The sequence below is a fragment of the Triticum aestivum genome, chromosome 1B (assembly GCF_018294505.1).
Source record: "Triticum aestivum cultivar Chinese Spring chromosome 1B, IWGSC CS RefSeq v2.1, whole genome shotgun sequence".
Classification (NCBI taxonomy): Eukaryota; Viridiplantae; Streptophyta; class Magnoliopsida; order Poales; family Poaceae; genus Triticum; species Triticum aestivum.
The window spans coordinates 327,826,288-327,970,466 of record NC_057795.1 but is presented as its reverse complement, the minus strand read 5'-3'; the positions used below and the strand labels follow the sequence as shown (position 1 = coordinate 327,970,466).

The 144,179-nt window shown below is 47.3% G+C and overlaps 2 long non-coding RNA genes across 3 annotated transcripts in view; both read left to right on the top strand.

The window, feature by feature from the left end:
• LOC123121944 (uncharacterized) overlaps positions 1–2,330 on the top strand; it is a 2,902-nt gene extending 572 nt beyond the window's left edge. The window contains exons 1-4 of one of the 2 annotated variants that reach the window (XR_006459969.1): positions 1–19; positions 219–980; positions 1,047–1,194; positions 1,868–2,330. The exon at positions 1–19 is cut by the window's left edge and continues 571 nt beyond it. This is a non-coding gene — a long non-coding RNA (uncharacterized lncRNA). Of the gene's footprint in view, positions 20–218; positions 1,195–1,867 lie in introns of both variants that reach the window. The other variant, XR_006459980.1, reaches the window with a different exon arrangement.
• Positions 2,331–5,917: 3,587 nt separating this feature from the next.
• Positions 5,918–6,981, top strand: LOC123090951 (uncharacterized). The gene is made up of 2 exons (XR_006442671.1): positions 5,918–6,003; positions 6,692–6,981. It is a non-coding gene; the product is annotated as an uncharacterized lncRNA (long non-coding RNA).
• Positions 6,982–144,179: the final 137,198 nt, after the last annotated feature.

The following is a 144,179-nucleotide window of genomic DNA, read 5'->3' as shown; positions in this document are numbered from 1 at the left end:
CAAAGGCAGGACGCCCGAGGTGACAGCGTGTTGCTTTGTGCTTACCCTGTGTGTCTGTGTTTGCTTGCCGCTGCCACACGTGTGTGTCTATGTGTTGCGTGTGTGCTGATGGAAGTTTTGCTGCTACTTAGTACTTCCTATTACAGTAGATAGAAGATGATTTGTATGTTCTAAATTCTTCCAAATTGAACTGACTATTTGTTATCTCTTCTCTCTAGATCAGAGAAGATGTTACTATTTTTTTAGAAAGGAAAGTAGGATTTGAACGCCATCCGCGAGTCATCCATCTGAGAGGTACCCCATCCTATAAGATGAGTACTAGATTTTGTATAATCAGATCATGAACGATGACCTTGCTGTTGTAATTCTCAGTGTGTACTTTTGCTATTGTACTATTGCTTGAGAATCTGGGCTGGATTTATGATAGTTAGTAATTATGTGATTTGTATTTATGTGTTGTTAGTTTGATCCAATTGGAACTTCTTACTGTTCAAGAATGATGCTTCATGATGTAAAGATGTTCACTTTAAGTGGGAGCCGTGAAGGGCCTAATCTGTGCACTCTTAAGTTTCAGAAATATTGTAGTGTCCATATAGAGTACAAGATCTGACCAATGTGGAGGCGTGGAGCAGACTGACAAAGGAATTACACAGGCTCATGCCTTTATTCTCCATGTTTGCTTCTTGTTCATCTCCATGAACAAATAAGCTCATCAACAAGTTCCCGTTTGTCCCTGTCTGATTCAAGTCTGAAAGATTCATATTTGGGTAGATAGGTTTCAGTGATTGAAAACATTTTAGATGAGGTTGTGCATCTCTGGTGAAATCAAGAAGCTCCTTGCTGTCAGGAAAGAATTTTGTGCAAAGGCTGCTTCACTCAAGCAGGAGCTGAGTGGGGAGAGATAAGATAAACAACATTTGAGATTTAAGCATGTTGAAAGCAGAGATTGATGACCTTCAACAGAAACTTACTCACTCAAGGTACATACACTATCTCTTTCATTGGACCTGACCCTTGGGCGTCCCATTAACACATTTGTTTGTAAGAATGCGTGGTAATTATAGCAAAAGGGGAATTTTGAGTTGGTGGTACAAAGGAAAGTAATGGAAAAGAGGGTGATTTGGATGGCCACGCAAGAAATTCAGCAAACGCCGACCAAATTAGCTAATTTTGATGGGAGACCATTGGGAACATGTATGTTATTCAGATCGACTATAGCGTTTGTAAATTTTAGTTATCCTTTCTAGATGTATCCAGGTTTGCAAAGTCATCTAATTCTAATTTGTGTCTTGGTATTTAATAATTGAAACAATTTTTTTGTAATATCCATAGTATGAGACCAAGTTTGTTGTTTCAGCTTTTGTGCCATTCTTTCTTCTTTCATAAATAGGAATTGTCATTGTGTCTTGTGTTTTGCTTGATGATGTTTCCGTTCATGGAGGCAAAATGGTAATTTATCTAAGAATAATGGCACACTATTAGTCAGCGACTCAAAGATATGCAACTGAAATTCATTGATAAGTTTAACTGCAATCATATATTGTGTCTGTTTGGGTTATGCTGCACGCGGCCCAAAATTCCCGTGCAAAACTTAATTGTATGATTTACTCTAGAGCTTGGATATGTACTGATCTAGAGCTTGGATGTCTGAGCCCCTAAATTAAAATGTAAAACTGGGATCAAAATTACAATTTCTGCGCTCCCTATGTTATAGGAAGTAGAATCAAGATCTTTGTTTATAAGTTGGATAAGATTGTTGGTATAATCTTTGTGTGTTCCTTTTCTATTGTCAAATTATATTATGCAGACTTTCATGATACACACAGATTGACATCGCCTCTGATCTTTGCCCGTTGTGCTCCTGTAGATGTCCACGCCACCCACATCCACCCGGCAACTGCCTGTGTCGGCTGCCATCGTCGGTCTACCACAAGCCCATGACGTACCCATCCGCATCTGCATCGCCTTGAGGCCACAGCAGCACCCCTGCCCTCCTGCCCCTGCTGGCAGCCGTGACCCTCGGCATATTGGTGCAGCAACATCCCATGTGTTGGCCTCGCTGTCTCATCTCCTCTCTCTTATGTTTGGGTCTGATGTTAGTGTGATGTGTGTGGGGATGGATATGAGGCTATCATGGTGTGTAAAAATTATATTTTTGGTGTATTTGTCTTCAGAGTATTGAATCAAGGGTTGAACAATGTAATTATCGAGCATGACTATGCGGAGGTAGTAAACAATTAGTGTAATGGGTTAAATAGATATCATGTTGGCCCTTCTGTTCAGGAAATTAGGGAGATGTGTACGAGTAATATTCAGGTGGAGTTGTTTGATGCAGATTAGCAAATACGTGTGCTCATCTCGTAGCTAAAGCTGGTGTAATGTTGCTGAGTGCGAGGGTGCGAGTAGTGGACATAGTCCACTCTGCCAATGCTGGAGCATTTGTATCATGTGATATATAAATGGAACACAAGTTTTCTCGACACAAAAAAGCTGCTACAGGTGTATTGTTTGTATGAACATACATAATTTTCGCACAAGGTTCGTTTGGCACTGAGAAGATGAACCATCTTTTCTTAAACAATTTGTTATGTTCGCTTCAGAAGCTGAATCCATTTATGGATTACCATTTTTGCAAAGGTAATTAAACGACACAAATCGGAGCTACGTATCCTTACACATCTGCAATTCCTTACTGTTTGTGTAAACACAAACAAGTTAACCCACCAATGTGTAAAGTAAATAGATCCCATTTTCTTGCAGTAATTTAAATTGGATACGGGGATGACTCTCGAGCCCGCACCGCCGCCCTGCTAATGATCTGCTCTCCACTATGTCACCTCCCACCTGCCCAGTTGTCATTGCGCCACTAAGCCCATCCCACCATGATGCCTCCCAACGATGCACGACGACAACACCCCACTCACGATGTCGGTTCCCTCGACGGCCTCTCGCTGCGATTGCAGTGCGATGCATTAGACCAGGTGCATGCATGGTGTATTTTGTGGAGGGCGGCCCTCACATCTAGCTCAAGGAGAATAATTTTTTTTTCCGCCAAAAAAGAGAATAGAATTTTCTGTTTCAGACATTCCCTAACACATTTGTCGTGCATGGTCGGGAACTCGGAATTGACATGTGGGGTATTGAGCCGTGCTTATTAGATTGGTGGTGTGATTTTTTCCATTGAACTAGAGGTGTGCGATTTTTTCTCCCGTTGCAACGCACGGGCATTTGTGCTAGTCCCTCCCTATCTCTTCCTAATAATAAAGCACGGATTGGGTCTTCGGGTTCACCGTCGCGGAGTTTTTGCAAGAAAGTCCCTGATGCTTTAGTTATTTAATCCGCAGTCGTTATAATAAGTCAACCCGAAGCGGTATGGGTGAGAGAAAAGAAAATTAAGAAAACCCAGCCACTCGCCCTCCCAAATCCTCTCGACCTCCAGCGTGCCAGCACCTCCCGCCCCGCCCCAGCGGAGTAAAATGCAGTGATGGTCACTGAACTTGTCGTATAAACTCACTTTAATCACTGTACTCAAGAATACGGTCAGTATATACGAGGTGCGGTGATTATACGGTCACTGACACACCGTATAGCTTTGTATTTTGTTCTGTTGACCAGTCAAACAGTTTGAATGATGCCTCATTTCCTTTGCCTATCTACACAGCCCCACCTGTCAGTGACTAGGTGAAAGAAATAGAAGCAAAATTAAGAATAAAAACGGTGAGAAATTGAACCTTAAACAGAACGGCATGAGTCCAGCACGCTAGCTGGCTGAGCCAACGACGCTTCATGGCTAAATTGGAGAACGGAGTCTTATTAATTACTGTATATCATTCTGCAATCACGTGACATCCATGACCATGCGGCCGAAAGCTCTTTCTTCTCCTCAGGCTCTTCTTTTCTTCCTCCTTTTTCCAAGCTAGAGCAGAGCTCCTAATTAAATTATGGCAAAGATAAAAGGAAGTACTGCTTGTAAATATTTAGCTGTGTGTTGAATTGTTTCCCTGTTTTGTAAACGGAGCGGCAAAGTACAGAAAGATGGCGTTTGCATCATCATGTCCTGGGCATAAAGTTGAGAGATCTGCCATGACATGCATCAAGTTTCCAAACAAAGCCCATTTTCTCCCTCCTGTTTCGAAGCAAGAGCTCCTTCAAATTATATTAAGACAATGGCAGAACATACAAAATAGTAGTACTTGTACGTTATAAGGTTTGTGTCGTGCACCTGTGCACCTGTGGCGTTCTCAAAAGAAATAAAAAATCTAGTGGCCGGTCTGGTTCAAGACCCGCCTCAAGTAGCGTACGGCCTGTGTGCGCGCGTTACTGCCTGCATGTGTTTAATAAGGGAACATGTGAAGAAATAAAACATACTCCCTCCGTTCTCAAATACTTGTTTTTCTAGGCATTTTAAATGGACTCAACATACGGATGTATGTAGACATATTTTAAAGTGTAGATTCACTCATTTTGCGCCGTATGTAGTCACTTGTTGAAATCTCTAGAAAGACAAGTATGTAGGAACGGAGGGAGTATATTGTTGTCTTTTCAACTGGCTAGCGCTCGGCTGCTGTCAGTGTGTGTGTTCGTGTTCGATTCCCCCGGGGAGCCTTATTTTTACCTCTGCTTCTTTCTTACACTCAGTGACAAGTGGGGCCCATATAGATCGATAGAGAAAATGAGCTGACAATGCACCATTCAAAACTGTTTGACCGGTCAATTAAAACAAATACAAAGCAATACGGTGTGACAGTGACAGTACAATAACCGTAACTCGTATATGACGACCGTATTAACCGTATTTTTAAGTACAGTGACCAAAGTGAGCGTATACAGTAAGTTCAATGACCACCGATGCATTTTACTCCCCCAGTGCGCCGCCACCTCCCACTCCGCCCCATCTTATCGATGCGTTCGGGCAGGGCGCCGCCGCCGCCGCCAGCCACTCGCCCTCCCAATCCCATCTCGAACTCCACCGCGCCTCCACTCCCGCCCCGCGCCATCTTACCGATGCGTTCGAGCAGGGCACCGCCGCCGCGCGTGGCCGCGCGGCCAGTTTTCTTCTTTGTCTATCCGTTCTGGGGGCGCTCGACATCGCCGTGCCGCCGATCTGCCGGCTTCGCCGGAACTCCGTTTGTCAGCATCTTCTCCACCCCTTGGTGATGAGCGGCTGAGCCAAGGAGCGGAGTCAGGCGCCGCCGCGCGTACATGCCGCGTTCGTGCGAGAGTGGGGACGGTCTGACAGGGGATGCAGACTTGGTTGGGGAACAAGAGCACGCGAAGCTAGGAGCAGGGGCCGATCGATGGGCAGCGCGAGGACCTCCTACTGGTTCTACATGTTCCTCTCTCTGCCTATCCATTACAAGCATAGAGGTGAATTCATGGTTGTATTGATAGGTGAATTAAAGTGCAGGGTTGTGAGGAAATCAGTATAAAATCTTTGTTGTCGGAGTTCCCTTGGAACTGCGCAGAAGATGGGGTGATGGATTCAGTGTCAAGATTCAATGAAGATCCATCTGTTTGTGGCCTGCTTGTTCACCCACTACTACCACAAGTGGATGCAGCCCTAGAAAGGAATTATGTTTGGTTTAGTTCATAGAAAGATATATCATAAAATCCTTTTTGTTTACATACTAACTGAATAATATGAAGTATTTTAGTTCTCATGGTAATAGACAAGCAACTTCAGTAGTATTTGATTTGAGTTTTTGTTTTTAAGTATATGTTTGGTCAAGATTCAATTTTCTTTATGTCCATGTTTTGCTGGTATAATGCATCATCAAGCTTTGTTTTATATGATGACATTGTGTAAATCAGCATATGGATGAGGAAAGTATTCTGAGCGCAGATGCTCGCCGCCGCCGCTGCTTCTGACAACGTGTGAGCCGCCTAATCGAGCGAGGATTCGCCGCTCATCCTAAGAGGACTCGCCGCTCATCCTAAGAGGACTCGCCGCTCTTCCATGACGCCGCCGCTGCAACGCGGCGTTGTTCCAGCACCAAATCGCAGGTTTTTGCCGGTGCCTATTTACTTGCCCTTCGTCTGCATAGTTGAGCGCAAGCTTCTGGCCTTAATATTGACTTTTGAAAACATTATATTTCATGCCTGCACATTACTAGAAACATAATTACACTGCGTAGATTTAACGGATTTAAATAATACTATTGTCTCAGTAAAAAAATATTTTTCAACTTCAAATTATATGCTGGCTTCAGATTGTTTTCTTAAAAAACAAGAGCTCTTTTGGGGTTTGCAGTAGTGTGGTTTACAAGAGGTAGCCACGGTTCTTCAAAAATTTGAAGTGTTAGCAAAAGGAGTGGAACAGATCAAACTGAAGCTATTTTATTTAATATTATCTACTTCTACTTGAACTTTGATGGGAATCTGATGTAACTATCCCGCAATCTGAAAATACTCTATGATGTGCAGAGAAGATTTCTGTTTACATGTAACTGCGCTGAACTCTGCTTATATTTCTCTATGCGCCGCAAAGTTCAAGCAGTTGTAAGTAGTATACAAACATACTTTGCTCACAGTATAATCATCTGATGCAATGTGATAGTTCCAGCAAAATTTCTTCACCTATAAATCAAATTATGTAACTTCTCTTTGTGTAAATCTTGGATTTCTAGATCTTATGAAAATGACTTTTTATTTCAGCAAGTGTAATTTGAATTTGTAATCTTTTTAAATATAGATGCATCTTTGCAAATCCAACAAAGTGGTGGGAATATCTACAACATGAAGTTTCTCAAGCTGATAGGGCATTCTTCTGCATGTTTGTGACATGATCATGGTGCACATATATTTAATAGTGAAGGTCTTCGGCTATCACTATGAATGGTTCTGCTGTTGTGTAAGTGATTTCTTAAGTGTTGTGTTGTAACACATTAGAGTAAAAGATTAATTGTGTATGAAGAATAATATTACGGAGTCAGGCACAATTTGACCTTAGTTCTGACCAAATTAATCTTTATTTGTTTGCTAGGTTGTGTGTCAAACATCACTTCATGTTGTAGTGCATTTTTTCCTTTCAAAATCCACATTATGCAATTTGGCTTTATAAGAAGTTTCACTTTATTATTAGTGGAGAACGGGAGATACGGAAAGGGAAGGGAAAAACAGTAATTCTAGCAACTAGCCATTGTTCCGTGGCAAAACACAGGTGTTTGTTCTATTATGTTCATCGGAAGTCTTTACGGAAGAGTTGGGTCTGGGTGAGTGACATATATTTGCTTGAGGTCACGAATTCTTTTCTGCTGTTACTTGCATCTTACTTGATTTTTTTTCTTTAAGTTCTTCATGTTTTCCCATATCGTCTGCTCTATAGAAGCTGCTACCTCAAATTAAGTAAGTGCATCCTTCTTTTTTGTCCAAGTTTGTTCTATTCTATTACTCAGAAGTCTGTACAAGACTGAGAGACTGAAGCATATTTGCTTGAGAGTTGAATTATTTTTGGATGTCAGGTTTGTACGCTATACTGTTTGATTAATGAAAACTGATAAAAGTAGTGGCAAACACTTGATTGAGTAAGCTACTGGATTTTACCAGTAATACACAGTAGTTTCTTGCAATATTATCTGCATGACAAGAAACACCCATATTTGATTTTGCTCTGTGATTGGTTCAAATATCACTTTTTGGGCTAAAGCTGATTGGATACGAGTAGTAGTGTCAACAGTAATAACTTGAAACATGATTTTATCATGGCTCTAAATTTTATTGCTGATGATTTCTTTCAGGATATTTGTAGAGGCTATTCGCACCGTAGTTCAAGGCAGATGATAGAGTACAGGCTAGGCAACTCACTTATATTGGTACTCGTTTAAATGGTTATCTATTCTGCCGGCATAGTTACATGCCATATTAATTTCAGAAGAACAATTTCTAATTTAGTGTTGTGCTTGCATTCATTGTTATGTCTAAAAAGAAAATTCCAAACAAAAACAAATATAAAGTCACAGTTTGTCTTTACACATTGGATAATGAATGTTTCAATCACGCTAAATTGAACCAAGGCTTTTAGAATAAATTGTGGCCTCTAAGCTTGTGTGTAGTCAATTACTAAATGTGTAATATTAGCACATATTAGCACGACTATTTCTTAAGTGCAGCCAGCCACCAATTTCATTTGATTTGAATTAATATATTACTTATATACTCATTTAGATATTTATTTATGTCCTCGATGGATTGGTTTGAACGCCGCAATTTTATTACCCCGTTGCAACGCACGGGCCTTTTTGTTAGTCTCTCCCTAATAATAAAGCACGGATTGGGTCTCCGGGTTCACCGTCACAATGCGCTTCTTCACGTGAATTTACGCTTTCAATTTTTCTTTATTTTATTACTTTGCTATTCGAGGTGGTACTAAATTCATCGCGCAGTCCGTTCGTAGGGCCTGTGCCTCGCTCGATCTTTTCGCACGCAGCCTGGTACACGCTTTGCTGGCCCAGTGGGCTTCCCAGTGGGCTTCAACGATCAGCCTAATAAAAATAAAAACAGGTGCTCATGTGTGATTCGAACACAGGACCTCCCGTCACATCAGAAAGAATGCAACCAGCTGAACTCTGTTCTGTTTGTGTTAGAAACCAAGGTTCCTTCCCAAATAATTAGTCCCACCTCGCTTCTTTGCACTAATCCTCACCAACTTAAATATGGACGAGTTAAAGAGAAATAGGAAGGGCCCTGCGGAGCGAGCACGGGGAACAAACACATATGCAAGCAGCAAACAAGTCAGTGATGATCATGCAATGGCGACACCCTGATCCACAAAGCCGTCCTGGTGCCCACGCCCGATGGCGGGGCGATGGTGGTTATCATCTACTTCCAGCCGCACCGCCACCAGTGGGCAATGGATCGACCCGGCAAGAGCACCTGGAAACGCCGGCAGCAAGCACAAGAAGGTCGAGGCCGTCGAGTCCCTCCCGAGGGCGGAGGGAAACAAGCGGCCGTGCTTCTGGTTCACGCCGTTCTAATCATAGTGACAGTGAGACTGATCGTGATGCAATGTCTGCGAGTTGTGCAATGTCCATAGAGAGTCTGTAGTATCTCTTTACGCACAGTTTATCCACCTGAACGTTCTCCAGTTAAACAGCACTCCAGATTTGATAAAAATGCTCTTCAAAATATAGATATGATTAACATGTTAGTTTTGTCCAGTTTGATTCGTACTGCTTCTATATGAACACCTGTAGGAAAACCTGTCTATGCCAATGGTGGGCTCTATGCCGAATGTTATTTCAGAATAACTATGTGGACTTTCTTCTTTACCATTTGTATGACCCTTTTTTTTGTATGTTTATTTTTTGCATAGTAAGCTCTTCCATGATTACTAATAGTCTGAACGTTGTTTTATTGTGCAGGTTGTTTGCATACTCAAATAGAGAGTCATACACACACAGACTTGCTTAGTTTGGTCTCTTTGCATATATCACTGTTATTTCCTTCCACAAACACTTTTTAGATTCATTTTGACACACTTCTGAGTGTTGCCACACATAATGACTGCGGTTCGCGCAACATGTAACTTTCCAGTTAATGTTAATTGAGAACTATTGTTTTGCATCACACTAGCAAGATAGGAACACAACAGACAAGATTAGCATGGCAATCCTTTTTTATTATGTGCGACGGCGCCCATTTTTGTTTTTTCACCGACACATCAATCTGCATATAGGATGTGGCGTTTGACCCTCATAACATCAAGAAATTGTCAATGGACTGCACTCATGCTAGAGAATTGGTCTTTGCAGGTGCTTATCTTTTGTTATTGTCATCTTATTACACTATCTAGAATGTTACTAGCATTAGAACTGTCATTGACCCTACTGCCATCCTTCTTTCCTTTTAACTTAACCTTGATAGAGGCAAGCAAACCTATTGATGATGTGGAAAGATGTCAAGCACATTCTTCAGAATGATAAACTGTTGGGTGACAGAGTGGAGAAAATCGTCAAAGAGTGTGATGCCTACACGAGTTCTACAAGAAAGTTAATGTTAATCTTTTGATAAGATGGAATTGGCATTTGGTTGACGGATCCTTAAAGCACTTTTTTTCTTGCAAATCACCATGTAGTTAACCAGTATTTTATAGTTCTTTTATTGCAAAACATGGAAAAACCTATGATATAAGCCTTCCGTAGCAATGCACCGGTACTTAGCTCACAAAGAAGTGGCAAAAAGGATTGGAGTGGTGGAGGCAAGAAAATAATTTTGAGCAGCCAACAAAGAAAAAAGCTCTTTGTGAAATCAGAACAAAGTCGAAAATAGAGTGCTACATTTCCTACAACTGTTTCTTGTGTTATTACTTTCATAGTGAGTGCAAGTTCACAATCACATATATGCAGAGGTCGGCTGCTAATGGGTTCTAGGTGGCCGGGAGTAAGGAAATTATATTAGCCAAGGAGTGAGCCCTCTGTTTTGTGGTGTAGCAGCATTGTCTATTACAATGTACATTATATTATTTTTCCTTCTCTTTTTATAATTGTATCTGAAGGATTTTTTGCTAAAATAAATTGGGTGCATTACAAGCTTATGTTGAGTGTGTAAATTACTATCATTTTGTTGTCATGGAGCCCTGAAAAATGACATTTTTCTTCCATTTCCCTGTTCTTCATTTCCAGATCTGAACCGTGTCGTTGCTTATGAATTCTCACATCCATTTTTATCAGTTCACAAGGATGCATCCCTTCTTACATGGGGAACCAGATAACAAGAACGGGTAGAGCAGGCTTCCCACCTCCTCCATGGAAGACGATTATGGTGCGTGACCTCAAGTAATTGTTAGTTTAGATTGGTAACAATAATTGAAAATCCTATATATTGCTTTTGTTTTTCTATTAGCGGTACTAAAGATTGCTCTAGGCACAAGAATAGTGCAAGGTTACCGGTTCTTAGGAAATGTAGTTCTTTTTGTTTCCAGCATGTTAGAGGTTGCATGTGTAGAACTAATGAAGTCGATAATCCAATTATGTGCCAGTACCTTCAGGTGCTGGTTTATTTGTCTTAGTGTCGTTGCTCTTTATGTAGAGACATGGTCTTCCTCATTCTTAAGTTATTTTCCTTTGCAGCCAACATTTTCCAAGGTTGTGATAAAAATGGATGAGGTCGTCTTTCTACAAGCCATCATGAGCTGTTATATGATCTTTTTTACATGGCATGACGTTTAAGGAAGCAAAGGTTCTCTGAGGTTGTCATTTGATAATTTTCGTACTACGGTTTTTGCATAGAATTATAATGTAGCAACTAATTTCGGCCTATGGTCATCTTGTATATCAAGACGAATACCTGATAATCCAAAAAATTAAGAGAAAAGCAAACTCATTCATTGTGTAGTTTTTGCTGATATACATTTTACCTTGGCGTGCGCCTCTATGTCGTCTTTGGATGGCACCGTTTGGATGTTGGCGTGCCGCATTGATGGACGTTTATATGAACACATGAACTTTGCCTCTATATATGCTTTCAGTTTCGAAAAAACTCATATTCAAGGTGGTACTAATTTTTTGCTTAGGTAATTTTCGGTTTCCCGTGAATTTACGTCCTAATTGTTGAGCCTACAAACGAAGCAGCCCATATGTTCTTTGCCGCTGCATGCCTTCTAGCCCATCGTTTGTTTGTTCTTTGCGCTCAAGTTTTGTACATTGCCGGCCTGCATCTCTTTTTCTCAAAAAAAAAAGAAGACCTAGCTCGATTTCTTCCATAACATGTACTCCTCCGTAGCTGTGTTGAGAATCTTTCTTCCATCAAATAATCCCACCTCGCTACTTTACATCTGATCTTACCAGTTCATATACGTACGCCCTAGAAAATCAACAAGCGGTCTCCAAAATCAAGAAGGAAAAATGAGGGACAAGAACAAATCAAAGAGAAGAGAGCTGCCGAAGATACGACACACAACCATACCATAGTTGGCCGACCACAGGCCTCGGCCACAGGCCTGCCGCCAGGAGTCCCATATGCAGCCGTAGTTGGCGGACGAACGCGACGCACCATCTCCACCACCACGGCACAGGGTTGGTTGCCCCAACCGCAGCAGCCCCGTCGCAGGCCTAGCCGAGGCAGGTGGGCCGCGGGACGAGGCGTTGGACGCCTCCTCGGGGTCAACACAAACAGACGAAGCGGCGTGGGATCTAGCGGAGGCCGTGGTGGACGTACGAATCGGGCCAGATCCGAGGCTGCTGGCACAGGGATCTTATGGTCCCCGCCGCCGACGAGCTTGCTGGAGCCAATGAAGGGACCAGCGCGCGTTGGCCGGCCTTGCTCCAGAGCAGGGTCCCGGCAGCAGCAGGAGGCGGTCTCGGCATGGCGGGCTCCCTGGAGAAAACGTGCGAGACAGAGAGCGAGATTAGAGAGAGAAGAAGGGAGAAAGCCGGCGCAGTTGGAAGAGGCAGCGCCGGGAGGTAGCCTCAGGGCCCCGACGGGTGCGGATCAGCTTGCAGGAGACAAGCCGGGATGGGTGAGACACGTGTTGTTTTTACAGTTTTTTTTTAAGCTTGTTTTTACAGTTTGTTAAATTCACACACACACACATATATATATATATATATATATATATATATATATATATATGTTTTTTAGTTTTTTAAGGATGTCACATCTAAACTTTCACAAATACCGCAACAACAAAAAAACGAAAACAAAATACTGAGAAAAAAATAGACCACAAACATAATGGACATCAGGTTAGATGTGACATAACTATGTCACATCTAGATGTGTCCTAGACAGACCATGTTTTTATGCATTTGGACATATTTTGCCATCCGGGCTGTCCGCCGACCGGTCCAGACCTACTATTTAGCACAAGACAAAAACAAATGCGAAGGGCTTTGCAAAATTTATTTTAAATGTTTTTTGCTGGTTGATTATGTTTAGAGTTCCTTTCTTTGTTATTATCTTCATTGCATTGTCAGTTTCTTTTATCCGGTACCATTTTGTGGTTATATATGCTTTACTTATTCACTTAGAATATCAATGTCTTATCAGTGTATCGGTTCACTTGCACAAGGATTTTGCCAAAACATCCAAGTTTCCCGAACATAAAAATTATGTCATTTCGGTGGAACAAAGAATTTATCTCTAGCACGGTGAAACAAATAATTTATCTCTTGCACTGAAATTATGTTTCTTACCAACAAGAATGTATCATTGCAATATTTTTATTATGTTACGACTAATTGTTGGGTTGGGTTGCTCCATTAGCAAGAAGTCAATTTGTCAGTGGAAACATAGTTGCAAGGATGCGGTATTTCAACTTTGAGGTTACTTAAGCTTTTGGATTTCAGATTTAGTTGCCATCACGAAACGGGTATGCAATTGAGTTGCACTTGCGCACACATGCTGATTTCTAAATTTCGCACAGTACTATAGTTGTGCTCCTCTAAATAGCTTATATTTGAGCACAGTCTTGCGGAATAGTTACAGTGAACAAATATCTTGCATTTAATTGATTTGATTTGTTAGTTTTTTGAATGGCACTGCCCCTATTAGGCTAAGTAGAAACATTATACCGGGACTAAAGTACATCAGGTTACCTCTCATGAGGTCTGTGGAATTTTTGTAATTTGCGGTATGGTATTTTTGGAATTATTTTGCGTACAAGGAAAGAAGTGACAGAGAACTGCAATTGTTCCGTGGTAAAATTTACTGAAATTGGTGTTTCTTTTCAAGATTATATTATTGTTTGCCCATTTGTTCCTTGGATGATCTACTAATTTTCTTTTCTATTCCTTGCGGATAATTTGCTTCAGTTCATCAGACTACCTGGGGAAATAGGCTCATTGTTTATCTAAAGATATAGTAGCGGGTAAGGCATTTTTTATGCAAAGCAGGCACGTGAAAGTGTGTTACTTACCCGAATCCGGAGCTCTCCAGGAGCATTCACAGATTTGCCCCGCAGTGTGTCCGATGCTGCCGCATTCTACTGAGCCGAGGAGGGGAGCTCGACGGAGAAGGTGTTCTGGTCTCAGTATGCTGAGGCCGGACACCCGGTGCCCTTGAGCGACTAGCTGAAGCAGCTGGTCGAGCTCCATAAGGTGGCCGAACAGGCCATGAAGGGCCTCATAGTTCGGCTGTGGCCTAAGGAAGCCGTGCCTGGGAGCTACTTCGGGCTGGTGAGGCGGCTGGTGGACGCCTGTCCATGGATTGAAGTCATCAAGCGCTCCGTCTGCATCGAAGGTGCCTGTAGGGCCCTTGCCTGTGCTAAAGTGCACTGTGGCAAGATGGACGCTGAGAAGCTTGTGACGGACAGACCACCGCCGGGCAGGGAGTATTGCAAACCCGAGATGTATTATGAGGGCGTCCTGAAGGGTGCCCGCCTTATAGCGGGTGAATGCTCCAAAGATGTAATTTTTGAGTAAACTCGCATTTGTTATCATGTACGCTGAAAACTTGTTCATGTGCGCTAAGCAATGCTTGTGAATTTAAAATATTACCTTCGGTGCGGCCGTTTATTAAATTTGAGAGATGGCGAGTCGTCGGCTTCTGCCCCCATGCCGCGAGTGCTGGGGTGTTCGGGATAAACTTGAGCGCTCTTTTTCCCCTTCTTGGGTCCTTCGAAGGAGGCGCTTAATGCAACAAACGAGGAAACCGGACTATAATGCTTGAACACTCTCGCTTAGCCATAAAATTCTATAATTTTAAATTTCGGCGAAGCCCCTAGTATTCGGAAGACCGAGTTCAGGGCGCTATCCACGCCTGGGCCGGACAAACCCGACTCCTCGCTCTAAGCGGCATAAGTCTTTAGGGACTCGAAAACCTCTCGAACAGCGACCGACTCTCGCCCTATCATGACGGTCAGTTTTAGCTTTCTCCACTTAGGTGCTTAACCCAGCTCAACCGGGGCACAATCGCAGTGGTTCTCCCAGTGCTACCTTAGTCAATATAACGGAACATAAGGTACCAAAACATGGGAGCCGGGCAACCCAACTATTGACCCAAGACATGATTTGGAGCCGATGCATATAATGCTATAAGTTCGGGGTGCCACACTTGTGAAAGTGTTCGGACTTATCACACCATATTTTGGGGTACTTAAGCCCCTGGTGTATTTGGCCGTACCAAAGTGTACGGATGCAACATGTCATAAATGAACATATATAGATAAAAGTAAAAAAAGGAATGCAATAATAGGTAGAAGCTATGTATTGTTTATTCAAAAAGGCTGTAGTAAAAGCAGAACGATACAAATAGTGCGATAAGCAATGGACGGGACTATTTGACATGTCCCCCTCCAGGGGCAAGCTGCGGGATGATATGTGAAACAAGTATACTGCTCGTTATAGAGACCACCTGGACACTCGACGTAGCTTTCTGCTTCCCTACCTGTTGCATCGTGTGTTCGGCAATTCTACTACCGGACAGGGCTTCTTGAGACCGGAGTCCTGAAAGTAAGAAGACAAAAAGTAATGACACAATCGGGAGCCCCTGGTGCGGTTGAGCCGCATTCTGGGCCTCCCGTGGTCGTGCCCCTCCCCCTATGCCCATGGTATTTCCAGAGCGTAATTATGTACGTGTAGTACTAGTTTCGCAATTTGACGAGGGCTGGGGTTGGGGCCGCATTGCTACGCATGCTCGGAACGTGCCAGTCGGTCTTGTTGTAGGTTACTCCGGACGCGCTTGACGGTGTACGGACGTTGAATAGCCGGACTCGAGAATTGCCTTGAGAGGCTGCATTTTACTTCCGCCACGACGGCCGCCGTATGCTCCTCCGTTCGGAGAGAGCGTTCGTTGTTTCTGTTGACCGTAATGACTCCTCGAGGGCCTAGCATCTTGAGCTTGAGGTATGCGTAGTGCGGCACCGCATTGAACTTTGCAAATGCGGTTCGTCTGAGCAGTGCGTGATAAACACTGCGGAACGTGACTATTTTGAAGATTAATTCCTCCCTTCAGAAGTTATCCAGGGATCCGAAGACCACTTCGAGTGTAACTGAGCCAGTACAGTTGGCCTCTACACCTGGTATGACGCCTTTAAAGGTCGTTTTTGTGGGTTTAATCCTTGAGGGGTCTATGCCCATTTTGTGTACTGTATCCTGATAAAGCAGGTTCAGGCTGCTGCCGCCGTCCATCATGACTCTGGTGAGGTGAAATCCATTAATGATTGGGTCTAGAACCAATGCAGAGAGGACCACGGATTGAGCTTTGGGGTGGTCCCTTCGATCAAAAGTGATCATACAGGAGGACCACGGATTGAGCTTTGGGGTGACTGGCTCCATCGCATATACGTCCCTTAGTGCATGCTTCCGCTCCCTTTTGGGTATGTGGGTTGCGTATATCATGTTCACCGTCCGCACTTGTGGGGGGAAGCCCTTCTATCCTCTATTGTTCGGCGGCCGGCGCTCCTCCTCGTCATCGCTATGCAGCCCCTTGTCATTGTTTTCGGCATTTAACTTGCCTGCCTACTTGAACACCCAACAATCCCTGTTGGTGTGGTCGGCTGGTTTTTCGGGGGTGCCGTGTATCTGGCACGAGCGATCGAGTATTCGGTCCAAATTGGACGGGCCCGGATTATTCCTTTTGAATGGCTTTTTCCGCTGACCGGGTTTAGAGCCTCTAAATCTGGCATTGACTGCCGTATCCTCAGCATTATCGCCGTTAATGCGGCGCTTGTGCTTGTTGCGACGTGACCTGTCGTTGTTGTCCTTGGTATCCGAATTACCAGGGCTCTTGGTCATGTTGTTACTACGAGTTAGCCAGCTGTCCTCTCCCGCGCAAAAGCGGGTCATGAGTGTTATGAGGGCTGCCATGGATTTCGGCTTTTCCTATCCTAGGTGCCGGGCAAGCCACTCGTCGCGGATGTTATGTTTGAAGGCTGCAAGGGCCTCTGCATCCGGACAGTCAATGATTTGATTTTTCTTGGTTAGGAACCGTGTCCAGAATTGTCTGGCCGATTCCTCTGGCTGCTGAATTATGTGGCTTAGGTCATCGGTGTCTGGTGGTCGCACGTAGGTGCCTGGAAGTTGTCGAGGAATGCGGCTTCCAGGTCTTCCCAACAACCAATTGACTCCGCTGGCAAGCTGTTAAGCCAATGCCAAGCTGGTCCTTTAAGCTTGAGTGGGAGGTATTTGATGGCGTGTAGATCATCACCGCGGGCCATGTGGATATTAAGGAGGTAGTCCTCGATCCATACCGCAGGATCTGTTGTGCCATCGTATGATTCGATGTTTATGGGTTTGAAACCCTCGGGGATTTGATGATCCATTACTTCATCTATGAAGCATAGTGGGTGTGCGGCACCCCTATACTGGGCTATATCACGACGTAGCTCAAATGAGCTTTGTCTGCTATGTTCGGCTCAGCCGGATTTTTTGTATCCGGCATGATGGTTATCGTCACGTGTAGTGAGGCGCCCATGCGATCCATAGATCGATCTTGTTTGCCTTGCCTTGTCCTCCAATATATCTCGCAGGTCTGGCGCATTTCCCCGTGCCTTGGTACTTTTTGAGCGGCACCGGGGTGCGGCTTGAGTGGAGGGCCGAGAGGCCTCTCTGTCGCGGCCACGAGGTGGCTGGTCGGCCGTATCATGCGCTGGTGATGTAGGTTTAGGTGCTTCCTCCTCTAATCGGGTAGCAGCCTGCGTTTTGGGTAGCTCTTGCAGGGGCATTCGAGTTCATACTCTTCGGCCGCAAGGACTTCAGTCCATCTGTCAGCTAGCAAGTATTGGTCAGCTCTAAGCTGTTGCTGCTTTTTCTTGAGGCTGCTTGCCATGGCCATAAGCCTGCGTTTGAAACGCTCTTGTTCGACCGGATCCTCAGGCACGACAAATTCGTCGTCGTCGAGGCTTGCCTCGTCGTCGAGGTTTTCATCAAGGGTAAAAAGATTGGCAGGGGCGCGGAAGGTTCGGAGTCCGGAGAGGAGTCCGGCACCTTGGAGTCACGAGCTTCACCGTAGAGATAGCAGCCCCCGAGGCGGTGTCCAGCCACTCGTCCTCGATCGGCGCAGTCGGCTCCGAGCTAAGGGTCGGAGCGGACACTGATGCGGCCTCCAGGGCACTGTCCGGCGGCAGAGCTAGATCATGCCCGTCGTGACAGTGCAGCGCGCTTGGCTGTGGCTCGAACCTGTTGAAGATCATGTCTCCGCGGACATCAGCCGTATAGTTCAAACTTCCAAGTCTGACCTAATGGCCAGGGGCGTAGCTTTCAATCTGCTCCAGATGGCCAAGCGAATTGGCCCGCAGTGCAAAGCCGCCGAATACGAAGATCTGTCCGGGGAGAAAAGTCTCACCCTGGACCGCATCGTCGTTGATGATCGGAGGAGCCATTGGCCCTAAAGATGACGACACAGAGGAACTCTCAATGAAAGCACCAATGTCGGTGTCAAAACCGGCGGATCTCGGGTAGGGGGTCCCGAACTGTGCGTCTAGTTGGATGGTAACAGGAGACAAGGGACAGGATGTTTTTACCCAGGTTCGGGCCCTCTCGATGGAGGTAAAACCCTACTCCTGCTTGATTAATACTGATGATATGGGTAGTACAAGAGTAGATCTACCACGAGATTAGAGAGGCTAAACCCTAGAAGCTAGCCTATGGTATGATTGTTGTTCGTCCTACGGACTAAAACCGTCCGGTTTATATAGGCACCGAAGAAGGTTAGGGTTACACAGAGTCGGTTACAATGGTAGGAGATCTACATATCTGTATCGCGAAACTTGCCTTCCACGCCAGGGAAAGTCCCATCTGGACAAGCGATGAAGTCTTCAATCTTGTATCTTCATAGTACAGGAGTCCGGCCAAAGGTGATAGTTCGGCTATCTGGACACCCCCTAATCCAGGACTCCCTCAGTGCCGATTGACTTTTGGTGGCTACAGAGGCTTGCGGCGGCGGAACTCCCGATCTATCTTCGTTATCGATGTTTTTAGGGTATATGGGATTATATAGGTGAAAGAAGTCGATCGGGGGGTGCTCGAGGGGCCCAGGAGACAGGGGCGGCCCAGTGGGGGGGGGGGGGCGCCCTCCTATCTCCTGGCCTCCTCGAAGCTTCTCTAACATGGACTCCAAGTCTCCTGGATCATATTTGTTCCAAAAATCATGCTCCCGAAGGTTTCATTCCGTTTGGACTCCGTTTGATATTCCTTTTCTTCGAAACACTGAAATAGGCAAGAAAACAGCAATATGGGCTGGGCCTCCGGTTAGTAGGTTAGTCCCAAAAGTAATATAAAAGTGTATAATAAAGCCCATAATCATTCAAAACAGATAATAAAATAGCATGAATGCTTCATAAATTATAGATACGTTGGAGACGTATCAGGGACCAATGGGAAATTTCCACGTGTAAAATTCTGATTGGCCGGAGGGAAGACTTGTCAGCTCGTCAGTGGGTCAGATGTCGCCCGTACATTGGAGGAGACATGCCTATGATACGTCGACACGTGGCTGGACCCAACAGAGGCCCATATAGGTTAAAAAGGCCGGCCGAGTCAAAGGCCCGTAGTACTTACTCAGGTACTAGTGGGCCAGCCCGATAACGACCTGTTTAATAAAGGCCCATTTATGGCCCAAAGCCAGATCTGGCTCGTTAATTGTTCGCCGAATATTTGGGCCCAATTACAACCCAATGACTTTCGGCCTGTTAGAGGCCCGATGTAGACATGGACCCATTTCAGCCCGGTGTGACTTTCGGCCTGGGAATGGCCCGTGCTGCCCATGGGCCATATATGGTCTGACAGGACATCGGGCCCACTAACGGCCAGTGATAAAGGTGGCAACAGTTAAGCCCAATGTGACTTTGGGCCTATTAAAGGCTTGTCATATAATTCGGCCCGTTGATGCCTGTGCTAAGCTTTCGGCCTCTTAAAGGCCCACGATATTAGTGGGCCAACTAAGGCCCGAGATATGTTTCGACCTGGTAACGGCCCGTGATATAACTGGGCCCAAAAAGGCCCGGTCTACATTTCAGCTAGCTGAAGGCTCGTCGACGACTAGTGAAAATTGAGGCCCAACATGCATTTCGGCCTGCTAAAGGCCCATGGTTTCATCTAGGCCGTAATAGGCCAGTACAATATTCAGCCTATTAATGGCCCAGCGCTACCTGGGCCAAACTAAGCGTTGGGTCCACAAAAGGCCCAACTAAAATATAGGCCAGTGTAAGTTGTGGGCCTGGCGCAAAGTGTGAAGGCCCCAATCATTCGGGCCCAAGAAAGATGCAGGCCGGCCCAATTGTGGCTCGCTAAAAACCAGGCCCGTTAGAGGCGAATGTTTCGGCCCGGTCGACTACATCAGATTTTTTTTCAGATAGCGAATGATGGCAGTAACTAGTAGAGATTTAAGAACAAACCTACTCTATACAATAAATAAATTATGACATAGTAACTAAGAATAAACCTACACTATACAATAAATGATTTATGGTATATTACATCCACTCTTCATCGATGTTCGCCACTAGTGATCATAAAGCGCAATGAAGAAGCAAATTACAAAAACTGGGCACCATTGCATCATAACAAAATAATACTGAACCGAGACCACTTCCAAGACAGTATGAGAAAGGTTAGCCTTGCGCGGGAACTGCTGTGCAAGTTGCTGAGCAAGGCTGTGAGACTGGCCTAGCATGTCGGTCATAGCTTCCAGGTGTAGCTGTTTAGCGATGAGGTTCTCATTGGTGTTCTCCGCAATCTTTCTTAGAGATAGGACTTCAAGTCGAAGTTGAGTTGCAGAATGCCTTTCTGCTAGAACTTGGGACTGAAGAAGTCGAACTGATTCAGACAAAAAATTATGTGAGCTTGTCTGACTGCTAGTCTCAAGTAACTTGAACACTGCATCAAGACAAGACTTTGGGTTTGTCTTGCTATCAAGATGTTTTGCCTTCTTTGCTGCAATATATGTTGGGTTTGTCTCACAGCCTTCAGCAGACTTGTGCATGCCATCAGGCATATCACCCTGAAACAAAGCAGAGAGATGATATGTTTTGCACGTCTATAAACAAAGATGATAACTGTGCTGTCAATTCCATCCAATTTCAAATTAGAAAATAAAGAGTAAGTTCAAAATATCAATAGCATAATTTGGCATTGTTCATAATGCGGGGAGCTTCACCACACTACTGGATTACCATGTCAACATAACAAGCATATATGAAGGGCAAAGAAAATCATTGTATCTATTTTTGTTAATGTGCATGGCATGTTGTTTATATCATCATCCACATCAGTAAGATAAAACATGAGATGACAAGGTGCAGACGTGGGCTGCTTAACCACACACTGGATTATAGATCCACAAAAACAAGCATAAATATAGGGAGTATTGAGTAATGTGCATGGTATGAATAAGGAATTTGGTTTTACAAGTGAAACTTAGAACTTACGGTTCTTGCGAACATGCATTTTGATAGAAACATTAAACTAAACAGCAGTAAATGATAGGGAGTATGAGCAAATTAAACAACAGTTGAGGATAAAGGCTTTAGAAGGACTGACTTACATTAACAGTTAACACTGGCTTTATAATGCCCTTCTCCATGTCAAGGGAAGGATAACTCAAGAATTTCAGCACATAATCTTCTTCATAAGCATTGCCTGTACTCTACATTTTATAGAGAGTAATTATAGATATGATAATACTGGAAGGGATAGAGGATAATGAAGATAAGATGCAGATTGATGCTACATAATCAACTACCAATCCCTGGAAGTACAAGCATTACATGACAAAATGTACTGACAAGAGCAATAGGCTACACTTCTGCATTGGCATTGTCTGTGTATTCTACTTTTTGGTAAGATTAAATATAGATCTGATCTTTTATAGTAAAATGGTGGGCGAGGGAGATAAGATGCAGAATGCTACACAATGAACCAATCCCTCTTCCCATATTACAAGAGTGTTTTCAACACTAGTGTACTATACAAAACGTTCTTATATTATGGGATAGAGGGATTAGTTGTTAATGTAAGTACAGTGATAGACGACATTCAGTCCTTACAAGAGGACTACAGGGCTAAACCTCTTCAAAAGCATTGGGTTGATTCTAAATTTATGTAAGAGTCCATACGGATCTTATAATGTCCACCAAATGGACGATAACGAGGCTAACATGTGTAGTGATGCTACATAATCAAGCAGCTATGAAAGTAAGTATGGTCATAAAGGGCAAGAGGTACTCACAAGAGCAATGCAGTGTGCAGTATAGTTGCGAGATTCTGTGGTCCCTTGAGAATGAATGTTCTTCTGCTAACAACTTTCGTACGAGTGAGATGTTAAGGAAAATGCAGGAATGTAGTTCAAATTGTGATGTGATGTCATAGACAGTACCTTACGCTGCAGCCGAGACCAATGTGTAACAAGATTATTCCAGTCACCGTCGTATAATGTAGCACCAGAGACTTTACAAAAATTTCGTTTAGAGGCTTGCCATCGAAGTGCGCTTGCCTCAGGTAGGAACAATACTTCATCAACGAGTGCTTGAAAAGTGCAACCAACCCTTGCTCATCTTCACAATCCAGTTTGGTCCTCGCCTATTTAAAGGAATGAAATCTCGTGTCTTCTGTCAGCAGAAACATATGCAGTAATGGCCATGAATAACATTAGTACATTACTTACGCGTAAGTTGCGGAGGAAGACTAGAAATTGTTCTATGTCTGCGGTATAATCTTTCCATGAAGGAAAGATGCGCACAAAGTTCCTGACAACAATATAAGCTTCGTCTTCTAAACTGGGAAGAAATGGAACAGGGGTCCTATTTGCGGCAATTGGGGCTCTCTCTAGTTCGAAAAGGGATTTGGAAACTAGATTTGGTGTACTCTTTGCTGGAATGGGGGTTTTGTGTCATAGAGCTGGTGGTATGTCAACTAGCATAATCATACTGTTTGCTGCAGTTGGGGTCTGCTGAGTTGGGGCATCAGAAATGACCAATGTAGTAGGGCTAGAGTTTGCTAGAGTTGGGGTGTTTTTTGGGTCAGGTAATATTGCAACTACACCTAATGTGATATTTGATTTATCAGGTGCCACTACCTTTTACAAATACTTTGCTTGTGCTCGTCCATGATCAGCAATCGCCCTCTTCCTTATGAACGTCTGATACACAAGAACAACATTTGAATGGATAAATATGGTATGATGACAGATGGAATATGTACTAAAAATGGATAGGCAGGGCGTATTCACATACACGATGTGTAAACTAAGCTAATGGCAGTTCAAGAAAGTAGAAGCAATGCAAAGCATCAGTTGCAAGATATGTGTGACCAATATAACCTTGGAAAGTTAGAGCAAGCACCTTGATGGGTGAATAAGATAGGGCATCTACCTCCGACTCCTCCACTAGGGAGCTACATTGACTTAGGTCTCCCTCTAGCTCAGAATCACTGTTAGGATCATATTCTGAGCATGAATCCGTAGGTGGAGAGCGTTTGCATTCAATTGCATCCAGACTTGATTTCAGTCCCTTAATGCCAAGTTTGACAACCATGGCATTGTCCTGCATTTTTCTTTTCATGCGCGCAAGCTCATAATCATTATGATGCTATTCAGAATCTGAGATTCATGAAAACATAAAAAGTAGTCGGGTTATCTATGGAACGCATTGCAGATTCAACTCGAAGAGTGTCTCCCTATAAACCCCTGCATATGCTAAGTTCACCCCCAACCGTGCTGACCAGACCACAGAAATACAAACCCCTTATGTCTATATAACAGGCAGACACACATTTCAAAACTGAAGTAGGAACATTAGAATCATATGAAATTCTTATTTGAACAAATAAACTAAGGAATTATGAGTGGCATAATGTTTAGCTTCAAGGGTGGAGTGTTGGTAGTGCAACACAAAGCAAGTAGGCAGATTGTATTCCATGTAAAAGATCGAAGCCTATGTAAAAGCTGGAAATGACACTTTCTTTCTATACAATGAAGTGTTCGTTGCCCACACATGATGGAATAGATCACATAGAGAAATACTATTCACTCATGTCTACAGTTCTAGTATTTAGAAACAGGGTGGTCCACCCTAAAAGAATATTGACAACAAATATGACAAGGCAAACATAGATGTAGTGAATCAATCATTTACTTGTGAGCTTACTAGGACAAGTATGCAGAATTGTAACTGCAGTAAGAGACCGTCCGAAATCTGAATCAAGAAGTTTGTCTAGCACTTATTGTTTGCAACTAATCGATGTGAATATGGATATTATATCAAATGAGTAAGAAAGACAAGTAAAATTTTCAACAAACCTGGCTTGCAGTAGTAACCTGGGTCAATGTCACTATGACCAACAATCCAAAATGACTAGTGTCTGTTCCTAGGGCCAGAATTCTGAAAACCCTGTGAACTTTACAGGTACTAAAGATTACTGAAATACATCTGAACCATTAAGTGTAGGTAGCACTCAGCACACAACAAACCCTAATGATAGTCCTGCCTAATGAGTAATGAATCAATTAGAAAATGCGTGATGAGGAGTGGTTGTTGAGTGTTGAGGACATATCTCAGGATAAATCGGGTTGTCTTAGTGGGTGCTGCACGCCTGAGCCCTGAACGGACTGGGAAGGTAGGCACGGTGGCATGCCCGGGCAGCGGTGACACTGTTGGGTGAGCGGCTCCTTGATACGTCTCCAACGTATCTACTTTTCCAAACACTTTTTCCCTTGGTTTGGACTCTAACTTGCATGATTTGAATGAAACTAACCCGGACTCACGCTGTTTCCAGCAGAACTGCCATGGTGTTGTTTATTGTGCAGAAAACAAAAGTTCTCGGAATGACCTGAAAATCCACGGAGATAATTTGGAAAATATAAAAAATACTGGCGTAAGAATCAAGGCTAGGGGGCCCACACCCTGTCCACGAGGGTGGGGGCGCGCCCCCTCCCCCTGGGCGCGTCCCCCTGTCTCGTGGGCCCCATGATGCTCCACCGACCTCAACTCCAACTCTATATATTCCGTTTCGCGGAGAGAAAAATCAGAGAGAAAGTTTCATCGTGTTTTACGACACGGAGCCACCGCCAAGCCCTAATCTCTCTCGGGAGGGCTGATCTGGAGTCCTTTCGGGGCTCCGGAGAGGGGGATTCATCGCCGTCGTCATGATCAACCATCCTCGATCACCAATTTCATGATGCTCACCGCCGTGCATGAGTAATTCCATCGCAGGCTTGCTGGATGGTGATAGGTTGGATGAGATTTACCATGTAATTAAGTTAGTTTTGTTAGGGTTTGATCCCTAGTATCCACTATGTTCTGAGATTGATGTTGCTACGACTTTGCTATGCTTAATGCTTGTCATTAGGGCCCGAGTGCCATGATTTCAGATCTGAACCTATTATGTTTTCATGAATATATGTGAGTTCTTGATCCTATCTTGAAAGTCTATAGTCACCTATTATGTGTTATGATCCAACAACCCCGAAGTGACAATAATCGAGATACTTCTCGGTGATGACCGTAGTTTGAGGAGTTCATGTATTTACTAAGTGTTAATGCTTTTGTCCGGTACTCTATTAAAAGGAGGCCTTAATAACCCTTAGTTTCCACTACGACCCCGCTGCCACGGGAGGGTAGGACAAAAGATGTCATGCAAGTTCTTTTCCATAAGCACGTATGACTATATTCGCAATACATGCCTACATTACATTGATGAACTGGAGCTAGTTCTGTGTCACCCTATGTTATAACTATTACATGAGGAATCACAACCGACATAATTATCCATCATTGATCCAATGCCTACGAGCTTTTCACATATTGTGCTTTGCTTATTAACTTATCCGTTGCTGCTGTTACAATCACTACAAAACTGCTATCTTTACTTTTGCCACTGTTACCGTTACTATCATACTAGTTTGTTACTAAATACTTTGCTGCAGATACTAAGTTATCCAGGTGTGGTTGAATTGACAATTCAACTGCTAATACTTGAGAATATTGTTTGGCTCCCCTTGTGTCGAATCAATACATTTGGGTTGAATACTCTACCCTCAAAAGCTGTTGCGATCCCCTATACTTGTGGGTTATCAAGACTAATTTCTGGTGCCGTTGCTGGGGAGCATAGCTCTATTATTTGAGTCACTTGGGATTTATATCTACTGATCACTATGAATAACTTGAAAGATGCAAGAACTAATATTTTTCCCTCAACTACGAGGGGAGGTAAGGAACTGCCATCTAGTTCTGCACTAGATTCTCCTTGTGTTATGAGTAAGCTTGCGATACCTAAACCTGCTACTGCTATGATTTCTAATATGTCGCATGTTATTGATGATGCCACTTATGCTATGCATGATACTTATGATGAAAGTACTTCTATGCTTGATACTACTGTGCCATTAGGTGAATTTCTTGACGAACAACTTGCTAGGGTTAGAGAGAATGAAATTATTGAAGATGAAATTATTGATGATGAAGGTTCTCCCCCTAAGTATGAATTGCCTGTTGTTCCTGAGGGTTATGTTATGGATGAAGAAACTACTTGCAATGATAGATCCGATCTTAAGGAGTTACTAGCTAAACTTAAACAGAAAACTCTGAATGCTAGAATGAAATATGACCCTGCTTTTGCTACTTCACCTATCTTTGTTACTGATAAGGATTATCAATTCTCTGTTGATCCTGAGATAATTACTATGGTTGAATCCGATCCTTTTTATGGCAATGAATCTGAAACTGTTGTGGCACATCTTACCAAGTTGAATGATATAGCCACCCTATTTACTAATGATGAGAAGTCTTGCTACTATTATATCCTTAAGATATTTCCATTCTCATTAAAGGGTGATGCTAAAACTTCGTTTAATTCTCTTGATCCTGGTTGTGTGCATAGTCCCCAGGATATGATTTATTACTTCTCTGCTAAATATTTCCTTGCTCATAAGAAACAAGCTGCCTTGCGGGAAATACATAATTTTGTGCAAATCGAAGAAGAGAGTCTCCCACAAGCTTGGGGGAGGCTTCTTCGGTTACTTAATGCTTTTCCTGATCATCCTCTTAAGAAAAATGAAATACTTGATATCTTTTATAATGGACTAACCGATGCTTCCAAGGACCACTTGGATAGTTGTGCTGGTTGTGTTTTCAGGGAAAGAACAGTCGACCAAGCTGAATTGTTATTGAATAATATGTTGACTAATGAAAATAATTGGACTCTTCCTGAGCCAATTCATGAGCCAACTCCTGAGCCTATTCCTAAACCAACTCCGAAGAAGAGGGTTGTTCTATTTCTCAGCCCTGAAGATATGCAAGAGGCAAAGAAATCAATGAAAGAAAAAGGTATTAAAGCTGAAGATGTTAAGAATTTACCTCCTATTGAAGAAATACATGGTCTTAATATACCGCCTGTTGAAGAAACATATTGTCTCGATAAGCCGACACAAGTAGTAAAGGTAAATTCTCTCTATAGATACGATAAAGTTGAAATTCCTTCTACTAGATTTCATAGCCAATGCTTAGATGATTTTGATGACTTTATGGCTAGACAAGAAAGTTTTCATGCTTATGTTGGTAGAGAATTAAAGAATAATGCTTTTGAGATTGGACGCTTGAGTGATTATATGGCTAGAGTTAAAGGTGAACTTAAACTCATTAGCAAATATGCTGCTATGGTTACCACTCAAGCTGAGCAAGTACTTAAATCTCAAAGTGATTTGCTCGATGAATTAAATAATAAACATGATTTTGTTGTTAGAGTGGCTACTAGAACTGGTAGAATGACTCAGGAACCTTTGTATCCTGAAGGCCACCCTAAGAGAATTGAGCAAGATTCTCAGAGAAATAATTCAGATGCACCTAGTCCTTCTAAAAAGAAGAAAAAGAAAAATGGTAGGACTTTGCATGCTTCTAGTGAACCCGTTGTAGACACACCTGAGAATCCCAATGATATTTCTATTTCTGATGCTGAAACACAATCTGGTGATGAACGTGAACCTAGTGATAATTTTAATCATAATGTTCATGTTGATGCTCAACCTAGCAATAATAATGATGTAGAGATTGAACCTGCTGTTGATCTTGATAACCCACAATCAAAGAATCAACATTATGATAAAAGAGATTTTGTTGCTAGGAAGCACGGTAGAGAAAGAGAACCATGGGTTCAGAAACCCATTCCCTTTCCTCCTAAACCATCCAAGACAAAGGATGATGAGGATTTTGAGCGCTTTGCTGAAATGATTAGACCTATCTTCTTACGTATGCGCTTAACTGATATGCTTAAATTAAATACTTATGCTAAATATATGAAGGATATCATTACAAATAAAGGTGGAATGCCAAAGAAACTTGGAGATCCAGGAGTACCAACTATACCATGCTCCATTAACAGAAACTATGTTAAAACTGCTTTATGTGATCTTGGAGACGGTGTTAGTGTTATGCCTCTCTCTTTATATCATAGACTTGAATTGAATAAGTTCACACCTATTGAAATATCTTTGCAAATGGCTGATAAATCAACTGCCATACCTATCGGTATTTGTGAGGATGTGCCTGTTGTGGTTGCAAATGTCACTATGTTAACGGACTTTGTTATTCTTGATATTACCAAGGACGATAGTATGTCGATTATCCTTGGTAGACCCTTTTTAAATACTGCAGGGGCTGTTATTGATTGCAACAAAGGCAATGTCACTTTTCATGCTAATGGTAATGAGCATACGATACACTTTCCGAGGAAACAACCTCAAGTTCATAGTATCAATTCTATTGGAAAAGTCCCAACTATCATTATTGGAGGTTTTGAATTTCCTCTTCCTACAGTCAAGAAAAAATATGATATTCCTATTGTTGGGGATGTTCATATCCCTGTTGAGGTAACCTAGTGTTATTCGAATTTTCTCCAGTTCCATGTTATTCGAAATGAGTTTGCTAACAAGACTTGATCAACCTTGTTAGTGGATTCCTTTTGATGATCATGAGATGGATGAAACTAGAAGGCACAACCTTCTGTACCCTCTTTTTACTTTCTGTTATTTAGAATAAATAAAGCAAAAATATTATTATATGTCTGTTTTCTGAATTATCTATGCAATAAAAAAATATCCCGAAAATAAAAGTGCTCCAAATGCCCTACAAATTTAGTATGATTTTTTATGGAATATTTGAGGATTTTAGGCACCGAGAACATAGCAGGGGGGCAAGCACCTGGCCATGAGGGTGGAGGGCGCGCCCCCTCCCCCTGGGCACGCCCCTTGTCTCGTGGGCCCATGGTGGGCCCCCTCCACTTATTCCTGCACCACACACTCCATCTTCCTCCCAAAAAAATCCCCATCCAGCTCAATCACAAGTTCTTGCTCATTTTGCTGCGATTTTTGATCTCCTTGCTCAAAGCTCCATTCACAAAACTGCTTTGGGAGATTGTTGCTTGGTATGTGACTCCTCCAGTGGTCCAATTAGTTTTTGGTCTAGTGCTTTATTCATTGCAAATTTTTGCTGCCCAGGTGACCCTGTTCTTGAGCTTGCATGTCAAATTTATGAGGTACCAAGTAATTCTAATGCATGATATAGGCTCTAGGCACTTATGGGAGTAGTTGCTATCAATCTGGTTTATGTTTGATTTACTTTTATTTTGAAGTTACTAAATTTTTTAGAAATTTTCAGAAAATGATAAGGAGATTATTGAGGGGCTCTTCTAGCCAAGGCTCCAAGGATAAACAAGCTAAGGAGAAAGAAAAGGCCAAGTATAATCTTCCTCGCGTAGCGGAAGTAAGGCCTTGTGAGTGGCCATGTGATAATTTCTTGAGAGAAGCTAAGGAGAAACAAAACTTTTACTATTATCCTAAGAATTCACCTCCTTCGGTATCTTTTCATTTATATGATGAGACTAAGGAAATGTCATTACGTAACTTTTGCGTAGTTTGTAGAATACCCTTTGAGGGCAGCTTAGATGAACCACATCGTAAAGATGTGGATGGTTTTGTTAACACTATTACTGTAGGGGACTCGAACAAGGGTTCCGATGCGAGAATCACTAGCATACATTTTCCAGTTTTATGCTACTTTGCCATATTTGCTAGTCGATACTTATTTGGTCGTGGAAATAGTGGAAACTTCAGTGTTCCTGATATTATTATTCTGTTCCATGCCTTATTTCGTGATAACACTTTTAGTATGGGTGCCGTTATTGCTAAACGGTTAAGCCTGAACCATACAAAGGGGCCCACATCTTTGAAGGTATCTATGTTGCACGCCTTGTTAACATTTTGAGATACCTATCAGACATGATGAGAAAGAGGAGACACTGCTGCCTCTTACCTTTTTAGATTACAGGAGCATGGTAGTGCATAATTTTATTGTTGACAATGATGATAAGATGCTTCTGTATAACTTGAGATTTAATAAGAAACACAATGAGATTATTACCCTGCCGGTGCCTTTGTTGTTTGATTTAACTGCAGACCATTACCTTGTCTCACCAGAAGCAGTGTACGCGCATCGAGGCCAGACATCAGCTCCAGAGCCTGAGTCGGAAGCACCACTGGACCCTTATCGTCCATCATCTTATTAGTGGGATCCGGAGGAGATCGCTAGCCAGTGGTATCCTGATGACACTCCTCAGTACACCGGGGAGAGTTGCCGCGATCCTTGGCATTAGACCAACTTAGGCCCAAAGCCTAAGCTTGGGGGAGTACGTATTTCTCACCGACTTTACATGCATGTTCACACACTATTCTACTTGCCGGTGCTCATACTCTTTCATTGTATTATCCATGCTAGTTTAAATTTCTTTTTCTAGCTTTCGTCTTGTGTGTTTGATAAACCTTAAGAAAAACAAAAAAATTAGTTAGTTTACTTTCCATGCTTGTAGTAGTAATTAAAATGAAAAACCCAAAAAGATTTCTCGCTCTTCTTTTACTTGTTGCGAGCTTTCCCGTGTAAATAGTTTTATTTCTTTTCTTTCCTTTGGGGATCAAGAGTAGAAGACCATAATGAAAATGTTTAGTGGCTCTCATATGCATGATTGTTGATTTAACTTAAAGCCGTATTACTTTGTATTCTCTCTTGAATTGAATGCTTGCAGATTCCAGCTTAGTCCAATGCATGTGCACTATTATTATTTTACACACCGTTCGGTCGTGCAAGTGAAAGGCAATAATGACGATATATGATGGTCTGATTGAGATGTGAGAAGCTGGTATGAACTCAACCTCTTTTATTTTTATAAATATGATGAGTTCATCGTTCCTGATTCAGCATATTATGAGTAAACATATTTGCAATGACATTTAGATATTATAGTTGCTTATGCCATGCTTAGTTAGCTAGGAGCTTATAATGATTTACCTTGCGTGCCAACATGCTATTAAAATGATTGTGATGTGGTATGATAGGATGGTATCCTCCTTTGAATGAATTGAGTGACTCGACTTGGCACATGTTCACGCATGCAGTTGAAACAAATCAACATAGCCTTCATGATATATATATTCATGGTGGATTATATCCTACTCATTCTTGCACTTGGTGTAGATTAATTTTAATGCATGTTCATGATTGTTGTCACTCTCTCAGTTGATCGCTTCCCAGTCTTTTGCTAGCCTTCACCTGTACTAAGCGAGAATATTGCTTGTGCATGCAAACTCCATAAACCCCTAAAGTTATTCCATATGAGTCCACCATACCTTCCTATATGCGGTATTTACCTGCCGTTCCAAGTAAATTTGTATGTGCCAAACTCCAAACCTTCAAATAAAATTCTGTTTTATATGCTCGAGTAGCTCATGTTTCAACTAGGGCTGTCTGTATCTTCCATGCTAGGTGGGTTATTCTCAAGAGGAGTGGACTCTGCTCCTCATTCACGAGAAAACGGTTGGTAACCGGGATGCCTAGTCACATGATCAAAAAGATCAAAGCAAATCGAAATAATTAAACAAAACTCCCCTGTAACGCCCCGGATCCGATGCGCCAGGTGTCTGCCAGTTGTTCGCCGTCATTGCCATGTCATGTGCTTGCATGTTGCATTTTGCCATGACATCATCTGCATTTCATATCATGTCGTCATGTGCATCTCATTTTGCATATGTGTTCGTTTCTTGCATCCGAGCATTTTCCCCGTTGTCCGTTTTGCAATCCGGCACTCCTATGCCCTCCGGCGTTCCCCTTTTGTCTCTCCTTGTGAGTGGGTGTTAAACTTTCTCGGAATGGCCTGAGGCTTGCCAAGCGGCCTTGGTATAGTACTGGTAGACCGCCTGTCAAGTTTCGTGCCATTTGGAGGTCGTTTGATACTCCAACGGTTAACCGGGGAACCGTAAAGCCCTCTTTGTGTTGCAGCCCAACACCCCTTCCAAAGTGGCCCAAAACCCAGCAAACTCCCCTCCATGCTCTCGGTCATTCGATCACGATCGTGTGGGCGAAAACCGCACCCCATTTGGACTCTCCTAGCTCCCTCTACCTATATAAACACCCCTCCCCCGAAATTCGCGGATCAATCCCTGTCCAAACCCTAGCCCTGCTCCTCTCGTCCGCCGGACATGTCCGTCCCGGACCGGACGCGTCCGTGCTGCCGCCCGCAGCCAACCGGAGGCCTCCACGTGGCACCCCCGGCCACCGGCCAGAGGAGCCCATCGCGGGCCCTCCCGAGCCCATCCGCCGCCGCCGCTCGGCCCGGATCCCCGCCGCCGCGCCCGATCCTGCCGGTGGCCGCGTCTCCTCCGTCCGCCGCCTCGTCTCCACCGCCGGCCGCCGCCGTTCGCCGGAGTGCGCCTCGCCTCCCCGCCGCCCGCGCCAAACCTCGCCGCCTACGCCTCCCACGCGCAGCCAGGGCTCTGCGCCCGACCCTGCTGCCTTCGCCCGACCTCGCCGGACCTTCGGGGCTCCGCCGCCCAGCGCCGCTCGCCGCTGCACCACTCCGGTCATCGCCGACCCCTCCGACGCCAGATCCGGGGTCCCCAGGCCCGGATCCGCCCGTTCCCGCTAACCCCGGCCCCCTCCAAGCCTCCCTATCGCCGGCCTCGCCTTGGCCGCCGCCGGCCACGCCATGGCCTCGTCCCGCTCAAGCTCGGGGACGAGCGCCCGCACGTGGGCCACGGCCCAGCCTCCCCTTCCCTCCGGCCCAGCGGCCCACTGGTGAGCATCTCCGCGCCCAGTGCACCGTTTAGTATCTTGCGCTCATCTCTGTTTTTTTCCTGAAAACGCCCAAGTCCCCGAATATTTTGCATTATCATGCCATGTTCATCGCATCATAACTTGCTGCATACTGCTCCGTTTCGTGCGTCTAATATGTCAAATTGTTCGTCTCAACGAGTACTTAATTTCATTCCATTGCATCATGTCATTTGAGTCCATCTTGATGCATGAATCATCGTTGAAAGAGTGCATGTTGCTGTTAATCTGCTGAAACTGTTATAACATGCCCATTTGTCATTTTTGCCATGTTTGTGCATCCTATGAGGTTGATGTCTACATATGTTTTGATCTATGCCATGCCATATTTACAGGGGTGTATGCCATGTATTTTTGTGATCAATGTGGTGACTAGCACAAGCATGTAAACTAGGTCTCATGATGTTGCTGATTTCAGTCCCTGTTCTGTTGTTATTTTTATGCCATGTAAACTTGATGCTACAGAGAGATCCATGCTTATTTTGAGATACTTCAGTAAGGATGTTTTGTATATCTGGTTATGAGCTATCCATTCATGCCCCTGGTTGCATTTTTAGCTTGCTGTAAATTGTTCATATCTTGCTCCAAAGTTGCTAAATGATGTTGCTGTCAGCCTGTTAACATGAAGTTCAGTTTTGCCATGTGATTTCCTAGTGATCCATGCACCCTATGAGCTTGATCTTTCCATGCTTAGCTTCATAAACATGTCATCTTGCTGTTGGTTGCCTTGCCATGCCATGTAATGCTATGTGGTGAGTGGTTCAAGCTCACCAACATGTCTACTTATTGTTGTTCCTGCCATGTATGAATCTGTCATATAATTTGCCATGTTTACATGGGTACCATCATATCGTCTGATCCTTTTTGGCTCATGGTCAGTAAGGGACTTTTGTTCTATGCAATTAGTAGATTCATGCCATGCCTTTGTTTGCCCTGTTATGTTTCTGTAACATGTTGTTTGATAGCTCTAAACATTGCAACCTGATGTTATTTCTGCTAAAGTCTGAAACTGTTATTATTTGCAATCTTGCCATGTGTGTTTGAGCATGTTCTAGTGATTTCTGGAGATAGCACTACTGGAATTAGCTACTTTTCCATCTACCAGTTCTTTGCCGTCCGCTAGCGGACGGCAAAGAAGCTCTTTGCCATAAGCTTCCAAAAAGCGGACGGCAAAGAACTGGCTGATGGCAAAGAGCAACTTTGCCATCAGCCAGTTCTTTGCCGTCCGCTAGCGGACTGCAAAGATTCTTTGCCGTCGGCTAGCGGACGGCAAAGAGGGAGGGGCCCCACTGACGAGCTGCAAAAAAACCTAACGGGCCCCCTCTTTGCCGTCCGCTAGCGCACGGCAAAGAGCAAGAAGGCGGACGGCAAAGGGTGGCGGGCGGCAAAGAGGGAGGGCCCCACGTAACGTTAACGGGGCCGCGCCCCACCCCCCTCTCTCTCTTTCTCTCCCACCTCTCGCCAGCCCCGTCGCACCACCCCGCCGCCGTCGCCCCAGCGCCCCCCGCCCCGTCGCCCCACCACCCCGCCCCGCCGCCCCCGCCGCCCTGCCGTCTGGGCGCCGCCACGCCCCGGCGCCCCGGCACCTCCGCGCCCCGCAGCCCCGGCCGGGGCCGGCGCCGCCGCCCCAGGCCGCCCCGCCCCCCTCCTCCGCCGCCCCAGGCCGCCCCGCCTCGCTCCTCCACCGCCCCAGGCCGCACCGCCCCCTCCTCCACCCCCTCCTCCACCGGCCCTGCCCCAGGTGAGCCCCCCCTCCTTTTTTTCTATTTTTTTCTGTTTTTTTCCTTTTTAGTTTTAGTTTAGATTTAGTTTTAGTTTTAGGTTTAGTTTTAGTTTAGTTTTAGGTTTAGATTTAGTTTTTTCCTTTTTTTCTGTTTTATTAGTTTTAGGTTTATGTTTAGTTTAGATTTAGTTTTAGTTTTAGGTTTAGTTTTAGGTTTAGTTTAGTTTGAGGAAAGAAGAAGAAGAAGAGAAAAAGAGGAGAGGAGGAGAAGAAGAAGAGGAAAAAGGAAAGGAAGAAGAAGAAGAGGAGGATGAGAAGAAAAAAGAAGAAGAGGAAGAAGAAGAAGAAAAAAGAGGAGAGGAGGAGAAGAAGAAGAGGAAAAAGGAAAGGAGGAAGAAGAAGAAGAAGAAGAAGAAGAAGAAGAAGAAGAAGAAGAAGAAGGAAAAAAGGAAGAAAAGGAAAAGGAGGAAGAAGAAGAAAAGGAAAAAAACCCGACCCGACACGGTACCCGGCACCCCGACACGACACCCCGACCCCGAGACCCCGACCCCGACCCCGAGACCCCGACCCCGACACCCTGACCCCGACCCCGACCCCGACACCCCGACCCCGACACCCCGACCCCGACCCCGACACCCCGACCCCCAAGCCTGACCCGACACCCCGACCCCGACCCCGACACCCCGACCCCGACCCGACACGGTACCCAGACCCCGACCCGGCACCCCGACACGACACCCCGACCCCGAGACCCCGACCCTGACACCCCGACCCCGACCCGACACGGTACCCAGACCCCGACACGGCACCCCGACACGACACCCCGACCCCGAGACCCCGACCCCGACACCCCGACCCCGACCCGACACGGTACCCAGACCCCGACCCGGCACCCCGACACGACACCCCGACCCCGAGACCCCGACCCCGACACCCCGACCCCGACCCGACACGGTACCCAGACCCCGACCCGGCACCCCGACACGACACCCCGACCCCGAGACCCCGACCCCGACCCCGAGACCCCGACCCCGACACCCCGACCCCGACCCCGACCCCGACCCCGACACCCCGACCCCGACCCCGACACCCCGACCCCCAGGCCTGACCCGACACCCCGACCCCCAGGCCTGACCCGACACCCCGACCCCGACCCCGACACCCCGACCCCCCGAGCCTGACCCGACACCCCGACCCCGAGCCTGACCCGACACCCTGACCCCGACACCACACCCCAACCCCGAAACAACACCCCGACACCATCAAGATTATTAGTAGTGTCAGGTATTACATTAGTAGTGTCAGGTATTATGCATTTATTGATGATACTGATCGAGATTATTAGTAGTGTCCGGTATTACATTTTTTTATGTTGTACTTGATGATGATACACTTAAGTGATACACATATTATTATTCATGTCGGTCTTTTTTTATGTTGTACTAATTTCGTTTACTGTTTGTCATGGCAGGTGTTGAAAGATGGTGGGCGCTGGTCGGGAGCGTGGTCTGAGGTCTTCCATTCCAGACGCACCTCTCCGCCGAGCGTTGCTGGACAGTATGGCCACACCGCCGGGCCCTTCTTCGTCGACCGCGGTGCCCAGCAGGGGACGAGGTAGGAAGAGAGGAGGTGAGGCACGTGGTCGTGGGAGAGGAGGTAGGGTGACTGCTACTGCGCCTTCCTCGCCGCCACCCCCAGCTGTTTCACCCGAGCACGTGACTGCTAGGGTGGACTTGTCCGAGGAGGAGGCTACACGGACTCCGGTCCACGAGCCTCCGGTCCACGGGTCTTGGGCCCATGAGCCTCGGGTCGACTGGCCTTCGGCCCACGAGAGTTCGGCCCACGTGACCCCGGAGGAGCACACGTCCGGATGGGGTACCTGGCCGGATCAGCCCGAGGAGCCGAGTGGCCATGCTGATGATGGCGGGGAGCCAACTGATCTTGAGGAGGAGGGGGCATCATCTACCAGCGTGGTGCTACACGGCTCCCGTCCGTGCCGGTGACCCGCGAGCAGAGGTGGTTGATTTTCCCTGATGGGGAGAGGTACGTAAGTGCATTTAATATTTTTGTACCTTGTGCATTCATGATGCAGGGGTTGGGACCACCATCATAGTGTCCGCCAGCCCAACTCCGTCCTTGGAGTTCTTTGCCGGCAAAACTTCCCGGGGTTTGTCACGTTGCCTGGTGAGGGTCGGCTTCCAGAGCTTGGATTGAGCTGGGAGCACTACGTGGCTGCCCCGGCCCCGCCGGATGAGATTATCGACGGTGTCGTGTGCGACACGAGGGCAGACATGGTGATCAGAAAGTTCTGGGTAATTTCTCCTTTACACATTTAAAAATCTTCAACTAGCTAGTTATTAATTGTACTAATCAATATTGTCTCATTTGATTGCAGACATTCTACAGGTGTGAGGAGGGATACGAGGAGGACGCAGCACATGTTATCGAGAACGTCTGCAAGCGCCTACTCCAGAACTTACGGCACGAGGCTCGGGTTCAGGCTGTTCGAGACTACTACGCCTTGCGTGGTATCAAGAAGACCAAGCCGGCGTGCCGCGATAAGTTCCTGAGTAAGGAGCAGTACATGAAGGTAATTCTTAAGGCCTTCTCTACTTAAGTTCCTTCATTTAGTAATTCTTAGACGTAGCGCTCAAGTTTCTATTTGCTAACTTAGGCGCCTCCGAGATGGTGTGCGGATCGGATGGATTGTTGGGAGGTGTTGGTCGATGAGTGGTGCTCAAAACAATGGCTAGTCCTCCACAACGAGGCCAAGGACAAACGTGCCCAAATGGAAGGTGTGCCACACCATCAAGGCAGCTCCAACTTATATCAATTCGGGTGCAACTGGGTATGTGGTTTGCTTCATGATTCATGCAATTCATTCATCATGCTAGCTTGAGCCCTTTAATTACTAATTTTCATTGTTTCTCTCTTTCAGGCACGCTACAATAAGGCGGATAAGGTGCCAGAGGTGTACGACCTGTATGCCATGGCCCACACTGCCTCTTTCAAGAAAGTCAAGGCTTTCTCTCAGTCTGACCTCGATGATGCAAACAACTTCACCAACATCTCCTCCCACAACAAGCTCATGAGATATAGAGATGAGGGGAAGGCGAGGAAAGGGGAGGACTTTAACCCGAGCCAGGGTCCCATTGATCCAGAGCTATTGATGATATCTGGTGGCGGGAGGTCCCATGGCTCCATAGCCATTGGAGATGGACTTATCCGTTGTCCTAGCACTCTCCCGGAGATCAAGGCGCGCCAGTCGAGCTCCGCTCCTGAGATAAGGCCTCGTGAACGGCCAGTGCAACTCGCCATCAAGGTTAGTGATACATACTCAGTTATCTTTCTCCATTACATTGTGTGCGCTTCCATCAATGATTACAAATGGTCATGTGAGTGGTATTGTAGGCTGCTATACAGAGTGAGAGAGATAGAACGGAGAAACTTCTGGCGGAGGCGGCGGAGAGGCAGCGGGAGTTGGAGGAGAGGACGACAAAGATGATGGAGGAGGAGAGGGCACGGAATGACATGCAGGCAAGGGCCATGTACGAGCTCCTTGTGGTAAGTTTCTTCTACAGATTAGCCAAAATATTCATGTAGTGTTTGTCTCATTACTAACTAGTATGACTGAGTCTTCAAAACCAAATGTGCAGTCTGTGTGCGAGAAGACAGGTCAGACCGCTCCGCCGATGCCAGTGATTGCTCCTGGGACCACGGTGAGTTTTATTTGAATGGACATTACTTGCTAGTCTTAACATTTGAGTGTCATCATGCTAACAAGACATTGGAAATGATCTTTGGTGCAGCGTAACTCCAGACAAGCATCGCACGATCCTTCTCCAGCTACCGACACGAGCCACCCCGCTCCTACACCTCCTAGATCTTGGTAAGTTTATCTAGTGTTTTTCTTAACACATGCATAAAGACCTAGACTTAGCTCTATTTCCTCCAATGCTTACCATAATGACCTAGACTTAGCTTCTTCTCCTCCAAAATGACTTAATAAGCTTACTGACCTCCAAAACCATCCATTTTGCCTAAGTTAGCTCTAAAACAATCTGTACTTAGCTTACTTATGTCAAAAATTGCATAATTAGCTTAGTTAGCTCATAGACGATCCATTTTACCTAAGTTAGCTCTAAAATGACCCATTTTACCTAGGTTAGCTTATAAATGATCCAGTTCATCCAAGTTAGCTCAAAAATGACCCATTTTACCTAGATTAGCTCCTAAATGATCCATTTTACCTACGTTAGCTTTAAAATGACCCATTTCACCTAGGTTAACTCCATAATGACCCATCTTACCTAGGTTATCTCATAAACTATCCATTTCAACTAATTTAGCTCATAAACGATCCATTTCACCAAGTTAGCTAAAAAACGATCCATTTCACCTAAATTAGCTCTTAAATGATCCATTTCACCTAAGTTAGCTCAAAAAGATCCATTTCAACTAAATTAGCTCATAAATGATCCATTTCACCTAAGTTAGCTCAAAAACGATCCATTTCAACTAAGTTAGCTCATAAATGATCCATTTCACCTAAGTTAGCTAAAAAACGATCCATTTCACCTTAGTTACCTCAAAAACGATCCATTTGACCCTAGTTAGCTCATAAACGACCCATTTCAACTAAGTTAGCTCATAAATGATCCATTTCACCTTAGCTAGCTCATAAACGACCCATTTCAACTTAGTTAGCTCATATATGATCCATTTCACATAAGTTAGCTCATAAATGATATACTCTTCTTGTTCTAGTCTTCTTCTTGTTCTACTCTTCTTGTTCTAGTCTTCTTCTTGTTCTACTCTTCTTGTTCTAACTTTCTTATTTTTCATTTTGCAGATTTCATTCACTTGACGAAAGCTTGCATAGATGGAGTGCTCCTTATCCCTTTCTCTGTTTCTTTTGTATCGTTGAACTATGCATGTATCGTTGGATGAAACTGTTGTAATATATATGGTTGGATGCCTCTATGTTGAACTTGTTATGTATGATGGAACTATGCATGTAATATATATGGTTGGATGATGAAGTTATGTGTTGGATATCTTATATGTTTGCTCTGTAATGGCCTTTTGAAATATATCTATATATGTCATATATATTTGTGATGAAAATTGTTAGATTTAATAAAAAACAGATAAAAGAGCCAATATGCAGGCTCTTTGCCGTCTGCCACCGACGGCAACGGGCTCTTTGCCGTCCGCCGTGGACGGCAAAGAAGACACGTGGCATCTAGCTGTGCTTCCTGGGAGCTGACCCATTTGGTCAGTTTGCCTACAGTGGCAGACGGCAAAGACTTTGCCATCAGTGGCAGACGGCAAAGAACCTGCCATGTACTGACGTGTAGATGACATCATACGGCGGATGGCAAAGACACTAGAAATTTTGCCGTCAGCGGCGGACGGCAAAGGCCTGCCGTTAGCCACTTAACGGACTGACAGCGCAATTATTGCCGTCCGCCCTCTTTGCCGTCCGCCACGGACGGCAAATGGCCTTTGCCGTCAGCCACCAGAAAGCAGACGGCAAAGCAGCTGTTTACCGTAGCCTACTTTGTCGGAGCCTTTTGCTGTCCGCGGCTGACGGCAAAGGCCTTTGCCGTCCGCGTTCATGCCTTTGCCGTCCGCCATGGCAGACGGCAAAGTAGCTGATTCCTGTAGTGTAGCTCACTGTTCATGTTTTGTCATGCTTTACCAGTACTTCATGCCCATGCCTTTTGTTATTACGTTGAGGTGCTGTAGCATATTGTTTTGATGCTTGCAATATGCCTAGTTGCTGTTTTGGTCAGATTGTTATTATAACTTGTTTCATGTGTGTGTGTTGAACCGTTGCTCCGTTTTGAGTGTGCTCTATATGAAACTTGCTTGTTTTTGCATGTAGCTTCATATTATCATGTTGCATCCTTGTTTTGAGGTGTTTGCTTGATGTTTGTATGCATTTTGCATCAATGCCATGTTTAACTTGTTTTGCTCATATCTTCTAGGCCGTAACTCCAAATCTAATGAACTTTATATGTAACTTGACTAGAATCTCGTGTAGATCATCTTGGTGCATCTTAACTTGCTGTTTAACAACTTGAACATAAGGTTTATTCAGATCTGGACCAATTTCGAAATATGCATATGAGGACTTACTGTAATTGTTATATGTTGTTTCGCTTTCATTTAAACTTGCCTTGATGTGTTGCTCTTGTTTGCATCGTCTCTTGCCATGAGTATCTTCATGTAGCTTTGTCATGCATCATGCTTGTTGTGCATCATGTCTTGTCTATGTGTGGTGTGTTTACCATGTTGTGTGCTTCTTCTCGATAGTTCCCGTTTCGTTGCGATCGTGAGGATTCGTTCGTCTACGCTTGGTTCGTCTTCATGGCTTCATCTTCTTCATGGACTTGTTCTTCTTCCTTGCGGGATTTCAGGCAAGATGACCGCTACCCTGGATCTCACTACTATCATTGCTATGCTAGTTTGCTTCGTTCTATCGCTTTGCTGCGCTACCTATCATTTGCTCGTCAAGCTTCCAAATTGCCATGAACCTCTAACCTTTGACACCCTTCCTAGCAAACCATTGCTTGGCTATGTTACTGCTTTTGCTCAGCCCCTCTTATAGCGTTGTTAGTTGCAGGTGAAGTTGAAGATTGCTCCATGGTGGACAGGATTTTGTTGGGATATCACAATATCTCTTATATTATTAATGCATCTATATATTTGGTAAAGGGTGGAAGGCTCGGCCTTATGCCTGGTGTTTTGTTCCACTCTTGCTGCCCTAGTTTCCGTCATACCGGTGTTATGTTCTTGGATTTTGCGTTCCTTACGCGGTCGGGTGATTTATGGGACCCCCTTGACAGTTCGCTTTGAATAAAACTCCTCCAGCAAGGCCCAACCTTGGTTTTACCATTTGCCTCACCACCACCTACATTTTCCCTTGCTAGTAATTAACCTGAGGGTCATCTTTATTATAGCCCCCCCCGGGCCAGTGCTTGTCTAAGTGTTGGTCCAAACTAGAGCACCGTGCGGGACCATCCCTTGGCAACTTGGGTTACGTCGGTACCTGTACGCTTCGCTTATCCGGTGTTTCCCTGAGAACGAGATATGTGCAGCTCCTATTGGGATGTCGGCACATCGGGCGACTTTGCTGGTCTTGTTTTACCATTGTCGAAATGTCTTGTAAACCGGATTCTGAGTCTAATCGGATCTTCCTGGGAGAAGGTTTATCCTTCGTTGATCGCGAGAGCTTATCATGGGCTAAGTTGGGACACCCCTGCAGGGTTTAAACTTTCGAAAGCCGTGCCCGCGGTTATGGGCAGATGGGAATTTTTCAAAGTTCGGTTATAGATAACTTGACACCAGATCTGAATTAAAATGCATCAACCGCGTGTATAGCCGTGATGGTCTCTTCTCGGCGGAGTCCGGGAAGTGAACACGATCTTTGGGTTATGTTTGACGTAAGTAGGGTTCAGGATCACCTCTTGATCATTGCTAGCTTCACGACCGTTCCATTGTTTCTCTTCTCGCTCTCATTTCCGTATGTTAGCCATCATATATGCTTAGTCGCTGCTGCAACCTCACCACTTTACCCCTTCCTTTCACATTAAGCTTTGCTAGTCTTGATACCCATGGTAATGGGATTGCTGAGTCCTCGTGGCTCACAGATTACTACAACAACAGTTGCAGGTACAGGTTATGCGATGATCATGACGCGAGAGCGATGCTTGCTTGTGTTGAGTTCTTCTTCTGCTTTGTCTTCGATCAGGGGATAGGTTCCAGGTCGGCAGCCTGGGCTAGCAGGGTGGATGTCGTTTGAGTTTCTGTTTGTGTTTCATCCGTAGTCGGATGTTGATCTTATGTATTGTGATGTTGTATTTGTGTGGCATTGTATGCCTTATGTATGTATCCCCATCTATTATGTAATGTTGATGTAATGGTATCCACCTTGCAAAAGCGTTTCAATATGCTGGTCTATCCTTGGTGGGACCTTCGAGTTCCTTTTGGATAGGGTCGCATATTGGGTGTGACATCCCCCAGGGCTGCTGCTAGTTGGAGGCACTCGTTGTTTCGAGCAAGCCATGGATTGATGCTTGTTGGTGGTGGGGGAGTATAAACTTTACCATTCTGTTTGGGAACCGCCTATAATGTACGTAGCATGGAAGTTAACGAGATCTCATAGTTGTTGCGTTGACAGTGAAAGTATACCGCTCAAAATGTTATTCATCTCTATTTTTAAATCGAGCTTTGGCACCTCTACAAATCCCTGCTTCCCTCTTCGAAGGGCCTATCTATTTAATTTTATGTTGAGCCATCACCCTCTTATTAAAAAGCACCCGCTGGAGAGCACAACTGTTATTTGCATGCATTACTATTAGTTTATATTGGGTATGACTTGACTGGATCGCTTTTACCATGAATTACAATGTTTAGTAAGTCCTTGATCTTTAAAGGTGCTCTGCATTTACGTTTTGCGGTCTCAGAAAGGGCTAGCGAGATACCATTTTGTTATATCATATTATAACTGTTTTGATAAAGTGTTGTCATCCGAGTTTTATTATTATTGCTCGCTAGCTGATTATGCCATTAATATGAGTAAACATGAGACCTAAGCGTTATTGTGAATATGGTTAGTTTATAATCTTTGCTGAAAACTTGAATGCTGGCTTTACATATTTACAACAACAAGAGCAAACAGAGTTTGTAAAAGTTTTTCTTTATCACTTTCAGTTTATCAATTGAATTGCTTAAGGACAAGCAAATGTTTAAGCTTGGGGGAGTTGATATGTCTCCAATGTATCTACTTTTCCAAAAACTTTTGCCCTTGTTTTGGACTCTAACTTGCATGATTTGAATGAAACTAACCCGGACTGACGTTGTTTTTAGCAGAACTGCCATGGTGTTGTTTATTGTGCAGAAAACAGAAGTTCTCGGAATGACCTTAAAATCCAAGGAGATAACTTTTGGAAAATATAAAAAATAATGGTAAAAGAATCAAGGCCAGGGGGCCCACACCCTGTCCACGAGGGTGGGGGCGTGCCCCCTCCCCCTGGGCGCGCCCCCTGTCTCGTGGACCCCCTGATGCTCCACCGACCTCAAATCCAACTCTATATATTCTGTTTCATGGAGAAAAAAATCACAGAGAAAGTTTCATCGTGTTTTACGACGCGGAGCCGCCGCCAAGCCCTAATCTCTCTCGGGAGGGCTGATCTGGAGGCCATTCGGGGCGCCGGAGAGGGGGATTCGTGGCCGTCGTCATCATCAACCATCCTCCATCACCAATTTCATGATACTCACCGCCGTGCGTGAGTAATTCCATCGTAGGCTTGCTGGACGGTGATGGGTTGGATGAGATTTACCATGTAATTAAGTTAGTTTTGTTAGGGTTGATCCCTAGTATCCACTATGTTCTGAGATTGATGTTGCTATGACTTTGCTATGCTTAATGCTTGTCACTAGGGCCCGAGTGCCATGATTTCAGAACTGAACCTATTATGTTTTCAGGAATATATGTGAGTTCTTGATCCTATCTGGCAAGCCTATAGTCACCTATTATGTGTTATGATCCGACAACCCCGAAGTGACAATAATCGGGATACTTCTCGGTGATGATCGTAGTTTGAGGAGTTCATGTATTCACTAATTGCTAATGCTTTGGTCCCGTACTCTATTAAAAGGAGGCCTTAATATCCCTTAGTTTCCACTAGGACCCCGCTACCACGGGAGGATAGGACAAAAGATGTCATGCAAGTTCTTTTCCATAAGCATGTATGACTATATTCAGAATACATGCCTACATTACATTGATGAACTGGAGCTAGTTCTGTGTCACCCTATGTTATAACTATTACATGAGGAATCGCATCCGACATAATTATCCATCATTGATCCAATGCCTACGAGCTTTTCACATATTGTGCTTTGCTTATTTACTTTTTCGTTGCTGTTGTTACAATCACTATAAAACTGCTATCTTTACTTCTTCCACTGTTACAATTACTATCATACTACTTTGTTACTAAATACTTTGCTGCAGATACTAAGTTATCCAAGTGTGGTTGAATTGACAACTCAACTTCTAATACTTGAGAATATTCTTTGGCTCCCCTTGTGTCGAATCAATAAATTTGGATTGAATACTCTACCCTCGAAAGCTATTGCAATCCCCTATACTTGTGGGTTATCACTCCTGACCTCCTGTTAGTCCGGCGTCTCCTCCTAGAGTCATGTCGTCTGGGGACGGCAAGTCGCCGGCGAGGCAGGCGGCTGGGGGCAAGTAGAGATCAGAAGCACGCAGCAGAACAGAGGGGAATCGGGGCCTGGGACGACCCAAAATCCCAGGGTGGGCCGGCCCACCGTGGGCACCCTGTAGAGATACACACACGAGCGGCGAACATGTAGAGATACACACCCTCCGATTTCTATTAAAGAAACCACCACGGAACCAACATGATCAATTAAACCCTAACCATGATCAATTAAACCGTATTATGATTGTGCCATGGCAGATTTGAAGCTGCAAACCGGAGAAATGATATTTAGCATCCATTGTTTGCTTCGAACTAAGAACTAATTTCTAAGAGCTGAAAATAAAGTAGAGTAACCAAGTTACGATCTATTTTCTGGTTGAGATCAAAAAGTTGAGAAGATATGAAGTACCACCTCTCTTGCGGCGCCATGTAGGCATCGGGGGTGTGACGGCTGTCGATGGCGTTGAAGCAGATCTGTCCCGTTGTGGTGGAAGAGAAGGTCGTGTGAGCGGCCCCAACAAAGAGGACGACATCACCGATGAAGCGAGAGGATGCGATGCAAGGCTCTTGGTCCGTTACCGTGGATGAGAAACATCCATCTCTAGCAGTGGACGACGCGGTCTTGGTAGGCGCTCCGGCATGGTGGAGGACGGTGGCGATGGATGTGGTGGACGGCGGCGGCGATGGATGGGGTGGAGGACTGCGGTGATGGATGGGGTGGCGGACGAAGGAGGCTGGTGTAGGGATGGTGTTCTAGCGCGGACGGTGTATGAATGGGAAAATGGAGGGAGAGGTAGGGGAACCATGTTTTTGGGATGCCCCTGTCTGAAATATGGGAAAGTTACGAACTTAGCCCCTGTTTAAAATTTGGAGGTCTCGTCGGTTGGGGATAGGATGGTAATCTCGCATCTCGCCAATATTTGCCCAGAGCGATTTCGGTCAGGAGAGGGTGGTTGGCGCCCATGGTTGGCACCCATAGTGTATGAACGGGGCTGACAGGTAGGGCGGTTGTGTCACGTCTGAGCGAAGTTACAAACCTGCCCCTATTCAAAATATTTTCCTACATCGATTTCGGCCGAGTCGAGTTTGTTTTGCCGCCCACCGTGTATGAATGGGGAAATGGAGGGAGAAATAGAGGTCTTTCGGACGATCTTGAATCCAATGTGTTTTGCCACCCATGTTTGGTGCCTACCATGTTGGAATGGGCTCAGAGGCGGTCTTGTCATGTCTAATTGAAGCTACTAACCTACCCCTATTTAGAGCAGTGGAAATCGGGCCGATGGATTGTCTGTGTAATGGTTAGACAGTAATTTCCATCTCCCAAACACTTGGCTTCGGGCAGCCGACGTGGGAGTGGACATTTTGCCGCTTCTTTCAAATTTTGTGACAATAAGCATCCATGTTTACCCTGGCAACTAAATCTTGATAAATCATTCTATGTGTTTTTATATATCTTCAAAAGGACAACAAAGATGTATTCCACTGTCATATATGAATATGGTTTACAAATGCCGATACTCAAATTCGGAAGCTAGAATCCAGTTTAAGGTGAATTCGAATATTTGGAACACTTCATGTCCAACTCAAATGTCACACGAAGCATAATGTGTACTCCCATTTAGATATGTACACAAGCGATGTATCAAGATTCAAATACTGAGTCAATCAGCCAAGAATGTACAGAACTAAGAGACATATAAACACTTATAGAGTATATGGATTAATAATATCAACTAACATACATAAGCCAGGCCGCTGTACTTTTTTTTGCTACCACAACATCCTTTTTTTAGCCAAGCTACTAAAACATCTTGGCCCTTTCTGATGCGTGCCACCTATGGTCCATCTATACTACTATTATTGCTGAATGCACATTCAACCCGATTGGCATATTTGTAAGTCTGGCACAGCAATCAAAATGAATTGTCTCCGAGTCTTATCAATTAATACATACTTGTGCTCAAATAAAATTATAAACCAAAAAACAAAAAACAATTATTACATGATCTCTAAAATAGATGGTTGATTGATTGCATGAACAAACAACACAAAGGTTATTCAACAATGGAAATAACATTTCACCTATGATTTACCAAGTGGGAATTTAATTTCCTTTTTTCCTTCAGGACCTTAACAATGTGGTCAGTCTCAGCTTGCTTCGTTTTGAAATCCACCAAATATTTAATGGTTGTCTTGAGTACTGCTTGTGATTGTGTTGTCTGCTTCCTCAACATGTCAACTTCATCTCTAAGTGCAGAAGTTTTGGGGAACGTAGCAGAAATTCAAAATTTTCCTACGTGTCACCAAGATCTATCTATGGAGAAACCAGCAACGAGGGGAAGGAGAGTGCATCTACATACCCTTGTAGATCGCTAAGCGGAAGCGTTCAAGAGAACGGGGTTGAAGGAGTCGTACTCATCGTGATTCAAATCACCGGAGATCCTAGTGCCGAACGGACGGCACCTCCGCGTTCAACACACGTACAGCCCGGTGACGTCTCCCACGCCTTGATCCAGCAAGGAGAGAGGGAGAGGTTGAGTAAGACTCCATCCAACAGCAGCACAACGGCATGGTGGTGATGGAGGAGCGTGGCTATCCTGTAGGGCTTCGCCAAGCACCGCAGAAGAGGAGGAGAAAGAGAGGGAGGGCTGCACCAACAGGCAGAAGTTCTCATGTGTTGGGCTGCTCCAATGCCTCCACTTTATATAGGGGGAGAGGGGGCTGCGCCCCCACCTAGGTTTCCACCCCTAGGGGGCGGCGGCCAGCCCTAGATGGGACTTGGAGGGGGCGGCCAAGAGGGGGAGAGAGGGGGCGCGCCCTAGGGTGGGCCTATAGGCCCATCTGCGCCTAGGGTTTCCCCTCTCCCCTCCTAGCTGCGCCTTGGGCAAGGGTGGGAGGCGCACCAGCCCACTCTGGGGCTGGTCCCTTTCCACTCTAGGCCCATGCAAGCCTCCGGGGCCGGTGGCCCCACTTGGTGGACCCCCGGGACCCTCCCGGTGGTCCCGGTACGTTACCGATAAAACCCGAAACTTTTCCGGTGACCAAAACAGGACTTCCCATATATAAATCTTTACCTCCGGACCATTCCGGAACTCCTCGTGACGTCCGGGATCTCATCCGGGACTCCGAACAACATTCGGTAACCACATACAAAATTCCTTTATAATCCTAGCGTCATCGAACCTTAAGTGTGTAGACCCTACGGGTTCGGGAATCATGCAGACATGACCGAGACGTTCTTCGGTCAATAACCAACAACGGGATCTAGATACCCATGTTGGCTCCCACATGTTCCACGATGATCTCATCGGATGAACCACGATGTCAAGGACTCAATCGATCCCGTATACAATTCCCTTTGTCTAGCGGTATTTTACTTGCCCGAGATTCGATCATCGGTATACCGATACCTTGTTCAATCTCGTTACCGGCAAGTCTCTTTACTCGTTCCGTAACACATCATCCCGTGATCAACCCCTTGGTCACATTGTGCACATTATGATGATGTCCTACCGAGTGGGCCCAGAGATACCTCTCCGCTTACACGGAGTGACAAATCCCAGTCTCGATTCATGCCAACCCAACAGACACTTTCGGAGATACCTGTAATGCACCTTTATAGCCACCCAGTTATGTTGTGACGTTTGGTACACCCAAAGCATTCCTACGGTATCCGGGAGTTGCACAATCTCATGGTCTAAGGAAAAGATACTTGACATTAGAAAAGCTTTAGCATACGAACTACACGATCTTTGTGCTAGGCTTAGGATTGGGTCTTGTCCATCACATCATTCTCCTAATGATGTGATCCCGTTATCAACGACATCCAATGTCCATAGCCAGGAAACCATGACTATCTGTTGATCACAACGAGCTAGTCAACTAGAGGCTCACTAGGGACATATTGTGGTCTATGTATTCACACGTGTATTACGATTTCCGGATAATACAGTTATAGCATGAATAAAAGACTATTATCGTGAACAAAGAAATATAATAATAACACTTTTATTATTGCCTCTAGGGCATATTTCCAACAGTCTCCCACTTGCACTAGAGTCAATAATCTAGTTCACATCACCATGTGATTAACACTGACAGGTCACATCACCATGTGACCAACATCCAAGAGTTTACTAGTGTCATTAAACTAGTTCACATCATCATGTGATTAAGACTCAATGAGTTCTGGGGTTTGATCATGTTCTGCTTGTGAGAGAGGTTTTAGTCAACGGGTCTGCAATATTCAGATCCGTATGTACTTCGCAATTCTCTATGTCATATTGTAAATGCTGCTTCCACGCTCCACTTGGAGCTATTCCAAATGGTTGTTCCACTATACGTATCCGGTTTGCTACTCAGAGTCATTTGGATAGGTATTAAAGCTTGCATCGATGTAACCCTTTACGCCGAACTCTTTATCACCTCCATAATCGAGAAGCATGTCCTTATTCTTCTAAGGACAATTTTGACCGCTGTCCAATGATCCATTCCTGGATCATTCTTGTACCCCTTGACTGACTCATGGCAAGGCACACTTCCGGTGCGGTACACAGCATAGCATACTATAGAGCCTACGTCTGAAGCATAGGGGACGGCCTTTGTCCTTTCTCTCTTTTCTGCCGTGGTCGAGCTTTAAGTCTTAACTTCATACCTTACATCTCAGGCAAGAACTCCTTCTTTGACTGATCCACCATGTCAAGGTATATGCTCATTTGAAAGTACCATTAAGCGTTTTGATCTATCCTCATAGATCTTGATGCTCAATGTTCAAGTAGCTTAATCCAGGTTTTCTATTGAAAAACACCTTTCAAATAACCCTATATGCTTTCTAGAAATTCTACATCATTTCTGATCATCAATATGTCAACAACATATACTCATCAGAAATTCTATAGTGCTCCCACTCACTTCTTTGGAAATACAAGTTTCTCATAAACTTTGTATAAACCCAAAATCTTTGATCATCTTATCAAAGTGCATATTCCAACTCCGAGATGCTTACTCCAGTCCTTAGAAGGATCGCTGGTGCTAGCATACCTTTTAGCATCCTTAGGATCGACAAAACCTTTCTGATTGTATCACATACAACCTTTCCTTACGAAAACTGGTAAGGAAACTCGTCTTGACATCCATCTGCCAGATTTCATAAATGCAGCTAATGCTAATATGATTCCGACGGACTTAAGCATCGCTACGGATGAGAAAATCTCATCGTAGTCAACTCCTTGAACTTGTGAAAAAACTCTTCGCCACAAGTCGAGCTTCATAGATGGTGACATTACCATCCACGTCCATCTTCTTCTTAAAGATCCATTTATCTCAATGGCTTGCCGATCATCGGGCAAGTCCACCAAAGTCCATGCTTTGTTCTGATACATGGATCCTATCCCGGATTTCATGGCTTCTAACCATTTGTCGGAATTTGGGCCCACCATCGCTTCTCCATAGCTCGTAGGTTCATTGTTGTCTAGCAACATGACCTTCAAGACAGGATCACCGTACCACTCCAAAGTAGTACGTGTCCTTGTCGTCCTACGAGGTTCGGTAGTGACTTGATCCGAAGCTTCATGATCACTATCATAAGCTTCCACTTCAATTGGTGTAGGTGCCACAGGAACAACTTCCTATGCCCTGCTACACACTTGTTGAAGTGACGGTTCAATAACCTCATCAAGTCTCCACCATCCTCCCACTCAATTCTTTCAAGAGAAACCTTTCCTCGAGAAAGGACCTGATTCAAGAAACATCCCTATTGCTTTCGGATCTGAATTAGGAGGTATACCCAACTGTTTTGGGTGTCCTATGAAGATGCATTTTATCCGCTTTGGGTTCGAGCTTATCAACCTGAAACTTTTTCACATAAGCATCGCAGCCCCAAACTTTTAAGAAATGACAACTTAGGTTTCTCTAAACCATAGTTCTCACGGTGTCATCTCAACGGAATTACGTGGTACCCTGTTAAAGTGAGTGCGGTTGTCTCTAATGCCTAACCCATGAACGATAGTGGTAATTCGACAAGAGATATCATGGTACGCACCATATCCAATAGAGTGCAACTATGATGTTCGGACACACCATCACACTATGGTGTTCCAGGCGGTATTAATTGCGAAACAATTTGCACAATGTCTTAATTGTGTGCCAAAACTCATAACTCAGATACTCATCTCTATGATCATATCATAGACATTTTATCCTCTTGTCACAATGATCTTCAACTTCACTCTGAAATTACTTGAACCATTCAATAATTCAGACTTGTGTTTCATCAAGTAAATATACTCAACATTTACTCGAATCATCTGTGAAGTAAGAACATAACGATATTCACTGCATGCCTCAGCACTCATTGGACTGCACACATCAAAATGTTTTACTTCCAACAAGTTGCTATTTTGTTCCATTTTACTGAAAATGAGGCTTTTTAGTCATCTTGCCCATGTGGTATGATTTGCATATCTCAAGTGATTCAAAATCAAGTGAGTCCAAACGATCCATCTGCATGGAGTTGCTTCATGCGTACACACCAATAGACATGGTTCGCATGTCTCAAACTTTTCAAAAATGAGTGAGTCCAAAGATCCATCAGCATGGAGCTTCTTCATGCGTTCTTGTACCAATATGACTTACATGGCAGTGCCACAAGTAAGTGGTACTATCATTACTATCTTATATCCTTTTTGGCATGAAAATGTGTATCACTACGACCGAGATTCAATAAACCAATCCTTTAGGTGCAAGACCATTGAAGGTATTATTCAAATAAATAGAGTAACCATTATTCTCCTTAAATGAATAACCGTATTGCGATAGACATAATCCAATCATGTCTATGCTCAACGCAAACACCAAATCTCGATGGTAGAGGGAGCGTGCGATGCTTGATCACATCAACCTTGGAAACACTTCCAACACATATCGTCAGCTCACCTTTAGCTAGTCTCCGTTTATTCCGTAGCTTTTATTTCGAGTTACTAACACTTAGCAACCGAACCGGTATCTAATACCCTGGTGCTACTAGGAGTACTAGTAAAGTACACATTAACATAATGTATATCCAATATACTTCTATCGACCTTGCCAGCCTTCTCATCTACCAAGTATCTAGGGTAATGCTGCTCCAGTGGTTGTTCCCCTTATTACAGAAGCACTTAGTCTCGGGTTTGGGTTCAACCTTGGGTTTCTTCACTAGAGCAGCAGCTGATTTGCTGTTTCATGAAGTATCCCTTCTTGCCCTTGCCCTTCTTGAAACTAGTGGTTTCACCAACCATCAACAATTGATGCTCCTTCTTGATTTCTACTTTCGCGGTGTCAAACAACGTGAATACCTCAAGGATCATCATCTCTATCCTTGATATGTTATAGTTCATCACGAAGCTCTAGCAGCTTGGTGGCAATGACTTTTGAGAAACATCACTATCTCATCTGGAAGATCAACTCCCACTCGATTCAAGTGATTTGTCGCACTCAGACAATGTGAGCACAAGCTCAACGATTGAGCTTTTCTCCCTTAGTTTGCAGGCTAAGAAAATCGTCGGAGGTCTCATACCTCTTGACGTGGGCACGAGCCTGAAATCATAATTTCAGCCCTCGAAACATCTCATATGTTCCGCAACGTTTCGAAAAACGTCTTTGGTGCCTCAACTCTAAACCGTTTAACTGAACTATCATGTAGTTATCAAAACGTGTATGTCTGATGCTCGCAACATCCACAAACGACGTTTGGGGTTCAGCACACTGAGCGGTGCATTAGGTACATAAGCTTTCTACTGTCCGCATAATCGCTACTGTCAACTTTAAACTATATTTTTCTCTAGGAACATATCTAAACAGTGGAACTAAAGCGCGAGCTTACGACATAATTTGCAAAGATCTTTTGACTATGTTCAGGATAATTAAGTTCATCTTATGAACTCCCACTCAGATAGACATCTCTCTGGTCATCTAAGTGATTACATGATCCGAGTCAACTAAGCCGTGTCCGATCATCACGTGAGACGGACTAGTCATCATCAGTGAACATCTTCATGTTGATCGTATCTACTATACGACTCATGCTCGACCTTTCGGTCTCCGTGTTCCGAGGTCATGTCTGTACATGCTAGGCTCGTCAAGTTAACCCTAAGTGTATTGCATGTGTAAATCTGTCTTACACCCGTTGTATGTGAACGTAAGGATCTATCACACCCGATCATCACGTGGTGCTTCGAAACGACGAACTGTAGCAACAGTGCACAGTTAGGGGAGAACACTTCTTGAAATTGTTGTAAGGGATCATCTTATTTACTACCGTCATTCTAAGTAAACAAGATGCATAAACATGATAAACATCACATGCAATCAAATAGTGACATGATATGGCCAATATCATTTTGCTCCTCTTGATCTCCATCTTCGGGGCTCCATGATCATCATCGTCACCGGCATGACACCATGATTCCATCATCATGATCTCCATCATCGTGTCTTCGTGAAGTTGTCTCGCCAACTATTACTTCTACTACTATGGCTACCGGTTAGCAATAAAGTAAAGTAATTACATGGCGTTGTTCAATGACACGCAGGTCATACAATAAATTAAGACAACTCCTATGGCTCCTGCCGGTTGTCATACTCATCGACATGCAAGTCGTGATTCCTATTACAAGAACATGATCAATCTCATACATCACATATCATTCATCACATCCTTCTTGGCCATATCACATCACATAGCATACCCTGCAAAAACAAGTTAGACGTCCTCTAATTGTTGTTTGCATGTTTTACGTGGCTGCTATGGGTTTCTAGCAAGAACGTTTCTTACCTACGCAAAACCACAACGTGATATGCCAATTGCTATTTACCCTTCATAAGGACCCTTTTCATCGAATCCGTTCCGACTAAAGTGGGAGAGACTGGCACCCGCTAGCCACCTTATGCACCAAGTGCATGTCAATCGGTGGAACCTGTCTCACGTAAGAGTACGTGTAAGGTCGGTCCGGGCCGCTTCATCCCACAATACCGTCGAAACAAGATTGGACTAGTAACGGTAAGCATATTGAACAAAATCAACGCCCACAACTACTTTGTGTTCTACTCGTGCAAAGAATCTACGCAATAGACCTAGCTCATGATGCCACTGTTGGGGAACGTAGCAGAAATTCAAAATTTTCCTACGTGTCACCAAGATCTATCTATGGAGAAACCAGCAACGAGGGGAAGGAGAGTGCATCTACATACCCTTGTAGATCGCTAAGCGGAAGCGTTCAAGAGAACGGGGTTGAAGGAGTCGTACTCGTCGTGATTCAAATCACTAGAGATCCTAGTGCCGAACGGACGGCACCTCCGCGTTCAACACACGTACAGCCCGGTGACGTCTCCCACGCCTTGATCCAGCAAGGAGAGAGGGAGAGGTTGAGGAAGACTCCATCCAACAGCAGCACAATGGCGTGGTGGTGATGGAGGAGCGTGGCTATCCTGCAGGGCTTTGCCAAGCACCGCAAAAGAGGAGGAGAAAGAGAGGGAGGGCTGCACCAACAGGCAGAAGTTCTCATGTGTTGGGCTGCTCCAATGCCTCCACTTTATATAGGGGGAGAGGGGGCTGCGCCCCCACCTAGGTTTCCACCCCTAGGGGGCGGCGGCCAGCCCTAGATGGGACTTGGAGGGGGCGGCCAAGAGGGGGAGAGAGGGGGCGCGCCCTAGGGTGGGCCTATAGGCCCATCTACGCCTAGGGTTTCCCCTCTCCCCTCCTAGCTACGCCTTGGGCAAGGGTGGGAGGTGCACCAGCCCACTCTGGGGCTGGTCCCTTTCCACTCTAGGCCCATGCAAGCCTCCGGGGCCGGTGGCCCCACTTGGTGGACCCCCGGGACCCTCCCGGTGGTCCCGGTACGTTACTGATAAAACCTGAAACTTTTCCGGTGACCAAAACAGGACTTCCCATATATAAATCTTTACCTCCGGACCATTCCGGAACTCCTCGTGACGTCCGGGATCTCATCCGGGACTCCAAACAACATTCGGTAACCACATACAAAATTCCTTTATAACCCTAGCATCATCGAACCTTAAGTGTGTAGACCCTACGGGTTCGGGAATCATGCAGACATGACCGAGACGTTCTCCGGTCAATAACCAACAGCGGGATCTGGATACCCATGTTGGCTCCCACATGTTCCACGATGATCTCATCGGATGAACCACGATGTCAAGGACTCAATCTATCCCGTATACAATTCCCTTTGTCTAGCGGTATTTTACTTGCCCGAGATTCGATCGTCGGTATACCGATACCTTGTTCAATCTCGTTACCGGCAAGTCTCTTTACTCGTTACGTAACACATCATCCCATGATCAACCCCTTGGTCACATTGTGCACATTATGATGATGTCCTACCGAGTGGGCCCAGAGATACCTCTCCGCTTACACGGAGTGACAAATCCCAGTCTCGATTCATGCCAACCCAACAGACACTTTCGGAGATACCTGTAATGCACCTTTATAGCCACCCAGTTACGTTGTGACGTTTGGTACACCCAAAGCATTCCTACGGTATCCGGGAGTTGCACAATCTCATGGTCTAAGGAAAAGATACTTGACATTAGAAAAGCTTTAGCATACGAACTACACGATCTTTGTGCTAGGCTTAGGATTGGGTCTTGTCCATCACATCATTCTCCTAATGATGTGATCCCATTATCAACGACATCCAATGTCCATAGCCAGGAAACCATGACTATCTGTTGATCACAACGAGCTAGTCAACTAGAGGCTCACTAGGGACATATTGTGGTCTATGTATTCACACGTGTATTATGATTTCCGGATAATACAATTATAGCATGAATAAAAGACTATTATCATGAACAAAGAAATATAATAATAACACTTTTATTATTGCCTCTAGGGCATATTTCCAACAAGAAGCAGAATCTCTTTCTACCACTAGTTTAGCCTCTAGAGCATCAGCACTTGGCAATCCATAATGCATGATTGGGCTGGTGCCACTGCTATGGGATGATAAAACATCCATGGGGACCTCGCTCTTTGATTTTGGGCTAACCTGTTTTGCCATTAAAGTTTCGATTGGATGCAGAAAAGTTGAAGTTAGCAAAACATCTCAGCTGGGAGTTATAACAGCAAACCAGTTAAACAAAAAAGGAATTAAAGAGTTTCAATTGGATGCTGAAAAGTAGTTATTAACATCATTGTAACCCGTTGTTGCAGCAGAAAAGTAGTTAAACAAACAAGTAGCTATTGAAGTTCAGGCAAACAGGTAATTCTTAACAGCAAGTATCAAACACGTAGATAGGCGCAGTCTATAATAGGATTAACAGGCTGTGGCATTATGTAATCAGTAGCAAACTAAATTAAGCCAAGCAACGTAATTGAACAATTTTGCAATAAGTGGCTAACTAAAATTCCGAGAAACAGGTAACTGAACTTATGCTAGCTCTTCGTACACGCACACTGCAACTTCTTTTTCGCTTACAAGGTTGTACGAAGGAGTCCATGGCATCAATTGCTTGGATACGCAGTCCCAATACTTCTTTCTTCCCACACTACATTGGTAAGTCGAATGGTTAATCCGGTAAGATGGTGCATCCTTGATATGTTATATGAGGACATGTAGTCAGACTAGTTGTAGCCACACACATCATACTGGCTTTTACTATATATTTTATGCGATTACTTTTGGCATGTCGAGATCTAAGCAATCTACAATAGGATGAAAAGACTGGCATCCTTCACATTATTGGCGAACTCAGTTCATAGAAACAAGCAATTCAACCATTTTGTGGGTAAATCAAAAGTGCCATTGGAATATTTTTCACTACCCCAATCATACACGCAAAAGGGGCGATGCCACCATAGGGGCTGATATGGGCGGCCGCCTCGGGTGGCTGGAAAGTGTGCACCTAGTTTGAGTCGTCCAGGTTGGCCCAGGCTAGTTTTGTTCGTCCCAACGCACGAGCAGGCAATGTAAAAAATGAAGAAATTTTTTTCAATTTCGATGGGCCAATAACATAAGTGCAAGGCAGGCCCTATAGCAGGCTCGCAGCCCAAACGAGCGCCTCCCATATCGGTCGACAGCAGGAAAAATCCCAATTCGTTCGCTCCAGCCTCCAGTCAGGTTCGCTCCTAACCTAGCCGCCGATGGCAGACTGATAGAGCACTTCCTCACGCCTCGTTGGAGGGCAGTCACCGGGCTTCAAGCGAATGGAAGGACAAGAAGATGAAGATCCAACCTTGGGTGTATCTTGCGTGGGAGGCACCGGCGGCAGCACGGGCATGGCATCGAGCTTGCGCAAACGGACCGTCGCAGCTTGCAAGAGTAGCATGCGCAACGAGCAGGTACATCACATCCCTGATTATATCTAATTCAACTGTTCAACTTCTAGCCAATAGTTAAACCTGATGGTGTTTTAAAACTGCTTGTATGTAGGGAATCTATGAGAAAATGAAACCAATTTCTACTTATTTTATAACTCCCCCAATCAATACTGAACTAACTGAATCTGATGTATCTAATCAAGTTTTCGGTGCAAACATACAAGCTCATGTTGTTCTTGAGCCTGAAGTGTCTAATGAATAGACTGCTAATGAAGGATTTAATGCAAACATTTTACATGCTCCCGGTGATGAACATATAGTGTCTAATGAGGGATCTAATGCAAGCATTTTGCAAACTCACATTGAAGGATTTAGTGTCCAATGATGATCTGCTATGTTGAGAGAGACATAGAGATTTGCAGGCATTGATGACAAGCAAATTATAGTGCATTTTCATGGCTTGAGGAAACGTCGAGGCCATCTACCAGAAAGTCCCCGTATCATGAAGTCGGGGAAGCTGATCCACGAATACCTATGGGGCCGGCGGACCGAGCCCCTTTTCGGTTCGGCGGGGGGCGGAGATCGCACGAAGAGCAGATCGAGGCAAAGCACACGAGCAGTTTACCCAGCTTCGGAGCTCTCCGGAGAGATAATACTCCTACTGCTGCTTGTCTGATTGTATTGAGTTCTTGCTCGGGTGCGCTGAGTGCTACAGTACACACGAAAACGAGCGTGAGTGTTTTCTGGTTTCCAGCTGAACCTCCCCCTACGTTGCGCATGGGCCTCCTTTTATATGCTCAAGGGGTCACCGACAGGTGGCAACATAGACAAGGGTAAAAAATGGAAAAAGAGGGGTGGTTGGTACAGCTACCTGTACAGTGTATCCTACCTAACCCTGACGGCAGGGGACAAAGACATTAAATGCCCGTCTGCGTCGCCCAAACAATGCAAAAAGGGACCGTCAGGGACGCCACCGCTCGCCACGATGGTGATCTTGTCAGCGTCGCATGCCACCACGCACCGCTGGCTGCACAGCCTCTCGCCACGCGCGCCTGGAAAGGCCCCCAGGGCGACACGTTGGTGGATGTGCTGGAGCGTAGGTACAGAGTGGCCGCTTGCCGCGGCAAGCGCCTTGCCGCGGTCGTTGTCTTGCCGCACCCGGAAGCTTGTCGCTCACCGGGCCTTGCCGGGATGCGCGGCGCATCGCGGCAAGTTCCTTGTGATGCCTTGATTGGCCTTCCCGGCAATCTCCTCTTGCCGGGGCCTTGTCTCCTTGGCTTAAATACTTTGTTCTTGAATGGCTTCAAAGGAACCACGGAGGACCTTGGCGGTCACCCGGCAAGCCTTGCCGCGGGGCGCTGCAACTGCCCGTGCACAAGTTCGGGATACTAGGGTACCCCTATTCTAGTACACCGGCAGGAGCCCCCGGGCCTGGGCCACACACTGTGCCGAGCGCTGTTGGGCTAGGCCCAAAACAGGGCACGGGCACGCGCGGCCTGGGTCACGCCGTATCTTACTCCGTATCCACCGCGCCCTCCCCCAACGGCACGCGTCGAATGCGGCATCGTGGGAGAGATCATGGGTGGTTTCTTTATTCGGAAGGACGAAACGCCCGCCCCCTCCTTCTTTATAAGCATGGGAAACAGGGGCAGTTTGCCCATCCTGCCGGCCGTTATTCCAATCTTCACAAATCTCCGCCGCTCCCCCTTCTTCCCGAAGCTGAAAGAGAGGAGCGCTCCGCCCCCCATTGCCACCAGCACCACCAACGCCGCCGATCTCCCCCACCACCTTCGCCATGGCTCCGAAAGCCGACAAGGGGAAGGGCATGAAATCGGTCGAGGCGCAGCGGCTCGCGGCGCTGCGGAAGGAGCGGGCCATCTTCCCCCCTCAGCTAGGCACGAAAGAGCTGAGGGAGTACTACTACCTCTTCTGGTCGACGGAGACGCGAGCGCATCCGCGCACGAAGGTACTGCCGGCTGCCGCTTCAAGACTAGCTCCGAACGGATATCCCTTCTTCGCGCTGTTCTTCTACTGCAGGCTCTGCCCGCCCTTTTCTGAATTCTTCTGTGATATCATGAACACCTACGGGTTCCGCCTCCTTGACTTTACCCTCAACGCCGTTCTGACCATGGCAGTTTTCACACATCTGTGCGAAAACTTTGTCGGAGTCCATCCAAACGTAGCCCTTTTCCGCCACTTCTTTATGCCCCGGGTTGAGAGAGGGGAGTCCCTTGCCGGCGGAATTGCTTGGATCTCGAGAGTCGGCAAGAAGGAAGCCTATCTGGAGGGAGAGCTCCGCAGCAAGTGGGAGGAATGGAGAGCAGACTGGTGCTGGATCGTCAAGGAGAACCCGCAGCCATTTACCGCCCTGTGACAAGCCCCAATAGCGCGCGGCAACGATTGGAGCAACGTTGCCTCGGAAGACAACAGGCTGAAGATTGCCGTCACCCGGATCCTTCGCCTCAGGCTTGCCGGGCTCACCATAGGCGCCGTTGGCGCAGATTTCCTTCGTCGCCGCATCGCCCCCCTGCAAGAGAGGGGGAGACCCGCCTGGGAGTTCCAGAACTCGGTGGATATCATGAGTCTGCGCCCGGGCCTCAACTTCAACTTCACTGTCCTGGAGCTGGACGCGATGCTCCTGGAATTTTTCAAGCGCGATCCTCAACATCCATTCATGTTGCCGAGGAGCGTCGTTCCGTTGTGCAACAACTCCTCGCTCGACCGCATCCGCGCAATGATGCCGCTGTGCGACTCGCACGGAATCGTCTCGACTTGGCAAGAGCCTGTAGACGACATCGTGCGAGATTTCTTTGACGACTTGGTTGAAGTGGCGATCCGCACTGACGAGCAGAAGAGCCTCACCTGCGACACCACCGACGCGGAGATGCAGCGCATCGCCACTAGGCTGGAAGAGGCAGCGGCAACCGCTGCCGCGGGTGAGTTTGGATTCACCGTGGAGGAGGCAGAGGCAGCAGAAGCGGCAAGCCTTGCCGAGCGAGAGGAGTTCGCCGGCGGAGAAGAGCTTGCCGGGCCTGAAGATGAGCCAAGCGAGCCCGGCGAGGGAGAGCTTGTCGGGCTCGAACCTTCAGACAGCTTGCCGCAAGCGGAGCCCCCAGCTCCACCAAGAAGGCGTCTCCGCAAGGCCGTGGACGTAGCGGGGCGGCAGACGGGTCAACAGCCGCCGAGCCGCGCGACACGCTCTACCGCGGCAACTGGAGCGGGGTCTTCCCGGTCCACCGCCACTGCTCCTGCCAAGCGGACAAGGGAGCCTACTCCTCCGCCTCGTCGCACCGAAGGCGAGCCGGACTTCGATCTCTCCGCGCTCATCTCCGACGAGGAAGAAGAAGAGTAAGACTTCGCTGTTCTCGTAGTTCTTAAATTTTTGTTGTGTTGTCTTGTATCTGATTTGCTTCACTCTGAACCTATTCCTTTTCAGGACGTTGGCCCAGAGAGCGGCGAAGAGAGCCAAGGCCCCGGTGATTGTCATCGAGGACGACCCCACCGTGACGGCAGAGGACATGTCTGAGACCACCTTGTCGGACCCGACAACCATTCCTCAAAGCAGCCCCCAGCGCAGCCCCCCACGTAAGTATATGGTTTACTTCATGCTGTCAGGCGCGCATAGGTGATCTTTCCTTGCTGATATCTGATTGCTGGTTTGTGCAGGAGCAGAGCAGCCTCACCAGGAGGGCCCGGAGGCCGCTCTCGAAATGTCATCTGCTTCTACTACACTGCCAAGGGAGGATCCCCCTGGAAGCGCTCAAGGCCCTTGTCGCACCCATTGTGGACAAGGTGAGCGGGATCAAGAGGGTTGAGGGCAATCGCGTAGATTAAGCCGCCCGTTTTCTCTTTTTCTTGTCGCTGCTGGTCATGTTATGAAAACAATCTATTAGAGCTGCGACAAGCTATCTTGTAATATAACTTTGTTTTGGGTAGAAATTTGTTGTGTTATTTCCTTTACTTGATTCCTTCCTTTGTATGTTTTTGCCCTACGCTTTTAGGGAACTTGTCGATGCAGGCACCTGGGCCGCGAGCCCTGAGTGCGGGACATCAGCAGCCTGCTGGCGGTGCCGCTACCGACAAGAAACCTTGTTGCAACTAGTCACAGCTCACTTAAGTTGTTGAGCGGACTCGAAACAAAGTAAGGGCGCAACTAGCTACGAGTTGGTTCCTCCGTGCACAATTTTTCCATACAAAGCACGGTCGTTCGAGGAAGATAACTTAAAAATTAAAACTGATTGCTCAAACTCTGGCAACTTCTCTTTTCTGTCGCTTGCTTTCCGGTAAGGCGAAACTTCCTTGAACGATGCCTGGTCCACACCATTATCTTCTCCTTCCCCCCCGGCAAACTTGTGGGCGAGGGAACCTTCCTTTCCTTTTTGAGAAAAAGAAAGAAGAGAAAATAAAGATATGGAGCCTTACGGCTCATTATTGCTTACCGGGGGTAGGCGCTACACAAAGTGTCAGATAACGCATGCAAAAGTAAAGTAGATAGCATGATACTGACAAGATGTGTGGAGCACATGAGTTTTATTTATGCACGGGGTCTGCGCCCGACTTTGTACAAAGGATTACATGCAACATCGGCAAGACTTGTACAAAATGTGGTTGCCGGAACAGGTTCCGGCAACCGCGCCTTACGGGTAAAACTTACGAAGATGCTCAATGTTCCAGGAGTTGCTCACCGGACTGCCATCTTTGGTCTCAAGGCGGACAACGCCAGGCCTAGTGACTCGTTTCACCCGGTAAGGGCCTTCCCACTTCGGCGTCAACTTGTTGGAATTCTTGGCGGACTGAACGCGCCGAAGAACAAGGTCGCCTTCCTCGAGACTTCTGGCACTAACTTTGCGGCTATGGTAGCGGCGCAAAGCTTGCTCGTATCGAGCAGCTCGTACAGCAGCCTGAAGACGGTCCCCCTCAAGGAGCAGCGCGTCATCTTGTCGCAGCTGCTCTTGCTCGAGCTCATCATAAGCGAGCACTCGAGGTGACCCGTATACGAGTTCCGTGGGGAGAACTGCCTCTGCTCCATAGACTAGAGCAAAAGGTGTCTGGCCAGTGGCCCGATTTGGCGTCGTCCTGATCGACCAAAGAACCACCGGCAGCTCCTTGATCCAGTTCTTTCCGCACTTGTGCAGCCTGTCAAAAGTTCTGGTCTTGAGCCCGCGCAGCACTTCAGCATTTGCCCTCTCCGCTTGACCGTTTCTTCTCGGATGAGCAACAGAAGCGAAGCAGACCTTGGCACCAAGATCTTGGACGTACTGCATGAAGGTGCGGCTCGTGAATTGCGTGCCATTGTCGGTGATGATCCTGTTAGGGATCCCGAAGCGGCAAACAATCGACCTGAAGAACTTGACTGCTGACTGTGCTGTCACCTTCCTCACTGCTTCCACTTCCGGCCACTTTGTGAACTTGTCGATTGCAACGTACAAGTACTCAAATCCCCCGACAGCTCGGGGAAAGGGGCCGAGGATGTCGAGCCCCCAGACCGAAAATGGCCAGGATAAAGGGATCGTTTGGATAGCTTGAGCTGGCTGGTGTATCTGCTTGGAATGGAACTGGCATGCTTCACACTTGGTTACTTGTGCAGTTGCATCCTGGAGGGCCGTCGGCCAAAAGAAACCTTGCCGGAACGCTTTGCCGGCAAGTGCTCTTGCTCCAATGTGGTGAACACATATGCCTCCATGTATCTCTACCAACAGCTCTTGTCCTTCTTCCCGGCGAATACACTTCAATTTCATGCTGTTGAGTCTTCTTCTGTACAGTGTGCTGTCGACAAACTGGTACATACTTGACTGCCGGGCTACTCTTTCCACTTCTTCTTGCTCTTCGGGAAGTTCTCCTGTCTGAAGGAAACGGACAATGTGCTGTGCCCATGCTGGAGCTTGCGGCTCGACAACAAGGACTAAAGGCACATCTGCTGCTGTGGGAACATCCGCTTCTACGGCAAGAACCTCTGGCTCTACCGAAGCTTGATGTTCCCCGGCAAGCTTGCCGGAGCAAAACTTGTCGGGAGCGTCTGCTTCAACGGAACAAACCCTAGGGGTTGTCGGAGCAGACTGCTCCTCAGCACCCTTGGGGTTGATTTTGATGACCTTCTTGGCGGCGGCTTCGGGGAGCTCTGCCGGAAAATAGTCATCAGAAATCAACTTCCTCTTCTTGCTCTGTCCAGTTGATGGCATTACGGATGGTTGAGTCAGCTTGAGCACAAAGATCCCTGGTTCCACAGGTAACTTAAGTGCAGCGCACTTCGACATGCCATCGGCGATGTCATTCTGAGCTCTTGGAACATGTTCCATCTGTAGGCCATCAAAGCGCTCTTCTAGCTTTCTCACTTCATCAACGTAAGCTTCCATCAACAGACTCTGATAATTCTTGTTCACTTGGCGGACGACAAGCTGTGAGTCACCCCTGACAATGAGCTTCTTGATCCCAAGGTTTGCTGCGATCCTGAGACCGGCAAGCAAACCTTCATACTCTGTAGTATTGTTTGTTGCTTGCTCCTTGGGAAAGTGCATCTGGACTACGTACTTGAGGTGCTCTCCGGTGGGTGCGACAAGCAGTACGCCCGCACCGGCGCCTTGCAGCGAGAAAGCACCATCAAAGTACATCAGCCACTCTTTGCTTGCTTCTTTGACGGGGATGCTTGTTTCTGGAATTTCTTCATCTTGTGTTGGCGTCCATTCTGCTATGAACTCTGCCAATGCTATGCTTTGGATAGTTGAAGTGCTTTCAAACTTAAGGCCAAAGCAAGACAGTTCCAGTGCCCACTCGACAACCTGCCTATTGCTTCTAGATTCTGCAGTATCCTCTTCAGCGGAAAACGAGTGACGACTGTGATCTCATGTGCTTGGAAGTAATGGCGCAGCTTTCTCGAGGCCATGAGAAGGCCGAAAAGCAATTTCTGCACACCAGAGTACCTTGACCTAGCCCCCTGCAGAAGGGAACTGACAAAGTAAACTGGGTGCTGCACCATCCTTTTCTGCATCTTCTCATGCTCCTGTGCAGATCCATCTTTGTCGGGACCAGAGCTTGCCGACGAAGTCCCCTGCTTGTCGCTGGATGCATCTGCCGTGGTTGCTGGCTCATCATCTGCCTCCCTTTCCGCTACTAATGTAGCACTAACCACTTGATTGGTTGCCGCTATATATAGCAGCAACTTCTCTTGTGGCTTAGGTGCGACAAGTGTTGGAGTGGAGGACAGGTATTTCTTGAAGTCCTGCAGCGCGGCCTCCGCCTCCGGAGTCCATTTCATTGGACCTTCCTTTTTCAAAATTTTGAAAAATGGCAGGGCGCGCTCAGCAGACCTAGAGATAAACCTGCTGAGAGCAGCTACGCAACCGGCAAGTCTTCGTACATCCTTGGCGCGCTTTGGTGCTTCAATCTGCTCAATGGCCTTGATCTTGTCGGGATTGGCTTCAATTCCCCGCTGAGACATGAAGAACCCGAGAACCTTGCCGGAAGGGACTCCAAACACACACTTCTCGGGGTTAAGCTTGAGGTTGATCTTGCGCAGACTTGCAAAGATTTCGTCTAAATCTTGAATCACAGTCGCCTTGTCCTTGCTCTTGACTACTATGTCATCCATGTAGGCTTCCACATTTCTGTGCATTTGCGGCTCAAAAGCATCATGGACTACCCTTGCAAATGTTGAACCAGCATTCTTTAAACCAAAAGGCATCTGTACGAAACAGTATGTGCCACATGGGGTGATGAATGTGGTCTTCTCCTCATCCTCTTCTGCCATGAAGATCTGATGGTATCCTGAGTATGCATCAAGAAATGAAAGCAAGTCACATCCGGCTATGGAGTCAACAATCTAGTCAATGCGCGGCAAGGGAAATGGGTCTTTGGGACAAGCTTTATTAACATCGGTAAAGTCGATACAAAGCCTCCATTTCTCGTTTGCCTTACGCACGACTACAGGATTGGCGAACCACGTAGGATGGAGCACTCCTCTGACAAGGCCTGCTGCTTCCAATTTCTTGATCTCTTCTGCAATGAATTCTTGGCGCTCCACTGCCTGTTTCCTGACTTTCTACTTGACGGGCCGCGCATGAGGACAGACGGCAAGATGGTGCTCGATTACTTTCCTGGGAACACCGGGGATGTCAGACGGTTGCCATGCAAACATGTTGACATTCGCCCGCAGGAAAGCAACGAGCGCGCTTTCCTATTTAGGGTCGAGAGTGGCACTGATGGTGAAGGTACCACCAGTGCCATCCTCCTTGGCGGACACCTTCTTGGTCTCTGGTGGAGCTGCCATTGTCTTCTTACACTTGCCAGTGGAGCTCGATGGTGCGTCCTCGATGGTAGCACAACATTCCAAAGAGGTGCGCTTGCCGGAGTGGGCATCAGAACTCTTGCCAGACTTGGTCTTCTTCTTTGCCCCCGGAGCTGATTTGCGATCTGTTGCTGCTGCTGCTTCCCGGTAGATCTTGTCGGCGCAGATAAGAGCATCCTTCTTGTCGCCAGGGACAGAGATGACACTTATCGGGCCTGGCATCTTCAGTACGTTGCATGCATAGTGAGAGGCTGCCATGAACTTGGCGAGTGCTGGACGGCCGAGTATCCCATTGTAAGGTAATGGAAAATCAGCAATGTCAAAAGTGTCCCTCTCAGTGCTGAAGTTCAACTCGCTGCCAAATGTTACCGGCAACTTGATCTTTCCCTTCGGCCTGCTCCTTCCCGGATTGATTCCTTGGAATGTGCCGGTCTCTTCGAGCTCGCTATCAGGGATCTGGAGTTTCTGGAGCACCGCGGAGGATATCAGGTTCAAGCCGGCCCCGCCGTCAACTAGCATCTTAGTGACTTTGAGGTTGTGGATAGTTGGTGAAACCAACATCGGCAAGCACCCGACCGCAGTTATGCGATGAGGGTGGTCCTCAATATCAAAGATGATAGGCGTGCTGGACCATTTCAGAAGCTTGCGTGACTCGGTGGGTGGTTCTGCTGCATTGACTTCCCGCACCCACTGCTTGAGCTGGCAGTGTGAAGTATGCAGAGAAGCACCACCGTCAACGCACAGGACCTCTGTGGCTTTCTGGAACTCCTGCTCATCAGTCTCATCATCATCCATATCTTCATCATCGTCATCATCTTCATCCTTGTCGCGGCCGCGGGGAGGTCTGTCTCCTTGCCGCTGCTTGGCCTTGCCGCGGCGTCCTCCTCGGCCGGGACGTTTCTTGCTGGTTCCTCCAGCACCTTCCTGGGCTTTCTCCTTGTCGCGTCACTCGTATTCAGCCTTTTGCTGTTCGACAAGCTGCTCGACCTTCTTGCAGCTCTGGAGGTCATGGCCCTTGGTGCGGTGGATCTTGCAGTACTGCTTGTTGGTGTCGTTCTGATTGTCGGCAACCGCCACAGCCTGGTGGTTGGTGCCTGCGGCAATCTCCTTGTCGGAGCTACAAGCTTTGGCTTTCTTGCCGGACTGCTCAACGACTAGCACCTCTTTGCCTTTCTTCTTCCTGTTGTTCCACCGCCGGTTTTTCCTTGCCGGGGCAGTCTCCTCACTATCAGATCCCCCTGCTCCTATATTCTCTCCGGGAAGTTTCCTCCCTTCCTCAGCACGTGCACACTTGTCGGCCAGGGCATATAGCTCACTGACGTCTCTGATCTTGCACATCGCCATCTCCTCCCGCATCCTGCGGTTCCACACGTTCTGATGGAACGCGCTGATTACCGCGGCAGGGTGGACATCTGGGATGTTGTGTTGTACATGGCTGAATCTCTGAATGTACTTGCGCAGGGGTTCTCCTTCCTTCTGGGCAAGCAGATGAAGATCGCTCTCTTGGCCGTGAGGCTTGTGGCTGCCTGTAAAGGCGCCGACAAACTGATGGCATAGGTCTGCCCAGGAGGATATGGAGTTGTCCGGCAAGTGCATGAGCCAGGATCTGACATTGGGTTTGAGCACCAGCGGGAAGTAGTTGGCAAGGATATTGTCGTCCCGTCCCCCGGCAGCTTGGACCGCGATGGTGTAGATGCTGAGGAACTCCGATGGATGCGACTTGCCGTCGTACTTCTCTGGTATGTCTGGCTTGAAATTCTTCGTGCTGGGCCACTGGACTTGCCGCAGCTCACGAGTGAACGCAGGGCATCCTACCGCATACGGCAAGTTTCCTGGTTCCCCTGGCGCATGCATGTCGACAGAGGGCCCAGCGCGCTGGTCCGATTGACGTCGAGCTTCTCTTCGGCGCTCGATGCGAGTACGAGCGTCTTCTTGCTGTCTTTCATGAAGAACTTGGTGCTGATCGCGACGAGCTCGTGGATCTGACGATGCGGTGGAGTCGCTGTCGAGGTGGATCCGGCGAGTCGGCGATCTTGGCCTTCGGGGTGGAGAGCGCATGGTAGTTGCACCCCCACCGGTTTCGTCGCCACCGGCTCGTGCCTGGCGGTCTTGCCGTGGCAGCGATGCACTCGGCTGCCGCGGAGTGTCGCCGTTGGCGAAGCCGATGAGACTCTGAATGGTGGCCCTCCATCCGTCGATCTTGTCTTCCGTTGGAGGGTAATCCAGGAGCAGTTGAGCTCGCGCCAAAGCTTCTGCTGGAGTGGTGGGTGGCAGTGGCGAACGGTGCGAGGAGCGGGATATGCTCGGACTTCTAACTATGTTAGAAGGAGCAGTATCCCGTCCAGGCGACCGTGCCTCGCTCGTGCTAGCATGTTGGCGTGCATGCTGGTCTTGAGCACCCCGAGATCCACCAGCTCGATCTTGGCCCAACAAAGGTATGGTACTGCGAGTACCATGACGCTGTCGGTCCTACGCCTCCTGAGATGGGCGCGGAACATGTACGGATGCCGAGGTCTGCGCAGCCTTGTCCTTGGACCTGGCAGCGTCGTGAGCTCCCTCGTCGATGTCCGTTCTTCCGCCGCCGTCTTCTCCACCACTCATTTGCTCCGGTGGTGGTGGGATTGACGTGGACGGAACAGCTGCCGTCGAAGTCTTCTTCTTCGGTGGCATGTCGATGAAGAAGATGAAGGTCTAGCTCGTGTGCACGCTGGATCAGGTTCCCACAACCTTGACGCCCCCCTACCTGGCGCGCCAAAGATGTCGGGGAAGCTGATCCACGAACACCTATGGGGCCGGCGGACCGAGCCCCTTTTCGGTTCGGCGGGGGGCGGAGATCGCACGAAGAGCAGATCGAGGCGAAGCACACGAGCAGTTTACCCAGCTTCGGAGCTCTTCGGAGAGATAATACTCATACTGCTTCTTGTCTGATTGTATTGAGTTCTTGCTCGGGTGCGCTGAGTGCTACAGTACACACGAAACCGAGCGTGAGTGTTTTCTGGTTTCCAGCGGAACCTCCCCCTACGTTGCGCATGGGCCTCCTTTTATATGCTCAAGGGGTCACCGATAGGTGGAAACGTAGACAAGGGTAAAAAATGGAAAAAGAGGGGTGGTTGGTACAGCTACCTGTACAGTGTACCCTACCTAACCCTGACGGCAGGGGACAAAGGCATTAAATGCCCGTCTGCATCGCCCAAACAGTGCAAAAAGGGACTGTCAGGGACGCCACCGCTCGCCACGATGGCGATCTTGTCAGCGTCGCATGCCACCGCGCACCGCTGGCTGCACAGCCTCTCGCTACGCGCGCCTGGAAAGGCCCCCAGGGCGACACGTTGGTGGATGTGCTGGAGCGTAGGTACAGAGTGGCCGCTTGCCACGGCAAGCGCCTTGCCGCGGTCGTTGTCTTGCCGCGCCTGGAAGCTTGTCGCTCACCGGGCCTTGCCGGGACGCGCGGCGCGTCGCGGCAAGTTCCTTGTGATGCCTTGATTGGCCTTCCCGGCAAGCTCCTCTTGCCGGGGCCTTGTCTCCTTGGCTTAAATATTTTGTTCTTGAATGGCTTCAAAGGAACCACGGAGGACCTTGGCGGTCACCCGGCAAGCCTTGCCGCGGGGCGCTACAACTGCCCATGCACAAGTTCGGGATACTAGGGTACCCCTATTCTAGTACACCGACACATGACAACGTAGAATAAATACTTTTCAAATCTGTTGTTTGAAACTATTGGCATACTTGTGCCAGATAGATATATTGGTATGCAGTTTGCGCACTAGTTATAGGTGCAATTACACTTTGATATTTTCAGCCAGAGAACGAATAATTCAAGAAGGTACAGACCATGTTTGTAGTCCTTGTACACCATGTTGCATTTTGTGTTTTTTGGTGCTTGCATCATTTAGTGTTTATAATCTGAACTACTTTGGATCATTAGCTGGTTTTCAAAGTGCATGTAGCTTCACATTTCTCAAGTTATGTTGATTTCTGGAGTGCAAGTGCCTTCATATTTTTTTCTAAGTTAAATGTTCGCCCCTGGTAACTTGAATTCATGGATCCGCCACTACACACAAATCATACACGAATGCCAGTACGAATTAAATGAAATGCAGGGACTTACGCTAGCTCATTGTACAGGCTCACTGCAGCTCTGCTTGCGCTTGGGATGTTCCATGTACAAGCCCATGTTACCACTTGCTTGGATGTGCAGGCCTTGTGCTCCTTGCATCCCCCTCTGCATTTTTGACATGGTGAATGGTTGATCAAATCAGAGAAATCGACCTTGCTGTTGTACCGGAGGACAGATACTTACAAGGTTATACAGGTGTGCAGGATGTGTACCAGATCCCGCAGCGCCGTCATGCTTCGCTGAAAATGGTTTTGCTTGTTTCAGATGATTTCTCTAGAAGAAATAAGAGTTAAAGTCAGAGTTTCATAGGCGTGTAAGCTAAGAGAGCAGTGAAAGGATATCCAAACATCGTCGGAACAGTGCACAAGGGAGTGATGTGTGGATACCTAGTTCGGGCCGGTGTTTGGGCATGCTCGCCTGGCTAGAGTGCGGGTCACTTCAGAGACATTGAGGGTGATGCGCTAGCATTGGCTGGCCGCACACGGATGCAGATCTTGAGTGGCAGCGGAGCGCTACAATGCAGTGGACGAGACCGTTGGTGAATCCCAACGGCCTCGGGGGCGGAGGTGCGATGATGTGCTCAGTGAAGTAGCCCCAGTGAGCTGGAAGACGGCGTCGGTGAAGCACACATGATGCGATGGAAGTCGGTGTCTGTGTGGCACATCAGTTGCGACGGTGGACCACCCGGTGCGGTGGACGAGGGCGTAGATGAGGTAGCTCTGGTGCGGTGGTGAAGCGCGACCGTCGTCTTCGTTGTCATCATCGGCACAGAGGTGGGGAAAGAGACGAGATGAGGGGCGATTCGAACTTTGCTTGGGTTGGCGGAGAATTAGGGATTTGAGCAATCTAGTCACGGAAGGGGACGGTGGAGAAGGGAGATTTTGGAGGGCTAGAATTGGGGCCGCCAGATATTTCAATCCGAAATGTGGAAGCGCGAACTTATTTTGTCGCCGTCCTTTTTTTTGGGGGGGGGGAGGGGGAGGAAGGGAGGGGGTGGGTGGCTGGGTGCTAAGCGCCCGTCTGACACACACGACCACCACGACACGACCCTGGTCTTCCTGGTGCGCCTACATTTGAGAATGCAAATGAATCTTCTTTCATTTGCAAACGAATCTGTATGTATTACCATGCCCATGTTTTCCTTGCAAATAATTAGTCATTCGAAACGAGATACTATAAATTAATTAATGAGGAGTTATTTGATAAAAAAAATCAAAACTGTATCCACGCTAACGTGGATTAGAGTGTGTGTGTCACATAATTAGTTATTTGAATTAGAGTGTGTGTCACATAGCGATCTCCGATTCTAACGTGGATTTCGCATTTCACTGTATCCATGCTACTTTTTTAATACAAATTTATATGTATATGATGAACACCATGTAGTGAGAAAACTTTTGGATGGATTCAAACATATGACCTACAAAATAGCACAAGAAATCGAGTGAATGTAAACTTTTCGAAACCTAGTATGGCACGAATTCGAGATAATTACCCAATTACCCATATGCATGGTCCTCAGTTCAAATCTTACAATGTACACCGAATTGAAACATCGATAAGTCTCATACTATCTACATTCAAATGTTGTTTTGAGCCCCCCCCCTCGGCACACATGCTACATACTTCCTGTATCGATCAATCGTCCTCTCCTAACCACCTTAGGAAGCTATCGGTTTCCAACACACGTTCATTCTTTCTCTCCATGTTTAGATATCTAACTCTCTCAACTACACAACCCCCTTTTTCCACTCTGTTACCAAATGTATTTACCTCACACACCCGTCGTCGCACCCCATGCCGAGCTCTCTCTCTCCCTCTCCCTCCCACCCTCTCGGGCTAAATACATGCATTGCCTATCTAGACCCCAACCTCTCATGCGCACGCATGCACGTTGTCTATCTAGGTCACTCCCTCAAGACTATCTCACTCTTTCTTCCGCACGGCAGGCCACACTCGCTCAATATCACTCTCTTTATCTGAGTCTCAATTAACCTCGTTTTCTTTCACACACAAATGATATATCTCCCTGTTCGGGCCTCGATCGACACACTCTATACTCTCTCACGCAGATTGTCTATCTAGGTCAGTCCATCCAAGCCGCCCCCACTCTTTCGACCTCATGGCGGGCCACGCTCGCTCAATCTCTCTCTCTCTCTCTCTATATATATATATCCCTCTCTCTCTCTCTCTTTGTATGTCTCGATTGACCTCATTCTTTCTCGGACAAAAATGATATATCACCATGTTTGAGCCCAATTCGACCTATTCACATTGTATACTCTCTCACGCACATTGTCTATCTAGGTAACTCTCTCCAACCCATCTCCCTCTTTAGATCACACGACGACCCACACTCGCTCAATCACTCTCCCTTTATATATGTGATCAATTGACCTTGCTTCCTCCCACGCACAAAATATATCTACACGTCTGTGACTAGATCATCTCTCAAGCTCTATCTTACAGCCCTCACCCTTGCCAAAAGCTCAATCAGACAATATCTCTCCAGAGCATATATATCTGTTCAATGAATGTCGGACCACACTCATTTTGTCTCTCTATCTATATGTCTCTCGGTTGACCTCGCTTTCTCACGCCGTATCTTCCACACATTGAAGCTACCTATCCATCCCTCGCAATGTCGGAGCTATTTACATTGCGAGGGGCACTCCAACCTTGGATTAATTTGTGTAGGCATTTATTCCGGCCGGTTTAGATTATATTTTCATAGCATTCAGCCCACAACTACTCCAAACACCGTTGCAACCCCTGCACCTCCCCTAGTTGATTTCCCTCTGGCTTGGTCATCGCTCTCTCCCACATCCTTTCTCGTCTTCAACGTCTCACCATGGTATTATTGCAAAAAACTTTGTTGTTCTCTTTAATTATTATAAATAAGCTACAAAACTACACACCGATAGTCCACTTGGAATGGAAGAAATTTCGACCCACAAATTAAAGTGCTACAAACTACACACCATGGGGCCCACATGTCATGAAACAAATGTGGACCCATATAATAATTAAAAAAATAAAGGACGAGGATCAAACATGCGACCAAGGCCTTCAAGCCGCACGTCAATAGGCAACATACGTAGAACAGCAATGTTTGTTGTACCCCCTTTGTTCACATAATTTTTTATATTACCACAGCCTATTTAATGGATAACATGTAATATTATTTTTAGTACATTAGTGGGACCGGCTCATTAGCACATACTATTTTCCTTCACTTACTGGTGGGTTCCATGTGTGCTCTCTCTCTCTCTCCTCCCCTTCTGCATTTAGACGCATGGACAAACATGAAGAACTTGCGGGCGATGTTGCCTTTGACCATATCTGGACGCGTTCACAAGTTACGGCACTAGTTTCACGTACTAGCAGCACTAGTCAGTGAGTACGTGCAATGCATGTTAATTTGGAAGTATATTAAGTGCATGCGGATATTAAGTAGGCTATTATTTGCGTGTTATTATGTAAACTATTTTTGGCATGAAATTAACTGCATGCTAAATGTGTTGAGCGCTCAACATTGAAGCAGTCTAGGTCGTTGGATGACAAGGAATACATGTGGCTTGATGACGTTTTATATTTAATTTGATACGACTCTAGCAGAACATTCAATCGATCAAACCATAGATTTTGTTCAGTCTGACTCCGACTTTAAATTATACTACGATCAATCTAAAATAAACGGAGATGATAAACGTTTGGATTTAAGCTTGGCAATCCGAACATTCTTCATGGAAAATTTAGATTACGCGGCGGCGGCGGGGGCGTCTTTCGGTGGGAAGAGGCTCCTCTGCCGTGCTCTGTGTGTCATTGGGCCACTGACCGACGGTGATGGCGGCGTCTTGCGCCGTTGTTGGCGTACTCCTGGACATTGGCCTAGCTTCAAGGAAGGCCAAAATGTTCTGGACTTCGGAGCGAGTCAACTGGCGGGAGGAGGCGACTGGCGTTGGTGCAAGGAAGCGGTCGATGGCGGCCATACATGCCGCTGAGGGGGGCATTGGCACCCGCGCGGGGACAGGCAATGTCAACGGCACAGCGGACACATTCATGTGCGCGGGCACGAGCATGGGTGCGCACGTCATTGCATGCGCAGGCGCATGCGCTGGCAGGTGCACGGGCACCAGCACGGGCGCGTGCGTCAGTGCACGCGAATGCGCGTGCGCTGGCAGGTGCACGTGCGCATGAAAGTCGGCGGGGATGTAGGACCTTGAAGTATGTCTAGATGGGGGGGTGATTAGACTACTTGACCAATTAAAAACTTAACCTTTTCCGAATTTTAGAGTTTGGCGGATTTTAGCTATCTTAGGACAAGTCAAGCAATCATCACACAATTCAAGCAAGCATGCAAAGAGTATATAGGCAGCGGAAATTAAAGCATGCAACTTGGAAGAAAGTAAAGGGAAGGGTTTGTAGGATTCAAACGCAATTGGAGACACGGATGTTTTTGGCATGGTTCCGATAGGTGGTGCTATCGTATATCCACGTTGATGGAGACTTCAACCCACGAAGGGTAACGGTTGCACGAGTCCACGGAGGGCTCCACCCACGGAGGGTCCACGAAGAAGCAACCTTGTCTATCCCACCATGGCTGTCGCCCACGAAGGACTTGCCTCACTAGCGATAGATCTTCATGAAGTAGGCGATCTCCTTGCCCTTACAAACTCCTTGGTTCAACTCCACAATCTTGTTGGAGGCTCCCAAGTGACACCTAGCCAATCTAGGAGACACCACTCTCCAAGAAGCAACAAACGGTGTGTTGATGATGAACTCCTTGCTCTTGTGCTTCAAATGATAGTCTCCCTAACACCCAACTCTCTCTCATAGGATTTGGATCTGGTGGAAAGAAGATTTGAGTGGAAAGCAACTTGGGGAAGGCTAGAGATCAAGATTCATATGGTAGGAATGGAATATCTTGGCCTCAACACATGAGTAGGTGGTTCTCTCTCAGAAATGGTAAGTTGGAAGTGCAGGTTTAGTCTGATGGCTCTCTCCACGAATGAACAGGAGGTGGAGGGGTATATATAGCCTCCACACAAAAACTAACCATTACACACAATTTACCAAACTCGGTGGGACCGATTCAACAGACTCGGTCGGACCGATTTAGTAAACCTAGTGACCGTTAGGATTTTCGGTGCGACTGACATGCAACTCGGTAGGACCGATTCTGTTAGGGTTAGGGCATAACGTAATCTTGGTAAGACTGATTACACAAACTCGGTGAGACCGATTTTGGTAATAAGCTTTCCAGAGAGTTGGTCAGGTAAACTCGGTGGGACCGATTTGCTCTTTTCGCTGAGACCTAAATGTTACAAAAGGGAAACAGTGAGTTTACACTGCAATCTCGGTGGGACCAATCGCTCACTTCGGTTAGACCGAAATGTTACGAAGGGAAACAGAGAGATTACAATCCCATCTCGGTGAGACCGAGATCCCTATCGGTAGAACCGATTTGCTTAGGGTTTGTGGCAGTGGCTATGACTTTTGAAATCGGTGGCGCCCGATAGGAAGAATCGGTGTGACCGATTTTGGCTTTGGGTTTAGGTCATTTGTGGATGTGAGAAAGTAGCTGAGGGTTTTGGAGCATATCACTAAGAACATGAAACAAGAGGCTCATTAAGCAACACCTCATCCCTCCTTGATAGTATTGGCTTTTCCTATAGACTCAATGTGATATTGGATCACTAAAATATAAAATGAAGAGTCTTGAGCTTTTGAGCTTGAGCCAATCCTTTGTCCTTAGTATTTTGAGGGATCCACTTTCATCATCCATGCCATGCCATTCATTGAGCTTTCCTGAAATAATAGTCTTGGAATAGCATTAGCTCAATGAGCTATATGTTGTTATGAATTACCAAAACCACCTAGGGATAGTTGCACTTTCAATCTCCCCCTTTTTGGTAATTGATGACAACATATAGATCAAAGCTTCGACAAATGATAATAAGATTTAACAACATCGTCGCTTTGAGAAGTATGTGATAAGCAAGAGCTCCCCCTAAATTTGTGCATATTTTAAGATTTGATTTGGACTGCAAATGCACAAGGAATTAGGCTCATGGGTTACTCTTCCATGTCACATACATCTTGGTGGAGCGCTCAAAATGACAAAGATTGAATACATGCACTCATCACCAAGCAAAGTGAATGATAACATAGGATAGATAAGATAATATCATCAAACATGCATAAGTGTAGCTCATGATCAAACAAATGATCATCAATGTCTCACAAGAATAGCATAGTATCTCAAGCACTCAAAAGCAAACAAGTTTAACCACCAAATCAAAGCAAGACAAGAGAGAACAAAAGCAACACTCTCTCTCTCTCTCTCTCAGCCTATGATCTATACATTTTTCTCCCCCTTTGGCAACAAGTTACCAAAAAGTTCATAGAAAATGCATAGTGCTAGATCGACTCTCAGGCTTGATCTTCAGGTGGTGGTGTCCGGATAACTCCAAGAACGAAGGATTCAGTTGAAGTAGAGGGTGCTAGAGTTGATGCTGGAGCTGGTTGCACAGGAGCTGTAGGAGCTGTAGCTGGTGCAGATGATGTTGCTCTAGTGTCTGTCACAGGCACTACAACCGACCTCTGGCTCTAGGCACTCTGGCAAACACATTCATGGTAGTCTTGCCCTGCCTCTCCTGCATGTCATCCTGCAGCTGCTCCACAACTGACTGAATCTCAGTTACTTTGACATCTAGATCATGAAATTTGAGTTCCATGATTCTTTCCAAGCTCTCCTGATTTCGAGTGATGGTGGCCAATCCTTTCTCAATCCTTAGATTTGATGCTATCAAGTAACCAAGCTGCTCCTGCTTGTTCTTCAAGAAATACTCAGATGCCTCCTCTTGAGTTGGCATCTTGGCAGCCTTCTCCTTCCTTGCCTTCTCCTTCTTCTCTTGAGCATGTACTGATGATGGATCATTCTCATTCATGACAACCTGATTGTCCTCAAAGTCTGGATAGAGAGAAAAGTGTTCCTTATCCAATAGATATTTCCCTGTGCCCATCTTTGAGTCAATCAACTCCTGAATCTGAGGGGCATATCCACAGCTCCTCTTCTGATCTGTTGCAGTCCTCTTAATGGTTTCAACCATAAGGCTCATGACCTTGAATTTCTATGGCACATCAAACACATGCAACATGTTGATTGCATGCCCTCTGATCATGTTGTGGTCACCAGACTTAGGCAATAGAGTGTGCCTCAGAATCCAGTTGATAGTTGGCAGTTGATAGTTGGCAGCCCTAAAATGGTATCTTGGGCTTGAGCTTCCTTAGGACCTGTCCTTCTTCATCTTCCTCATCAGCAACATTTGGCACTGGGGCCTTGTTCTTCTCAGCAGCTGGAATACTTCCGGTATTCCTCTTTGGTGCAAGCTTGGCCTTGGGGGCAGCTTTGGGTGCTTCCTTGGGATTAGATGTTGCAGCCCCTGATCTAATAGCATCACCCATAAGCTTCTGTGCCTTGGGTGCTGGTGCAGCAACCTCTTCTTCTCCCTCAGAGTCTCTCCTCATTGAGGGCTTTCCAAGAGCCTAGGCAGTTGTGGTTCTTGCTCTCTTCTTCTTCTTATCCTGAGCAGCTTCATCCTCTGATTCAATGGTAAACTTCATTGTTTCTCCAGTAGGAACTTTCTTGGATTTGGAAGTTATGACTTTCTTTGCAGGTGCCTCTTTGGGTTCAGTCTGTTCTGGCACTTGAGTGGACCTTCTGATCTTGGGATAGGTGTCCTCTTGGCAGGAACCTTCTTATTCAGTCCAGGCTTTGTGCTATGTGCTGAGTCATACTCCTTTTTGAGCACTACTTTCTTGGAAGTAGCCTCATCCTCTTCAGCTCTATAATCCTCATCTTTAGAGTCTGAAGTTCTCTTCTTCCTTTGCCTGGTAGCAGCCTTAGGAAGATTGCTAGGAGTGCTCCTACTACCTTCATCTGAGGAACTGGAGGGACTAGTGCCCTCACTCATCTGAGCCTGCTCTTCTGACCTATTCTGGCTGTCACTCTGGTCTGACATGCTGCAAACACTGACTGCTGACCCTATGAAGAGTTATAGATGAGATAGAGTGGATGAGCATCACAAAATGCAAAGATTTTTGCAAAAGAATGATTCAAAAATTCAGTTTTAGTTTTCCACAGAAAGCATTTTGGATCAACCGATTTTCAAACTCGGTGATACCGAAGCAGTTTTGGAACCTAAACTGGTGAATTCGGTTGGACCGAGTCACACTTCGGTGGCACCGAGACTGCTAGGGTTTCACAAAGTCCTAAAATCGGTCTCACCGATTAGTAATTCTCGGTCAGACCGAGAGTTACTAGTGCAATGTCATAAGCCAAATCGGTGGGACCGAGTTTTTCAACTCGGTGGGTCCGAGATGGTTTCGGCGGAAACCTAACCCTAAAATTTCAAATCTCATCTCATCTATAGATTGCATTGAGTGGATAGGAGTTTTTCAATCGTGGCAAGAATCAGTAAGAACACAATGTGCTAGGAATCGGACGAGGATAGCACAGTGATCGAGTCCATACCCTAACTTGGCGATGAACTCGCTACGGCGGCAACGGCGGGGTTCAAATCCGTTGACGGCGGCGGAGACCAGCGACAGGAGGTGACTGGCGATGAGGAGACGATTTGGAGACCTTGGAAGCAGAGCGAGCTATTGCGCGGGCGAAGGGGTTCAGAGGAATTTCCAAATTTTTGCCCGTGACTATATATAGCCCGACCCTGTCGGTGTGACCGAGTGGAACAACTCGGTACCACCGAGATGCATAACTGTATACAGTTACAACAACTCAGTGTGACCGAAAAGTTCAAATCGGTTGCACCGAGATTGAAAACTTAGATCGACTTAATGATCTCGGTGGGACCGAAATGTAGGAACCGGTCAGACCGAGAATCACAAAGAAGTTTTGGAAGTTTAAGTCTATGACGAATCAGGGACTCCGAGTGCTCCTCACACAGAGTGGTTCGAATCTGACTTGATCAAATTTTGTGATGTAGCATGAATAGAGTTTGAGACGAGAAAAGCATAGATAGCTAGAGAAGGTTCTTAGGCATTCTTGTCCATCCACTTGGCAAAAAGAAAAGAAGCCAAACAATCAAAACAACAAGTGGATGTCCTTGAATGAGTAAAATATGCACCAACATGCTCACACAATAAGATGGCAAATGAAATATGTGGCAAAGCATGCACAACCAATTCTAGCATCTATCAAACAATTGGCGATGACTAGGTCATCTATATATGAGTATATTGACTTAGGAGTCAAATGAAAACATTTGATCATAGGTCATACTCATCGTTTAAGCTCAAGTGGGGTTACCACTTTTACATAATGCATTGATGTGTTCACACCATTAGAGTTGCTTTGACTCAATTCTTAGAGTTAAGCTCCCCCTAGATGTGAGATCCCCCCTTAGAGGGATGAACTAACCTTGGCTTTTGTCGATGATGACTTCATGTAGGTGTTGAAGATGTGGATGCTCAATGTTGATGTAGATCATTTGGAGCAATCCGTTGGAGTGAGTTGCACTTTCAACTTACCTACATGGGTTAGTCCCACAAGGAACAAACAAGAATATCCATAGACATAGAGTGATGCACACACAAGATGATGTCCATGAATTCATTAGGTTACCTTGTCCCTTGCCTTACCAACATGAGGGTTTGTGACTCCTTGAACTAGTGCAAGATGTGGAAGTTGATTGCACTTGTTCTTGCCATAATGATATGAGTGAAGAATGTTGGCGGAGTCACCCTCAAGAACTCTCTAGTTCTTCTTCTTCGGGATCCACATCATCTTGATGGGAATCCTTGGAGTTGTAGTTGTACTTGATGAAGTAGAACTTGACATAGTCTTGGGAACCCACTTGAACGAGGCCTTAGGTGCTTCTTCAAATGCATCAATCTCTCCTTGAAGCTTGTCCTTGCCTTTGTTCTTGTGGTCTTGTGGTGGAAGATCATCTTGTGATTGTGTTCCCTTGAAGGAAGTAGGATCATACTTCTCTTGTTGAGGAACAAACTTCGTCTTGGGGTATTCATCTTCTTCCCACTCAACTCCATTGGCAATGAACTTTCGTTCAAAACCAACACCTTGATTCTTTCGGCGCCTTCCTTCCTTGCGTACAATTTCCTCGAATTGCTTACTCCCGGCAAGGCTCTTGTAAACACCTTTCTCTATAATTCCCTTCAAGAAGCTATTTTGTTGCTCAAGTGTAACTTGGCTAAGAGAATCATTAGTGGAATCAAGAGAACTACTAGAAGCAACAATATTGGATTTGACATTGTTATTGTTACTACTAGAGGAAGTATCTTTCTTGTACTTGTTACTAGACTTGACTTGAGGCATGTAAGTAGATAAGAGTAAACGCTTGGCAATGTAAGAAGAACTTTTCTTATGGAGATCATCATTGCTTGCCTCTAAGAACTCATGCTCTTGCTCAAGATTGAGTGAGGGAGTCCTGGACTAGGGGGTGTCCGGATAGCCGGACTATCATCATTGGCGGGACTCCAAGACTATGAAGATACAAGATTGAAGACTTCGTCCTGTGTCCGGATGGGACTTTCCTTGGCGTGGAAGGCAAGCTTGGCAATACGGATATGTAGATCTCCTACCATTGTAACCGACTCTGTGTAACCCTAGCCCTCTCCGGTGTCTATATAAACCGGAGGGTTTTAGTCCGTAGGACGAACAACCATTACAACAATCATACCATAGGCTAGCTTCTAGGGTTTAGCCTCCTTGATCTCGTAGTAGATCCACTCTTGTACTACCCATATCATCAATATCAATCAAGCAGGAGTAGGGTTTTACCTCCATCGAGAGGGCCCAAACCTGGGTAAAAACATCGTGTCCCTTGTCTCCTGTTACCATCCGGCTAGATGCACAGTTCGGGACCCCCTACCCGAGATCCGCCAGTTTTGACACCGACATTGGTGCTTTCATTGAGAGTTCCTCTATGTCGTCACTGATAGGCTTGATGGCTCCTTCGATCATCAACAACAACGCAGTCCAGGGTGAGACTTTTCTCCCCGGATAGATCTTCATATTCGGCGGCTTTGCACTGCGGGCCAATTTGCTTGGCCATCTGGAGCAGATCGAAAGCTACGCCCCTGGCCGTCAGGTCAGATTTGGAAGTCTAAACTTCACGGCTGACATCCGCAGAGACTTGATCTTCGACGGATTCGAGCCACAGCCGAGCGCGCCGGACTGTCACGATGGGCATGATTTAGCTCTGCTGTCGGACAGTGCCCTGGAGGCCGCACATGAGTCCGCTCCGACCCTTAGTTCGGAGGCGACCGCGCAGATCGAGGACGGGTGGCTAGACACCGCCTCGGGGGCTGCAACCTCTTCGGCGATGGAGCCGAATACTGACCTTGTCCCTTATAAAGCTCATGACTCCAAGGTGCCGGACTCCTTGCCGGACTCCGAACCTCCTGCGCCCCTACCAATCAAATCCAATTGGACGCCGATCATGGAGTTCACCGCCGCGGACATCTTTTAGCACTCACCCTTTGGCGACATCCTGAATTTGCTAAAGTATCTCTCGTTATCAGGAGAGCCCTGGCCGGACTGCGGTCAGGACGATTGGGATGCGCACGACGAAGAAATTCAAAGCCCACCCACCACCCACTTTGTAGCCACTGTCGACAATCTAACCGACATGCTAGATTACGACTCCGAAGACATCGACGGTATGGACGATGATGCCGGAGACGACCAAGAACCAGCGCCTATGAGGCACTGGAAAACCACCTCGTCATACGACATATACATGGTGGACACCCCAAAGGATGGGAACGGCGAGGATGCAGCGGAGGAAGGCTCCTCCAAAAAACAGCCAAAGCGCCGGCGTCAGTGGCGCCGCTCTAAATCCCGCCATAGCAAGAATGGAGATTCCGGCACCGGAGATAATAACACCCCAGAGAGTGCCGAAGACAACCCCCTCCAGCAAGATTCAGCACAGGAGGACGGAGAAGCCAACCCTCATCCGAGAGCGGCAGACGAAGAGGTAGAGGATGATAATTACATACCTCCCTCCGGAGACGAGGCAAGGCTCGACAATGACGAATTCATCGTGCCTGAGGATCCCGTCGAACAAGAGCGTTTTAAACGCAGGCTTATGGCCACGGCAAACAGCCTAAAGAAAAAGCAGCAACATCTTCGAGCTGATCAAGACCTGCTGGCCGACAGATGGACCGAAGTCCTCACGGCCGAAGAGCATGAACTCGAACGCCCCTCCAAAAGCTACCCAAAATGCAAGTTGCTCCCCCGATTAGAGGAGGAGGCATATAGACCTTCATCACCAGCGCACAATACGGCAGACCGACCACCTCGTGGCCGCGACAGAGAGGCCTCTAGGCTCTCCACCAGGACCGTACCCCGACACCGCTTGAAAAGTACAAAGCCACGGGGGAATGCGCCGGACTTGCGAGACATATTGGAGGACAAGGCAAGACAATCAAGATCGATCTACGGATCACGTGGGCACCCCATGATACGTGATGATTACCGTCGCGCCGGATACAGCAACTCCGGCCGGGCCGAACACAGTAGACAAAGCACGCTCGAGCTACGTCGTGATATTGCCCAATATAGAGGCGCCGCACACCCACTATGCTTCACAGACGAAGTAATGGATCATCAAATCCCTGAAGGGTTTAAACCCGTGAACATTGAATCCTACGACGGCACAACAGACCCCACGGTTTGGATCGAAGACTATCTTCACGCCATCAAATATCTCCCACTCAAGCTTAAAGGACGAGCTCGGCATTGGCTTAACAGCTTGCCAGCAGAGTCAATTGGGTGTTAGGAGGACTTGGAAGCCGCATTCCTTGACAACTTCCAGGGCACATATGTGCGACCACCAGACGCCGATGACCTAAGCCACATAATTCAGCAGCCAGACGAATCGGCCAGACAGTTCTGGACACGGTTCTTAACAAAGAAAAATCAAATCGTCGACTGTCCGGATGCAGAGGCCCTCGCAGCCTTCAAACATAACATCCGCGATGAGTGGCTAGCCCGGCACCTAGGACAGGAAAAGCCGAAATCCATGGCAGCCCTCACATCACTCATGACCCGCTTCTGCGCGGGAGAGGACAGCTGGCTAGCCCGCAGTAACAACCTCAGCAAAAGTTCTGGCAGTCCGGATACCAAGGACCGCAATGGCAGGTCTCGTCGAAACAAAAACAAACGCCGCGTTAACGGCGACAACACTGAGGATACGACAGTCAACGCCGGATTCAGTGGCTGTAAACCCGGTCAGCGGAAAAAGCCATTCAAAAGAACTACTTCGGGTCCATCCAATTTGGACCAAATACTCGACCGCTCTTGCCAGATACATGGCACCCCCGAAAAGCCAGCTAATCACACCAACAGGGATTGTTGGGTATTTAAGCAGGCGGGCAAGTTAATTGCCGAAAACAATGACAAGGGGCTGCATAGCGATGACGAGGAAGAGACCCGGCCGCCGAACAATAGAGGATAGAAGGGTTTCCCCCCACAAGTGCGGACGGTAAACATGATATACGCAACCCACATACCCAAGAGGGAGCGGAAGCGTGCACTTAGGGACGTATATGCGATGGAGCCAGTCACCCTGAAGTTCAATCCATGGTCCTCTTGCCCGATCACTTTCGATCGAAGGGACCACCCCACCATTATTCGCCATGGCGGATTCGCCACATTGGTTTTAGACCCAATGTCGATGGATTTCACCTCACCAGAGTCCTGATGGACGGCGGCAGCAGCCTGAACCTGCTTTATCAGGATACTATGCGCAAGATGGGCATAGACCCCTCAAGGATTAAACCTACAAAGACGACCTTCAAAGGCGTCATACCAGGTGTAGAGGCCAATTGTACAGGCTCAGTCACACTGGAAGTGGTCTTCGGATCCCCGGATAACTTCTGGAGCGAGGAGTTAATCTTCGACATAGTCCCGTTCCACAGCGGCTATCATGCTCTGCTCGGACGAACCGTGTTTGCAAAGTTCAACGTGGTGCCGCACTATGCATACCTCAAGCTCAAGATGTCAGGCCCTCGAGGAGTCATCACAGTCAACGGAAACACTGAACGCTCCCTCCGAACGGAGGAACACACAGCGGCTCTCGCGGCAGAAGTACAGAGCAGCCTCTTAAGGCAATTTTCGAGTCCGGCCGTTAAGCGACCGGACACGGCCAAACGCGCCCGGAGTAACATACAGCAAGACCACCTAGCACGTTCCGAGCACGCGTAGCAATGTGGCCCCAACCCCAGCCCTTGCATAATTGCAAAACTAGTCCTTCGCGTACATCATTACGCTCTGGAGATACCATGGGCATAGGGGGAGGGGCACGACCACGACAGGCCCAGAGTGCGGCTCAACCACACCAGGGGCTCCCAAGTGTGGCGCTCTTTTTCTTGTTTTTTCTTTTTTCTTACCCACAGGACTCCATTCACCAGAGGCCCTGTCCGGCAGTAGACCTGCCGAACACACGATGCAATAGCCAGGGGAAAAGAAAGGCTACGACGAGTACTCAGGTGGTCTCCATTACGAGCATTAAATCCGCTTTCATACACCATTCCGCAGCCTACCCCTGGAGGGGGACATGTTTAATAGCCTTCTCATTGCTTACCGCACTATTTGTATCGTTCTGCATTCATCGCATAATTCCTTGAATAAATAATGCATCGCTTTTCGTTATAATTGCATTTCTTTCTTACATATATGTTCATTTATAACATCTTGCATCCGTACACTTTGGTACGGCCGAATACACTAGGGGCTTAAGTTCCCTGCATTATGGTGTGACAAGTCCGAACACTTTCACAAGTGCGGCACCCTCAACTTATAGCATTATATGCATCGGCTCCGAATCATGTCTTGGGTCAATAGTTGGGTTTGCCCGGCTCCCATGTTTTGGTACCTTACGTTCCGTTTTATCGGCTAAGGTAGCACTGGGAGAACCACTGCGATTGCGCCCCGGTTGAGCTGGGCGAGTGCCTCAGTGGAGAAAGCTAAAACTGACGGTCATGATAAGGCGAGAGCTGGTCGCTGTTCGAGAGGTCTTTTTGAGTCCCTAAAGACTTATGCCGCTTAGAGCGAGGAACCGGCTTTGTCCGGCCCAGGCGTGGATAGCGCCCCGAACTCGGTCTTCCGAACACTAGGGGCTTCGCCAAAATTTAAAATTATAGAATTCTATGGCTAAGTGAGAGTGTTCAAGCATTATAAGTCCGGTTGCCTCGTTCGTTGTGTTGAGCGCCTCCCTAGATGGAGCCAACAATGGGAACAAGAGCGCTCAAGTTTATCCCAAACACCCCAGCACTCGTGGCATGGGGGCTAAAGCCAACGACTTGCCATCTCTCAGGTTTTATAAACGGCCGCATAGAAGGTAATATTTCAAATTAAAAAGCGTTGCTTAGCGCATATGAACACAGTTTTCAGCGCACAGGATAACATAATGCGATTCTACTCAAATATTACATCTTTGGAGCACTCATCCGCAATCATGCGGGCACCCTTCAGGACACTCTTATAATACATTTCGGGCGTGCGATACTCCTTGCCCGCCGGCGGCGCGTCCGTCAGAAGCTTCTCAGCGTCCATCCTGCCCCTGTGCACTTTCGCACGGGCAAGGGCCCGACGGGCACCTTCAATGCAGGCGGACTGCTTGACGACTTCCACCCAGGGACACGCATCCACCAGCCGCCGCACCAGGCCAAAGTAGCTCCCAAGCATGGCCTCCTTGGACCATAGCCGAACTATGAGGCCCTTCATGGCCTGTTCGGCTACCTTGTGGAGCTCGACCAGCTGCTTCAGCTGGTCGCTAAGGGGCACCGGATGTCCGGCCTCAGCATACTAAGACCAGAAGACCTTCTCCATCGAGCTCCCCTCCTCGGCCCGGTAAAAAGCGGCAGCATCGGAGACGCTGCAAGGCAGATCTACGAGCGCTCCTGGAGAGCTCTGAATTTGGGTAAGTAATAGGTAATTCACGTTCACATGCTTGCTTTGCATGAAAAATGCCTTACCCGCCGCTATTTTCTTCACCGCCTCGATTTCCTGGAGGGCCTTGTGGGCTTCGGCCTTAGCGGCTTTGGCACTCTCAAGAGCCGATGCAAGCTCGGACTCTCGAGTCTTCGAGTCGCGCTCCAAACTCTCATGCTTTTCCACGAGATCCTGGAGCTCTTGCTGCACCTCCGTGTGACACCCCGAGACCGATGCTCTAGTTCCTTCCAATTATATTGTTGATGTTGTGTGTTCAATTGTTTGTTGCCATGATCATGATGAGTGTCTTTGTCGTATTTTCCCTTCCTGCATTGTCCATCATTGGTTATATTACATTATGCCATCCTTGTTGTTTCCATGATCATCTTGCTTGTTGTCGCATGTGCATTTTAATTGTGTATGTTGGTGTGATCCCTTTCTATTCATCTTCATTGCTGTTGGCATCTTCACCCTTCAAGTTAATCCGTCTCCAAGCAAACCCCATCTCCTTCTTCCTTTCTTTCAAATTTTAGACATTTACTCGAGTGACATTTTCCTGCCTCAAATAGTGTTCATTATCTCCCTGCAAATCCTGCACATTGCCTTTCTCCTCTCTGGCAAATATCATCTATTTTGGAGTTGTTTTGGTTGGGTTCAAAAATGGCTCAAGATTGAATTTAATTCAAACTTGTATTATTTTTCTACCTCTAAAAATTGCCAGGACAATTTATTCGAAGAGCACCTATTTCCAGGAGTAGAGGGATATATTTATATCTCGCATATTCCTTCCCCAACCCTCTGACCTTTTCCCTTTTCTTTCCTGTGGATTATTTATTTGCAGAAAGATTTTTAAGAGAGGAAAGAAAAGAGGTCTTACCTTGCCGCTGCACTGGGCCTCCCAGCGGCCCAGCCAAGCCACCGAAGCCCACCTACTCCTCTCCTCTAAGCCGGCCCAGACCACCCCCCTCATGGTAACCTGCTCCGTTCCCCTCCGTCTCCCTCGCTTCAGAGCCAGAGCGCTCGCACCGTCGCGCCGTGAGCTCACGGACGTCGAGGCCCGGCGCTCGCGCCCCTTTATAAGCAGCGCCCGTGCCCTCCTAGGGTTTCTTCCTCTCCTCCTCACCTCCCTCTGCGCCGCTGCCTCTCCACAGATCCCCCTCTCGCGCCTGCTGCTTCTTTCGATCGTCGCCATGGCCAAGGCAAGCTCATGCTCGTCGCCGGTGTAGTGCGCCCCGACGGCTTCCCACCTCCGTCCTCGCGCTCCAGGGCGCCTTCCCGACCTCATCCCCACGGCTACACAGGGTTGGAGACGCCAAGTTCCTCTTCTTACTCTTCGGCTGAAGCACGTCGCCGCCGTCGTCGCCCCACCGGTCGCCTCCAGCTGCCTCAGCCGAGTCCGTCTGCCTTCCCATCGTCCCCGTCGTCCGCTGCGTCCACTCCACCGTCGAAGGAACGCCAAGATCTGCACCGTGCTGCCTCCTCTGCTCCCTCCTTCTTCGGTTGACAGCGAGCGCCCAGGGTTCAGAGCTCGTCCGCGACGCCTCCGGCTCGTCTCCGTCGATCTCGTCGTGTCCTAGGGTGAGCTAGGTAATGCACCTCCCTCTCCATTTCTTTCCTTAGCGTGTAGAACCCCATAGCACTCGCCCGATCCATGCCATCGTCGTGCTCTCGATGCTCCGGCTATATCTGAAACTTTCAGTGTAGTTGATGTTCCTCTGCATCACCCGCAGGTCAAGTCCCGCGCTCGCGCAGCATGCACGCGTCTTCGCATCTCCCAGCACAGTCATCGCCTCACCGTGCCTCGCTGCCGCGGCCGAGACGAGCTCCTGCTCGAGTTCGTTCTCGAAGCCCTTGTTCTGCCGCTCGCGCACACGCATCACCAACACCCGTAGAAGCCCCGCATGCACGCGCGCATCTTGCAGTGCACCCCCATCCTTTGTTCGCACCCGCGCCATGCTCGCGTCCTTGCCAGTTTTCTTCGCTCACGCCCAGCAGCTGCCGCATAGTCGCACGTCGTGCCTCGGCCGGGACGAGCTTCTGCTCGAGGCTTATGATCTGGTCCCTCTCGCAGCTCTCCACAAGCACACATGCACCGTCTTCTGTTTCCGCACGCCCGCCGCAGGTTCATAACCCCAACGGCCATCGCTTTTGCTTGCCCTCGCTGTCGGTTGTCGCCGTGCAGCCATGGCCAAGCTCGACCCGTTCCTGAATAGCACAAAACAGCCTGGGAGCTCTCTCTATCACCAACACTATGCTAGCCCAGTGGTTCTTCGCTCCTGCACACATCCAGGAGGTCTTTGGTCCGAGTCCCAGGCGACCCAGTTTTTGCTCTGCTTCTTTTCCTTTACTGTTGCGTGCACACACTGAGCGCTCACTCGGGCCAAATCCTCCTGGGCCGCTGCAGGTTGCTGCAATCCGGCCCGTGCATATTTTTTTCCAGTCTGTGCATTTTACCATATCCAGTGCATGCATATTTTTAGAAATGCCATAAAAATTGCATTGCTCATATATAAATATCCAAGCATCCAAATGAAACATGTCATATATGCAGCTTGCTCAGTTTTTCATGTACTTTGATTATGTGCAACTTTCATCCAAGATAAAATGATTAAAATTGTTGTTTGCCTTAATTTGCTTAATTGCCATGCTAAAATGTTTTATTTCATAACTAAATAACCGTAGCTCGGATTTTAATAAACTTCATATGTAAATGGGGTAGAAAAGTGCATAGATTAACTTGCTGTACTTTATTTTGATGTTTAACAAACATAAAATATGGTTTAGGACAGAACAGTACCAAATTCATTTTATGCACATGGGGATTTTCCAGAATTGTGGTTTGTTATTTCCGGCCTCATTTAAACTTGCCTAAATAGTTAGTTTCCATATGCTTCACCTCTTGCCATGTTTAGCAACACTTAATATTGTTTGGTAGCTTAACCGAGATCAACTAAATAATTGCTTGTGGTGTTTTCGTCAATATGCAACTCGTTGCATATTAAGCTCCACTTAACTTGTAGTAATGTTTGTTGCACTTTGCCATGCCATGCCTCATTAAACCGGACATGCATCATACTTGATTGTGCATCATGCCATGGTTATGCTTTTGTTTTTACCATGTTGTTTGTTTCTTTCCGGTGTTTGCTTCTTAGTTCCGGTAATGTTGCGTTCATGAGGATTCGTTCGACTGCGTCCGTTCGTCTACTTCATGGACTCGTTCTTCTTCCTTGCGGGATTTCAGGCAAGATGACCGCTACCCTGGATCTCACTACTATCATTGCCATGCTAGTTGCTTCGTTCTATCGCTTTACTGCGCTACCTATCACCTGTCTATCAAGCCATCCCATATTGCCATGAACCTCTAACCTTTGACACCTGTCCTATGCAAACTGTTGCTTGGCTATGTTACCGCTTTGCTCAGCCCCTCTTATAGCGTTGTTAGTTGTAGGTGAAGTTGAAGATTTCTTCATGGTGGACAGGATTTTGGTTGGGATATCACAATATCTCTTATATTATTAATGCATCTATATACTTGGTAAAGGGTGGAAGGCTCGGCCTTATGCCTGGTGTTTTGTTCCACTCTTGCCGCCCTAGTTTCCGTCATACCGGTGTTATGTTCCCGGATTTTGCGTTCCTATGCAGTCGGGTGATTTATGGGACCCCCTTGACAGTTCGCTTTGAATAAAACTCCTCCAGCAAGGCCCAACATTGACTTTTACCATTTGCCTCACCACCACCTACTTTTCCCTTGGGAGTAATTAACCCAAGGGTCATCTTTATTACAGCCCCCCCCCGGGCCAGTGCTTGTCTAAGTGTTGGTCCGAACCAGAGCCACTTGCAGCGCCACCTCGGGGAAACTCGAGGGCTGGTTTTAGTTGTATGTAGTGTTCATCCAGTGTTGCCCTGAGAACGAGATATGTGCAGCTCCTATCGGGATTGTCGGCGCATCGGGCGGTCTTGCTGGTCTTGTTTTACCATTGTCGAAATGTCTTGTAAACCGGGATTCCGAGTCTGATCGGGTCTTCCTGGGAGAAGGTCTATTCCTTCGTTGATCGCGAGAGCTTGTCATGGGCTAAGTTGGGACACCCCTGCAGGGTATAATCTTTCGAAAGCCGTGCCTGCGGTTATAGGCAGATGGGAATTTGTTAATGTCCGGTTGTAGACAACTTGACACCAGATCCGAATTAAAATGCATCAACCGCGTGTGTAGCCGTGATGGTCTCTTCTCGGCGGAGTCCGGGAAGTGAACACGGTTTCTGGGTTATGTTTGACGTAAGTAGAAGTTCAGGATCACTTCTTGATCATTGCTAGTTGACGACCGTTCCGCTTTCTCTCTTCTCGCTCTTATTTGCGTATGTTAGCCACCATATATGCTTAGTCGCTGCTGCAGCCTCACCACTTTACCCCTTCCTTCCCTTTTAAGCTTTGCTAGTCTTGATACCCATGGTAATGGGATTGCTGAGTCCTCGTGGCTCACAGATTACTACCACAACAGTTGCAGGTACAGGTTATTCGATGATCATGACGCGAGAGCGATGCTTGCTTGCGTTGAGTTCTTCTTCTGCTTCTTCTTCGATCAGGGGATAGGTTCCAGGTCGCCAGCCTGGGCTAGCAGGGTGGATGTTGTTTGAGTTTCTGGTTGTGTTCCGTCCGTAGTCGGATGATGCTCTGATGTATTGTGATGTTGTATCCGTGTGGCATTGTATGCCTTATGTATGTATCCCCATCTATTATGTAATGTTGATGTAATGATATCCACCTTGCCAAAGTGTTTCAATATGCAGGTCTATCCTTGGTGGGACCTTCGAGTTCCTTTTGGATAGGGTCGCATATTGGGCGTGATACTCCGCCACCCGTGCCTCCTACTTCTCTCGCTCTGCTCATTCCGTGGCCGCATTGCGTTCGGCCGCGGACACGGCCTCCTTCAGGGTCGCCACCTCGTTCGTGGCCCCTGGAGTACCCACGTTATCCTTGTTATTTCTCTTGCAACCAAAATCCTTTTCTGTAAGGTACAAATTTAATACGGTGTTACTCACCTTCCTTGTCCTCAAGTTGCTTCTTGGCACGGCCGAGCTCGCTCTCGGACCGCTCGAGGTTCTGCTTCAAAGCATCGACCTCCGCAGTCAGTGCGGCAGAGGTCAGCAGCGCTGCCTGCAATCCCATATTGAATTATTTCTTAGACCTCCTGCGTATATCATTTTAGATCCTCAGTCCGGCTTTTCTTTCTGAACACCAAACCGAGCATCAGGGGCTACTGTCTATGTGGTATTATATTACATATTTTAAATTTCTTACCTCAAAGCCTGTTAGATGGCTGCTGTAGGCTTCGGTCAGCCCGCTCTTGGCAAGCTGAACCTTCTGAATCACCACACTCATGATAGTGCGGTGTTCTTCCTCGATGGAAGCACCGTTGAGTGCCTCCAACAAGTTATCCGGCGCCTCCGGTTGGACGGAGGCCGCTGGTGTCACAGTCTTGCCCTTCTTACGAAGGGGCCGCCTGCCGGACTCCGGAACCACTGCAGGTTCCGGCGCGGAGTCCGGTGCAAAGTCCGGGAGGTTGCCCTGTGGCACCTCCGGAGCCTCCCACTCCTGGTGGGTCCCCTCCTGGGACCCCACCTCGGTGTCATCAGTGTCACGAGGGGGGGAGGCGGTCGGAAGGGAATCCATATCCGACGTAGCCAAGGACCCGCTCGACGAAGCGGGAAGATCGTCCTTTGCCGGACTACAGGTTGTATGCGGCATTAGAAGGACACCACGTGGCAAAAAGAGAAATTATAAATCATCCAGGAATCCGGACACTTCAGATCTTGCCAGGGGCTTGGCCCTTGAGGGCCACTCCTCGTCGCCATCGTCGGCGTTGGCGGAGCAGTCCAGGGGAAGGGTCCGTCCTTTCTTGGACCCTTCGGCCACCCTCGTTGGGGAGGCCTTCCTCACACGACGATAAACGCCGAGATGTTGAGGATGAAGTTTGGCGCCAGATCGTGGAAGTCCAGGCCGTAGTAGTACATGAGCCCCCGGACGAAGGGGTGAAGTGGGAAGCCCAGTCCGCGGAGGAAGTGGGGAAGACATACGACCCTCTCATGGGGCCTGGGGGTGGGGATGAGTTGCCCCTCGTCGGGCAGCCGGTGCGCGATGTCGCTGGACAGGTATCCGGCGCCGCGCAGCTTCCCGATGTGCCCCTCCGTAACGGAGGAGGCCATCCACATGCCTCCCGCTTTGGACATGGCTGGAGAAGGTTGAGGTGAGATGTGCGGACTTGGGTGCTAGAGCTCGAGTGCGCGGAGATGGATAAGCAAAGGAGGAAGAAGGCGTAGGTAAAAAGGTGGATCCTTATCCCCTTATATATGGGCGGACGAAGACTATGCGTCCCCACCGGCCTGGTAAAACTTGCTTATCTCCCAAGTGCCACAATCAATGGTGCGGTTGGGTTACCCACGTCCGTATTGATGGGAATCCCAGAATAAGGGGAACACGATCTCTGCTTCGACAAGACGTGCCAAGGCAACCGCTTCGCTAAACGCACTGAGGTGGTATAATAAAAACGATTCAAGTAAAAGCTTGGTAGTGGTGTGACGTCACGCCACCAAATACGTCAGCAGATTGAACTTGTGTAAATATTATTCTCTCTACGGTGGTATGTGGAATTTATTTTACAGAGCCGGACACTATCCTGGTGTTCACAATCTTCTATGAATTATTCGGAGGAGGAACCCTCCTTGCAATGCCGAAGACAACATGCGCGCCGGACTCGTCGTCATTGAAGCCTGGTTCAGGGGCTACTAAGGGAGTCCTGGACTAGGGGGTGTCCGGATAGCCGGACTATCATCATCGGCCGGACTCCAAGACTATGAAGATACAAGATTGAAGACTTCGTCCCGTGTCCGGATGGGACTTTCCTTGGCGTGGAAGGCAAGCTTGGTAATACGGATATGTAGATCTCCTACCATTGTAACCGACTCTGTGTAACCCTAGCCCTCTCCGATGTCTATATAAACCGGAGGGTTTTAGTATGTAGGACGAACAACCATTACAACAATCATACCATAGGCTAGCTTCTAGGGTTTAGCCTCCTTGATCTCGTGGTAGATCCACTCTTGTACTACCCATATCATCAATATCAATCAAGCAGGAGTAGGGTTTTACCTCCATCGAGAGGGCCCGAACCTGGGTAAAAACATCGTGTCCCTTGTCTCCTATTACCATCCGCCTAGACGCACAGTTCGGGACCCCCTACCCGAGATCCGCCGGTTTTGACACCGACATTGGGCTTTTCAAAGCGTAACTTCTCACGAGCCCTTAAAAGTTCTTGATGATCTTCGAAGATAGTTTCATGAGCTAACTTAAGAGTGTTTAGTTCTTGAGTTAGAAGCTCAATCTTCTCCTTATCATTGTCATTTATTTTATCTTGATTAGCATGATTAATTGACGTTTCATCATAGTATCCATCACTAGAGTTGTCAACAAGTAAATCATCCACAAGCAAGTCATCTTCATCACTATCGAAATCAACATACTCAGGATGTGTTACCTTTGGACCTTTGGCCATGAAGCATCTTCCAATCCCTTCATTTGGTGAATCAAATATGTCGTAGGAGTTGGTTGACACAAGTGCTAGACCGGCAACACCTTCATCTTGAGTATATTCGGAGTCGGAGTGATAGCTTCTCTCCGAGTGCTTGTCGGAGTCGGAGCCGGATACCCATTCACCAACATGAGCTCGATGTCTTCGTTTTGTGTAGCTCCTTGATGACTTGTCCTTCCTTTCCGAATCCTTGCTTCTCTATGAGGGTCTTCATTCATAACGATCATCTCTACTCCTCCTCTCTCTCGATGGTGATTCTTTGCTTCTACTTTTGTAGAATTTGTTGAAGTTCCTCACCATTAAGCTCAATTCTTCATTGAAGGTTTGTTTCTCACTTGATGATGTGGGGGCTTCACTTGAGGCTTTGTAAGCACCACTTGACTTGTTGTGAAGTTCCTCCTTGTCCTTAAGTGACATCTCATGAGCAACAATTCTTCCAATGACTTCCGTTGGCTTGAGATCTTTGTAGTTTGGCATCATTTGGATCAATGTGTGCACACGGTATCATACTTTCCATCCAATGCTCTTAGGATCTTCTTGATGATGAATATGTCAGTCATCTCTTCACTCCCTAAGCGGGCAATCTCATTTGTGATAAGAGCAAGCCTAGAGTACATTTCAGCGACACCTTCACCATCCTTCATTTTGAACTTGTCAAGCTGACTTTGGAGCACATCCAACTTGGATTCCTTGACAGATTCGGTACCTTCATGCATATCAATCAAAGTATCCAAATTTCCTTTGCATTCTCAAGATGGCTGATTTTGTTGAATTCTTCGGGGCACAATCCATTGAAGATGATATCACAAGCTTGAGTGTTGTATTGCAGCATCTTCAATTCTTCCACATTAGCTTCACGGTTCGGTTCTCTCCCATCAAAGAATTCACCTTGCAAGCCAATACAAATAATTGCCCAAACGGCGGGGTTATGTCCAAGAATATGCATTTTCATCTTATGCTTCCAACTACCAAAATTAGTACCATCAAAGTAAGGACCTCTACAGTGATAATTTCCCTCGCTAGACGCCATACTCTCCTAGGTTATTAAACCAAGGCTATGACCACCAAAAGCTATGGAAATCAAAGCAAATGGAGACCAAAGCTTTGATACCACTTGTAGGACCTTGAAGTATGTCTAGAGAGGGGGTGATTAGACTACTTGACCAATTAAAAACTTAAACTTTTCCCAATTTTAGAGTTTGGTAGATTTTAGCTATCTTAGGACAAGTCAAGCAATCATCACACAATTCAAGCAAGCATGCAAAGAGTATATAGGCAGCGGAAATTAAAGCATGCAACTTGCAAGAAAGTAAAGGGAAGGGTTTGAAGGATTCAAACGCAATTGGAGACACGAATGTTTTTGGCGTGGTTCCGATAGGTGGTGATATCGTATATCCACGTTGATGGAGACTTCAACCCACGAAGGGTAATGGTTGCACGAGTCCACGGAGGGCTCCACCCATGAAGGGTCCACAAAGAAGCAACCTTGTCTATCCCACCATGGCCGTCGCCCACGAAGGACTTGCCTCACTAGCGGTAGATCTTCACGAAGTAGGCGATCCCCTTGCCCTTACAAACTCCTTGGTTCAACTCCACAATCTAGCCAATCTAGGAGACACCACTCTCCAAGAAGTAACAAATGGTGCATTGATGATGAACTCCTTGCTCTTGTGCTTCAAATGATAGTCTCCCCAACACTCAACTCTCTCTCATAGGATTTGGATCTGGTGGAAAGAAGATTTGAGTGGAAAGAAACTTGGGGAAGGCTAGAGATCAAGATTCATATGGTAGGAATGGAATATCTTGGCCTCAACACATGAGTAGGTGGTTCTCTCTCAGAAATGGTAAGTTGGAAGTGTAGGTTTAGTGTGATGGCTCTCTCCACGAATGAAGAGGAGGTGGAGGGGTATATATAGCCTCCAGACAAAAACTAACCGTTACACACAGTTTACCAAACTCGGTGGGACCGATTCAACAGACTCGATTAGACCGATTTAGTAAACCTAGTGACCACTAGGATTTTCGGTGGGACTGACATGCAACTTGGTAGGACCAATTCGGTTAGGGTTAGGGCATAACATAATCTCGGTAAGACCGATTACACAAACTCGGTGAGACCGATTTTGGTAATAAGCTTTCCAGAGAGTTGGTCAGGTAAACTCGGTGGGACCGATTTGCTCTTTTTGGTGAGACCGAAATGTTACAAAAGGGAAACAGTGAGTTTACATTGCAATCTTGGTGGGATCGATCGCTCACTTCGGTTAGACCAAAACGTTACGAAGGGAAACAGAGAGATTACAATCCCGTCTCGGTGAGACCGAGATCCCTATTGGTAGAATCGATTTGCTTAGGGTTTGTGGCAGTGGCTATGACTTTTGAAATCGGTGGCGCCGGATAGGAAGAATCGGTGTGACCGATTTTGGCTTTGGGTTTAGGTCATTTGTGGATGTGAGAAAGTAGCTGAGGGTTTTGGAGCATATCACTAAGCACATGAAGCAAGAGGCTCATTAAGCAACACCTCATCCCTCCTTGATAGTATTGGCTTTTCCTGTAGACTCAATGTGATATTGGATCACTAAAATATAAAATGAAAAGTCTTGAGCTTTTGAGCTTGAGCCAATCCTTTGTCCTTAGTATTTTGAGGGATCCACTTTCATCATCCATGCCATGCCATTCATTGAGCTTTCCTGAAATAATAGTCTTGGAATAGCATTAGCTCAATGAGCTATATGTTGTTATGAATTACCAAAACCACCTAGGGATAGTTGCACTTTCAGGGGACCTCGTGGAACTCCGTGGCATCAAGCTCGGCGACAATGTGCGGCTCCCAGCCCATCAATGCCACGGGGATGGGTGCTGGCACAGTCGAGGCGACGGGAGTCGGAACAGGAGCGGGGACAGGTGCGGCATCTTCCCGCAAGGCCAGTTCATGCTCGTTCGAAAGTGCCTTATGTTCTTGAGACTTCGACTGGGTGTCTTCCTCAGGAAACTGGATGACTAAGGGCATACCATCGTGATTCGACATGGCGTATGTTTAGGTTAGGCTAGTTGGAGCTAGACGACAGGAGAATCGGAGAGGAAGAGAGAAGATTGTAGCGATACCGGGTAGTGCGGGGTTGATTTTAAACTACGGCACCGACGACATTAAAAGTGGGAGTAGTTGGGATGAAGGTGGGCGGTGGAGCCTGGTTAAAGGGCTTGCCTCCCGGTGAGCCTGCATAGCGGTCTGCTCGCACGCCTCCCTGTCAGTCAGCGCAGCGGTCTGCTCGCACGCCTCCCGTCGACTCACACACTTGCTCGGAAGGCACCTGCCGATGAGAAGCGGGACTCGTGGTGGCATGTAAACGCCCACAGTTTCAATAGTGAAAGCGTTCGCCTTAACATGACAGGTCTTTGTTCCAAAATACTTTGGCTCTTCATTTGTGCAACTTGTCATAAGCAGCTTGTCTCAAATTGAAGAAAAAATTACGAAGTAATATTTGTGCCATATCACATGACCATGCTCAGTTTCAAGAATTTATGGTCCCTTTTGGATTTTCTGAAATTTAAAATCCAGGTTTCGAAACAATATCATAGCCTGCATCATGCAATAAATTTTCAAGAGGGCCGGCGCCGGCAAACATGAATCACCGGCGCCGACGGGCTGTACTCCGCGATGGTATTTTTTCCGAAGAGGCATTCAATGTCTTCAATTTGGGAGACGCATACATCCGAGCTGCTCAAGATGGACTCGCCCGAGCGACGGACCAGTATGCAAAGGATATACCGGTAAGAAAATTTGATAAGCATGTATATCAATAGCCCCTGAGACTTGAAACAGTTGGAACAACTAATTTAAGGATTATTGTAAGCAAAGGTTCTTTTAGATAAGAATACCCATTTATCTCAAGAGCTAGAGGAATGCAAGACCCAGCTGAGGGCTGCAATTGCCAAACTAGAGGAATCCCAAAAGGTCTCATCTAGTAATGCCTGTCTCGATAGAGAAATTTTAAGGACGTATACCAGTTAGTATTCGGCATGCTTCATAAGTCTAATAGAAGATTCTGCAGACAATCCCGGAGAGAATCCGGAGATCTTAAAAGATAGTGAGCCACATGTCCGAAGACAGCTAAAGGCTGGCGAGCATGTGCTTACACAAGTTAGGCAGGAGAAAAACAATCTCCAAGATGCCAATATCCGGCTGAGCGTCGAATTAGCAGATGTTCGAGCTCAGCTTGCGGACTCCGTGAAGGAGAACAAGAGGCTTCGACGCGGCATTTATGGTAAGTGCTTAAACAAACTGCAGTACAGTTCAGCGATGAAGCATATTAACAGAGTTATGTCTGTAGGTATGCTGACGGGCCGTCCTAAAGAGGAGATGCCCAGTTCCACAGGCGATTTGCTGCAAGATCTCTGAAAACTGCACGAACGAGCTCGGCAGGTGATGCAGGGTATTTCCCAGGCCTTGTCATCCGCTTCCCTGCCAGGAGGCATGGGGGAGCTTGTGGATATGCTCAAAGGAGCACGGCGGTGCTTCCGATTATGGAAGGTATCAGCCTGCCGACAAGGTGCGAGGGAAGCCTGGGCCATGGTGAAGACGCGATACACCAAGGCTGACCCAAACCATATGGCCGAAGTTGAACCGGTGGGGCCAGATGGGAAAGAGATTCATGTAAGTCTGGTGTATGACCAAGTAGCATTAGCCGCAAAGTATTCCCAACAGGATTGTAGGCTAGACAACCTGTTGGATGGTATAGAAGAAGAATTTAGCCAGTCCAAGTGACTATGTACTTCAATGGACGTATGTAGTCCCTAGCCGGATTGTAAATCATTTGTCATGGCGGACCTTTTCGCTTCAGCCTCCGGACCCGACAGTCCAAAGTGTATCCGAATACCCGCTCAGTTATGTAAAACCGGGGTACATGTGGAAACCAGGCGTAGGGGTCATAAGTGCTTGAACAGACAAGTACCCAACTAGTTACGTTATATTACATGGATAGTAAGAAACATCTTCCAGAGAGAATAGTTCTGTTAGGGGTTCCTTTCCCTGGGTACGCATGCATCGATGTGCATGTCCGAACTACGAATAGAGACGCATGATTCAAAACATCTAGGGATTTATGTTGTAATAAACAAGAAACATATTTTGTTCACCGACCGGTGAGAACTTTATTGATGATGAAGGGCCCCTCCCACTTGGGCTTGAGCTTGTCCTTCTTCTTCTCCGGTAGGCGTAGAACGAGTTCGCCAACATTATAAGTTTTGGCCCGTACTTCTCTACTTTGATACCTTCGAGCCTGCTGCTGATAGAATGCGGAACGGGCTTTTGCGATGTCACGCTCCTCCTCCAGGGCATCTAAGTTGCCCTGCCAATCTAGCTCGGCTTCTTTCTCTTCGTACATGCGCATGCGAGGTGAGTCATGAATTATATCGCAGGGTAGTACTGCCTCTGCGCCGTACACCATAAAAAATGGTGTGTATCCAGTGTTGCGATTTGGCGTGGTCCGCAGCCCCCAGAGTACGGAGTCGAGCTCCTCGACCCAGTGTGTATCTGATTCCTTCAAGGATCGCACTAGTCTGGGTTTGATGCCTCTCATAATAAGACTATTTGCATGTTCGACTTGTCCATTTGTTTGGGGGTGATAGACAGAGGCGTAATCGAGTTTGATGCCGATATTGCCGCACCAAGTTTTCACCTCATCGGCTGTGAAATTTGAGCCATTGTCAGTGATGATGCTGTGGGGTACACCATAACGGTGCACAACCCCTGATATGAAGTCTATCACTGGTCCGGATTCTGCTGTTTTAACTGGTTCGGCTTCGATCCATTTGGTGAACTTGTCCACCATGACCAATAAGTATTTTTTCTTATGGCTTCCCCCTTTATGAGGTCCGACCATATCAAGGCCCCAGACCGCTAAGGGCCAAGTTATGGGGATTGTTTGGAGAGCGTTAGGGGGCATATGGCTCTGATTGGTGAAAAGTTGGCAACCGACGCAATGTTGGACAAGGTCCTGTGCATCTGCCCGGGCCGTCGGCCAGTAAAAACCTGTACGGAAGGCCTTTCTTACAAGTGCCTGAGCTACGGCGTGGTGCCCACCGAGTCTGGCATGGATTTCAGCCAAGAGCTGTCGCCCTTCCTCTCCGGAGATGCATCTTTGGAGCACTCCGGTAGGCACTTTTCTTATAAAGCTCTCCCTTGTGGACTTTGTAGGCCTTGGAACGCCGCACAATACAGCGTGCCTCATTTTGGTCCTCGGGGAGCTCTTGCCTATTTAGGTAGGCTAAGAAGGGCTTGGTCCACGGGGCGATGACAGCCATGATTTCGTGGGCCGAAGGTGTTATTTCGGTGGCAGAGCCTCCGATTACGTCAGATGGTTGAGAAGATGGGGTTGTATTCGGAGCCGGACTGGTATTGCCGGTGTCCCCTTCCCATACCACGGATGGCTTGAACAGCCTTTCCAAGAAGATATTACATGGGACGGGGTCGCGTTTAGCGCCGATGCGGGCGAGGATATCGGCCGCTTGATTGTTTTCTTGGACCACATGGTGGAATTCGAGCCCCTCGAACCGAGCTGACATTTTAAGGATGGCATTACGGTCGGCCTCCATTTTCGGATCCTTGGCATCAAAGTCTCCATTTATCTATGATATTGCGAGGTTTGAGTCCCCGTGCACTTCTTGGCATTGAATGGCCATGGAGACTGGCATCCGAAGACCATGCAACAGAGCCTCATATTCGGCTATATTGTTGGAGTCTGTGTATAATATTTGGAGTACGTATTGGACCGTGTCTCCGGTGGGGGATGTCAGGACAACACCCGCTCCCAATCCGGCCAGCATTTTAGAGCCGTCGAAGTGCATGATCCAATTGGAGTGTGCATCGTACTCTTTAGGGAGTTCGGCTTCTGTCCATTCGGCGACAAAGTCAGCCAGTACTTGCGACTTAATGGCTCGCCATGGTTTGTATGTTATGTCCAACGGAAGGAGCTCAATAGCCCATTTAGCAATCCGGCCCGTGGCATCGCGGTTATTTATTATGTCATTGAGTGGTACTCCGGAGGCCAGCGTAATCGAACACTCTTGAAAGTAGTGTCGTTGCTTCCGGGATGCCATGAAGACCGTGTATGCTATCTTTTGATAGTGTGGGTACCGGGATTTGCATGGAGTGAGGATAGTGGACACTTAATATATAGGCTTTTGGAGCGGGAACTTGTGTCTGTCCGATTCTCGTTCAATGACGAGCACTGCACTTACAACCTGGTGTGTTGCGGCTATATATAATAGCATAGGTTCGCCAATATTTGGCGCGGTCAGGAATGGATTTCTGGCCAAGAGGGCCTTTATTTCTTCCAGTCCGGCCGTGGTCGCATCCGTCCACTCGAAGTGTTTGGTGCGTCCAAGAAGGCGATAAAGAGGTAGTGCCTTTTCTCCTAATCGGGAGATAAAGCGGCTTAAGAAAGACACGCATCCAGTTAATTTCTGGATCTGCTTGGGGTCTGTTGGGGTAGCCAACTGTGACAGAGCTCGGATCTTTGCCTGATTTCCTCCAGTTCCTCTATTGGAGATGATGAAGCCGAGCAACTTCCCGGAAGGCACGCGGAAGACACATTTTTCCGGGTTGAGCTTGATGTCGTATGTTCGGAGGTTGTCGAACGTGAGCGTCAAGTCATATATTAAATTTTCGATGTGTCTTGTTTTGATGACCACGTCGTCCATGTATGCCTCCATTGTTTTGCCGATTTGTTTTTCCAGGCATGTCTGAATCATGCGTTGATAGGTTGCGCCGGCGTTTTTGAGCCCAAAAGGCATGGTGTTGAAATAGGAAGGGTTGTATGGTGTGATGAAGGCTGTTGCGGCTTGGTTGGACTCTGCCATCTTGATTTGATGGTATCCGGAGTATGCGTCGAGGAAACACAATGAGTCGTATCCTGCGATAGCATCAATGGTTTGATATTTGCGGGGGAGGGGGAAGGGATCCTTAGGGCAAGCCTTATTGAGGTCCTTGAAATCGACTCATAGGCGCCAGGACCTGTCCTTCTTTGGTACCATCACCAGGTTTGCTAGCCAATCCAGATGTTTTATATCTCTGATGAATCCGGCCTCGAGTAACTTAGCTAACTCCTCTCCCATGGCTTGCCGTTTAGGCTCTGAGAAGCGCCTAAGAGTCTGTTTGACCGGCTTATATCCCTTTAGTATATTTAAGCTGTGTTCAGCCAGTCTGCGTGGGGTGCTTGGCATGTCTGAAGGATGCCAGGCAAAAATGTCCCAATTCTCACGCAAGAAATCTCGCAGTGCGGCATCTATTGTGGGGTTCAGTTGTGTCCCAATGGAAGCTGCTTTTGTGGGGTCCGTTGGGTCGACCTGGAATTTGACTATCTCATCCGCTGGTTTGAAAGAGGTGGACTTGGGTCATTTATCGAGTATCACGTCGTCCCTGTCCACTGTGGAGCGCAGCGAGGTTAGTTCTTCGGCCACGAGGGCTTCGGATAATGCCTCGAGGGCCAGCGTGGCGGCCTTATTTTCGGCACGGAGTGCAACGTCCGGATCACTAGATGGAGTGATGATTCCATTGGGCCCGGGCATTTTGAGCTTCATGTACCCGTATTGGGGTATAGCTTCAAAACTCGTGAATGCGTCCCTCCCTAAGAGGGCGTGGTATCCGCTGCTGAACGGGGCCACTTGGAATGTGATTTCTTCGGACCTGTAATTCTTCGGCGTGGAGAATACCACATCCAATGTGATTTGTCCCGCACATCATGCTTCCCGACTAGGAATGATTCCCCTAAAGGTCATGCTGCTTCGCTCAATGCGGATCTTGTCAATTTCCATCTTGTTGAGGGTTTCCTCGTAGATGAGGTTTAATCCGCTTCTGCCGTCCATGAGCACTTTAGTGAGCCGAAAGCCATCCACGATTGGACTAAGGACTAAAGCGGCCGGTGCCCGGACTGTTCGAAATTGAGTCGTCACTAGCATTGAAAGTTATAGCCGTGTCGTTCCACGGATTTATTGTTGCCACGTGGCAAACTTCGGCGAGGCTACGGAGAGCTCGCTTGCGCCTATTATTTGAGGTGAAAGTCTCGAAGACTGTAAGTACCGTATTGTTATTCTCGGCAGGATGTTGTTCTGCAGTGTGGTTGATGAGGAGATCCTTGCCGCTCTTCGCTACCTGCCGAAGTATCCAACATGCTCTAAGGCTATGTCTTGGTATGGTATCTGGTGTGCTGTGAATTTTGCATGGCCCATTGAGCCATTCCTCCAATACGGTTCAACGCCCTGCAGCGGGCCTTGGTTTTTTGGTAATTGAAATGGGTGACTTGAGAGAGTTTACCCTTTTAGTTCGGACAAAGGGTTTATTGAGAGCCGGATCATCCCAGAAGTTGGTTTGGGTTTTCCAGGCGCTTTCCATCGTGCATTACTTCTTTACTATGGCCGCTGAGTCGGCGAAGTGTACTATGTCATGGTGACTTATAGCATTGAGGATCCCCTTGTCCGTGCAATTTTTGCAAAAGAATGAGATTGCTTCTTCCTCGCGATAGTCCTTGACCTTGTTTATCACAAGGAGGAATCTGGCCCAGTAGTGATGTACTGTCTCTTGGGGCTCTTGTATGATATGGGAAAGAATTTCTTAAATCTGGGTGGGTGGGCGGATTTAAGTCCGAACTCTGACCCGACCTAAGACCCAGGGGTAGAGGAGCTTCCGGGCTTGGCAGCTCGGGCTCCGGGATGTTTCCCAATTTTTCCGGCCCGCCGCTCGATTCTAGGTTCGGGGTTTGGGTCATGTCCTCCCGCAAGTGGGTATCCGGCTCAGAGAGCTCGGAGATCCGGACATAGTTCGTCCTCAAAATAGAGGGATAATCCATGTGTTGCTCTTCCACTACCGCTATCTCATGGGTGGCCGGCGGAGAGTTAATCTCCCTTTGGTCGGGTTTAAGCCCAATCCGATCATAGTTCATAGCGACTCCCAGAGCGGTGATGCGATCCAAGAGCTCATTAAGGGAGGAGAGCTCCATTGGATCCATCTGTTCGGCGAGTTCCGAATTGACGTGGAGGCTATTTTTGATGACCCGAGAGGTCATCGTCAGCGCGACAGCCGATCGGGCGGTCATGACGAAGCCGCCTAGTCGGAGAGTTTGGCCTAGAGCTAGGGATCCCCAGAGGTGATGTTGTCCTTGACAACGAGACGAGCCATCAAGCCTTATCGTGACGACACAGTGGAACTCTCAATGAAAGCACCAATGTTTGTGTCAAAACCGGCGGATCTCGGGTAGGGGGTCCCGAAATGTGCGTCTAAGGCTAATGGTAACAAGAGGCTAGGGACACGATGTTTACCCAGGTTCGGGCCCTCTCGATGGAGGTAATACCCTACTTCCTGCTTGATTGATCTTGATGATATGAGTATTACAAGAGTTGATCTACCACGAGATCGTAGAGGCTAAACCCTAGAAGCTAGCCTATGATTATGTTTGTTCTTGTCCTACAGACTAAACCCTCCGGTTTAGATAGACACCGGAGGGGGCGAGGGTTACACAGAGTCGGTTACAGATAAGGAGATCTAGCATTCGAATTGCCAAGCTTGCCTTCCACGCCAGGGAGAGTCCCATCCGTACAGGGGATGAAGTCTTCAATCTTGTATCTTCATAGTCCAACAGTCCGACCAAAGTATATAGTCCGGCTGTCCGGATACCCCCTAATCCAGGACTCCCTCAGTGACTTCCTGACCTGGTCTCCTTCTTCACCTATATCTCCAAGGAGCTAGGCCGTCTCCGTGCGATGGTGGGGCGGAGCTGGAAAAGGAGGGGTTGCAGGCTGCCGTCGCCGTTGCCAGGTGAATCCTTTCAGGGCTCCGCCACCGGAATCCATTCGTGCCATTGGACGCCGTCTTTGACGAGCTGGCTCCCGTCGACTTGGAGCAGGTGAGGGAGTCCTGGATAAGGGTGTATCCGGATAGCCGGACTATATGCTCTGGCCGGACTGTTGAACTATGAAGATACAAGATTGAAGACTTCGTCCCGTGTCCGGATGGGACTCTCCTTTGTGTGGAAGGAAAGCTTCGCGATCCGGATGATAGATCTCCTTCTCTGTAACCGACTCTGTGTAACCCTAGCCCCCTCTGGTGTCTAAACCGAAGGGTTTAGTCCATAGGACAAGAACAATCATAATCATAGGATAGCTCCTAGGGTTTAGCCTCTACGATCTCGTGGTAGATCAACTCTTGTAATACTCATATCATCAAGATCAATCAAGCAGGAAGTAGGGTATTACCTCCATCGAAAGGGCCCGAACCTGGGTAAACATCTTGTCCCCAGTCTCCTGTTACCATTAGCCTTAGACGCACAGTTCGGGACCCCCTACCTAAGATCCGCCGGTTTTGACACCGACATTGGTGCTTTCATTGAGAGTTCCTCTGTGTCGTTGCTATAAGGCTCGATGGATCCCCCAACCTTCAACAACGCCGTCCGAGGTGAGACTTTTTTCCCTGGACAGATCTTCGTGCTCGGCGGCTTCGCACTTCGGGCCAACTTGCTTGGCCATCTAGAGCAGATCAACAGCTACGCCCCTGGCCATCAGGTTAGGTTCGGGAACCTAAACTACACTGCCGACATCCGCGGAGACTTGATCTTCGATGGATTCGAGCCCACGTCAGGAGCGTCGAACGATCGCCACGCGCATGACTTAGATCTGCCGTCGGACAGTATTCAGGATATCGCGCCTGCTACAGCTCCGGACTTCGATCCAGACCAAATCGTGCCATCCAAGGACGGGTGGATGGACCCGGCCACGGAGTCCGCACACCTATCCTCTTTGGAGACGAACACAGACTCCGCTCCTAAGGAAATCTGTGTCTCCAGACCCCCGGACTTGTCTTCAGTCGTAGGTTCCGGACCGCGTGCATCCATGCCCATCGAACCCGATTGGGCTCCGATCATGAAGTTCACTGCCGCAGATATCTTTCAGCACTCGCCCTTCGGAGATATGCTAAATTCACTAAGGTCTCTCTCCGTGTCAGGAGATTCCTAGCCGAACTATGTCCGGATCTAGTGGGAAGCAGGCGACGAAGAAATTCGTTACCCACCCACCACCCACTTAATAGCCATTATCGATGATTTGACCGACGTGCTTAACTTTGACTCTGAAGACATTGACGGTATAGACGACGATGCCGGAGAAGAACAAGAACCACCACTCACAGGGCGCTGGACAGCCACCACTTCATATGATATATATATGGTGCACACCCCCAGAGAGAACAATGGTGATGAGGCAATAGAAGATAACCCCTCAGGGAGGAAATGAAAGCATGGGCATCATCGGCGCCGCTCTAAGGCCCGCCACAGCAATATCGGCACAGTAGATGAAAACAATCCGGATGCTGCCGAAGATGTACACTACAAAAAAAATACCCTTCCGTGATGATACGTGTTTGTCACAGTAGGTCGCGTTTTTTGTCATGCATGTACATCCATGACAAATTTATGACAGAATCAAGATAGTCATACCTGTGCTGTCGTAGAAGTGTTCCATGACATTACCAAAATTATCATCACGAAAGTGTCCACTTCCATGACGATAAATCGCATGTCATAGAAGTGCTTTCGTCAAGGGTGACCCACACGTGGCATCCACCGTAACGGAACGCCGTTAAGCTATCGGATCGGGTTTTGGATCCGATAACCCGTTAACAGCCCCAACCAATGGGGATTTTCCACATGTAAAATCATCATTGGCTGGAGGAGACACGTGTCAGGTCCGCGCTGGCATAGGTGTCACTCATCCAATGGGCGACACGCGCCTATGATATGTTGACACGTGGACCGGCCCATCAAGTTTAAATGGGCCGGCCCAACTAAAGGCCCACAAGATTTTGCGGACCATAATGGGCCGGCCTAGCTAAAGGCCCACGAGATTTTGCGGACCATAATGGGCTGGCCCAGCTAAAGGCCCACAAGATTTTGCGGGCCATAATGGGCCGACCCAGGTAAAGGCCCACAAGATTTTTGTGTGCCATAATGGGCCGGCCCAGGTAAAGGCCCACAAGATTCTTGCGGATCATAATGGGCCGACCCGGCTAAAGGCCCACGAGATTTTGCCGACATTAATGGGTCGGCCCAGCTGTAGGCCCACAAGAATTTGAGGACCCTAGTAGGCCGGCCCATTAACTGGCTGCCATGTTTTGGGCCAAATGCCGGCCCATATTTGATCCGGTCCATTAATGGCCTGCCACGTTCCGGGCCTAATAGTGGCCCATATGAGATCCGACCCGTTAAAAGCCTACCACGTTCTGGGCCAAATTACGGCCCAGATCAGGTCCGGCCCTTTAAGAGGCTATGGGCTCAATTATGGCCCATATCAGATTCGGCCCGTCAACTTGGCACTATGCTTTTGGGCCCACTTGCTAAAGGCCCACTAAGTAATTCGGCCTGATATTAGTTTTGGCCTCTTAAGGGCCCGTTTAACATTTCGGCCCTATATTAATTTCGGCCTGTTAAATGCCCGTCATATAGTTGGGCCTAACTACGGCCCGGTTTGCATCCGGCCTTCTCGCAGCCGATATCTAATTGGGCCAAACAAGGACCGAGAAAATTTTGGCCTGTTAAAAGCCCGTGATTTGATTCGCACAAACATGGGCCGGGTTTCATTTTGGGCTGCTGCCGGCCCGTTAGCTGTTCGGCACGTTTCAGGCCCAACCTACATCGTGATTGCATGACGGCCCGATTATGTACCATAATTTTACGGTTTGGCCAGTTTACTGCGAAGACAGGATATATATACAGTAAAATAACTGCAGCATCGTGAATAAGAAAAAACCTAGACTATACAATAAAGAAATTACAACATATTACATCCACTGGGCATCAAAGTTCACCACTATGATAATAAAGCACAAGCAGACAGCAGATTACATACACTGGGCATCAAAGATTGCCACCAGTGCAAATAAACACACCGACAAAATAATATACAAAATCGACAACACTTCAATAGAGTTCAAGAAAGGTTAGCCCTGCTGGGGAGCTGCAGCACAAGCAACTGAGCAATATGATGAGACTGCGCTTGTTCAACACTTAAATCTTCCTCACTCTGGAAGATAAACAAGCAAACAGATGACAGGTTTGCACATGAAAGTATTAGTGCTGATAATTCATCACATTTCTTACTGACGAATAAAGTGACACAGTTTAAAATTGCATTAACACAATATGGTATTGTTCAGGTCAAGACATGGCAGGAAATGACATTGTGAAGGAGTTGGCAGCTTCACGACACCACTAGATTACATATCAAGAACTCATAAGTATCAATGGTTAGTGTGCTGTCAATTTATCCCATTTCAGATTGGCAAATAAAGAGACGGTTTAAATAATACTCCCTCCGTCCGGAATTAGTTGTCATCAAAATGGATGTGTCTAGAACTAAAATACATATAGGTACATCCATTTCAATGACAAGTATTTTCGGACGGGGGGAGTAGTAGAATGATATGACATTGTTCATAGCTAAGACATTGCAGAATATGACATTGTGCTGTAGTGGGTAGGTTCACCACACCACTGGATTACGGATGAAGAACAGAAGCACACATGCAGTGCAAAAGAAGATCACTTGCTCTGTATAGTTTAATTTACATGGTATGAATAAGGAACTTGGTTGTACAACTGAAAACTTGAATTGAGAAAGGACAAACTTTTGTTTATGAACTACATAATAAACTTTAAGCATGCAATTTGATGCAAACACCAAAAATAAACAGCTGTTGCAGTCATGCCTAACCAAATATATACAACAAAGTTTGAAGGCTTGAGATGGACAAACTTACATTATTGGTGAAGACAGGCTCTATAAAGGCCTTGTCCATGCTAATGGGGGGGATTCAAGAAGTTTACCACAGAATCTTCTTCATAAGCATTGCCTTTATTCTACATTTTGTTAAGAGTAAATATAGATGTGATAATATACGAAAAAATCGAGAATATTTAAGAGAAGATGAAGAGTGATGCTACATAACCAAGTAGCTATAAATGTAAGTGCAGCGATATAGGCAAAAGGTACAGCCAAGAGCAATGCACAGCTAAACTTCTTCAGTACCAACCTTATGGTAAGAGTAAATATAGATCTGATGTGTAGAAAATGGAGGGCAAAGGAAAATAAGCTGCAGAGTGATGGTACATGAAAAACTACCTATCATTATAAGTACACTGATAAAGGACAACATGTACTTACAAGAACAATGCAGAGCTAAAAAACCATTGTCATTTGATATATTCTACACTAATGTAACCATTCATACAGATCAGATAATTTGGAGCGAACAATTGATAAGCAAGCTATCATGCATACTGCTGTCACATAATGAACCAGGTATGTATGCAAGTACAGTGATAAAGGACAACAGGTACTAACAAGAGCAAAGCAGCGGGCAGCATATTTGCGATATCCTGTTGTTCTTTTCAAACCGGAATTCTTCTTCGAGAAGATTTCCTGCAAAAAAGATCTGTAAGGCATATGCGAAAAAGTAGAAGTTCAAATTGTCATGTGATTTCATAGACAGTACCTCATCCTGGGAAGGAGACCAGTGCATAACAAGGTTTTTCCGTTCAATATCTTCTAAATTTAGCACATGAGACTTCACCGGAAATTCGTTTATAGACTTGCCACCAAAGTGTGATTTCCTCAGGTAACACCGATACTGCTACAATGCTTCCTTGAAAAGCACAAGCAAGCTTTGCTCGTCATGACTATCCAGATTGACCCTCGCCTAGTTACAACAATGTAATATAAATCATTGATGTGTTCAAGCAGCAGAAAACAGGAAACTAATAACCATGAATAATAGCACTTACACGTAAGTTGGACAGGAAGATGTGAAAATGGTGTTTGTCTTCACAATAATCTTCCCATGATGGGAATATATGCACGTAGTCCCTAACAACATTGAAAGCATTGTCTTTTAAACTGGGAATAAATGGAATGGGGTTCCAATCTGCAGGAATTGGCCGTCTCTGCAGTTGGGATAGGTCTTCGGCCGGTGGACTTGCTGTACTTTTTGCTGGAGTGAGATTTTTCTGTGGTACAGCTGGTGCTATGGCAAATGAAATCAATATACCTTTTGCTGGAGTGCAGGTCCTGTGTGGTGGGGCTAGTGGTGTGGCCAGTGAAGTATGGGTACAGTCTGCTGGAGTCGGTCCTACGTTTTGTGTCACTGGTTGTACAGCCAATATAAGTGGGGTGTTGTCTGATTTCTCCGGCACCACCACGTTTTTCAAGGACTTTGCTGGTGCTCCTTCAGGTTCGGCAATGACCCTCTTCCTTTTTGATGTCTAATGCACACGAATATCATTTGAGTGGAAAGACATGGTATGATGATAGACGGAATATGTATTGATAATGGATTGGCATGGCATCTCAACATATATGATGAGTAAACTAAGCAGATGGCAGTGCAACAAAGTAGAAGAAATGCAAGACAACATATGCAAGATACCCGCAATCAATAAAACATTGCCAAATTAGAATAGGCACCTTGATGGGTGAACAGGACAGGCCATCTGCCTTTGACTCCTCGAGGTTAGAATAGTCATTAGGATCATATTCTGAACAAGAGTCAACAGGTGGGGAGCGTATGAGTTTCATTGCATCCAGAATGGCACTCAATGCCTTGGTGCCAATTTTGTAAGTCATTGCAGTGTTTAGCTTCAAGAGTGGACTGCTGCTAGTGCGACACAAAGCACCTACACATCATAGTGTAGATATCACGGGAAACCTTAAGCATCAGAGTAAAATCAGCAAAGTGGAACTTGCTGGAATATATGTGCTAGTATTGCCGGTACGGCTAGAAAGGCTTCGGATACCAGCTCTCTTCAAGTCAAGGTGTGGTACTGTTAATATCAGTGTAACTCTCTAAGGCGACACAGCTCCGCGCATTTCCTTGCTATTCTTATAGGATTCAAGTGGGCAGGCCACTACAAATCCTATTCCTATGTTTACAAGATCCTATGAATCAAAGATGCTCAAAGTGTCCATCACAACCGACCGTATAGACCTCTACACTGCAAATGTCCCTGCTCATCTTCAGTACAAGGAACATATTGTACTACTAGCATACTCCCTCCGTTCCAAAATATAAGTCTTGGTAGATATTTCCACTATGGATCACATACAGATGTATCCAGATACATTTTAGAGTGTAGATTCACTCATTTTGCTCCATATGTAGTCCATGGTGGAATCTATACAAAGACTTGTATTTAGGAATGGAGAGAGTACATATTAAAGAATAACGGAAGAGGAACATGGTAAAGAAGAGCAAGCAGATTTTGGATAATAAAATGTTGGTTGCATAGTGCCCACACAAGATGAACCAGAGCGCATTAAGAATGCAACTCCCAGCTGTCTCTCGACCATTTCAGGCGGTTGGATGAAGATCCTACGTCTCCTAACCCTTCTTCTTCCTTATCTCTTAATTCTTCCCATACAGAACACTGCACAGTCCGCCGGCCGGACCACCGGCCCCCATCGCCTGTGTTCCTCCGCCACCCCCACCCCCCACCCGCGTCAAGTTTTCTTCGCTCGGCGAGGCCCCACAACCACCCGAGCCCCTTGGATTGCACCGGCGAACTCCGGCGAGCTCTGAAAAATCGACTGACCCAATTTTGAAATTTAGTCTACTATGATTTAACTAGTGTGGAATATAAAAGGGGAAAACCATAAGCATTGGGAGTATAGTGTTGAGCGTGCCATGGCGGATCTGAAGGTGCAAACCGGACAAAGGCAACTACGCAACCAAGACAAGAAATCAGAGTAAAGCAGTGGCGATCTATTTTCTTGCTACGATAAATAAGTTGAGCAGATACGAAAGAGTATCGCCACTGGCACCGTGTACGCATCTGCTAAGAATTGACGGTGCTACGGTAGCGATGGTTGTCAGCGGCGTGGAAGCAAATCTAGGAGGGTAGACGGTGGCGGTGTGGCGCGGTGGACGAGACAGTCGTAGGAGCGGTGCCGGCAAGGTGGACGACGGCGGGGATGAAGCAAGAGGATGGGATGCAAGGATCCCGGTCCGAAGGCGTGGATGAGAGAGGTCGGTCTCTTGTAATGGATGGCGGCGGCGGGGTATAAGCTCCGGCATGGTGGAGGAGGACGACGGTGGATGGGGTGGCGGACAGCAGCGGACGGAGGAGGGTGGGGTGGAGAGGGTGTTTTGGCGCCCACGGAGTACGACTGGGGAAAAGGGAGGTAGAGAGAAAGGGGGGACAATCTATTCAGGGCGCGCTTGTCTCAAATGCGAGGAAATTTACAAACTCAGGCCCCGTTTCAAATTTCTACTACATCACAGCAACATTAGTCGGTTGGGGATAGGACGGTAATCTCACATACACCGAATATTTGCCGACAAGAGTTTGTTTTTGGCGCCCACCGTGTATGAATATGAATCGGGGAGGGAGTCGATTTCGGCCGAGGGCACACTGTGTTTTGGCGCCCACCGTGTATGAATTCGGGTGAGAGGCGGTTACGTCACGTTTGGGTGAAATTACAAACCTACCCCTATCGAAACCTATAGAAATCCAGAAGATAGGCTTTGCGTGGCAGGGATAGGCAGTAGTGATTTCCATCTCACAGATTTTGGTTTCAGGCGGGGTTACTGCAACTTTCCCCGCTTCATTCAAATTTTGCACAGTGCATGTTTACCGTGCCAACTCAATTCGAATCCTGTTTGTATTCTACTATTTTTTCGGGCGGGATCCATTTTCAATTGAAATTACATTCTATATACATCTTTTTTTATATATACTTTCAAAAGCACAACAAAGCATTCTGCTCCTTTATATGTATAATATGATTTACAAATACAACGATCTCGAAATCTTAAGGTTGAATTCGAAAAAATTTAACCAAACATTGTTCTACTAAAATGTGTGGATCAATAATATCTACATATTAAATAACATAGATGTGCGTTAATTCATATGAGTATGCATGTTTGATAGATCAATTTTGGTTCGAGTATGGATTACATGTATCATCATCTCGAATTCAAATATTTGAATCCCTTTTTTGTTCACTCCTTTCACGCCCATCTCTCTCGCATGCATGCTCCTTCAGGTAGCTATCACTCTCTTTTCTCCAGCTCACCTGCACGCTCACTTCATGTTTCTCCTATCCTCGCAAACATGGTCTGTCGACGTCTCCCTTGAGAAGTGTCAAACTCTCCCTATCATTATACATTACACGATTTTCATTATCTCTCACGTCTCTACTGTTCTCTGGTATCACTCGGTACCTAAGCTTTCTTTTTCACCGCCACACACACAGTCTCCACTCGTCTTTCACTTTGTCTTTCTCTCTATGGGATTCTCTCACACACCCTATATGTCTCTACATATGACTCATACCACTAAAATTACTCTCTCTCTCTCCTGTAGACACAACATTTGTTGTGGTCTCCTTTTCGTCTCCATCCCAGACAAACATTATCCATTTGTTTACCGATCAGACAACCCCGACTACCGTCTCCTCTCTCTCTCACAGACACACACACACAACTCCTGCTTCCGCTCCACTTCCCGACTACCGTCTCTCTCTCTCACACACACACACAAAACTCTCGCTTTCGCACCTCGACTCGTATTTCTCTCACAAACATTTATTGACTAGCTAGCCTCTAGATAAGTTTATACACCTGCACACTCGTGCTTCCACCATCACATACATGTCTCTCTCCCGCTCCTTGTATCTATGTAGATTTTTCTTCCCTTCTTGAGACACGCCCTCTTGATCGTGCACACACACTATCGCCTCATTTTAAGCTGATACCTATCGCACACACACTACTTGTGTCTTTGTCACACATGCACTCCGTCCTCCTCCACTCTCCCTCTATCTCACACACACATGGGCTTTTTGCAACAACTAGCAAGATGTCCATGCATTGCACGGAACATCAAGATGCATTTGTATGAGTAGTTTATCTTGTGGGGGAAAAGGATGAACGAGGGAAGGCCTTATTTGCAAATGTGGAGAGGGGTGTGGGTATCTTTTTGCAAAATTGCCATAGTTTCCTTCCTATCCGTCAGATATAGATCGGACGGCCTATATTGCAGGATGGCAGGCACACGATCATCACCGACAATGCTTTTTATAAGAGTAGGGATAAAAAATAGAGTTGGTGATGATGGTGGGCCTACCATCCTGCAATGTAGGTCGTCCGATATATATCTGACGGATAGGAAGGAAAATATGGCAATTTACCCGCACTCTTCACCACTTTTGTAGATAAAGCCTTCCCTCGTTCATCCTTTTCTCCCACAAGATCTTGATGTTCCGTGCAACGCACGGGCATCTTGCTAGTAAGAGTAGAAATTAGACATATACCACTTCTCGAATCTTGAAACCAACAACATTCCTCCCTTATCTCATCAAAACCGCCAAAGGTATATATTTTGAGTGAAACATAACATATTTTTAGTGATATACGTATTTCAAAACTAGACTTTTTTTTCTATCAAATCGGTGAATATGTATTAATCTACTTTGATCGTGTGGCAATGCATTGGCACATTGCTAGTAGTTATTATAATTTTTTGGTCACCAGACAAACGGTGGAGTACATATACGAAGAGAAGAGGCGCATGCACTCAATCGGCCTCTCGTTGTTTCGCACACATGAGTGTTACGTAAAGGCTATGTGAACAAATAAACCCTAAAACCCTAGGCGCACGATTGCTCCATTCGTGGGTACCGGGTACGTGGTGGAGCACCTTTGTAGGAGTTGATGGTTGGGACCGCAGGTGAACGACTTGGAGCGCGGTGGTTTGCCAGTCGCCACAGATCGAGTATCCACGTTTAAAATATCATTTTTGAGCGGGGTTAAGAGTTCCGATTTTCAATGGCACGTTATAAGTAGTAAGTAGTTTTTAGAACGATTGGTATGGAGCGAAAATGGAATTCATAGTACTACGTACCTCCTTGGCGTATGGTTGTATGGGTCTATGTTGCAAGATGTTGAACCTGGTAGTTCTAGGGCAAATACTATGGTTTAGATTTAGATGATGGTTTTCAGTAATCGGAAGGGGAAACCCTTCTTTGATAAAAAAACTACTACCTCCATTATGGTTTACTAGTCCCCATCGTACTTTGGGTCAAAGGTTGTCCATGAATTTTACTTGTAAAATGTGAATGGAAAACGAGATTTTTTTATACCCAAACAAAAAAGGACTGGAGGGAGTGATTGCTCTGACACGGACGTGACCTCTCATAGCGTAGGCATTGAACCGGTGCGCCGGCCAAGAGGGCCGCACTCGCTGCAGGCCCGGCTGAGCATGCCTCCTCGCCGCGTGCAACCAGCTTAAGACTGCCCCGCCTACCTTCATTGAATCCGCGTGTGTGCCGGCAACACAACCTTCCGCGAGCCGGCAGGCATTTTAGAACAGAAAACATGACTAAAATATAATTAATTTACGCATGGTCTTGACTTGTTGTGCTCACACTGGTAGCAGGAACTAGTAGAGGTTTTTCTTTATTTATAACTCTCCTCACATTTTTTTTGGCTTTGAAGTGAATCATGGTTGTGGACATTATGTATGAATGTGTAGATATCTGTGGACATGAGTTTGATGTGGAAGTTGAACTTGGAATGTCGGGCTTGCGCGTGAACTATACCATGTCCAATGCTTCGTCTATTATTGTTTGGAGAGTAATTGCTGTTATTACATGACCCAAAAAAACATTTTGTGCCACATCAGTAGATGCACAAACATCACAACAGGCATGCTGACTGGATAAACATTTGAACCTAGCTATTATGAAGGAAATTTTGTATTGACAAAAGTTTTAGATAGCAGGAGACGCCTAGCCTGCTCTGCCTCTGCTAGCTTATTTCTGGCTTCTTCCATCTCTTCTTTGGCTTGGGTGAAGAGAGCATCTGATTGCTCTTTTCGCTTCTTCAGGAACTCAGCTACATTCTCAAGGGCTGCTGCACGCTTTCTTTCAGCCATTACTAATGCCGCGAGGACACGAACAGCTGATGACTCCACCTGGCTTGTGTGTAATCCAGCATCATCTTGGAATTTGCACCTTGTGTCTAATCCAGCATCATTAGGGAACTGGCACCTTGTGTGTAATCCAGCCTCATTTTGGAAACATGATCTCGAGGTTGACCATACTTCCCTCCTTGCAGGAACTGCATCCTGACATGAAGTTACTTCTTTTTTAGATCAATACTCAGAGAAACCTAGATCCATTTATTAGAAGCCAGATAAACAGAACTCGGAGAAGTGAATTCAAAAGGAAAAGAAATATAAAAACAGACTACAAGGTGAGAACACCCACTTCCTACATCAAGTTAAAAACGCAAGCATTAGGACGATTAAGACTCTTCTTATTACACATCGAAGAACACCACGCTTAGAGAAACAGAAACTACAACATATACACATCGAAGAACATGTGGCTAAACAAAAGTAATTGAAAGGGTGTTACTTACCAAAGCTCGTTTTACAGGTTCGGTGCAGCTCCTCTTTAACTTGCCACGCTCCTTGAAGATGTCTTGAATATCCCGTGTTTGGTCTTCATTGCTCCTCTGCATGTTCACACTCGTGGTTTTAACATCTCAACATGGCAAGAAAAATACTACTAGTAATACTCGCGCATCTTGTGGGCAACATTAAAGCACTCGTCTGCCATGTTAGAGCATCTCCAACAGAATCGCAACGCGCGGCGCTTTAAAAAAGCGTTTATAGTGCTGAGATCGAGAAGTAGATACTAGAGAGTAGAGGATAGTCCTCAGCATAGATAGATAAAAAAAGATAATTCAACTACTCCTCATCGTCCGACCCCTCCTCGGTGATGTCCTCCTCCGACGTCTGACTGTACCGATCGTCGTCGGATTCCCAGGGCGACGCTGCTCCTAGCCTCATGTTGAATTGAGCGTCCGCTTTTCGCCTACGCTTGTCCTCGCAATAGGCGGCTCGCTCCGCCCTCCTCTTATCCCTCTCCGCCCTCCTTTGCGCATAGAACTCGCGCTCATTGATGATGTCCTACGGGAAGTGTTTGCGCCATAGCGCAATGGCTTCCTCATCCATCTCGGCGACGCCAAGACGGTGCTCCCGCCTTCGGTTGTCGCGACGATCCTCGTCGGTGCTAAGCCGCGGCAGAGGCGCGAGCTCCTGTGCCCGCTCCCGCGTCGACACGTTAGGGAAGTTCAATGTTCTATGAGGCCACCGGAGGTTCCACGCCGCCGCGTCATACGCGCGGGCGGCCTCGGTGGCGGTGTCGAAATTGCCAAGGCTGAGGCGCATCCCGCGGAACCGGATCTCGGCGGAGAAGCCACCGGAGGGGCGCGCTCGGACGCCGCGGTATCCCCAAGTTTGTCGGCGACGCGGTGGCATGGTGGCGCGGCGGCGGCAAGGCGAAAAAGAGCGGGGAGAGAGCGGTGGCGAGGCACAGAGCGGTGACAAGGCACAGAGCGATGGGAGGGCGTTGGATTTTATAAAGCGCGCCGGACGCCGCGCGCCAAAACTAGCGCACGCCCGGCCGCTTTTTCCCGCGCGCTCGATCCTTTCCCGATGTCTCTGCTATCTCTACTCTCTTCTCTACGGTTATATTTATTTTATATTTAATATTTAATATTTATCTCTACTTTCTTTACTGTCTACTTTTTTTTCTCTATACTTTTTTTTGCAATATAGGCCGTCCGATTTATATCTGACAGATAGGAAGGAAACAAATGGGAATTTTGCAAAAAGATACCCATACCCCTCTCCAGATTTGCAAATAAGGCCTTCCCTCATTCATCCTTTTCTCCCACAAGATAAACTACTCATACAAATGCATCTTGATGCATGCAACGCATGGGCATCTTGCCAGTTCTAAAAACCTTTCCATCATTTGCCACACTACAGGTTGTAGATGAAAAACCTACCCATGCACAACGCGATACAGGAGCGACGCACAATTACAAGCTGATATTCTGTTGGACAATGGAGGCTATAACCAATTACTTTTACGGGAACAATACCACCCAGGAAAATTGAAGGGTAGGTATGAACAAAATTGGAACTGCACATGTATTGCTAAGTGATTCAATACACAAATTACCAATCGAGGAGGAGAACGATGGTCGCGGCGGCCTCTATGAGTCATGGTCGGTAACGGGAGTCAGTTCATTGTCCACGACGGTGGTACTTCTATGCTTGGCGTCGACTTCTGGGAAGTAGATCCGAGACCATGGAAGACGATGCCGGGGAAGAGGCTCCGTCTACGATGACGACGGTGGACCGGCTCCAGTGCAGCGTACGAGGTCGTCGATGAGGCTAATGCGCTGCAGTGGGCGAGTGCGCCGATGTAAAGGGGAGGAGCACGAAGGCTGCGGTGCCGTGGAGAAGTCTATTTTGCGGTGGGGATAGAAAATGGGGAGTATTCAGGTGTACTACTCTGGGTGCCGGGGTGGGGTTGGCTGGGTAGGGTGAACCTGAAGTTACGAAAACAGCCCCCTACCAAGCGTCGTCTGTAGGCCTGTTCCGAAGGCTATGATTTTAACTTCCCACTGCTCGAATCAGGGTCGCGAGAGATTTTCCCGCCGACCTCAAAATTTTGTGACACTGGACTCCCCGTGTGGCGTGTTGAGTGATTCGACACTGGGGTAGTAGCGAGTCGTAGTAGTAAACTCTGCATATTAGGTTTGACCGAAGTCAAACTTCCTAAAGTTTGACCAAGTTTATATAAAAATATAAACATTTACCATAACAAATATGTATGATGTGGAAGTACATTCAATAATGAATCTAATGGTATTTATTTGTTATTGTATATGTTAATATTTTTTGTTATAAGCTTTCTGAGAGTTTACAAAACTTGACTTTGACCAATGCTAATACGCGGACTTAAATAAAAACGGAGGGAGTACACATTTATTTTCTTAGTTTGTAGTGAACTAATCATTTGTTGAAATTGTGAAATATATATATTAGGCTATTGACTTCGAATGTAATGGTCTATACAATTCAATAGTTACAATCATTGTCGAATCCCAAGATGTATACAAGGTCTATAGTACTTCACAACATGCTCAAACTCACATAATCCCAGTCAAATGAGAATCTAAATGCATTTCATAGTTACTACTTTGTAGGATGCAACAAAAACAACCAAAACTCTACATCATCCATTATAGAAGTAACATTTTGACATATCCCATTGTGTGAATGAAACATGCAGAGAGAGCTTTTGAAGATGGAGCAGATAGGGCGGGAAAGATTGTATGTATGTGCACGAGAGAGTAGGAGACAAACCTAACGAGACAGAGAGAGAGAGAGAGAGAAAGAGAAAGAGAGAGGAAGAAGTTAGGTCTGTGAGAAAGATGGAGACATGTAGTATATGTGAGATGTGTGTGCATCCGGATTCTATATACGTGGAAGGAGAAGAGACAACATGTTTGATGAGAGAGCTGGAAAAACATGGACGAGAGGGGAAGGATCTCATGGGTTGAGGGATTGACAATTTCGTACAGGGGAGAGAGGGATTGGTAATTTTGTGCAAGAGAGAGAGGGTGGGGGGAGGAGTCAGTCAGCCGTCGTCACATCACCCTGCTTCCAAATGACCCCGCATTCTCTAGCGTGGTGTGGACGCCATCTTCGATCTGCTCAATGCCCTCTTTGAAGATTGAGGTGTTGTGCATGTTGGGGTGCAAAGAAGCACAAGCGAGAGTGGTCGTCATATAACCTATGATGGGGATGAATTGTGTGCTCGGGGGAGTGTGTGTGTGTGTTGTGCTGCGTGTGTGTGTGTGTGTGCACGCGCGCACGTGTGTGTGTGTGTAAGATATTGAGTGAAAACAAACCTAAGGAGAGAAATGGGTATTCATGAAGATATTGTGCGGGCCTTGAGGTGGGTAGGGGCCGAGTGAGGGTGTCAAAATGTGCGCGTTGATGCATGTGTTGCATGCGATCATGCGAGGGGCGGACAAATCGAGAGAGATGGTTGTTGTGTTACGGATGCTCCTCTCTATCTCTCTCTAACACACACACACAAGTAAACTTGAAGACCGTTCTCTCATGTATACACAACGTATCGGCATCTATCTATGTCTCACTCATGCATGATCATTTGCACATTCACACCTCTCTATGTCTATATGACATGCACACCGTCTCCACATTGCCCTTCCGCCACAACACACATATGGGCACATACACACGTTCTCTATCAGTCACACACACAAAAGAAGTATTAGAAAAAACTAGGGCGCACCTAAAATGTCCAAGTCCAAATAGAACACAAACTGGAGCTAAATTCAAATATATGGAAATATTGCAGCGTCAAGAACTTTCCCAGGAAAACAAACTTGAGTAATATTCAAGAATTGTTTTCACACACACAAAAAGGTTTGGTGGATGTCCTTCAAGCGCGACATGGTGACACACTGTTTGATTGACCGCGCGGCCGCGGTTCACGCGCTTGCACAGGATTCCGTATCATGGCTGTGGTACTAACTTCAATTTTTTTTAATAAAAGCGCTGCCTAAGTCTAATATTTACGTGTACTAGTACGGTTTTCTTTTAAGTTTGACCAACCTTATATAAAACTAAAGTAAGCTCCCATACGCGCACTCATCAATATGCCCCCGCCGCCGTTGCGCATGCCGGCGCCTGCCTGCTCCGGCCAACAATTTCTCGCCCATCACCGCCGTGTCGCTGCCATCCCTGTGCCATGAAGCCGAAGGTTCGCCCACTCACTTCGTCTATAGTCCCTCCTCGCCATGCCACCGCGCTGCCAAGCATGCGAGCAGTTGGTGGAGCCGCGTCTATGCACGCAGAGTATGAAGAGGAGGACGAGCGTGTGCTCCAGCATGCCGGCGAGGAGGAACTAGCGTGTCATGGCCGTCTCCGCCTGCGCGGAGGAGGCGCGCATGGTGGCTGTCGTGGCGGAAGCCGGTCGCGCATGCGTCAAGCCCGCAAACCGGGTGCGGACGCGGAATCTACCTTCGAGACCTTGAATGCGACGTGGATCCTGCAATCTAAAGGAGCAATTTGGGTCAGTCGACTCATGTGAGCCATTTGATGCAACATGGATGGCTAGAAGGGCTTCTTCCACCTCTTCTGCCGTCCTCTTCCTTTGCTCTGTCGAACTTCTTTCACAAATCGACTGACCCAAATTATACCACTAGTACGAACGTATTAAGTACAGTAGGAACACGAAGATATGAGCAGTAGTACCAACTGCAAGAAGAACAGTAGTAAGACATAGTACTAGTACTACTCTACGTACTAAAGAGTTCAAATAACGAGAAAGAACATAAACATTGTTTTGCTGGGGCCTCAGCACAACACACCCTTGAAAATAAACTAAGCAACTAGTCCGCTTGACACTAAAGTAGAACCAGCATGAGCGACGGCACTGCCACCTACTCGGAGTCCGAGTCCACGTCCTCGACTTTGTCCTCGTCCCTCTTCCTCTTCCTCTTCGCCGACGCTTCTTTGCTTGAACCGGACACTGGGCTCTGCTTCTTCATCCAACCCATGTAGATATTTAAACAAAGTTAGGCATCCATTTCTGCATACAGGATGTGATCTTCATCTAATGTCTTCGACTCCCATGCATGATGAAACTCGTGATGAGGTTTCTTCAGTTTAGCGTACGAAGGATCAATCATGGCTGCTGCCAGGGTCAGCATTGAAGGTTGAGAGGAGGACACCAGGCTTGCCTTCTGGAGATCGAAGGGCTATCCTACAACGAGACCTATCCGACGCAGGACTTCTTTGTCGTTCTTAAAGTCTACAGTAACGAATTTCACTCTTTTGTCCTCGAGGAAGTTCTTAAAATCCTGGCACTCAACGTCGGCATGGCATATGTGGTAGACCAAGCAAACGTTATGTACGCAAACCTGGATCACGGCGGGCTTCTTCCTCTCTTCGTCCTTTAGATCTTCTGTCGTCCCAGGACTGTGGTGTACTCAACATCTAGCCCAGCGACCCACTCATCCGTTGAACTGTTGAACATGCGTAGGAAGCGAGCAAGCCATGCTTTCACCGTCGCGGATCCACGTGTGTAGATGATGATGAACTGATCACCGGTGATGGCTCTAACCTGGTACTCAGCGGCGACCATGGAGATTTGGGAGGCCATGGATTTTGGAGGAGGGTTAGGATAAGTTGAACTGTTGTACCCCGCAAAAACTGGGAGTGAACTAATGTGAAAGGACGGGACGACTAGGAGCGAACTGTTGTGCGGTAGAAAACGGGGACGAGTAGGGCATGCGAACGGCGTGGGGTTGCTGGCTTGCCCGATGGATAAATGGCTGCAAGCCCCCAAAGAGTTCTTGAGAACTATGTGGGACCCACTAGATGTCATGTCTACTAGACCCATATCGTAGGCCTGACGGTATAGCTTCTCCCTGTTCGCACACCATGCCGTCGCGTGGATGTAACTTCACTTAATTCCGTCAACCGTCGCGCCTCCCACGACCTTCGCCTCCCTCGCGCGGTCGTGCCCTTTGAGACTTCGACCGGCTATAAATGAGCAAACTTTTTTGGCCTTTTAACTCCCGTCAACCGTTTGCAAAGTGTTTGAACAAATATATACTTTTTTTGAACACCACCTTATATTAATTAACCAGCCACACTAGTACACTCATTCGATACAATATTCACCACACAAGGCGGTACGTTATTTACAAGAATACCATCTAATCTATTGTCAAAGCTATACTTAGCGATTAAGTGTGCCACCTTATTGGTCGAACGGCTAATCTTTGACAATTGAAGATTGTTGATCAACTTCGAGATGCTCAATGCTTTCATCTTCATGTCACACATAGCAGACCTGTCATAGTCCCCCGATGCAAGAGACGCTACCACAAAAGCGCAATCAGTCTCTAAAATTACAGGATTATGAAGAGAAATACCTATGTAGAGAACGGCAATGCAAGACCTAAGCTCCACTTCCTCCACTGTTTGACAGGCATCAATGAAATCCCACGACCAAATTTATACTAAAAATATCAATATCTACAATACTGATTATAATGAGTATAAGAACTACGTTTTATAATGAGTGTAAAAATATTGATTTGACATTGTGAATGTTGATACTCCCTCCGTCTAGGTGAGTAAGTCATCTTAGGCTGTGCACCGTGACCAAGGAGGAGGGGAAAACGATAGACATTAATGTTTATTTGCTAATTAAATAGTATTGAATGCAATGAACTAACCACTGCTTGTCATGTTTGATAGTCTCAGGTCATTAAAAGCTTGCACACCCTCATCTCTCATTGGTTGATATGTCAAGAAACAAGAAACGAGGTAGAAGTTAATGCACCATGCCTACGTGTTTTGGGATTATTAGGTTTTCGTAAGATGACTTACACACCTAGCTATTAGAGTACCACTACCTCCCTTCTAGTTTAAAGGGCTCGACTCAAAAATTTCACCTACTCTTAGCAAGATAGTAGAGGCGGTGGAATAGTTTTTGAAGTCTGCAAAAGTACTCAACTAATGCTATCGTTCTTCACAAAAAATGTGTTTACCAATGCATGCATGAACACTAGTTACTCTAACCCCCCTCTCTTCTTTAATTCTTTGCCACATCAATATGTATGCTATTCCCATGTGCATGATACCAGCTAAGATACCACCATTATGGCCAACCTTAATCATCGCATGCAATAATTTAGTGCACCTTGAAATATGAACATGTGTGGGGCGTGTATGTTTTTAATGACTTGAGACTATACCTAGCCCGGCATGCAAGATGATTTATTATGCATTGTTCCCCATACCTGCAGGAAGCCCGTTCGTCTCCAAATCTTTTCCTCTCCATGTGTGGAAACAATATGCCTGCCAAACTCTCCTTATCCCTATGGCGGTCCCACCACTCCACCCCGTGTGAAAAAATCTGCATGCATGACCCTCCTCCCCCCACGCTCGTCCAATCCGTTGTGACCAGCAATATTTCCACCCCTTCTCTCCCCCGTAATTTACTCCAACAAATATGCCCACGTAGCTTTTACTTAACTTCAGGTGCATTGGGTCACTGACATACTGGCCCAGCAGTGTACTGGCCCACATGTCAGTGATGCAACTAGACCTGCAGTTAAGTTAGTGCAGCTCAGTCCATATCTTACGTAGGTGTGCCATTTCTCGCTATAAATACTGTGCCTCCCACGACATCGCTATATCCTCCCCCTCACGTTCATGTTCATCGCTATCTCCTCCCCCTCCCTCTCACGTAGACCACCATGGCATCGCCCCTCCCAAGCCCTAGGAGCCCCTCGCTGCACCGCGCGGACGGTCACACGTCGCCGTTCCGTTCCTCGCCACCACTAGTCGAGGAGGACGTGCCGGTGTTCCGCTCCTCGCCGCTACGCGATGCGTCGCTGTTCCGTTCCTCGCCGCCACTAGTCGAGGAGGACGCGTCAGTGTTCCGCTCCTCACCGTGACGCGACGCGTCGCTGTTCTGTTCCTCGCCGCGACGCAACACGTCACCGTTTCGTTCCTCGCCGCCACTAGTCGAGGAGGACGCGTCGGTGTTCCGCTCCTCGCCACTACGCGATGTGTCGCCATTCCGTTCCTCGCCACCACTAGTCGAGGAGGACGCGTCGGCGTTCCGCTCCTCGCCGCGATGCGACGCGTCGCCGTTCCGTTCCTCGCCGCGATGCAACGCATCACCGTTCCGTTCCTTGCCGCCACTAGTCGAGGAGGATGCGTCGGCGTTCCGCTCCTTGCCACGACGCGTCGAGGTGGACGCGTCGGCGTTCCCAATCTCGATAGCACGCGTGTTAGAGGACGCGTCGGCTCCTGCCTATGAGGAGAACACCATGCCGCCCGCCGAGCCCCCCAGCCTTGAGCAGCTTTGGCAAGAAATGGATGTCGCCTTGTGGGAGGCTTTGCCTCCAGCAGAGCGCGCCAAAATAGAGGCGGAGAAGAAGGCCGAGGAAGAGAAGCGCACCACACAACAAGCTTTCTGGGAGATCTATGTCGCGTCCAAGAGAGTCAAGCAATTGGTTGTTTGGCAGAAGGCTCGTGCGAGGGCTGTGAGGGTGGCGGAGGACGCCCGTGCCGACGCCCTGAGTGCAGTCGGGCCCACACGCCTCATCTACGCTTGGCGGTACGTGGACCTGGTGCATGCTTCCAGCTAGGAGGAGTACATGTTGGTGCCGGATCACCACACCGGTGAGATCGCGCTTGTCACATCCCTGGTCCTGGTATGCAGTAGGCTAGCCTTCATGTGTGCATCATGTTTAAGTTTCAATTAAAGTTCAAATGGGGGATGTTCAAACCCTAGCATTAAAAAGGAATCCACCAGGTTCAACTAAAATATTTTTCAGTGAACCCAAATGGCCTTAAAAAATGTTCATCATTTTTGGAAAATGCTGGAAACAGCAACCAGAGGTGATGCACATTTTTGCATGACATTTTGGATTGTTGAATTAACACATATTGTATTTTGAATTGGAGCAAATAAATACTATAAATAATTTATTGCTCCAATAATTCTGATTTTTGTTGAGGGGGTTTGGAATAAACCTTTTAAGTCCCTGCAAAATTTATCAAAAGCAACAAAATTAGTTTGGTCCAAAAACCAAATTAAAAACATATGTCAGAAATAGAAAACAGAAATAAGAGAGAGAGAGTGTTATTACCTGGGCTTTCTTACCTGGCCTAGGAGAGAAGCCAGCCCACCAGGCCCATGCGCCAGTCATCCTCAACCTCGTGCCAGTAGGCACGAGGGCGTGTGGCCACCGCGCGCCGGCACGCGCCCGAGCCACCTCCTGCTTCCGCCGCTTCTGGAGCCAGCCCCGAGTGCCACGCACTCCCCCTCGCCCCCCCAGACTCCTCTCACTTTACCCTGTCCTCACCCTCTCCCCTGGATCTCTCTCTCACTCACCCGAACGGGTTGGTCGCCGCCGTTCGTCACCATCGCGGCCACCGGCCAGCAATAGGCCCATGGACCATCCCCCGAGCTCCGTTGTGCCACCCTCGTCCTCTCCGTCAGCTCACATGGCCGGAAGAGATCCAACGCGCCGTCCCCGACCACTTCTTCATCATCGGCCGCCGCGGATCTCAATCGCCGACTCGCCGCCATCCGAGCTTCCCCGAGCATGCCGAGGCCACCACTGCACTCCACGTGAGCTCCCGATCATCCTCCCCCTCCCCGTTTTCTCTCTAACATGCCGTAGCCGCCGCGCCTCTCTCACCCAATAGCACGCCGCCGCACGAGCTCGTCGTCGACGAGGCTCTGGTGGCCATTTGGTCCCGTTCGTGCTTCCGTTGGGTTCGTGAGCTCTCATAGAACGCGTAGGTGCTAACCGTAGATCCTCCCTTGCACAACGTCATCGTTTTCATCGGTGCCCGAACTCCGGCCACCGCCACAACCTCGCTTCTGGCGAACTCCGGCCACTCCGTTGGTTCCCCTGGATGCGCGCGGCCACGGGCTACCTCCTGGTGCCCTTGGCGCGTCGATCCATCGTCTCTGGTGCAACTCCGGCGGACGCAGCCGCGGTTTGAGGTCGCCGCCGGCCAAAACTCCGGCGTGCTGACGTGGCTAAGTCATTATCTACTAATTATCCCCCTAAACAACCATCTAGCTACACTGACAGCCGGACCCCACTGCCTAATTAACCTGGTTTAGTTTATGTTTATGTTTAACTAACCATACGGGCCCCATAGGTCAGTTTGACCTGGCCACGTCACCTGTTGACCAGACCCCACCTGTCTGTTACTTAGACAACAATTTTTGACTCACCAGTGGACCCCACTCGTCAGGTTTGACCTAGACCGTGCCGTTGACCTAATGACGTCAGCATGATGTCATGCTAGTGCAGTAAACTATTTTCTAGTTTTAGTCTAATTTAAAATAACCAGGAAATTGCAGAAAATGTTGCAAACTTCAAAAAATCATATAAAATTAACCGTAGCTCAGAATGAAATAATTTATATATGAAAAATGATCAGAAAAATCCAATCTATCCATCTGTACCATTTTCATGCATGTTAGAATAACTTATAGCTGCTATTTAGGACAAATCATATAAATGGCATTTGAATTTCACATATGGAGTTTGGATTTGAACCTAGGGTTCAAACCAACTTCATTTAAATTGTTGCTAGTTGCATTAGCTCAAACCACAGCATGTTGCCATGTCATGATCATGCATCATATTGTTGCATTGCATTGATTGTGTTCTTCCTTGTTTGCCGGTATTTGTCCCCCTTCAGTAGACGTGTTCCGATGATGAGTTCGATGACACCGATGAAGAGTTATACTATCTTCAGAAGTGCCAGGCAAGCAAAACCCCCTTGTTCATTCCGATACAATCCCACTCTCTCTCTCCTGCTCTATTTTACTGCATTAGGACAACAACGATACAACTGTTACTTGCTGCGGTAGCTGAACCCCTTTATCGTCTGCATGACCTGTCGTTGCCACAGTAAATAGATGAAACCCACTAGCATGAGTAGGAGTTGTTTGAGCCCTGATGTGCCTACTCATTCATGCTTGTTTTTCATGCCTGCTATTGCTTAGAGTTGTGTTAGGTCTGATTCATCAGGGATGAATTGGAGGTGGTGAACATGTCCTACTATTGAGAGCTAAGTGTGTGAACACGATTAGGTAAAGGTAGCAGTGAGAGGCCATGTAGGAGTACATGGTGGGTTGTCTCATTGCAGCCGTCCTCAGGAACCGAGTTCTGTGTTTGTGATCCATGACCAGTTACTACCACACATTGGGTTCCGGTAACTCGACCCATCTCGACTTATTAATCAACATGATCTCTGTCCAGGAGTTGCAACTAGTTTCTGGTGTTTGTAGGTAGTGTTAGTAGTCTACCAAGTGGCACCCGGTACAGGTGGGCTTTGGACAGACTAGGCACAGTGGCCCGGTGTACCAAGTGGCACCCGGATGGTGGACTTGGGAACCCTGCACACATCGTTTGGGGCCGTGAGCGACACCCCGGCCGGATCTCCTTGCGGATGGAACCCGAATAGGCGATAAACCTGGACGAGAGACTTGTGTGGTTAGTCAGGTCATGGCCGACACCCTCGCTGGGCTTCCGCTTGAAGGTTGCCGAGTACATGTCGTGTAAACGGCGGTAAGTGGTGAGAGCGTGTGTCAAGAAGTACACCCCTGCAGGGTTAACATTATCTATTTGAATAGCCGTGTCTGCGGAAAAGGACTTCTGGGTTGCCTGTACAGTTCATAGACAAGTGAAAGTGGATACTCTAAAATACGCAAGATAAGCGTGAGTGCTATGGATGGCGTTCTCGTAGGGAGACGGGAGCGGATCCATAGTGGTGTATTGATATGGTGAATATATGGACTCGTGTGCGCCACCTCAAAAGAGGTACTTGCAGTCGTAGTTCAGGTTAGCCATCGAGTCAAAGCTGGCTTGCTGCAGTTAAACCCCACCACCCTTTGTTGATAATGATGCATATGTAGATAGTTCTGATGTAAGTCTTGTTGGGTACATTTGTACTCACGTTTGCCTATTTTATGTTTTTACAGAGAGACTTCAGTCTCGCTAGTAGTTCCGCATGGACTTCGATGTTTAGCTTGTTACCTCAGCTATGATCTTGTGCCCTCGGTAGGATCTGGTAGATAGTCAGGCTTCTCAGCCTTTTTCATTTGTAGATGTCTGTACTCAGACATGTTAGGCTTCCGCTTGTGCTTTGACTTGTATGCTCTGAATGCTGGGTCGAGAGACCCATGTTTGTAATATCTCGCTCCTCGGAGCCTATTGAATAAATACTTGAGTCGTAGAGTCGTGTTGTGATGCCATGTTGTATTTGCACATATCGAGCATATTGTGTGTATGTTATTGAAATTCTTGGTATGTGTGGGATCTGACTATCTAGTTGTTTATCCTTAGTAGCCTCTCTTACCGGGAAATGTCTCCTAGTGCTTCCACTGAGCCATGGTAGCTTGCTACTGCTCCGGAACACTTAGGCTGGCCGGCATGTGTCCTTCTTTGTTCCTGTGTCTGTCCCCTCGGGGAAATGTCACACGATGAATACCGGAGTCCTATTAGCCCGCTACAGCCCGGTTCACCGGAGTCCTGCTAGCCCAGTGCTACAGCCTGGATTCACTCGCTGATGACCGACACGTTCGATGCTGGGTCATGGATGGATGTCCCTGTAAGTTAGTGCCACTTTGGGTTCACGACTAGCCATGTCAGCCCGGGCTCCTTGTCATATGGATGCTAGTGACACTATCATATACGTGAGTCAAAAGGCGCAAACGGTCCTGGGCAAGGTGAGGCGACACCCGTGGGGATACCGTGCATGAGGCCGCAAAGTGATATGAGGTGTTACATGCTAGATCGATGTGGCATTGAGTCGGGGTCCTGACAGCGCTCGCCCGCTGGCAAGCCGCCAATCAGCACCTCGCGAGTTGCGAGGCTGAGGAAGAGGCGTTGTGTCGGCGCGCTAGGAAACGGCCATGCACCAGGGCACTCGTGGCGCGCCGCAAGCGCTCCTGCGAGCGCCGTGGCTTGCAGGAGGAGTATAATTTTTGTTTCGTAAGGCGATCTCATTTGTTTTGGAACAGAAATGATAAATCCCGAACGTTCAAGAATTTTTAGCGTCCTTAATTAAGTATGTAAAAGGGAAAGTTTGGAAACGTTGTGTATTATTACGCATTTTGCAAGTACGTGCATATAGCACAAACTTTACTATATACTATCGGACTACACGTCTCTCTCGATATATGCTTGCAGACTTTTCTACTCCCTCCGTCCAGGTCAATAAGTCATCTTTGGTTGTGCACGGTGACCAAGAAGGAGGGAAGATTTGTACACCTAGATGGTGGGAGTACTACTATTACTTATGTACGGACAAATGCACGTTTTAACATTACGATGCGGTTTTTGTAAAAGTAGAAAAACAGCACTAGTCAAGCTTGTGAAACGATTCCAACTTGAGTACTACTACTAGTAGGAGTACCACGGGCCAGTTCTTTCAGGCTTCTAGATTAGTAATCCCATAACTACTACCTCATCCTGGTTTATTGGTCCCCATTGTAATCTGTGTCAAATTTTGACCATAAATTTAACTAGTGAAATGTTAGTGCATGTCACATGCACTACTCCATCCGTCTAGGTGAGTATTGCGTGACCAAGGAGGAGGAGAAAATGAGAAACATTAATGTTTATTTGCTAATTAATAGTATTGCATGCAATGAACTAACCACTGCATGTCGTGTTTGATATCTCAAGTCATTAAAAACATGCACACTCTTTATCTCTTATTGGTTGATGTGTCAAGAAACAAGAAACGAGGTAGAAGTTAATGCACCGCGCCTAAGTGTTTTGGGATTATTTGGTTTTTGTAAGATGACTTACACACCTAGATGCACCGCGCCTAAGTGTTTTGAGTAACGTTTTATCAGTTAAATCTTTGGTCAAAATTTAGCACAAATTACAATGGTGAGGAATAAACCAGGACGGAGTAGTAGTTTAGAGGCCCAAATAAATGAGTGAGGCGCCTTATTATTACTCTCCACTGTGACTAGTCCTGTGGGAAAAGCTGGGGAAGCCGCCAAAAGAACTGGCCCTAGGAGTATTAGCTAGAGATTGAGTGTGGGAGATGAATCGGAGAAAGTAAATGCAGAGAGATGAAATGCAAAAAAGACGGAGGGATGTGATGGTTGTTTGCCCGTTTATTTTACCAGGCCACTTATTACTGGGGGTGGTTGTGTTTTGTGATATGATGGCTTTACTGCAGTGCCACGAGTGAGAGGTGAGACTCCTGTGTAGTGCCGCCCTCTACACTTGTACTACATCGGTCGTGGTTTATTAGTCCCCCATTGAATTTGACTGAAGATTTAACTGACAAAATGTTAGTGCATGTCAACAAAAACTATATCGTTGGATTCATATTTGAACATAGTTTTGAATGATATAATTTTAGGTGACATGCATCAGTATTTATCGTACTATATATAATGTTAGTTCAATTTTTGGTCGTACTAATCTATAGTAGTAAGGTGCCCATGCGTTGCACCGAAGAATGAAATGCATTGATCGGGGAGTTGTTTATTTTGACAAAGGATGTGGGGGTCATCTCATGTGTAACGGGTATCGATAGGTTTCTTCGGATATTATCTCATCTCTAGAGCTCACAAACATCTGGGTGAAATAGATAAAAAGGTATCTTTTGCAAACAAAAACGTTCAACTATTCAACCTGCATCCAAAACTTGTGAAGAAATAACACTTATTGTGCTTTGCAAGAAATGATCTTTAAGAATTAGTTTTTGAGTATCGATTGTTATACATGTTGGCTACAAATACATGGCACTTTCTTATAGTCAACAGTTGGCTATACTATTAAGTAATATTAACCATGCCCTTATGCACCTAGATGGAGGGATTAAATCAGGATGACTTGCAAAGGGGCAGAGGAGATGTAAGAAATGGTTCATCGTAAGTCTTTCACCAGTACTGTAGTAAAAATTCATACATGGAAGATTCTAGACTAAACCATAAACGGATACACTTTTATTCATGCACGATACTCCAATAGAGCAAGATCCTGCATGGAAGTCTCCACATGCTTAGATAGCGGATTACATTGAGCGAAGACTAATGATCAACATTTAACTTGTGCGTATTTTTTTAGAAGAACAAGGAAGCTCCTCCCCGGTTCCATTATCAAATGAAACACAAAGTGTCTTACATCAGCTCACTGAGAGGAGCAGTTCAAAGGAAGGACTGTGGCGAAAGCCACTCAAGTTTAACGACAAGCTTACAGAATCAAAAGCGGCAAAGACACGGGCCATAAGCGCCCACACACACACTACATGTTTTCTAAGTGCACTTGATAATGCATATGTCCAGGTGAACCTCCTTGTTGTCCCCGTGCACCGAGTCGGCGGGTAAAGGATGGAACGGAGCCATGGGTTTTCCACATTGGCAGGATAGTCCCAGCTCCTCAGAGTCCAAGTCTGTCCGATGAGGCCGGTTTCTCCGCTCGCGCCCGCAGGGGTAGTAACATTGACCATGCACCCGTACATATGCCTCGTGTCAGTGTCAACATCAGCGTCAACGCCCCTGACGCACATTACAGAGACGGAGTGGCGGCCTGCGCGAGCCTCGCCGGTGCCCATGATCAAGAGGAAGACGTTGCCGTCCTCCTTCGAGACTAGCAGGCGGCGATGATCCTCCAGCGACTCCGGCATGGTGAACCGGTAGCACGTGTCGTACTTGATGTTCTCCGCCAAGGGGCAGCAGTGACCGCTGCACGCATCTGTGAGGTGATGCACCATGTCCGCCGGCGAGCCACAAAATGGCATCGGGCACTCATAGCAGTGGACCAGGCCGTCCATGAAAAGGGAGTGGCTGTAGGGGACGTTGTGCCAGTTGAATATGTGAGCAAGTTACTACAAGATTTAATCCGAATAAGCACAAAATAAATCATGACGGCTATAACAGAGATGAAACTAATCATGTGGACTAGCATAGTAGTAGGATACAGATAAGAAACATGGATTCTACCATGATTTCGAACAGGAAGGACAGAAACACATACGGTGCAACGGGAGCAGCACCGTTGGCGTTGAGGTTGTCGCCCATGTCGTTGACGAAGAGGTTGCCGAGGTCGGGGAAGAAGTCGTCGTCGGTGAAGTCGTGGCTGCCAGCAATCGCGAGAGTGCGCTCCCAGATTTCAACAGCTCCCTCCGAATGGAGCGCAGGAGGGAGTGGATGTAGGGGACGTTGCGGCCGCCGAATGGAGCGCAGGAGTAGCACACGAAGCAGTAGATGGTGTCCTTACTAGTACTCCCTAGTCTCTATCTATCTATATCTATATATATCTACTCTTATAGAAAACCGAGTTGGTGATGATGGTATGCCTACCATCTTGTAATATAGACCGTCCGATCTATATCTGACGGATAGAAAGCCAACTATGACAATTTTACAAAAGATACCCGCACCTCTCTCCACATTTATAGATAAGGCCTTGCCTCGTTCATCCTTATCTCCCACAACCTCGTGCTCCTCCCTATGTCTCTATCTCTACTACTTTTTTTATAACAAATCGAATAGTGTTGCGCCGTCTGCTGCACGCCCGTCTGAACACGCCTCCTCGCCTCCATCATCACCAACTGAGTCTTTTATAGGAGTAGGAGTAGAGAAAAAACCGAGTTGGTGATGATGGTGTGCCGTGCAATGCACGGGCATCTTGCTATCTTTTTTGCATATAAGTCCAAACACCACGTAGACACGGTCTTTGAGCACGGTTCGTAGTCGTTCCACGCTCAGGCATTGAAGTTTGTAACTATTTTAGATTAGAATATAGTACTCCTTCGGTGCTAGTAGTAGAGCAGAGTCCTACTCTACTACTCTACTCTAGCAAGCTAGGGCATAGTACTGTAGTAGGTACGGTAGGGAGTACAAGTACTGTGATCACTCAAGCAAGTTGTCTGGCATCGATATGACCCTATGCTACTGGTATGTGTCTTGTAAATCAAGCGGCATGCTGTAGTCATCATCACCTGTCCACTTCCCACAGCACATATTCGCTTCTCCATCTTTGTCCGCACATTATCTCGTCCAAGCTTCCATCCCCGCTAAGGCGCCTCCCCCCTCGTCCGAAACCCAAGCACTAACAATGGCAGAACCGAGCAGCGTCCGATGAAACAGTGGCTTGCTCCCCACAGAGGTAATCAAGCTCATTGTTTCGGGTGTGGACAATCTCAGTACCACGCCGCTCGCCGCGTGCTCGTCGGGGCTGTACCGTCTACTGAAAGCCCTCAGGCCGGAGCTTTTTAAACCAGCTCCTTGCTTGCTGATGCTGCCTAATCTTCAGAAACGGCATGTCACGCAGCATAACGATCGTAGGGTGGCGAGCATCAACCCCCTTCATTGTGACCCGATCCCCGTCAGCCTCATCTACATTAACGGTATGTACTAGGTCGGCATGAACACGTCTTGGATGGTGCTCATCGACAGTCGCGGCAGCTGGATGCTCGTGGAGGTCTACACCCGGCAATTGATCCCCCTTCCTTCGATTAACACTCCACTGCTTTGGCACCGCGGCCCGGAATACTCAGAATCTTACAGTAGCCAACATGATACCAAGTTTGATTTGCTCAAGGTTGTAATCTGCCAAGTGCCCACAAGATCTGCGAATTATAAAGATTTCAGGCTAATTGCTTTCTTCAACCGCGGTCTCGCCTATCTGACAGGTCACTACGGTAAGTGGATAAAAATCTGCACATCCATCGCATGATCATACATCCTCCATGGTTCTCTGATGCCATTGAACGCAAGGGCTACATTTACGCTGTCGACTCCTTCTATGGCTGGACGTATTGCTGGCCTACTCCAGTCATCGCTACAAACGGCTGTTACAGCAGTATGTTACTTTCCTATGATATCATGATGGCTTGCTTATATTACTGTCAACATTCACTAAAAAAATATTCATGCTCATAACATGCTATTCTTAAGATTGACTAAATCAAGAGCCCTTTTTTATTTGACTCCAACTTGATATGATGTTGTAGGCCGCCTGGTGTCCCTACCCTTCCTAATCCCAAAACCTTTCAAAGAAAAGCGGCATGGCAGTTGCAGGTGGTTCCTGGCTCGATCAGACGATGGTGAAAGATTGATGATCGTTCGCACGTACCGGACGTGTTGTTTCGCGGAATACAATCACAGTCAGTGCAAGGTCTTTGAGCAAGATCCCAGCTTCTCTGGGCGTTCAGGAATTTTTGACTGGAGGTTGGTAAGTCACCTTGGTACATGCTCTCTGTTTGTCGGACTAAATTATCCGATTAACCAGGAGATAACCGGCGGTAGGGTTCATGATGGCAGCGCGGTTTCGATCATCAGGTAAAACTGTGTGTACACAGCATACCTTGCGTCTCTACATGCACCATACCCTGATATGTGCCGCCACGCTGGTCGCAAGTATCAGACTTCGACCTACTGGCTGGAGTTTCCCCCGTCAGGCACCCATCTGGTTCAAGCCGTCAGTCTCCACAGCTTAATAAATAGTAACGTCTAACTGAGCCAGTTAGTTAGATGCGTACACTTGGTGTAGTAGGATCTTTATTTAGTTTGATGCATACAGTTGTTCATTTTTGGTAGCCCTTTTGTAATGATGGCTGATGTTTGGTTTGGAAGAGAGAGCTGCGTCTTCACTCTTCTAGCCTGCTTACAGCTTCTATTGCACCCCCAGCCCTGGTTGCTGCTGCTGCTGTTTTCAATGTACAATCAGTAGTATATTTCGTCTGTTGGTTGAACAAATGTGTTGTTTTGGAAGTCATTGCACGGTTCGATCCTTTAGTGCCCCGTACCGTACGTAGCTCATACTATTTTTCGTACGGAACACATTTTCCACTTGTTGATAACATGCAGCCCACTGATGAAGGCCCAATAGAGAAGCCCATAATTAACTGGAAGGGAGGCTCTCAAATGAATCCGGCCCAGGTACATGCTCATGGTCCCCTAAACATAAATAAGTAAATAAATAAATAAAGCTAAATGCTCATGCACCAGTTCTTTGGGAAAATAGGTAGCCCCGTATTTCTTTATCGAAGAATACCCAAGCTAGGCCTATTTGTTTTCTCCAAATTACTGGGCTGCAAATCTTTCAAGGCGAGGAGGGATGCATTCCGTCCTGGCCAAAGAGTATGGTCAATGTCTGTTAAAAGTAATATCAAAAGGGGTTGAAAATTCCAAAAAAATTATATCAAATGGGATATTAGTTTTTTTTTGAATTTTGTTCTTCACCGATATCTTATACGTATTTCATTGGATTTAACATGACATAGTACTAATTTATTTTTAAATTTGTTTTAGTATGGCTATTAATTTCTGGATTAAGAATATTTCGTTCCCCAGCAAAATTTTGTGAATTTTCAAAATTTACCACATATTTAGTTAATTATTTGACCCTGGTACTGACTAGAAAATGGCCGGCAATTCTAAAAATGGAAAACGGGCTGCAATAAATTCCATATGAATTATAAAATGAGTAAAAATTATAAAAATAATAGCAAATGGGCTGTACACACCACAGATTTCGAGGCTGACTTGTTTACGCAAGGCTTTGTCAGTGAACACACGATTCTAGCAGCAGTGACTGTTGGATGTCCATCCAACGGCCGACGTGCTTCTTCAATCTCTGATCTTCCTGCTCCAGCCGCCTAAACTAGCGGCGGCGTGACTGCCTGCTCCCTCCTCTTGTGGCCCGATGTGATGCCGTGCAGGCTTCCCCAACCCACCCTACTCCCTCCGCTGGCCTGACCACACGCAATCAACTGCCTCCTTATTACGCGAAAAAAATGATTCCTCCCACTGACATCCGGGGCGCACCGGTTGGGAGGCTGACCTGTGGGCCTACTACGTTGACGCGTACGTAGGGCTTGTCAACTTAGTCAACAAATGATTCTAGCAGCAGTAACCGTTGGATTCGAATCGAACGGTCCTGCTGCTTCTTCAGTCGCTGCTCTTCTTGCACCAGCTGCCCAAACCAGCGCCGGGGAGACCGCCTGCTCGTGCCTCCAGTGGCCGACTATGTTGCCGTTGAGGCCTCATCGCCCCCTACTACTCCTACCGCTAGCCAGGCCCTGCGGCGACGGCAACCTCACACCGCAGCCGAACCAGTGAACCCTCGTACTCCTCTACGCGTGGGCATCCACTGCCGCGTCTTCCCCGGCTCCGCGTCGTCCCCTTCCTAGGCGTCACCGTCATCCACCGCCTTGGTGCTCTCGGCGCGGTGTGGTCAATGTGGTCAACGACATTCCATCGGAAGAGTACTCTACGTCGAGAGGCTTACAGCTGGGTCCACGGCCACAACCCAGCTTTTTTGTGATTTGCCAAGTAAGTCGCTTTGTCCGGCCTGTTGGGATGCAAATCTTTCAAGACGAGGAGAGCTTTCATTCGGCTGGTCAAGAAAATGGCCCATCAGTAATGAGAAATGGGCTGTACTTTTTTAAAACACATCAAACCGGCAATTAGTTTCAAATATCTTTTTTTTATTTCGAGATTTTAAATTACATTAATTTTTATGCGTGGAGAATTTGTTGGATTTTATATTGATATACATTAATTTTTCAAATCAGTTTGAATGTGAGTCGAAATTTTGGGATTAAAAACAGTTCGGACCGCACCGAAATATGCAAATTTTTGTATAATTTTTTAACCGTGGCCACAATATGGGCTGTAATGCTAACAAAAAGAATATGGGCTCCAAAAAAACCATAAGAATTAGCAAATGGGCTGTAATGCTAACAAAAAGAATATGGGCACCAAAAAACCCATAAGAATTGGCAAATGGGCTGTAAATTATTAGAAATAATGGCAGATGGGCGGTATGCTGTTTTCCACAGATTTGAGTCTTTCCTAAAAAAAGGTTGACGCACAAGCAGTGACAGTTGGATGTCCATCCAACGGCCGTCGTGCTTCTTCAATCTCTGCTCTTCCTGCTCCAGTCGCTCAAACAAGTGCCGGAAAGACTGCCTGCTCCCTCCTCCCCGCGGCCGACTGTGCTGCCGCGCAGGCCTCACCACCACATTGTACTCCCATCGCTGGCCTAGCCATCCCTCTACTCTCCCACACCTGCTGTGATTCTCCGGTGACGGCAGACGAACCAGTAAACCCTCGTACAGTTGTACTCCCCTGCGTGTGGGCATCCACTGCCGCGTCTTCCCCGGCTCCGCGTCGTCCCCTTCCTAGGCCTCGCCGTCGTCCACCGCCGTGGTGCTATCGACGTGGCTTGGTCAATGTGGTCAACGACCGACTTCCATCGGACGTGGACTATACATGGAGAGGCTGACAGCTAGGTCCACGGCCGCAGCAAGGAAGTGCCTCCTTATTACGCGCAAAATAATTATTCCTCCACCTGACAGCGGGGACCCACCGGACGGGCCACCATATTTCGCGAAAAAAACGTTTCCCCCCTGACTGCTGGGACCCACCAGCTACACCTTCGCACGCAAGGAAGTGCGTCCGGGCAAAAAAAATGATTCGCCCCCTGACTGCTGGGACCCACCAGCTACATCTTCGCACGCAAGGAAGTCCGTCCGGGCAAAACAAAAAACAAAATTATTCGCCCCCCCTGACTGCTGGGACCCACCAGCTACATCTTCGCAGGCAAGGAAGTTCCTGACAGTCGGGACCCACATGGTCGAAGCGTACGTAGCGTTGTCATTGTGGTCACGAACATGTATGTACATACTGGTCGTTGTAGAGGCGTGCATGTGTCGTAGTAGAGGCGCGCATTTAGCATGTACACGTACGTACAACGGCCAGGGTGCAAGAAAGAAAATACGACCACGTATATCTTATGTGTACATATGGGTGGGGTCTCGAACGCCTACTCGCGCATACGTACGGCGAGGGCTCGTGTACATGGCTGGGTCAGAACGGAGTAACAGCGTCGTCGTCGTGTTCATGGGGAGCCAACCAGCTGGGTCGGAACGGAATGTGTGGTCGTGTTCATCGGAAGGGCTTGGACGGAACATGCGATGTAAACGAGGCCTGGCGTACTGCATAACGGAGGAAATGGCCTTGTGTTCGACCGGCCACGTTCGAAACGGGATCCTGTTCATCGGGAGGGGTCTGGCATACTGCAAAATGGAGGAAATGGACCTCCTACGGTCGAAACGGGGGTCCTGTTGATCGGGAGGGGTGCAGCGTACCGCAAAACAGACGAAACGGACTTGTGTTGGGCGCTACGGTTGAAACGGGGGTCCTATTCATCAGGAGGGGTGTGGCGTACCGCAAAACGAACGAAACGGACCTCCTACGGTCGAAACGGGGGTCCTGTTCATCGGGAGGGGTGTGGCGTACCGCAAAACGGGACTCCACGGGATACTGTTCATCTCCACCGTCGACCTCCTCCAGCCTCCACGGGCTCCTGTTCATCCAGCCTCCACCGCGCGCTACTTCACTGTCTACTGTTCAACCACCCCTCCACGGGCACCCCTCCACCGTCTACTGTTTATCCAGCCCTCCACGCCACGGGGTCCTGTTCAACCACCCCTCCACGGCCACCCCTCCACTGTCTACTGTTCATCCAGCCCTCCACACCACGGGTTGTTGTTCATCTAGAGGAAACGCCACTGCTCACTGTGCATCCAACCCCCCTCCCCCGCAACGCTCACTGTTCATCCCAGAGGCAGCATCGATCGGCTTCAGTTAGCAGCAATAGCGAAGGAATCGCTCCATCAGGTTCAGTTAACAGCCATCGATCGATCGCTCGGGTTCAGTAACGCGTAGCCTGCAGTGCAATTGCTCGGGTTCAGTTAGAGCCCAACGCCTCACTTGGGTTCAGTTAGAGCCAACGCCTCTCACACATGCGTGTACATACGAGAGAAACGTGCATCGCTCGGCCCCCGACCTCCCACCGTAACCAGCAACTCCCCGAAATTTTCCTCCCCCTCGCTTCAACCACAGTTTTTTCCGTCATGGACGGCCCAAAGAATGTCATGCTTTTTTGTCCGGCCCGCCCAGGACGAAAAGCCCATTTTCTGTCATGATTTTTTGTCATAGAAGAGCCCACCACATCTACGATGATACTGGGTTTTGTCACAATTATCGTCATAGAAGTGTCATATGTATGACAGAAAAAAATTCGTTCGGCCCAAAATGTCATGATGTGTCTTTTTTTGTAGTGATACAACCCTGATCAGCCTGCCTTTGAACAGGCTGAACAAGAGAATGGGCTGGTCAGCCCAGAGGAACAGGCAACAGACGGATACGCGGAGGATGACAACTACATGCCTCCCTCCGAAGACGAGGTGAGCCTCGGCGATGATGAATCCGGCATACCTGAGGATCCCATAGAGCACGAGCGCTTCAAGCGCAGGCTTATAGCCACTGCAAGAAGCCTAAAAAAGAAACAGCAGCAGCTCCAAGCTGATCAAGATCTGCTCACAGACAGATGGACCGAGGTTCTGGCGGCCGAGGAATACGGACTCGAGCGCCCAACCAAAGGTTACCCAAAGCACAAGTTGCTACCTCAACTAGAGGAGGAGGACGTAGAGCCTACACTACCAGGACAAGGCAAGGTTGACCGGCCACCTCGTGACCGGGATAAAATGGCATATCAGACCGAATACTAGCCCGCACCCCCATGCTGGTTCACTACGGCCTGGGGCAATACACAGGAGTTGCAAGATATATTGGAAAACAACGCAGGACAACCACGATCGATCTACGAATCACGGGGGCGTGCCACAGCACACGATGATGATCGTCATGCTAGATACACTAATAATAAGTCCAGTCGGGCCGAACATAACCGACCAGACTTAGTCGGACTACGTCGCGACATAGCCCGGCACAGAGGCGCCACACACCCTCTTTACTTCACTGATGAAGTAATGGATCACGAATTCCCAGAAGGGTTTAAACCCGTAAACATCTAGTCATACGATGGCATAACAGACCCCGCGGTGTGGATCGAAGATTTTCTTCTCCACATTCACATGGCCCGCGGTGATGACCTACATGCCATCAAGTACCTTCCCCTTAAACTCAAAGGACCAGCCAGACATTGGCCGAATAGCCTGCCGACGAACTCCATCGGCAGCTGGGAAAATCTTGAGGACGCATTCCTCGACAACTTCCAAGGGACTTACGTGCGACCACTGGATGCTGATGACTTAAGTCACATTACCCAACAGCCCGGAGAGTCAGCCAGGAAATTCTGGACTCGGTTCCTAACTAAGAAGAACCAAATTGTCGGCTGTTCGGATGCCAAGGCCCTGGCGGCCTTTAAGCATAATATCCGCGACGACTGGCTCGCCCGACACCTCGGCCAAGAAAAACCAAAGTCCATGGCGGCCCTCACGACACTCATGACCCGCTTTTGCGCAGGCGAAGACAGCTGGCTGGCTCGTAGTAGGATTTTGCCCTGGGATTTTGCCCTGGGTGACCTCCAGAACCGTCACCCCTGCTCCGGTATCCATTGGGACAACACCTCGGTGTCGTCCGCGGGTCGTGTGGAGGTGACCATCGGGAGTGAATCGCTGATCATCTTTAACTCACTCAAAGATCCCCCCGAAGAGGATACCCCGAGATTGGACCCAGCCGGACTACATATACGTGTTCGGTGTTATTATGAACCATGAGGTCAAAATCACACGAAAATTACTACAGAGTGTGGATACTTACGACCTCGCCCGAGGCTTGCCCCTGGGCAACCACTCCTCCTCGCTGTAGGCGGCGGTAGGGACGCCTTTCCCTTCTTCGGTGTCCCAGCCTCCCCCGACGGGGCGGCCTTCTTTTCTTCTCCTCTCCAGTGCGGGGAGGGGGCATTTCCTCATGTTTCCCCCCATCTCCGTGGGGGGAATCTTGCTCGTCATCCTCGGATGACGAGTCTATCACGGCCCTGCGCAGGAGACCTTTTCGGGTCCCCGCGGCCGCCTTCTTGGACCCTTCGGCCCCCTCGGTTGGGGGACCTTCCTATTTATCTCCTCCCCTTCGTGGGAGCAGTGCGCCTCCTCATCTTCTGGCGAGGCGTCTGGTGCGGTCTCGCGCCAGAGACCCTTCCTAGTCCCCGTGGCCTTCTTTTCGGCATTTTTCTCCGGCACCTTGTAAGGCGCCGGAACCAGCATCTCCGTCAGGAGAGCATTTGCTGGATCCTCAGGCAGCGGAGCCGGACAGTTGATCCGCTCCGCTGTCTCCACCCAATCATGTTTGGTCAGCATGGTGACTTAAAAGTCCCCCCACGAATATGCTGGGAAAGGTACATCTTGTGATAGTCAAAGGACTTACCGGATTGGCGAGGCGCTTTGCGCTGAGTCTATAGTCCTCAGAAATGGGATGAGGGACTTCGCCGGTCTTGAACAACACCTTCCAGACGTCTTTGTGCGTCGTGTCGAAGAGTTCCAGCAGCATCTGGTGTTCGGCTGAATCAAACTCCCACATATCGAATGCCCGCCTTTGGCACGAGAGAATCCGGCTGACGAGCATGACCTGGACCACGTTGACAAGCTTGATCTTCTTGTCCCTCATACTTTTGATGCAGGTCTCGAGCCCGGTCAGCTTCGTGGGTTCGCCCCAGGCCAGGCCCTTCCTTTCCCAAGAAGTGAGCCGCATGGGGATTCCGGATCTAAATTTGGGGGCCGCCACCTAGTTGGCGTTGCGCGGCTCGGTGATGTAGAACCACCCTGATTGCCACCATTTCACGGTCTCCACAAAGGAACCGTCAAGCCATGTAACGCTGGGAATTTTGCCCACCATAGCACCTCCGTACTCCGCCTGTTGGACGCTCACGATCTTCGGCTTCACGCAGAAGAATTGCGGCCACAAGCCAAAGTGGGGCTTGATGCGGAGGAAGGCCTCGCACACGATGATTAACGCCGAGATGTTGAGGACGGAATTTGGGGCTAGATCGTGAAAATCTAGCCCGTAGTAATACATGAGCCCGCGGACGAACGGGTGAAGTGGAAATCCTAGTCTGTTGACGAAATGAGGGAGAAATACTACTCTCTCCTGAGACTTTGGGGTGGGGGTGATCTGTCCCTCTGCCGGAAGCCTGTGCGCGATGTTTTCGGCCAAGTATCCATCCGTCCGAAGCTTGGTAATGTCCTCCTCTATGACAGAGGAGGCCATCCACTTGCCTCCCACTCCATACATGCTATGGTCCTATGGAGAAGGTGAGAACTTGGGCGCTGGGGCTCGAGAATGCGAGAACGGATGAGCAAAGGAGGAAGAAGGCGTGGGTGAAAACAGGAGATCCTTATCCCTTTATAAAGGCAGTAAAACATGTGCGCCTCCCCACTTGCCTCTCGAAAACACTTATTTTCCAAGCGCCACGATTGATGGCGCGGTTGGGTTACCCATGCCCGTATTGATGAGGATCCCGCGATAAGGGGACACGATCTCTGCTTTGACAAGACGTGCCAAAGAAACTGCTTCGCAATGTGTGCGGTAGCTGGTTGTGGAAAACGGTTCGAATAATGTCCGGGCCGTGGCATGATGTCGCGCTGTGAAAAGTTGTCAGTAGATTAGATTTGTGGAATATTATTGTTCTCTCTATGGTGGTATGTGAAATTTATCTTGCAGAGACCGGACACGATTTAAGTGTTCGAAATTTACTTTGGAGTATTCGGAGATGGAACCCGCCTTGCAATGCTGAAGACAATCTGCGCGACGTACTCATCATCATTGAAGCCTGGTTTAGGGGCTACATAGGGAGTCCTGGATAAGGGGGTATCCGGACTGTCGGACTATATGCTCTGGCCAGACTGTTGGACTATGAAGATACAAGATTGAAGACTTCGTCCCGTGTCCGGATGGGACTCTCCTTTGCGTGGAAGGCAAGCTTGGCGATCCTGATGATAGGTCTCCTTCTCTGTAACCGACTCTGTGTAACCCTAGCCCCCTCCAGTGTCTATATAAACCAGAGAGTTTAGTCCGTAGGACAAGAACAATCATAATCATAGGCTAGCACTACTAGGGAAAAGCCTATACACAGAATCTTATCAGCATCGCGCTTCAAAATAACTCGCTGCTGCTAACTAGCAGTAGCGCGGGCAGACAAAACACGCTGCTGAGAAAAATATAGCAGTAGCGCGTCCTCCCAAAGACGCGCTGCTGCTATAATTCCTACGAGGCCGCCGCGAGGCTAGTTATAGCAGCAACGCGTTATAGTGATGCGCGCTACTGCTACGTAGCATAGTAGCAGCGCATTTCTCAGATAATCGCTACTGCTAAGTTTCCTACAAAAATTTAGTCCCACCTCGCTCCGTGAAGAGAGTTTCTACCACCTTAAATATGTTACTTCTCAAACTTTGACAAGCACTTGATCTTCATTGAACTCTATGTGTAGAATTTGTGGCTGCAATATGAGTCTTCACCTGTTCCTAAACCGGTGAGGACTCATATTGACAAATCAGATTGTACACAAAAAGATCGTTGATGATCAATGTATTCTTGATATATTGAACAAAGTCTATTTTTACATGCTGACACATAGCAGTAGCGCTTTATTGTGAAAGGCGCTGCTGCTAGATAGCTTAGCAGTAGCGTCTTTTCCTGAAGAGTGCCACTGGTAAGCCATTCATCTCCCCCATCTCCTCCATTCCGATCCACTCACACACACAGCCACTCAATCCTCTCCGACCCGTCTGCGCCGCGCGCCCCCGTCGCCCCTCCTCTGTCTGCGCCGCGCGCCGTCACCTCCTCCTCCTTGCTGGACTCGGTACCGGCCTCCTCCTCCGTCCTCCCTCTCCACTCGCCGCTGGCCGGCCCCTCCTCGCTCTGCCTTCCTCCTCTGTCCTCCCTCAATTGGCCACGCCGGCCGGCCCCTCCTCGCTCCGCCTTCCTCCTCCATCCTTCCTCAACTGGCCGCGCCGGCCGGCCCCTCCTCGCTCCGGCTTCCTCCTCCATCCTACTCTCTTCTCCCTCCTCGAGTCACCCCTCCTTCTCCCTCCTGCTCATATGCAACATTTTGATTTAGTTGATATAATTTAGTTGACTTAGTAGGCTAGTTGATTTAGTTGACTTAGAACATTTTGATTTAGTTGATTTAGTAGGCTAATTCATTTAGTTAATTTAGTTAACTCAAAACATTTTGATTTAGTTGATTTAGTAGGCTAGTTGATTTAGTTGACTTAGAACATTTTGATTTAGTTGATTTAGTAGGCTAATTCATTTAGTTAATTTAGTTGACTTAGAACATTTTGATTTAGTTGATTTAGTAGGCTAGTTGATTTAGTTCACTTAGAACATTTTGATTTAGTTGATTTAGTAGGCTAGTTGATTTAGTTGACTTAGAACATTTTGATTTAGTTGATTTAGTAGGCTAGTTGATTTAGTTCACTTAGAACATTTTGATTTAGTTGATCGTTAATCCTTTGCTCATATTGCTTTAGGAAGAATGGCGCCACCACCACCACCACTATGTCAACTGTGCAAGTCAAGATGCGCCAGCAGCCTTTCAACTGGCAAGCTGTTCGGCATCTAGTTCCAGCCGAGTTTTCATCATG